The 117,176-nt window shown below is 40.2% G+C and overlaps 5 protein-coding genes across 11 annotated transcripts in view; all 5 read left to right on the forward strand.

Moving 5' to 3' along the window:
• Nucleotides 1-13,563: 13,563 nt before the first annotated feature.
• Nucleotides 13,564-53,148, forward strand: LOC131231050 (pectin acetylesterase 9). Of its 3 annotated transcripts, XM_058227133.1 has the most exons (13): nt 13,564-14,902; nt 16,552-16,634; nt 27,607-27,736; nt 37,196-37,275; nt 39,604-39,690; nt 41,598-41,722; nt 42,113-42,173; nt 47,960-48,016; nt 48,101-48,178; nt 48,900-49,005; nt 50,165-50,310; nt 51,352-51,462; nt 52,646-53,148. In XM_058227133.1, exons 1-13 carry the CDS (start codon nt 14,776-14,778, stop codon nt 52,652-52,654), a joined length of 1,200 nt encoding a protein of 399 aa, XP_058083116.1. In that variant the 5' UTR covers nt 13,564-14,775; the 3' UTR covers nt 52,655-53,148. The 3 variants fall into 3 exon arrangements, with proteins under 3 accessions (XP_058083116.1, XP_058083117.1, XP_058083118.1); XM_058227134.1 differs by lacking the exon at nt 51,352-51,462; XM_058227135.1 differs by lacking the exon at nt 52,646-53,148 and having other exon boundaries at nt 51,328-51,450.
• Nucleotides 53,149-60,207: 7,059 nt separating this feature from the next.
• LOC131230861 (riboflavin biosynthesis protein PYRD, chloroplastic) lies at nt 60,208-68,247 on the forward strand. 3 transcript variants are annotated; one of them, XR_009164115.1, is made up of 4 exons: nt 60,208-61,401; nt 64,125-64,423; nt 66,017-66,761; nt 67,684-68,247. XR_009164115.1 is itself a non-coding variant. In XM_058226885.1 (3 exons), exons 1-3 carry the CDS (start codon nt 60,328-60,330, stop codon nt 66,630-66,632), a joined length of 1,989 nt encoding a protein of 662 aa, XP_058082868.1. In that variant the 5' UTR covers nt 60,208-60,327; the 3' UTR covers nt 66,633-67,634. The 3 variants fall into 3 exon arrangements, 1 of the variants encoding a protein (XP_058082868.1); XR_009164116.1 differs by lacking the exon at nt 67,684-68,247 and adding an exon at nt 66,935-67,634; XM_058226885.1 differs by lacking the exon at nt 67,684-68,247 and having other exon boundaries at nt 66,017-67,634.
• Nucleotides 68,248-77,674: 9,427 nt separating this feature from the next.
• LOC131231195 (uncharacterized) lies at nt 77,675-83,598 on the forward strand. 2 transcript variants are annotated; one of them, XM_058227307.1, is made up of 3 exons: nt 77,675-77,735; nt 79,872-80,208; nt 82,566-83,598. In XM_058227307.1, exons 2-3 carry the CDS (start codon nt 79,937-79,939, stop codon nt 83,191-83,193), a joined length of 900 nt encoding a protein of 299 aa, XP_058083290.1. In that variant the 5' UTR covers nt 77,675-77,735; nt 79,872-79,936; the 3' UTR covers nt 83,194-83,598. The 2 variants fall into 2 exon arrangements, with proteins under 2 accessions (XP_058083290.1, XP_058083291.1); XM_058227308.1 differs by having other exon boundaries at nt 77,686-77,735; nt 79,933-80,208.
• A 3,176-nt stretch (nt 83,599-86,774) lies between these two features.
• LOC131231274 (uncharacterized) lies at nt 86,775-100,941 on the forward strand. Of its 2 annotated transcripts, XR_009164271.1 has the most exons (4): nt 86,775-86,953; nt 98,466-98,612; nt 100,467-100,508; nt 100,610-100,941. XR_009164271.1 is itself a non-coding variant. In XM_058227416.1 (3 exons), the coding sequence occupies exons 1-2, from the start codon at nt 86,840-86,842 to the stop codon at nt 98,586-98,588; spliced, it is 237 nt and encodes a 78-aa protein (XP_058083399.1). In that variant the 5' UTR covers nt 86,775-86,839; the 3' UTR covers nt 98,589-98,612; nt 100,610-100,941. The 2 variants fall into 2 exon arrangements, 1 of the variants encoding a protein (XP_058083399.1); XM_058227416.1 differs by lacking the exon at nt 100,467-100,508.
• An 11,744-nt stretch (nt 100,942-112,685) lies between these two features.
• LOC131230845 (uncharacterized) overlaps nt 112,686-117,176 on the forward strand; it is a 19,941-nt gene continuing 15,450 nt past the window's right edge. Inside the window, exon 1 of the mRNA XM_058226856.1 lies at nt 112,686-112,854. The gene's annotated coding sequence lies outside the window, so the exon portion shown is untranslated. The remainder of the gene's footprint in view (nt 112,855-117,176) is intronic.

Below are 117,176 nucleotides of genomic sequence, written 5' to 3' on the forward strand. Positions count from 1 at the left end.
CATACATCATGGTGGGCTCCACTGATCACCGACACTACTACTGCTTTCCATCAGAGGCATCATACCACACCACTAACACCAACTACCGCCCTAGCCTAGGCTAGCTATAGCTGGCTAGGTACGTGGCATGCAAAGATGACACTAACACTCCTCGAGCTCCGAGTTTTACGAAGGGTTCAAAGGAGATCAAAATTATATGGGCCCCACAATGATGTATTTATTATATTTACACCGTTCATATATTTTTAGAGATCATTGGAGAGCATTATCTAAAAAATGAATAATATCCAAAGATCATCTGGACCACACCACAAATAGCAGCAGAGAATGATTTTCACCATTAAACATTTCGTGTGGTCCACTTGATAGTTAGATCTGTCTTATTTTTCGTCTCAAGCCTTATGACGAGCTCACCAAAAGGATGGACGATTTAGATATAACACATACCTCATGATCAGACCTACATAACTTGCTACTGTCGTTACAGGCTTACAGCAATTGCTTGAAAAGTATTCACTGGACTTTCGTGCAATGCACGTAACATATGTCTGGTAAAAGTATATATACATTGTTGGAGAGTTCTTTCAGAGCCATATGGGGCCCACCTTGATGTATATGTTTTATTTAAGCCGTTCATCCATTTTGACATATCATTTTAAGCCTTGGGCACAAAAAAGTAGTATATTAAAGGTTAAAGTAGACCACACCACATGAAACGGTTGGATTAAATTCATACGATCTGAATCCTATCGAACCCGATCTGAATCGGACTCGGTTCGGGTCAGGTCAAGCATCTATCGGATCGGTCCGAGTCAGGTGATCCGGACTCGGTCCCGAATCGGATCAAGTTCGGGTCAGGCCATTGAGACTTCGGATCAGGTCGAGTTGGACCCAATCCGATCCAATCCAAACCGATGCCCAGCTCTATCCACCACCATTTAGAAGAGTATACTTAATGCACACCCTATTCAAAAGTAGATTGCGTACCGAGTAAACTCTATAGGGCTCACTATGATGTATGTGTCTTATCCACACCATCCATCCATTTTGCTAGCTCATTTTAGAGAATGAGCTCAAAATTGAAGCATATCAAAAGCTAAAGTGGACCACACCAAAGGAAACAGTGTGAATTAAATGCATACAGTTGAAAACTTCTTTGGGGCCATAGAAGTTTCGGATTAAGCCGATATTTGTCTATTCTCTCCATCCACGTCTTTTTTCTTTTTTTTTGGGTTAGCTTGTTAGTACAGGCCCATGTGAGTACATAGCCACCCCGCTAGGGATATACCAAGACCTCAAGTGTTGAAACGAGGTATCTCCTCTCAGTTTGCCCGTTGAGCTATGGATTGCGGTGTCTCTCCATCCATGTCTGTGTGAGCATTTCAACAGTGGATGTATTTATCCCCATTGTTTTATGTGGAGTGGTCCACTTGAGCTTTTAATGTGCTTCAAATTTGGGTTCATGATCTAAACTGATATGGAAAAATGGATGAACGGTGTGGATAAGACACCTACATCCAGGGTGGACCCCACAGAGTTTACTCCGTACGCAATTAGGTTCCACCCTACGGCATGTTTGGTAAAACTTATTCCTGCACTTACATATGGAAGGGATTGTTTTTCACTGATTTTGCTGATCGAGACTGTTTGGTAAATTCAAAATATTAAGCACTTAATCTAGGCTTTCACTGAAATTTTGATTTTTTTTCAAGCTTTCGTTGTAACGCTGAAAGTGGCAAGTAATTTCAAAGTTTAAACATTTTAAAATGGACAGCTTTACCATCTTCTTAAGAGTTGTGGGGATAATAACGCCCACCGTCGAGACCTTTCTAGGGTTGACCATGATGTTTATTTGCCATCCAGTCTGCTAATAAGGCCACACAGATATGAATGAAGGGAAAACACAAATATCAGCTTAATCCAAAACTCCTATGACCCCTGCAAGTTTCAACTGTATGCCTTCAATCTCCATTAATTTACGTGGTAGGTCACTTAAGCTTTGGATCTGCCTCATTTTTGGAATCATGACAAAAAATAATATGGAAAACAAGGATGAACAATATGGTTTTAACAAATTCATGATGGCGGGGCCATCAAACTTTCCCACATCAACACGGTAATCAAGGAGGTCTTGGTATCGATCCCTAGTGGGGGTGGCTAACATGGAGTGTGTGTACTGACATAGGTGTGCACTAACAAGCGAACCGTAAAAAAATAAATAAATAATAATAATAATAATAATAATAATAATAAATAAATAAATAAATAAAAATTAAGGAGGTGTCGTGTCATGGGAAGCGGATTGGCTGGTGTACCACACACCAGCTATATAGCTGTTGTAGGTACGTGTAGTGCGAAGACAAGCACTAATGCTCCACGAGCTTCGAGTTGTACGAACAGTTCAAAGGAGATCAAAGTTTTATGGGCTCCACAGTGATGTATTTATTATATCTACACCGTTCATCTATTTTTAGAGATCATTTTAGAGTATTATCAAAAAAAGGAATCTTATCCAAAGGTCATCGGGACCACACAATAAATAGCAGCGCAGATAATGATTTTCACCATTAAAAAATTTTTAGGGCCCACCATACTGTTTATTTTCCATCCAATCTATTCATAAAGTCACAAAGACCTTAATGAAAAGGAAAAACAAATTTCATATTAACCCAAAACTTCCGTAACCCTAAAAAGGGTTTCAATGGTGGACGTTCAATCGCCCACTGCTTTTTACAGTGTGGTCCACTTAATAGTTAGATTTGTCTTTATTTTTGTCTCAAGCCTTAATACGATCTCGCCAAATGGATGGACGATTTGGATATAAAACATACCTCGTGATCAGGCCAACAGAACTTGCTGACGTCAATACGTGAGGTACACCAGCCTATCCGCTTCCCGTGTCATGGTTCCGCAGGGCGCCGATTAGCTACCGACATGTTAAGCAGCAAGACTCGTCACAGAAGTGACGTCACCAAGTTCCGTGGCCACACCATGATGGGTGTTTTGTATCCACGCGTCCATCTATTTGAAGGGATCATTTTAGGGCAAGATCCAGGTAATGAATTAAATCCAAAGCTCAAGTGGGCCCAGCATAGAAAACAATGGGGACAGTAACACCCACCATTAAAAATTTCTAAAGGTCACATAAGTTCTAGATGAAGCCGGTATTTGTGTTTTCCCTTCTTTTATGTATTTTTTAACTTTTGAACCGGTTGGATTTCAAATAAACATTATGTAGGCCGTAGGATAGTTTCAACGGTGGGAATCACTCTCCCTGTTGTTTTCTTTGGCGGGGTCAACTACAACTTTTTATCTGACTAATTCTTTGGCTCATGCCCTAAATTGATATCTCAAAATATATGGACAGCATGGATACAACACATACATCATAGTGGGGTCTACAAAACTTGGTGATGTCACTTCAGTAGCCAATCTAGCTAGGTAGGGGTGCACACGATTCGGATCCAGTTTCAAAAGGAATGAGAACTAAAGGTGGCCCCCGTCACATGAATGGTCCATATCAACAGCTGGCAGTGACCAATTCATCTATCTCCTTAACTATGCGGTTCCAGTTTCGAAATCGAAACCGAACTGGGTGCACCCCTACCCGTAAGTAGCTAATCCGCGACCGGTTCCGCAATCCACGCATATTTCATGCCAAAGCCTTTAACAGGAAGTCGGATGTGAGGTGGAGCCCACTGTGATGTTTGTGAGAAATCCACCCTGTCCATTCATATTGCAAGTAGGGGTTTACACGAACCGAGCTAGCTCGACTTGACTTGAAAAAGTTTGATCCGGCTCGGTTCAAAGCTGAGTTCGAGCCGATTTGAGCTGATTTTTTGAGCTTGAAAATGAGTTTAAGTCGAGGTCGAGCTGGCCCCAGCTCGACTCAACTTAGATCGAATCTAGTTCGAATTGATCTCGGATTGAACCAGTTCGGTGACTCGGTTATTTCGATATTGATGTTGCTCACCAAGTGTTTGATAAAATGACTCAACAAAGTGTAGCCGGTGGCATGGCTGGTGGCAAGAAGGTATGTACATGAAATAAATACCCTTTATTCTTGATTTTTATGTTGCTTGGTGTTTTATAAAATACCTTGAAAACCATTGTTGTTATTTCCCATACAGTGGGATTTTGAATGTGCAGTGCAGGTGTTTGTGGAAATGCTACATAGGCAAACTTAGCTTGATCTTGGCTCAAACTCGGCTCGAACTGGTCGGAGTTGAGCTGGCCAATCAGGCTCGAGGACCGAGCCGAGCCAAGTTCGAGCTGAGGTCAACTAGTGGCCAAGCCGAGTTGAGCTGAGGCCAGCTTGACTTGGTTCGACTCGATGTACACCCCTAATTGCAAGCTCATTTTAGAACATGTGTAAAAAAATCAGGTGGATCTAAAACTCAGTATGGCTTTATGAGAGGAAATAGTGTGTATTTAATGACCACCGTTGAAACATTTGTATGCCACAAAAGTTCTGTATTGGGCAAAGTTATTTTATTTTAATTTTACTTCATCCAGGCGGAGTTGACCTTTTAAATGGTTTGGATGGCATATAAACATCAAGTTGGAGCCAGGAAGGTTTCAACACTAGGCATTTCTTTTCATAATTTTAACTCACATGTGGCTCACTTGAATTTTAGATCCCTCTCATTTTTTTGTCGCATGTACTGAAATGAACTTGCAAAATGGTTGGACAGGGTGTATTTCTCAAAAACATCACGGTGTGCTCCATATAACATACAGTATAGGAAATTCCTACCAAAGCAATCCGCGTCCTCCACAATCCTTGGGAGATTAGGTACCTGGGATACATGTTAAGTGTTGCCATGACTGTAGGCCCACCTCAATAAATATTTTATATCCACGTGGTCCATCAATCTTTTTAGATTATTTTAGTGCATAGTCCCAAATAAAAAGCAAGTGGACCACACAATAAGAAAAAGTGAGGATTGAAAGTCCACTATGGGAACATTCGTGGGACCACTGAAGTTTTGAATGAGGCTAATATTTTTGTGTTTTTGGTACATCCTAATAGGAATGGCCTTATGAATGGTATGAATGTCATGTAAACATCATGCTGGTCTATGTGACCATATGAATTGGTTAGATGACAAATAAACATTATGGTAGGCTTTAGGAAGTTTTCAATGGTAGGAATTTGATCTCTATTGCTTCCCTATGGTGTGGTCCATCTGAGCCTTCAATCTACCTCCCACTTGGGCTCATGCCTCTAAAGGGACATAGTGGAATATATATATATATATGGAAATGGTATTATAAGGTCAACCCCATGGTAACTTCCCATGATGTTGAGCCATGTGGGCCCCACTATTATGTGCGTTGAACAATACCACCTTACATTTGATGGGTTCCCTTTAGGTTATTGGATATCCTAAAAATCAGCCATATATAGAGCTCAAGTGGGCCATTCCATCTAAAACTATGTGAAGACATGCCTAAAACATATAAAGGCACTTGGTGGCCCACCCGAGTTTTGGATTCTGCTGAAACGTGGTCTAACCCCTCATCCAAGTGGGACACACACAATGGATAGGCTAGATTTGTGATCCACATCTCGGTGGGCCCAATAAATGATTATGAATGTTTTAATGGGATGGTAACCCTCCTCAACCGTTGCATGTGGTGTATCCCACCCAAGTCATGGATTGACTTGATTTTTAAGCCCGTGGTCCCCCAATGGAATGGTGCATTTGACTGATGGGGTAGATGTTCAACACACATCACAGTGGGGCCCACACAGCTCGACCTCATGGGAAGTTCCCATGAAGTCAACCTCATAGTACTATTTCTTTTATATATATATATATATATAGAGAGAGAGAGAGAGAGAGAGAGAGAGAGAGAGAGAGAGAGAGAGAGATTGTAGTAGTAATGCTGGCTCGCACACCCCTTCCTTTATTTTTTTAAAGTGACTTAATTCTCTCCACCGGTTATTAACATTTATTACCATTAGTTTCTCTTTAAATGAGGCAATTAGTTGGATCCATTAGTTTCTCTTTAAATGAGGCAATTAGTTGGATCCAACTAGTTGTGTGTGTGGGACGCGGATTTCTTGCGAAAGCCTTTCGCAGGAGGTTCCTGTGCTGGAAATCGAAGTGGGGACTCACCGTAATGGTCGTGAGAAATCTACACCGTCCATCCGTTTTTTGAGCTCATTTTAAGACTTGAAACCAAAAGTTAGAGGGATTCAAGACTCAAGTGGGCCTCACTAAAGGAAAAGGTGGGTAGGGAAATTCCTACGGTTGAAAACTCTCTGGGTCGACAATGATGTTTACATGCCATCCATACCGTTCGTAACGTCATTCCTGCTGGGATGAACTGAAAACATAAATATTAGACTGATTCAAAACTTCCGTGGCTCCATGAATATTTCAACTGTAGAAGTTTAATCCTTATGTTTTCGGCCCACTTGAGTATTGGATCTGGATAATTTTTGGTGCCATGGCCTAAAATAATGTCACAAAACTGATGGACAGGGTGGATTTCTCACAAACATCACAGAGGTCCCCACCTAGGTTTCCACTGCAGGAACCTCATGCAAAAGGCTTTCGCAGGAAATCCACGTCCGTGTGTGTGGGTGTGCGTAAAGAGAGAAATGCTCACACACAACCAACCAGTTGAGCTAGTTGCCTCATTTAAAGAGAAATTAATGGTAACAAATGTTAGTAACCAATGGAGAGAATTAAGTGACTTTCAAAAGAAAGAGGGGATGGCTTGCTTGAGTGGTCCTTACCCTAGTGTTCATGTAAAATCCACCTTGACTGTCAGCTGTGTCATCCTAAGTTAGATTGGACGGCATAAAAATCAGCTCCATGCCTAGTTCAGGTGGACCGCACGATTCGAAATGGTGCACTTGAAAAGCTCATCCTCTAAACCATCTCCCTTTGCATGGCTCACTTGAATACCATGTCACCGTATTGTAATCTCTGACTTCACGCCTAGCTTTTGGTGTGGCATCTAATGGATGGAGTGAATTTTCCATATTCATCCCGGTGGCCCTTGTAAAAATTAAAGGTGGATGTATTTCTCTAAACTATTCCATTGTGGCTAACCTCAATAACTAATCACCTTAGTTTTTGGCTATGGCTATATAGATTGAGATTACACTTCTAATAATTAGAGTAGATCTCACTTACACATATAGTTAGCCCCTGTGAAGAATAAAGGGTGGGATCTTCTCTGTGAAGAAGGGAGCGAATTTGGTGCGGCTCGGACTGTGGGGTACACTTTGATGTATGTATTGAATATCCATGGCGTCCATCCGTCTTTCCAACTCTTTTTAAGGCATGAGCCAAAAATGAAGCAGATAAATAACTCAGGTGGACCATACGATAGGAACACTGGTGATTAAATGACCACCGTTAAAAACTTACTGGGATCCACATAACACCTACCTTAATATTTATTTTTAATCCCACCTGTTGATAAGGTCACACAGACCTGGATGAAGGGAAACAATAAATATCAGATTGATCCAAGACTTTTTGGTCCACAAGATGTTTTTAATAGTTAATCACCACTAATTCATGTGCTGTGGTTTATGTAACACTTTTATCTATTTAATTTTTGGTCATTTTCCCTAAATGAATCTGAAAAAATAGATGGACGGCGTGGATACACAATACATGCATCAAGGTAGGGCTCATGGTCAGGGCTGCACCATGCTAGGTGAGACCAGGGCGCACCCAATCCTCTCTCGTGTGTATCAATATTCTCGTACTTTCGCAATCGTAGTACTAGAATATAGCCATTGGTCAGTACCATATTGACATGGTAGAATAATGTGGACCCCACAATGATGTATTTATCATATCCACACTGTTCATTTATGTTGTCAAATCAATTTATGGCATGCTTCAAAAAATGAAGCAGGTTCAAGGCTCAAGTAGAACACACCACTGACGGTTGAGATTGAACACCTATCACTAGAAAGTTGTTGGGGGCCATATAAGTTTTGAATCAAGCTGATATTTGTCTTTTCCCTTCATCCAGGCATGTGTGATATTATGAACAGGTTGGATGGAAAATAAACATCGTGATGGACCCTAGGAGGTTTTTCATGGTGGGCGGTCAATGTCTACTGCTTTCCATGGTGTGGTCCACTTGATATTTGGATTTGTTTCATTCTTAGATATACTAAATAAAGTGATCTGTTAAAACAGATGGACGGCGTGGATATAAAACGCATACATTCAGGAAGGCCCCACGGTAAGGAAAACACCCATTACGGTGTAATCCAGTAACACTTGTCCACTACCCACTGTTATCATCAGATCCACTCCGTCCATTAGATGTATAATTCTCTTTTGGGACAGGAGCCAAAAACAGCAGTTCAAGTGAGCCGTACCAATGGAAACAGTTGAGAGAGATATCCATCCTTGATTTACATAGAGCTCACCGTAATAATAATTTGAAATCCACTCCAACCATTAGATGCCACGGCAAGATATTGTCCAAAGACTCAAAAATCAAGCCTATGAGTTATTTAAGTGGGCCACACAAAGAGAAATGGTTTGGCGGGTGACCTTTCTATATACTTTATTTTCCATCGTGTGTCAACTTGAACCAGATAGGGCTGATATTGGGCCCTAGATTTATAATAGGTGACTCACTTGATAGTTGTGTGGATTTCACGTTAACGCTACAGCGAAGGCCTACCTAAGCTGATAAATCAGTTTCCACTCTCAAATAACTTTCATTCAAAACATTTACTAGCATTAATATAGCTTTAAGTGAGTTAACCATCCTGACTGTCCAACTAATTCTCTCTCTCTCTCTCTCTCTCTCTCTCTCTCTATATATATATATATATATATATATATATATAAATGGTACTATAAGGTCGATCTATGTGGGCCCCACTATGATGTGTGTCGAACATCAACACCGTGCATTTGGTGGCCCCATTTAGATTATGGGATATCCAAAAATCAGCCCTATATGGAACTTAGGTGGGCCGTACCATTTAAAACCATGTGACACATGCCTAAAATATATAAAAGTACTTGTGGGGCCCACACAAGTTTTTGATGCGGCTGAAACTTGGTCTGACTCCTCATCCAAGTGGGACACACAATAAATGATTTGGATTTGTGAACCACATCTTAGTGGGCCCAATAAATGATAATGAATGTTTTAATGGGATGGTAACTCCTCTCAACTGTTGTATATGGTGTGCCCACCAAGTCATAGATTGACTTGATTTTTAAGCCTATGGCCCACAATGGAATAGAGGATCTGATTGATGGGGTAGATATTCGACACACACATCATGGTGGGCCCACATAACTTGACATCATTGGATGTTGCCATGAGGTCAACCTCACAGTACCATTTCCTATGTGTGTGTGCATATATGTATGCATATGTATACACACATTAATTAAAGCTATTTTGTTGATTGAATGATGGATGATAAAGATTTGGTGGCGTATCTGTAAAATAAAAATTTGTACATGTATGGCTCACTAATATAATGGAATGAGAATACTTTTTTCTTAGTTAAAATTATTAAAATAAATAAATAAAAAGTCAACGAGGCAAAAGTATGTTGTGCAGGAAGTCTGAGATGAATGATCTAATATTGTACTTATATTAGATGTCGTGGTCATTAATTGAACGGTTATGATTATTCTATCAAGAAGAGTAAAACATATGGTCCATTAATTAAAAGATTTATGTAAATGGAGCATAAGTGTGCCAAATTTGATAGTAAGGTAATAATATATTTTATCGCATATTCTACACAAGATAGAAATTGAGATACTAAGTACAAACATAATAAATTGTCAATTTTTAAACATTGGTAGTTTATCCTTTCCAAACATTTTTTTACAAAAAAAAAATACTTATCTCCGGATGTCACAATGTTTTTCAGATAAATTACCAAACAAAATTTTTAATACTCACAAATACTTGAATCCAACAATTTTAAGTTTTCAGTAACTAAATTAATTTTCAAACCTTAATTTTCAATTTACCTAACGATACCCTAGTCTAGCCTTCGACATGAATTATATCCTAAAAATAAAGTAAGAAAAAATTGAGAAATTCAAATTATCATGACATATTGATCCACTTGCAGCTCTCTTTCCAACTTGGCAAGCATGTACCACATTTGAGCGGTGCATGAGGTGGACCCCACCACGAAAATGGACTGCTTGAAAAGCATGACAATGACTCACTTTCTACTCACTCAAGCTGAAGTGTTCCAGCCAAGTATAGGATCATCTGCCCGAGTACTCGTGTTTGCAATTCCGAGTTTTCTACGAGTGGGGCCGTTCCCCACGGATGCGGATTTCGTAGCCATGTTCTCACCATCCTTTACCTTGGTTTGAAGACTCTGTAAGACCCACCATCATGTATATTTTTTATCCACACCGTTCATCCATTTTTCCATCTAATTTTAAGGCAAGACCGTGAAATTAAAGCACATCCAAAGCTCAATGGACCACACCAAAGAAAACTATGGGGATACTAACATCCACCATTGAAACCTTCCTAAGCTCACAATGATGTTTATTTGCCATCCAACCTGTTCATAAGCTTCCACAGGCCTGGATGAAGAGAAAACACAAATAAATTTCTTCCTCCTTCAAAAAGTTTTCAACGGTATACATTCATTCCAATGGTGGGTCCCACGGAGTCTTCAAACCAAGGTAAAGGATGGTGAGAACATGGCTACGAAATCCGCGTCCGTGGAGAACGGCCCCACTCGTAGAAAACTTGGAATTGCAAACCAGAATACTCGGGCAGAGAATCCTATATTTGGCGGGAACACTTCAGCTTGAGTGAGTAGAAAGTGGGCCGTTGGCTTGCTTTTCAAGCAGTTCTTTTTCGTGGTGGGGTCCACCTTACCACCGTTCAGGGTGATATTTGTGCCTACCGTTGATCCGAGTGGTAACAACCCTATGAATGGTTTAGATGTCATAAAAACACCATGTCGGTTCCAGTAACATTTCAATGGTGTACCTCTCGCTGTTTCGTGTTGTGTGGCCCATATGAGTTTTGGATCTGCCTTTTTTGGACTCCTAACCTATTCTGATCTTGAGAAACTAATGGACAAAGTGGATTTGTCACGGAAATCTCTGTAGGCTCCACATGGCTTCTGACCACAAGAACTTCTCATAACTGGTAGGGTCGCAGACAATTCGCACACCTTCTCTGTACTATCCAAGTCGGTTCTTCAGAAATCCAAACCATTGATTTATTGCCTCTCACTGTTGATTAGGGTGTACATTAGGTCGAACGAGTTAAGCTGGCCTCATCTCGACTCGACTGGACCACTACCTCAGTTCGGTCAGCGGCTCAAGCCACTTCGAGCCCAGTTTGTCACAAACACTTAGGCTGCAGCTGCAAAATTTCAATATATTTGAGACAGCAGCAATGGTTTTAAAAGTATTTTATCAAATACCTTCTAAGCAACATAAAAATTAAGAAAAAAAGGTGTTGATTTCATATACATACCTTGCCACTAGCCAAGTCATTTTATCAAACAATTGGTGAGCAACATTAATATCAAAGTAAACAAATCACCGAACTGGTTCAATCCGAGTCGGGTCCAGCTGAGGCCGGCTCGAACTCGTTTTCGAGCTCAAAAAATCTGCTTAACTTGGCTCAAACTCAGCTTTGAATTGAGTTGAATCAAGCTTTTCGGGTCGAGACGAGAGAGCTAACCAAGCTAGCTCGGTTCATTTACACCTCTATTGTTGATGGACCACGCCCCAAACTGAACCCTGGAAATCACGGGCCCCATTATAAATGGGTCATAGCCTCATAATTAACTAAGCATATGATCATAACTGTAACAAATGAAAAATAGTGGACGGTCCAAATGCCACAGACAATGTCGGTTAATCAGATGTTATAATGTTCTAATGAATTTGATTTTGGGCATATTTCCTATCTAACGTGGGCCACTTCTTCAGGTGTTTTAACTCGAAGTGCGTTTATGACACATTCCCAATGAGCATCATGCCACCAGAGTATCAGAGAGAACCAGTTGTCTATCGGCTTTTGAATTGAGCGGGTCAGATCTGAGACCCTGACACATTCCTAATGAAAATCATGCCACCAGAGTACCAGAGAGAACCAGTTGTCTATAGGGCTCTTAATTGTTAGATCTGTAATCCAATTCACTCCTACCCTGTATGATGTGAGTCAGCTTTTAAAATAGGTTTGATTAATTAATTGAACTGAGTCGAGGTTCATGAAAATAAATCCAAATCATATTCAGATCAAATCCGGTTAGTTCCGATCGGATCCTCACTATTACCTACTTCAAGCTCAAGCTATTAACAATAGTAAGTTTTATGTGATTATTCAACTTATGTTCTTCAAACTTAATACTCATGCATGGTTTAAATTGAAAATATTCGAATTACACCATTTTATTACTAAATTAAATATATTATTTTATATATATTTTTATTTGTGATAGGGTGGATTCAAACTAGATCCAACCCGAATTCAATGACTATATGTATTTTTAGATCAGAAATAGATTTGGCTATTTATAAATGGATTAAAATCCGGCTACATATTTTGGACTTGGAGTGGGATCCAACTGTATCCAATCCAAATCCAACCCATTGAGAGCCCTAGCTGTCTACATCCTTTTTAGGCTGTCCATGGGCTGGTCTAGCTGGTTGGGCTTTTGAGCTCTGAAGCTTTTGGACCTCGATTGGGCTGATATCCTAGGCCGAAAGTGGTAGATCAAGGCTTAAATTTAAGCCCATTTATGAATTGGCTGGGGCTTAGGCTGCAATAAGAACCCATTAGCTTAACCCAGGCAGCCTGTCACCAGCATAGACTAAGCTTGGGCTTGATATTTACTTAATGGGTGGATGCAACTGTTAAATGAAACTTTGCCAGATGGGCCCACCTTAATTATGTGTTGCATTTCCATACTGTTCATCCATTTTCTTAGCTCAATTTAGGATGTGTTCCAAAAAACTAAGTAGATCTAAATCTTAGGTGGACCACACTACACGAAACAGTTGTGATTGAACTCCCACCATTAAAAACTTTATGTGGCCCACAGTAATCGCATTGTAGTGTTTCTTTCCATCTAACCCGTGGGTAAGGTCAACCAGACCTGGATGAAGGTAAATAAAAAAATCAGCTTGATCCAGAATTTTTGTGGCCCATTCATGGTCAATAACCATTGTTCCTTATTGTATGGTTTACTTACATCTGTTTTATTTTTGGAATAATGCCCTTAAATGATGTGAAAAAACAGATGAACGGCGTGGATACAGAATAAATACATCTAGGTGGGCTCCATGGTAAGGACCCGAATTATACATTCCAGACCGAGCTTGGATATAACTTGGCCGGACCCGGACCCGAACCCGAACCCGTCATGTTGACAGCCCTGATTTCCTTTCCTCGCTGTCAGACAACTGTGCCATCTTAACAGTGGCCTACCTTCAGCACCGCTCAGACGTCCCAAAAAAAGGCCAGGTTGGCAAGTGTGGTTGCGTGTAAAGCCACGCGTGGAGTTCTTTAAATCTCTCTCTCTCTCTCCGTAAACGCTCTCGCTCTCGATCTGTTCTTCTTCTTTCTTCAGCTTCTCTATTCCTTTTTAAAATCGCATTTTCTCAGATTTTCAATATCTGGCCAACGCGAAAAGACCGCAAGCGAAAGAGTCGCATTTCTCACTCCTCGAGCGAGATTTTTTTCGGTAAATAAGATCGTTTTCATTTCTTTTCGGGTTTATTTCGCGAGATTCATCTTTCATTTCGTTTTTCCCTCTTTCGTCTTTTCTGCAATTTCACTCAAATGAAATCGGATTCCATCGATTTTCGTCTGGATGGGATTGAATTTCATTTCGAGGCATTTCTGCAAACGCTCTTCAAGTTGAGCTCGAGCTCCGCTGCATCTCGCAGAATTTCTCGCCAAAATATCGATAATTTAAGCGAGATTATTTTTAAAATTTTTTAATTTCATTTATTCGATCCGCTTCCCCTTTCAGACAAATTGTTTTCTAGAAATACGCAAAACATTTCTGCTATACTCGCGATAAATTGAAAATATCGCGATATTTAAAAGTGAAACTGTGTTTTGATAGCGACACCGGGTGGCAGATTTCATAATATCTTGACTATTTTTCATCCTAATTTCTCGCCGAAATAAAACGGACGAAACGTTTCGGGTTAAAAACGCGAAACGTTTCGCGATAAATTGAACATATTGCGATAATTTCGTAAAAAAGGAGCTACGTGTTTTTATAAAGTCGGTCCTTTTCAGTAAAATTTTCGCGGAATTTATTTCAAATGCAATGAAATGAAGTTCTGAAAACGCAAGCTGCGACAGTTGCGATAAATTGAAAATATCGCGATATTTACAAGTGAAACAGTTCTTGAAGCCGGGAGTTTTGAATTTTTTCAGCTCAAATGAAATGAAATTGCTAGAACAGGTGGCAGATTTCGTAAATAATTCTTCAAATGATGCTTATTTCGAGTCTCTAAAAAATCATCGATTTTCACACGAGATGAATTGCGATAAAAAGGAAATATCGCTATAATTCCGTCATTTTCTGTATAATTTTCGCGGAACTAATTTCAAAATGCAATGAAACGAAGTTGTTAAAGGGAAGGGCAGATTCCGTAAATATCTTCTCAATCAGTGTCAGTTTCGAGCCTTATATAAATGCCATTGCCTTGCAACGAAGAGACAGACAGACTCTCTTCTCGGTTTTGCATCTCTTCCTTTCTTCCTCTTGGGTTTTATTCTCCTTCTGGAAATTAAATTCAAATGAGAATGAATTTCGCGGGAATTTTCTTCATTTTGATGAGCTTCGCTCCTTTGAGCATTTACTCGATCGAGCAGCGGCTTTTGGTTAATATGACTCTGGTTGGTGGGGCCGCAGCTGCTGGAGCAGGCAAGCTTTTACAACATACATACATGCATACATGCATGCATATACATACATACATACATATATACACGTACGTATATGCATGCATACGGTTACATGTACTTGCATGCATACATCTAGATACGTGTGTATACATGCATACTCAGCATATACGCTCGTTCTATGGACCGGTGGTTGCTTGGGATTCACGTCGACTGCAAATTCGATCCGGCCCGTCCATCGTGTTCTTCCCGTCATGATCAGTATACAAAATAAAAATCAGGAAGATCTGAAACTTGGGTGGGCCACAACGGAGGGAGGAATTTCGATTCATGCTCAACACATCTGAATTCACGAGTTGTGGCCCACTTGGGTTTTTGGAATGGCACGATTTTTCGGATCGCTTCATCCTAGTGGGGCGACTCTGATGAATGGATTGGATGATCTGTATCCAACACGGTGGGCCCCACAAACACGTAGTGATTATGGTGGGGCCCATCTGAGTTCGTTCGTGATGATTTTTGGCCTCATGGCCTAACATCGAAGGGCCCATCCAATGGACGGATGGATCGGATGCAAAGTTAAGGTGGGGTCCACAGCATCCCGGCCAGTACCATAGTATATAACCACGTTGATTTCCCACACCAGTTGTAGGGAGCTCTGCAACGAAAAGCTATGTGGGGCCCACCGTGATGTGCGTTAAATCCACTCCATCCATCATTTACTCCAGCTAATGCCAGCATGTGTGCCCACAGCGAGAGATAGGGACCCACCATTGATACCTTCTCGGGGCTACCGTGATGTTTTTATTCCATCCAACCGTTCATATATAACTCGAGAATCACGAGGATGAAGGGAAAAGCTTGAGTGGGACCCAAGAAGTTTTCAATGGTAGACGTCCCCATTCTCACTTTTTCCGTGGTGTGGCCCACCTGACTTTGGTGTCGGACTTACTTTCGGTCTATCAGCCTAACATGCCCTGATGCAGATGATGGACGGAGTCGGATACACACGCATCACGGCAGACCCACTGAGCTTTTTGTTGCACGGACTCCGACAACGACTGTTATAGGAAAATCGCGTCGTACAAATACGGCATACGTGTGTATGTCATGGACCACGGAATTTTCATGACGATCCAAACCATTCATTCATCATAGGAGACTATAGATTGGCAGTAGAATGAAAAATGATGATGATCAGACGGTGGAAACCATTAAAACGTCATGCAAAATCATAGAATTTGTTTGATTTCATACACCAGTTTTAAATGGTTAGGACTGTTTCGTTCTATGGCCCATTCATGAATGGTTTGGATCACTGCATTCCAATGCCATGCGTATAGCATAACCTGAGAGGCCGGCTCTGATCCGTTGGAGCTGGATCAGAAAGGGACGTACGTTGCCCAATACCTGATACGTAGGCAGAAGGAATCGCATCCACACCATCCAACTACTGGGATTAATCCATCAGTTTCTCTTGCTGAATCTATATACATTGGGACCGTCTATTCAGAGATCACCGTCCTGTGGATGGGATTATCCATTCAGTATGATATTCACGCGGGGGCCATCCATGGTTTGGATCTAGTAGATGAACGGTCTCGATCCAAACCCCATCCTGAAATTCTTTTTTATTTATATTATTTATTTATTTTTTTACATTTGTTGCAGTTTGTTTGGATGGAAGCTCGCCAGCGTATCATTTGGACAGAGGTTTCGGTGCCGGAGCTGCCAATTGGCTTCTACAATTTGAGGTTAGTAAGAGATTTGGACCTTGAAATTGTTTAGATAGTCTGGATGACTACCCAAAATTGTAGTCCCACAGGATATCTCACCATACGAAATCACAGATCTTAACCATCCAACTGGTCATCATCGGTTGTAAAAATGATTATTTCCCGTGAAACAAGACGTCTGTGTGGCATGGCATCCACGCCGTCCATCATCTGGGCCATCTCATGCTAGGACGTGAGCCTTTAGAAAAAAGCCAGTTCAAAATCAGGTGGACCACAACATAGGGAAAGGTGGGGATGAGACACCCAACATATGAACCTCCTTGTGGGCCCCCGGAAGGTATCAATTGTGGGAATTCCCATCCCCATTGTTCGCTGTGGGCTGTGGGTGGCCCACTTGATTTTTTGTATCGTTCTATTTTTTAACTCTCGCGGACTAGCATTATTTGCCTCGAATGATGGATGGAGAGGATGTCCATTGATGCAGTGATAGACAGAGTTTAATTCTTTGGAGTCATTATAGAGATTCTTGAAATGCACTAGAGAAAATTAAATTAAATTTTAAGAAATTCAAATTTTAATTAATTAATGGTAAAAAAAATTTATAATCCTTTAAATAATAATATCAAACCTATTAATAAGTTTCAAAATCTAACTCCAACTCAGAACTCATTAAAAGCGTGACTTACTATAAATAATAAATTTATTATTTATAAACCGTCATGATTTCTATTACATTTCTTTCTTTTCTTTTGCTAAAAATAATAAGTGTACAATTTAACATAACCATGTTATTTTCTTAAATTTTATATGCCATTTTTATGTTGTGAACTAAATTTATTATAAATAATAAAAACGAAAATAAAATAAAATTTCGATCGTCCATACGATAGAATCTCACCAATTCAGCGAACCAGTGTAGCGGGTTAGCTGGCTAAGTGGTTTCTCCCCCGAACCTAAAATGACTTCTAATTACTCACTTTGGTCTACGAGAACATTAGTGTTCTAATGATTTTATTTTACATGTGGCCCACCTGAGGCGTAGGATAGATGAATATCCCCGTAAGGCGTGAGTGTGTAGTGGTGTGTGTGTGCGTGTCTTAAAATAAATAAATAAAAACTTGCATGGGTGTTCTAATGCTCTACATCATCTATTTACACGCCACGATCAACCCCACGGGAGTTATTGGGGGTGTAATAAGTATTAGCCTGTGCCAATACGGAACACGTGTTTGAGATCCAAGCTTTCCATCAAGTGGGCCCTACCGGTTAGATCCTCCAGCTCATAAGAAAGACAAGCTACACTCCTAAAGTGAAAGCCACAGCATTAAAAAACAAACGGAAGGTGATTTTATTTTACATGTGGCCCACCTGAGGCGTAGGATAGATGAATTTTATGTGCCGTTGATCTAAACAGAGTGGGCAGCCAGATTAGAGGCATGACCCACGTTGGCACGTATGTGGATGGGGAGGGCTTAGCGATCCTCTCCACATAAGAGCTGATCACCTATAGGTATAGGTCATGTACCACAACTTGTGGTACTGAGACCACGTTCCTTCTCACATGCCACGTGTTCAACATCTGTCCAACTAGAATGGGATGCCGCACCATGACGTTGACTGGCACAAAAATCATTCCAGTCCGCTCATCATGTGGGTAACATCAAAGGACAACCGATTGTCTGGCTCAACAGAGAGGTGGGCCCCACCTGGCAGGCTTTTCAGCTTGATATTTTTTATAAAAGGTGATCTTATGGTGTGTCCCACCCATTTCATAGTACTGATTTCCTAAAAAGGCACGTTGGCTGGGCAGGTTATGGTGCTATCACCTGTAGGTGATCAAGTTCACACACGTGTGCATGCCACACATGTGCCAGCATGGCATATATAGGTGTAGATCCAAACCATCCATCAGGTTGGTCTGAAATTCTACACGTTTTCTCAAAAATAAATCTGAGTGACCCAAAAATAAATCTTGTTTGCTCAGCATGTGGGGCCCAATATTGGAAGGTGGATGGGTAAGAAAACTTCAGCCAAGTTCGTCACAGCCGTACATTTTTTTTTGCAAACTATGGCCCACCAACCTGATTCTAAGACTAGGGCATCAATATAGTGGTGCCTTTCTGATGGATGGATTGGATCTAAGGCACGTGTGTCGCATGTTCATGAGTTTTTTGTACACTTGTGCAGCTCTATAAACCATTATTTAGCCATTATTCGCTTGAATATAACTGTCATCGACGAGGATAAGAGCAAGAAAAAGAAAGGGTTTTGATATGGTATCTTACTACGGTATGGCATCAGTATCCACCCCCGACTGCATCTTGAATGATCATCTGAACTGTTCATGTTCTTGATTCTATGCTATCGAGCTATTGTATGAAAATTTTGTTGAACGGCTGTTTATGCATGATGATGAATATATAATGGTCCATATTCAATTCCATGGTTCGAATTTCAGGATCATCGATGAAGTATGATTATAAGATTATAGCTTCTATATTATCATACGAGAACATGAACGGTTCGGATCAATTTAAGAATGCCATTCCAAGTTGGAAACCGGCCACCTTACCCTTCTGATAACTGATCGCCTCCAACAAATGAGTTGCTGAATTGTTGGTTGGGACTATGTTTATCTGAGTGACCAAAAATGTAAAAATATAAAAAGAAATTAATCTTAGCCGTTGATTTTGTAGGCTATTCCCCATATGATTGTTAGAATAGTCTAATCAATATGATTTTTTACGATAACATGTGAAATTTTTACTAACCCTAGTGGACATTCGGAATTAATTGGACTGTCCAAATGTCTCGATGCTATTCCGTTGGTGCGCATTTAAGATAAGGTATTCCAAACGTCTGAATGCTATTTATTTTTTGCTTTTCCAGTGGTGCTTTGCATTTAAGATAAGGTATTTCCGTTCTTTCGTAACGGATTATTATCATGTCCCTAACGAGATATGAGTCGTAACAACTGTCATGGTATTCTTTTATTATTTTTTAAATTTAAAAAATTAAAATATTTGTATTTGTCCCATTACTAACTATTACAGGTTATTAAAACCTTTACGTGGGATGTAACAGATTGTTATCATGGCCGTAACTGCAATTACGAATTATTTTTCTATAATAATTATTGGTCTCCTTTTTTATCAAAAAAATCAAAATAACTGTATTTGCCCAATAACAAATTATTACGGGCTATTATAATCTTTACTGGAGATAACGGATTATTATGGTGGCCATACCTGTGATGATGGATTATTTTTTCATGCTAGATGTCAGGGTCTTATAATTTGTAACGGTTGCCACCATAATCTATTACCTTAGTGGAATGGCTGTTTAAGCATGCCAAATTAAAGCTGGTATCTGAACCCTTTGTCATTTTCGTATATTCCGAGCACTACATCTAAAAAGTTATATATAGTTAGTAGTTAACGAAGCATAGCTAGCTGAAAAACGCACGAGTGCACTAGCACATTTGACAAGTAAGCTTACCAAATACGTCTGTTGAAGTATTTGGGTCATTTTCTTTGGTTTTTATTTTAGCATTTGATTCAGACTAATTAATCCATGCTCACATCAGACCAAAACATGACATGGTGTTAATTAATTACAATTGCAAGTTTGGAATCAAATAATTCAATGAAACAAGTCAACAATTGACTAGAAACCCATGTCATCTACTCTGTCCAAATCCAATAGCTATGCTTATAAAAAGCATAATGGTTCTTCTTAGAGGTTTTTATTGTATCAATTTGTCCTTTGGTGGTTTGAGACCCCTTTGAATTTTAAGATGGAACCCCTTAGTTTTCCTTAGCATGAACTATCCAAAAAATACAAGAAAAAAGAAAAAAATATATATTAACTACATTGAAATAACAAAAATGTCCTCATTTTCCAATCTACACTAAATAAAAGGTCAAGATGATCATGTCTCATTCAAGACTTTTACAAAACGAAAATACCTAACTTATTAGAATGAGTAAACTACTCCAAGCTAGACACGTAGTCTCAAGAGTTCCATGGGGCCTACGGTTATATATATATTTTATCCATGTCATCCATCTATTTTGAAGAATACTTTTAAGGCATGAACTTGAAAAAGTAGGCAGATTGGAGGCTCAAGTAAGCCACACTACATGAAGTAATTAGTATTGAACTCTCACAATTGAAAACTTTTTAGGGCCCACCATGATGTTTATTTGCCATCCCATAAGGTCATGAATATAAAACTTCTCTAGCCCTCGACGAGTTTTCAACCACATACTTCACTTCATGTGGTGTAATTCACTTAAGGGTTACATTTGCCTTAACGGTTAGATTTGCCTTCTTTTTTCTCTCTGTCTCATGCCCTGAAATGATCCATCAAAATAAATACACAGCATGGATAAAACATATATATCACGGTGGGTCCCCCAGAGCCCCTAAGGTCTCATTCAAGACTTTCCTCATACGAAACTACCTGTCTTATTAGAATAAGTAAACCATCCCCAAGGGCCCGCTAAGATTCCTTCTAATCTTATCTACATCTAAGGTTTGATAAGGATACACCCTGTGGGGCCCACTACCATTCCCTCTAATCCAATATATCTATCTTAGGTTTGCTGAGCTTGCTTGCAAAGCATCTAAATTTTAGATCAATGGCCCACAATACAATGTTTAAGGAGATGGCTTACACGTATGACACATGACACATATGTTCAAGATCAAAGCTGTCCATTGAATGGGGCTGATAATGTCCACATCTGGATCGCTGATCAAATTGTTCAATGGAGAAAATGATGGTAGCCCAGGGAATTTTATTTTTAATCATCCATTTAATAGATGTTAATTGTACGGTAAGGATTTCTCCAATCCATGATGCAACGCAATCTAAACTCTCCAAATTGTTCACCTGACCGAGAAGATGATATTAGCCATCTGTTTTTAACCATCCTTTCAAATTCATTAGCTGGATGGTTAGAATTTCATGATCAGTGTGGTTTTAGAGATACGGTCCATCTACATAGGACCCACAATTTGGATGGTCTGGATAGCTGCACATCAGTGCCAGATATGAGGAGAATGAGTAACAACCATTTTTTAAATGGTGCTTAACTAACATAGGAGTCTAGGCCATGAAAGAAAATATTTTAAAAAAATAGAAGTACGAGTGGTCCACTGAATTATTATTTAGGTATCATCAGTTGAAAGATTCACTTCATGGGATCCATGCAATACGCTTCGGAACTTATTATTCAAATAGTGGGCCCACCGGTCTGCCAACCTTTTTAAGATGTGGAAATTACCCAGTGGTCCTCACCTGATGAGCGGACCGGAAATGGAACACGTGTGCCTTGTTCCCACGTCTGAGCCAAGTACACTTTTCATTGTAGCCTCAGCTGAGGACAATTGCATGAATTTTGGTTCATCACGGTTCTATGTTATAGCTAGAGCTGGGCATTGAGTCGAGTCGGACCGAGTTAGGGCTGACTCGACTGGATACGGTTTTGAAATAGGCTTGGACTCGATCCAATTAGATGCCAATTCCAGCATGCCTGACTTAATTCGAGTCCGGTTTGGCCTGGATTAATCTGGACCAAGTCCGATCTGATCAGAAGTACCGAGTCGGGTCGAGTTGGCATCGAGTCGGATTGAGAGATGAGGGAGGGAGAGACCAAGAGAGTGGAGAGAAGAGAGAGGAGGAGGAGGAGGAGGGTGATGATGGTGGGTGGTTGTCGGACTTGGAAGATGAGGAGGATGAGGGAGAGAGAGAGAGAGATTTTGGGATCGGGTTGAGGTAGGATACGGCGGGTAGGGTTAGAGAGTCGAGTTTCGAATTGAGTCGTATCTAATCGGATTGAGTTTTGGGTGGAGTTACTAGGTAACTTGAACTCGACTCGGTTTGAGTTCGGATTGGGCGAAGCTTACTCGGTTTGGGCTGACTCACCCATTTGGTTCGGGCCGAGTCGAATCTGAATGAATTGAACAAGTCGAGTTAGCCAGATCGAATCGCCCAGTGCCCACCTCTAATCATAGCCATGGGAACGGAATTGTAGATAGCTGCCTAAAACATTTAAGCTCTGTGGGGTCTATCATGTTTTATATGTTTACTCTACACCGTCCATTGAACCATTTGAACTGTACATACAAAATTTCACCCCGGCGACAAAAGCCTGATGGGCCAAACCAATGAAACAATGTAAAACTGCTGGTAAAACCTTGAAGTTCATATGTGTGGCCCACCTGATACTTGAATCAGGATTATTTTTGTATTTTCATTTCATTTTGGTGAGTTACACATGATCAACGGGCTAGATGAAAGATACACACAATGTTGACCCCAACCCAAACCTATGATTAGCATCCATCTTTTTTTCCTTACATGTTGTGAATCTTGCTGATTTTTCAACTCAGAGTTTAGAATTAGAGGATAGAGTCTAGTGGACAAAGTGATTTTTATATATACAACATGGTGGGCCCCACTTAGGTGTTTTAGAGGATAGAATCTGTTAGACGAAGTGAATTTTATATATACAACATGGTGGCCCCACTTAGGTGTTTTTGCCGTGTGGAAAACAGCCATCTCTATCGTCACGTCAATCAAAAACCCATGCGTGGAGCATGCCTTGAAGAAACAACGTAGGTTTCATGACATCTATCCCTCCATTAGTGATATCACCCTTTGGTGATGATCCGTAAAATAAGGCGGATTCAATGCTCGAGTGGACCACCTTATGTGGAATTATACCTACTTTGAGTCTTAGAACAATGTTATTAGTTTTTATTTTTTATTTTAGAATTCTATCATCCTAATGTGGCAAGTTAATGAATGAAATAGATAAAATATATAATCTAGGGTGAGACCTAGACAAAACTAATGTGGGATTCGATCCCCAACCATTTCTAATTGGGTGGCCTACTAAGTGCTCTGAATGGTCATGATTTTTTGGGTTTTAAAAGATTAATTAAGAACTTCATTGGTTAGGAGAGTTTGTTTGTACAAGTTAAAAGGCCCTAAGAGAAAAAGGAAAATGTATGAAAGAACATGAATGTAGCATAAAAGCCTTTGACAGAGTGAATGACAAAAAAGAATTCATGTAACTTCCACAGTTTAGCTACTAAAAGACATAGGGGAGTTGATTAGGTGTGGCCCTAGCCTCACCTAAGATGGTGCCCTTACTCTGGGGCCCACCTTGATGCATTTATGATTATATTCATGGTGTCCATTCATTTTTCCATATCATTTTAGAGCTTGAGCTTGGAAATGAAGTAGATATTGTTGATGCAGAAATTTGATCAACCTTTCTTGACAAGTGAACCTATGCAAAGAACAAACAGAGAAGACCCTGACTTATGCTGGGGACCCTCCGATGCCAAAGTCAGGAATCTGAGTTTAAAAGAGTGTCGAGGGTTTAGGACTAGATATTATGTGTACATCTCCCCTAGAGGGATCTTCTTATTTATAGGTGGGAAGAGGCAGTGGCGTAGGGTGCTATCGTCCCTGCTTTAGCGGGGACAGAATCCTAGTAAGATTTTGACTTTACGCACATCAAGGATCCTTTTAGATCTTTGACGAGGAGAACCGTGCTGGAAATGATCTCCACGATCTTCGGTGTGGATCGCGGACTAACAGCAACGTTGGTTAGGCCGGGTTTGGCCTATCATTGGGGCCGAGCTCGACATGATGGTGAGAAGCTGGGCTCTTCCTGATTGGACTCTGGTTCGATGAGGTCGGACTCAGCATATTCGCTGAGGTCGGGCTCAACACATTTGCTGAGGTCGAGACCCGATGCTGGAAGATGGGGTCCTCCTGGTTAGTTGAGAGGTGATAGTGATTGGACCGTCGGGTTGCACCTGTTGCTGTTAGCTTGCTTGACGTATCCTATTGACGGTAGGTATGTGTATTTCCACATAAAAGATATAATTGCTAGGTGGACCATATCATATTGAATGCTCTATCATTTAAAACCTTCCATAGCCTACTATAATGTAATGTTCCATAGTATTTACTTGCCACCCAACTTGTTGATAAGGTTACGTAAACTTGAACAAAGTGAAAAAAATAATATCAAATTTACCCAAAATTTTGTGGCCCATTAACGGTCAATCACCACCTTTTCTTATAAAATGCTCCACCAGTGAATTCGATCTGCTTCTTTTTGGGCTCATGCACTAAAATGATCTAGCAAATGGATAGGCATTGTAGATATAATCTGCACCTAATACGCTCGTAAGTCATAGATGATGATGTGGGTTCGTAGGTAAATGAGAGGCAGCATACTTGATGAACGGACTGGATTTCATGAATGTTAGACCCACGTGATGGTAGGTACGCTCTTGCCTATGGACCCAAGTCAATCTACCCTTCCAACCCTGTCTGTACTAAAAAAAAAAAAAAAAAAAAGGTCGAATCGGTTGGGTAGCATATACACCTCACGGTGGGGATAAGAGCTTTCAACATTGGTGGCTCCTATCCACTCATTCTGGCGGTATGGCCCACTTGAATTTCGGATCTGTATCCTTTTGGGCTCACGTTCTAACATGAGCCGTGGAAACCGATGGGCGGAGTGGATGTTACAAAGGCATTGCAGTGGGCCCCACGAAACTTTCAGTTACACGGATTCCCTGGGGAGCCGATTAGGTGAGAAGTGGGTGGGACCCTGACTGTGGGGCCATTGTGACTACATCCACTCCGTCCATCCGTGTTGAAAGCTCATTTTAGGGCACTACCCAAAAAATAAAGCAGTTCCAAATTCAAGATTGGCCATGGTACAGTAAACAATGGTGACTGATCATTAAAAACTTCTTGTGGGCCACAAAATATTTGGATCAAGATGATATTTGTGTTTTCTCTACAATTAGGTGTTTGTGACCTTATCAACAGGTTGGATGGAAAATAAACATTTTGGTGGAATCCATGAAGTTTTTAATGGTGGGGATTCAATCAAGACTTTTTCCTGTGGTGTGGTCCACCTAAGATTTGATTCAGATTAATTTTTGGAATAATGCCCTAAAATGAGCTTTCAAAATAGTTGGACGGTGTGGATTAAATGCATATGCATTATTCTGAGCCCCGCAGTCAGGGGTCCTACCCACTTGGGTGGACCCGGTGTCTCACGTAATCCGCTCCCGTTTGCATGTGACGAGGATTGTACGAAATTTGCGTCCGGTCAACTGTCAGTACTACTGGTTTTTGGTGTCAGCGTGATTTCGTGGAAGGGTGGGAACCGTTGGATCTCAATCGAACCTTCGTGGCTCCCCTTTTATGGAATCTAGCGATTACACCTTTTTTTAACCTCATCCAAGTTGAAGGGGAAAAGTAGGACAAGAAAGGGAGATCCGACTGTTCATTTGGTGGGGTCCACTTGTATTCCATGGCGTAAAAATCAGCCTAAGAATTAGGCTGGTGGTGGGCCTTTGTTTTCCCACTTGGTAGGTGACCGTACAGTAATCCAGCTCATAGGCTGTCCATTGATTTGGTCGGTATAGCTAAGATGACTATGTGGGCATGTGATGTAGGAAATCAGAAACAAGCTGGCATGTGAACATTCCTCTTAAGGGGTGTTTCCATGGAAACGCATGGGCTACTTCCCTGCCACCAGCCAATGGCTAGTGGTCCGTGCTCTGTGGGCCCCACTATGTGTTTTATTTATATTGTCCATCTATTTTTCCATTTCAATTTATGGTATGAGAACAAAAATGAGATATGTATCATCTCGAGTGGGCCACGTTACAGGAAACAATGTTGAAAGAATCGTCTAGGTTAGATACTTTTTAGGGGCTATAAAAGTTTTGGATTAAGATGGTCTTTGTTTTATCCTTTCGTCTGGGCGTATAACCTAATCAACAGATTGGATGTCAAATAAATACTACAGGAGGCCTTAGGAGGATTTTAATGTGGATATCCAATCACTGTTGTTTTCCTGTGGTGTAGACTACCTTATATTTATATATATATATATATATATATATATATATATATATATATCTATGTATATATTTATATATATATATCATTTTGTGGTGGTAAAAAATGGATGAAACACATACAACATGGTGAGGCCCAGAGAGCACCGACCATCAGCCACGGGCTGGTGGCAGGGGAGTAGCCAATCCGTTTCCGTTTGCATCGGGGTACATGAATGACCTAGATACATACAACGCTTCTTCCGGCGAGGATGTCATGGTAGAACATCAAGCCGTGTAAAAGGTGGGCCACACCGTAAAAATCATCTAGGGGTGTGGATTGCGTACTACCCCACTACGGTACTGTCAGGGGATCTGTGGGGCCCAATGTGATGTATATGTTTTATCCACGCCGTCTATCCATTTTGACAGATCTTTATAAGGCATGAGTCCAAAAAATGAGGCAGTTTGAAGGCTTAAGTGGATCACACCACATGAAGCAGTGGGGATTGAATTCCTACCGTTGAAAACTTCCTAGGGCCCACCATGATGTTTGTTTTCCATCCAACCTGTTTATAAGTTTGCATAGACCTGTATGAAGTGAAAACATAAACAGCTTGATCCAAAACTTCTGTGCCCCCAAGAAGTTTTCAACGGTAGGAATTCAATCCCCACTGCTTCGTGTGGTGTGGTCCACTTGATCCTTCAATCTACCTCATTTTTGGGCCCAAAACCTGTAATGATCTGTAAAAATGGATGGACAGCGTGGATAAAACATATACATCACGGTGGGCCCCACAAAGTCCCTGACAGGACCGTCCGTCTTTAGCTAGGTCCAATCTGCGCCCTTGGATAAGTGACTATGTCTATAATGAATCTAAAATTCCATTTATTGAACTAGTTATTATAATTTTCAAATCCACATATTAGCATCAACGAGAGGGAATCCAACCTGTATTTGAATGAGATATTGAAAATTCCCATATCAAAGAATGCGTTGGGATTCCCAATCAGCGTATTTGGACGGTTGGATGTTAATTTCCATGCAACATTTTCTCATTTTTTTAAAAAAATATTATTGTTTTGAATTTGTTCATAGGGAGGAGCATGGTGCAATGACGTGGCATCTTGCTTAGCAAGATCTAAGACCCGGCATGGTTCTAGTCGCTACATGAATAAGCTGGAGGTTTTCTCTGGAATTCTAAGCAACAACGCCTCGCTGAATCCTGGTATGTCTCCACATTTCTCTCTATCTGGTTGTTTACTGTAAATTTTTGGTTGGACGGTCCCGATTGCTATGAATTTGTGCCACATGTCTGATAGATGAGTAACCTTCATTTGAAAAAGAAAGAGATGCTAAGGTGTCTCATGCGGACCTAGTCAGAAGGGGCTATTTGCGGTCCACATTGGGTGAGGACGAGGGCATTTTCCACGTGGGGCCCACCTTGCACATGATCTGGCCTGAATATCAGACCAGCGGGCCGGAATTGATGTTGCTGCCTGTGTGGGCCACCTGGTTAGTGAATGAGCTAGATGTCATCCACATTTGCCACTTCTTATTTTGAAGCATGACTTAATGGATGGTTAGGATTGTTCAATCGATGTGATTTGTTGCCTTAGGATCCATCCATGAAGTGCCATTATTTCCGGAGAGTGCGTGTTGGGCTTCAATTTGGACACATGGCCACATGTGTAGTGAATTGCATAATTTTAATTACACATGTACGAGTATATATGTGTCAGGCATACTAAAACACATATGATACCTTACGAGCCCATATGCTAAAATAGTCGATCGTTAGATTGGTGATTATTGGCTTGACTATTAAACCATCGATTGATAATGAATCATGTGATTTGTGAAGGAGAGAGTTAGTTCTTTGGATAAGTTGTTTTTATCTTGAAGACACTTTCATCGAAATGGTCTCCTTTGTTAACAAAATAAACATTTAAAAAGAAAACATGAAATATAATGCTAAGTGCCAATTTTATTAATTTGAATATGAATATAGTACAATTAATATATATATATATATATATATATATATTAAAGTAAATAAAGAAAAAAATTACCGATGAAAAATTGAACATGTGAAATGCCTGATTAAAAATTTCTAAAATTAAATGGCCGTGAGATAATCGTCAAAACCTAAACGATAATGAGATAATCATGGTTTGTCTAATAGACTGTGGCACAGGGAATCACTAAGTCTGGACTTAAGAGTTTAAGGATTCCAATGATGAAATTGTGGATGAAATTAAATTAGACATAACATATTGCAATGATGTGTTGGATAGAAATGGAGAGATTAAACTATACTTATACTAATTGATCTAAATTGCAGCACCATGGTGCTAGATATAGGTGGAGATGCTTAACATGGCTAAGCTATAAGATAAGATAGTCTTTCATGTAAGACGAGAGATTTGATAGGCAGCATTAAGCTTAAAATAGATTTGTTGTGTTTGCATTGAAGTGGTGTGGGCCTATGACTCATCATTCGTTGCTACTTTGATAGACTTAAGTTAGGTGGTGGGGTTGCATGTGGTGCCTTGACTTTTAGGGATGATTGTCCAATTGATTAACAACTTTCGCTTGATATGTTTATATTTTAAGAAGCCAGTTAACCATTATGTTGCCGTGTGAGGTCGTACTCCTGTTTTCATACGGCTCTCTTTTTAGTGCATCATATAGAGGTTTATAGCTGTGCATGGCCAATTAAATCCGGCCATGTGTCATTAAATGTCACCACCTTAGTGTTGCACTCAGTTGCACGTGCTCTTTGGGTGCTTTGCATATGTACTGCCTGCATATTTTTCCCTCGGTTTCAGTCATCTATAAGTTTTCTGGGTGGTATAGTCATTCCTAGCTTGATACGTGTCTATGTCATATGTGTATTTCGGATTCCCATAATCTCTATTTTGCACTATGTGTGTACTTTTTTTTTTTTTTTTTTACTCTATGCAAGTATACTAACATATGGTGACATCCTATTTGCCGGATATATCCATAACAACTTAAGTGTAAACAGTGTTATAATAGGGCATCCAGATCCTATTGTTTTCTATCATGTGGCTACTTTGAGTTTTGGAGTTGCTAAAATTTCAAGCTCACATGCAATCTAGAGCAATTATGTATAGAGTGGATGCCATGGAGGAAATTCATATAAGAATTCTTGTAATTAATTAGAACTCTATGAAACTCACCATGATGTCCGAGCGAAATTCCACTTGTCCATTAATATCACCGGCTTATGTTAGGAAGAGAGCCCAAATACAAGTCAAATCCAAGACTCAAGTGAACCAGATTACCAGAAAGGGAGATGGCAGAAAAAAAAAACTGCCATTAAGAAAACTGTGATGTTTGCATGCCATCAAACCGATTCACAACGTGATATTCCGACAAGGATAAAGGGAAAGCACAAATATCAGCCTGATCTAAAACTTACATCACCTTGAGAAGATTTCAATGGTGGGCATTGAATCCCCACTTTTCTCATGGTGGGCTTACTTGAGTCCTTGATCCGCCCTTTGTTTTTTCTTTTTTTTTTCAACTCTTATGCTAATATGAACTATTATATTCATGAAAACAGTCAAGTAATGGCTTTGTTACAGAGCAAATAGCCATTGCAAAATAAAAAAGGGCTCATAATGGGCCCATAACAGTTTTTATATATATATATATATATATATATATATATATAGAGAGAGAGAGAGAGAGAGAGAGAGAGAGAGAGAGAGAGAGAGAGAGAGAGAGAGAGAGAGAGAGAGAGAGAGAGTCATGCTCACCTGGGCACCCATGCACGTCCGCACATTTGCACACGTGTCATGGGTGTCTAATCTGAACAGTCCATGTGATGCGGAATCCCATGAAATCCCATGTGACAAGTTTTCACCTAGATAAAAAATTCTGGTGAGCCATGGCAAAGAGAAATGCAAATCAAGGGAGGAAACTGTTTTCATTTTTCATGGCCCATCAAAGTTTTAGATCAAGGTAAAACTTGGGCCCTTTACCTTGGGCCCGAGGGGTTTCATGAGGTGCTGTGTCACATGAACAGTTCAAATTTTGGATCCACATCAGTATGATGGGTTCTCAAAAAAGTTCACACCAGTACTGTGCTGGTGCGCAGGTGAGCATTTCCATATATATGATAACAATCGTTGTAGCTGTGGCGGTATAACTATTATGACCACCATCACTGTTATATGACACTTTGAATGAAATTGATGGACCGAATGGATTGCACAATAATAATTTGGTAGCCTCCATAAATCCTACGCCTGTTAGGCAAAAATCACATCCATCACGGTGGGCCCCACATCTTTACGTTGCGCGGGCTCCAAAAAACGACCTGGTGCCTGCCTAACAATTAGAAAATGCGTCCACACAATAAATGACACTTCGTAGGTAGGTTCCACGGGAAAGAAGTGTGATATGGATACCGCATTGAACTCCAAAAGCAATTCCAGATAAGTAAATGGGTGTGGCCCACTTGGGAATTCATGGTATAATTCCTTCAATGAAGCTGCAATCTTAAGGAATAGTGGGCCCCACTTGTTTGGTGGCCTCGATCGTTCATCTAATGGGTCCAAATTAGATTGATTATAGATACCCTAACCAACCAACCTTTGGCACTTCTCTTCTTCTCTTGAATTGTGGCTATTGCTACATTTTTTGGTGGGCCCCACATGTACATTGATGGTTAGCTGTTAGGTAATGTCTGTTGACCGTCCATATCTTTTGTGCACATGTGTCCAATCCCAAAGATCATTTTGGTCTTATCTTTCTAGGCAAGAAATTCCTCAGTGGAGGCTCTCTGACTAGCAGCTTGGATATCTCACGTGTGTTGGGTTGGCACGTGTGAGAGGCGAGTCTGGAAAGACCGCACCCTTTCAGCAGTCCTTTTACAAGTCACAGCACATTGATTTTTGTGTTTGTGTTTTTGTTTTCTTAGATTTATTACATTTAGGTACCGTTTGGATGTCCCCTAGTGGAAAAATGATCACATGCAACGGTTGTACGTGAACTCTATTGTCTGGCTAAATGATGAGATCATCTGAACCGTGAAAAATGTGGTCCACACCATGGTGATGAAATATGATGAATATCAGTCCAATCCGTTTATTGGGTGCGCCGCAACTGTAGACTAAGGTATACTGTCGATTGTCCAGTGACTTTGAATCTGTGACCCTCTACATAAATAGATGGGCCTGATTCTTTCACCAGACCATCATCATGGTGTGGCCCACAATTTTCACGAATAGGATATTCTGTACATTCGTGAACCTTAGGTAGGAAAAATGGCTGTATGTGAAAGTCCACATACAACCCCTGTATATGATCATTTTCCTCTCCCCAAACCAACATTATTACCTAGAATTTAGGTCTTAAGGGTCAAATCTAGTTAGGTGCTCTAATCAAGATGGGTTAGGGCTGTTGGGCCACATGATCATATAATCCAAGCCGCTCAATAGGTATGCACCGATCCTGTACAAATGGCCCATAGCTTGGAATCGAACATTGATGTAGTAGGCTCCTTGAATTATGTAACTTGGGTCCCACCTAATGTCATGATGCATTTGGATCCATTAATGGCAATCGTAATTAGATTGTCAAATGATTTGGACCGTTCATCTGATGGACCTTTATGTTGTGCTTCAATCCAAAATCCAAAATTCTCAACCATAAAATGGCGTGAATCACTAATTAACGAATTGATTAATGCACGAATAGTACTGATCATAAAGCTTTAATCTTAAGTCGTTATTTGTTTGCATGCCATTTTAATATTATATTGAGAAAAGTTCTTGATTCTTCCGCATCTTACATCCAATTTAAGAATTTTATTATAAAATTAAGTTTTTTATTCATATAAATATCCAAATCAAGATATATATTTATAGAAAAAGATTCTTAAATAGTTTATTTATCCGGAGTATCCCATACGCATATATTCCATGTCCATATTAATGTTGTACATAGGTAGTATAATTAGAGCGTAAACCTCCTACCTATCTGCAATGATCACAACTAATATGAGACCCACCGGTATTCCCAACCCAAGTAATCCCACAGTCAGATCTCAATTGATGATCATGTGGGGCCCACTAATATACCCAATCCAACTAACCCCACGGTCAAATCTCAACTGATGATCATGTGGGCCCATCAGTATACCTAATCCAACTAATCCCACGGTCAGATCTCAGCCGATGATCACTGCCACACCTAATAAAAGTCTTACGTGTGGACCATTCGTTATATTCCCAATCCCCATTTGTAGGGTGTAGATTAATTAAGAACTTTCCTAAGCACAATTCCCATTAAGGCATCTTTTGGATTTTAGTCTCTACAGGTGTGCCCCACTGGTAAGTGAGGCACTTATTATCAACGGTTGGTCACACACGAGAATCTGCAATAATGACGAATATCGAATATGGAAAATGTGGGCCCCACCGTTGCTATAATTCTAGGGAGAAAAAAATGTGTATCCTTTGGCGAAGTGCCAAATATCTCAGCCTTTTAGCTTGATGTGGACCCCACGAGGTCCATCAATGGCATGATCAATCCATTGAAATAATAGCTGTCGATCTGATTAGGATTCTGAATGAATTCAGACCATTGAATTGTAAAACCATGGACCACATCGAATTCGACCACATGAAAATTTCCTGACCCATATGCAATTGCATCAGTTTGGACCACTAAACCAATGGCTCCATTTGGGGTAAAAAAAAAAAAAACTGACCGTCTGGCTTCATATTCCTTTCTCTTTATAATCAAAATGTGATTAGTTGCAAGGTGGGTCTCTCATCATGGCATTGTTAGTGATCAGTTTATTCCACAAGGGTTGCTGTAGGGCATCTTGCACCATCCAACCTGTCTACACCACTATGAAAGAGGACATCTCAACCACCCATCATGAGGGCCACTAAATGGGCTTTGGATGTTTTTGGTTGTTGCCTATTGTTTTTCTATGGTGTGGCCCGCTAATAATCAGACAAGTCTGACTTTTGTGGTTATCTAATCCTTGTGAGGCTCAACTAATGCTTGGGTTGGACGGCATACACACAAAACTATAGCCGGCAGACAGATGACAGGTAGGTGAATAGCCCTGAACTGGCCTCATCAGTGGATGGGGATTTCCGGCCCACCATGATGTCTGTGAAAAATCCACACCATTAATCCGTTTTTCCATCTCATGTTAGGACATAAAGCTAAAAATACACAAAATCCAAGATTCAAGTGGGCCACACGACAGGAAAAAGTTGGTAGGGAAATGTCCACCGTTGAAACATTCTCGAGAGCTGTCGTGATGTTTTATATGTTATCCAAATATTTCGTAAGGTTATTTCTACTAGGATCGACTGAAAACACAAAAACGTAAGTCTTGAGTTAAACTGTTGTGGCCCATGAATGTTTCAATGGTGGATGTTCAATTCCCACTGTTTCATGTGGTGTGGCGCACTTGAGTTTTGGATCTGCCTAGTTTTTGGGCTCATACACTAACATGAGCTGGCAGAACAGATGGATGGGGAGGATTTCTCACAGACATCATGGTGGCCCCACCTAGATCAGCTGTAGGCATAAGATTTTGTATTAGGCGTTGGTCATATGGCTATCTGGGACTACCGTGCACTCGGTTGTATCAAAGACGTCCATTTCAAGCTGTGGGCTCCACATGTGACAAGTAACAGCCTTCTTATCGAGATGACATGGCTATCTAGGTGGGGCCCACAGTGTTTCACATCAACGGTTTGTCTTGACTGGTGACTTTTGAGTAGAAAAGCTGTATCTTGTTGCAAGTTGCAACCATCCAACTCGGTAGCAGAGTACAGACTCATATGCATGCACATGGCCACTGTTTACCCTGTGGCCCACGATGGATTGTCCATGACTGAACATTGAACTGAAAGGACGATTCCAACTATGCCATCTGGACGGTTCAGATTAGCTTACATGTAAGCCACGTAGACTGTAGATTCCACAAGGACCCTCTAAATCTTCCTTTGATGGACTTTAATCTGTTGAATCTCCACCGTTAAGTACGCTTCCACACAACCGTTCATTCGATGGTCCCACCAACAGTTAAGATCATCCATTCAGTTAGGTTCTGGGATATATCTAAACTCAGTGGACCTACGATTTTAACGATCTGGATTGAGTTTTATTCATGCCAAGTCTACATAAGGTGTATGCATGAATATGAATTTCTGTAGTCTGCCAGAGTATCTTATAAATTCCTCTTTGCCATTCTATTCGAAAACAACTAATTTGACAGAATCATTTTCCCGCCGAAACCGAAATTATAACCGACACGACATCTTGTCGGTAGATACCAATTTTTCTCTTTTTTAAAAAGAAACTGACAGTTTTACCCTTGCATGTATTTTTTAAAGGATCCGCTCCTGTTTTACCGGTAATATCAGATGTGTACACCGAATCCATTCCGTATATCAGATGCGTCACCCAAAAATACTTGTGGGACCCAAATATCAGGCTGATACAAAACTCAGGTGGGCCACAACACAAAGAACAACCTTTTTTGGGAATGACCAGCCTTGATTTTGTAGGCCCACCGTGTTGTTTATATGGAATCTAGGCCATTCAGACCATTAATCTCTCCCGAATTAAGGGTCGGTCGAGAAATAGGTGATTTTGCAACGTATGTGGTCGAAATGAAATCAACGGTCACCTGTGGCCCACCTAAGTTTTAGATCATGCACTTAATAGGTCCCACATAAGTTTTAGATCTCATGCACTTAATAGGATGAAATCAACCGATTGGATGTGGTGCACACATCAAGTGGTCCCACTGCACTGGAGTGCATTCCTGCTTTGAAAGCAAGGTGTTATTTGATACTCCGTCAGGATGTAGTTGTTCATATTCATGCACAAAGAAATTGTAGGTAGGGCCCACTGTGGATAGATCGTAACCTCGAAATGAGATTGTTTAACGTTCTTCACCTCTAATGAAGATGTTCCTTTTCTTGAATATGGACCGTTGAGTAGCATGCAACTATGCATTTTAACCGTCCATTACTGTTATGACATCTTTTCAGTTTAAATTTTGGTTATGACCCACGTAAAGCGTGGTCGAGATTCAAATTTCAAACCGTGTAATTTAAGCTACATGGATGCCACGTGTAAAATCGCTTATTGCACGTCTATGAGCCATCATACTCTGCCAGAGTATCGGATTGTTTTCTCTTTTTTGGAAATTTGCGGCCGAGGGGTAAAAGCGTCTTTGTGAACCTGCTTTGTGGACCGTCTGTTTAATTACATTTTGGCCGTTTGTGATTGCCAGAGACGACCAGATGCAACCGCATGACAGTGACCAATCGCTGTGGTGGGTTACCAAATAAAAAAGAGAGGGTTTGAAGTACAACAGTTTGTACGAAAAGTTATGGTACACCCACCAATAACTTACATCTTATTAAGTGCATGCTAAATCCAACCCTTCCTATCATGAGGATCATCCGTTGCAAAAATGGCCCTTTACTCATCAGGTGGGTCACAACATAAAAACAATTTCTAGCCATCGATAAATACCGAAATACAAATTGAGCGTTTTATGAGTTTTTGTGGCTGATTTTTGTAATAATTGATCCTCATAATGTGAAAAACCAATTGGACGGTATGGATTTTACGTTTAATTAATAGGATGTAAGTTACCTTGTGGATGGATCGTAACTCGTGGTCCAACCGGATGGACTTGAGACCTTCTCACCAAAAAAAAAAATCACCGTGTAGGTGAGAAGTAGCCGTTATCTCGTGATATGATACGAGAATTTCTTCCATATATCGAAAGCACGAGATATTGAGAAATCTTCATATACAACATTATATGAAATCTGAGCCATTCAAAAGATGGGCCAAACCACGAAGATCACTTGGGCCAAAAAAATTGAATCGTCCATTAATCAGGTGGGGTGCACCATTTGAATAAATGGACAGCCATTGTTTGTGGCTCACCTATTGCGTGGATTCTTCCAATCTTTTTTCCAGGTGATCTACATGGTATTTTGCACCCTTTTCATGGCTCGGATGTTTAGCTAAAGTGACACGTCAGCAGAAAATGGAAGGATGGAGGAAAAGAGAAACTGATGATTGTTTATCCATCCACCGTACACATGACATAAGGGCGTCAATCCAGACCGTCCAAGTTGATGGGCCTGATTGTTGATCCGTTTTAGGGTTGTCTTAGGCCGGACTTTAAACTGTTTGGGCCGTCCATCACGCTGGGCCTATTGAATACTGTGCATTACCAGGCCCAGATCCTATGGCTCTTGGCTAGACTCCTGTGATAGTTCACCACCAATCTAAAAGTGATGGTGGCACATTCCCTCGCATGTGGCACTTTCAAACGGCTATCCAGACCATCCAAATCATGGGACACATTGTGGATGGACCATGTGTAGAAATTCACACAGATCAATTAATCACAGCCATCCAAATGATGGTTATCGAATGGATGGTTAAACGTAAACAGCGATTTGGGCGGTTCAGTTTCCATCATGCAAAACCTTAAGTGGGGCCCACTATTTAGATGGTTTAATGGGTATAGTTTCTGACTGCATGCTGATGAACCATCACGATCTGCCAGAGTATAAATTTCCTTTTTCTTCTGTTTTGAAATGATTAACATGTGATTAAGGCTAATTAAAATTTAATTTTTATTTCACAGATTTTTATAATTGGAACCGTGTAAAGCTTCGGTATTGCGATGGAGCCTCTTTTGCTGGGGATTCTACGTTTCACAACGGTGTATGTACCCTCATTCCATCCCACTAATATAATTTGAATTGACAAAAGTGCCCTTGGAGATTCCCTTTAATTTAGGGGTATATCGGTCTTTTCCCGAGGAGCATTTTTTCAATGCAACCCATTCAATTATTTTGCCCTCGGGATCGGATCAACGGCTCTGATTGTGCGTAGCCAACTTTAACCATTCTTGAAGTATCACATGTTGTGAGCCATTGGATCTTTGATGTAAGGTATGTATAATGGCAATGGTGGCGGCCGTTATCTATACAACTGTATGCGTAACTGCCTGTTTTAGCCCCTGATAGGCGAATGTGGACCCATGACAGGCTGTAACGGATTGCTTACTTATCTAATGTGGTGGTATTTGATCAGGTCATGTGCTGTTGTTCAAGGTGAAACCCAACGAAGTATGTATGAAAGTTGTTTGGTCGAAAGATAATGGTATAAGCCCAATCAAATCACACCACATCATATCACAAGGCAATCTCTTTTTACAACAAAAATCTTTGCGTTCCACCATTATCGTTGGCGCTACCGTGGTAGGACTTTGTCTAAAAGTTGTGGTGGATGAAAAACTCAAGTAGACTACAGCACAGGAATATGAACAATAGGGATGAGATGCCTACTATTGAAACCTTCATGAAGCCCACCGCAATGTTTATATGACATCGGGTAAACTCTTAGGAGTTTCAACACCTGGTCAAGGGTTTGATCATCTGTACGTGGTGAAATTCCACTATGGCGTGAGTGTGTGGGAGTGTGTATGAGAGTGTAAAAATTAAAAATAAAAATAATTTTTTTTAAAAAAATATATATAAAAAATAAAAAAGGTGAGTAATCCCGACATGGAGAAGGGAAAAGCCACATATCAGCCTGATTTAAAATTTCAGTGGGCCCAGAGGGTTTGAATGGTAAGTGTACTCATCCCAACATTTCCCTGTAATGTGATCCACTTGAATTTTGGATCAGTGAAATTTTTGGGTTGACTCCTAACATGGGCTGGCCCACCAGTCCAGAACAAGCCAAATTCGATTGGGCCTGGTGGGGCCCAGCCCATCTTGACAGTACATGATGTTTCACCTGACCTAGCGAGCACTCCCCCATGTATTCCAGAACTGAGGTATTAAAGAGCCTATCTCAGTTCTGCAATATGTGGCCCATTCATTCTGCAGCTGAGGATTTATTACACTGCCACTCTGTAATGTGGGGCCCATGCATTCTAGGGTTGAGGAATTATGTGTGCATTCCAAGGAGATATGTTCCTCCACCACTGTTGTAGAATGGGCTTATTCTGTATTTTTTTTTTTTTGTGGGGTCCACCGTGATCCAGGACACTAACTCCAGGCCGATCCAAAGCACAGGTGGGTCACACCACGGTACATTGAGGATGGGACACCCACCGTTAAAACCTTGCAGATTGTGTGTGGGGCCCACTGCGTTTTATAGATGCCATTCAACACATTCATGAGATGCGCCCCATCAAGATGAATGGACACTTCCACTCCAAAACTGAGGTGGGCCAGACCTCTGGAGTTTAGAGGTTTTGGGAATGGTTTTACATTGTGTGGCCCACCTGAGTTTTGGGTTGGCACGGTTTTGGGCTCCAGGGAAAACATAAGGGGGCGTTCCTACTAAAACCCGATCAAGTCAAGTTAGCCTTGACTCGGTCTAACTCATGCCCAGCTCTACTCACACACCCACTCACACCACATGGGCACTCGATCTCATGATCTCTATTGAAACATATTCTATTTGCCACTAAGCCATAGAGCCCGACCTATTTATCACCCTCACTTTTTTACTATATTCCAAATAACATCTTTCCTTCTTAGTATGGTCAGATAATTCATTTTCTTAACCATGTGAAATGATGTTTTTGACCTTGACTCATAAGAGTAATTTCCATTATATTCTGCAACTATGATTTATGCAGTTTTGATCCACCATTTGAATGGCTTGATGGATGACCCACCGTTAGACAATCTGCATCATTCGGCTATGTTGGGGCCCATATGATATGTGATTTGGATCTTTCCCAAAATGAATATTTCTCTTCTAATTACAAAGTCAACAACAAAAGTATAATTTTCAAACGGTTAACTGTAAAGAAGGGAACCACATGGTATTTTATGATGGAATATAAAAAGAAAGAAGTTCTATTTGAAAATATTGAAAAGTGAGGGGATTATATATGTGTGTGTGTGTGTGTGTGGGAAAATGAGACAGTGGCATATGTAAAAAATAAAAAAAAAAATAATAATAATAATAATAATAAAATCTTTTTCCTTCTGCAACTGATATGAGCTGTTTGTGTCCATGAATTTTCAGAAGGCAACCCTTTACTTTAGAGGCCAACGGATTTGGCGTGCCATTATTCTTGATCTTCTTCCAAAAGGGTTGAATCGTGCACGAAAGGTACGTATACATACATACATATATAAATATACGTATATACATACATACATATATACATACATATACATACACATGCGTGAGCATAGCACATGCATCTATGCATGCGTACATACATACAGATATAAATATACGTACACCAAGTCAACTTCTTATGGTGCAGAACGTCCATCTTGATCCAAGTCAATCCCCTTGCACAGTTAAACCGTTTTTGTCATAGAATGATGTCCACAAATGTGTCCTAAGCATCTATGGTCATAGAATAATGTCCATAGATATGTTCTAAGCATCTATAATGGTCATGGCACATCAGGGTACAAAGATCCATGGATTGCAACTCTCCTTGATTAATGACCAGTATGTATAATTTCAAGTTCTCAATGACCATAAAGGAATTGCTTCTCACATTATATATTAGTTAAGACATATTGCACTTGTCCTAAAGGACCCATGGTCATCAAGATCAATGGCTGAGATTGGTCCCATCACATCCACAACCATAGTATTAGGGCATGCATTGGTTTTCTAGAGCACAACTCTAATAATGTGCACATCATGATGGGTAACACATGTCGCATTATAAGTTAAGCCTAACCTCCAAAGCTTTGTAGTGGTTTTGGCCCCTGGCCTAGATATGCATGTATGTATATATATGTAGGTCATACATACATGTATGTGTAGTTGCTAGGTTTGCTATTAGCCTCAACAAACAACATGAGTGTGAAACTATGAATGGGTATGCATAATAACCAGAGACTCATAAATTATCATATATATCCTAATTGATTTCCGTCCATATATATCCTTTTAATTTCCTTCCATGTATACACCTTGTATATCACTATACAAACCCTATTAGGGTTAAGCAATATACATACAAAAATCACTGAAATTTTCTCCATTTTTTCTCATATCCCCATTGTTATCAATGCAATGGATGCATCATGTGTACTTTAAGTACAGTGGAAGTGAGGAAGTGTGAGAAAATTGGTTAATCATGAAGTCTTTGAATAACATTCCATGGCTTAGTACTTGCATGGATCATCATCATCATCTAAGCTTTATTCCAATCAAATGGGTCCAGCTACATGGATCTTGTTCCACCATTCCACTCCATCAAGGGCCATAACTTCAATTAGGCCATAGGTCATCAAGACTTGTCTTATTACCTCCACCAATGCCCTTTTGGGCCTTCCCCTTGCCCTTTTAGCAAGGTGTGAAAATGGTTACATGACAGTATCGATGAACACCATTATGCATTATGGGGCGGCCGTTATGGAAAAATGGCCCGTAATGGCTCGTTACGGGCTGATTTTTTTAAAAGGCTGTAATGGTAATGGCGCCGGCCATTATGACCACCATTACCATTATTGAATACCTTGCCTTCTAGAGCCTTCAACTTGTACAAACTCGCTCCTAACTGGCGCAATTCTTGGTCAACATTGCGCTTGGCCAAACCATCAACGACTACTTTTCCTCATCTTACTTTTCCTCATCTTATTACCAGTTGATGCTATTCTTATATCCCCTTGAATGCATTCAATTCTAATTCCATCCTTGTCTTGCGATTCATCCATCTCAACATCCTCTTTTCAGTTACACTCACGATATGAACATGTTGTTACTTACCTGCCCAACATTTGTCCCATAAAGCATGGTTGGTCTTATAGCTATCCTAAAAAATTTCCATTTCAGTTTGAGTGGTACGAGGATCACATAAAACTCAAAAGCTACGTCTCCATTTCTTCCACCCAGATTGAATTCCATGGGCAATATCCTTCTCAATCTCTCCACTCTCAACAATACATTCATGGATGCACATATGTATTCATGCTGTATGGATGGTAGTAGACATGAACATGCTAAGTTCAACATGTGCTAACTTGTATATGCATTTTTCCCCTTTCAAGGCTCTGCTTTCGGGTTGCTCAGCGGGTGGTCTGGCAACATTCTTGCACTGCGACAATTTCACCAGCTACCTACCAAAGTCCACTGCTGTGAAATGCTTGAGCGATGCTGGATTTTTCCTCGACGTGTAATTCCCTTCTTCAATCATAAAGAACAGATAAATGCCTGGACTACTCACAACATGCGTGCTGTTAATTAGGTGACCCCACTTTGAATACACTGTGGCCTGAAACCAAGGCATGTATGGGTCCTCAGGTGGGATGCACGCGTTAAGGAAATAAAATAGACAGCTAAAAGAACTGACCGCCATTCCACATTCGACGCACGTTGCCAATTTTCAGCCCGTGGCACATATATGTGGGGCCCATTTGATGAACAACACAGATCCCAACTGGTTTTTCGTTGGGCCCTGAAGAACATTACTTCTCAACTGATCTAGTTCTACTCAGCATGCTTATGCTCTGAAGAACATTGCTTTCTGCTTTTTAAACTTCTGATATCTGCTGTTCATTTCCAGGAGAGACGTAGGGGGCTACCACACGATGAGGTCCTTTTTCGAAAGCCTAGTTTCTCTACAGGTACGGCTTTCACAAAGGCTAATTTTGAATGACGAAATGTTTTTTTCGTAATAGCAATTAGCATTACGTAGTGGATACCTTTGTAGTTTGTATTATAATTGACTGTATTCAGCATAATATTTGAAAGAAAATCAACTGAAAGAAAACTACCATATCGATCTCGTGTATGATCTTGCAACAAATTCAGCTGCTTTGTAACTGGACGTGGACATGTGTGTCGATATCAGACGTAGAGAAAAGATGCAAGATAATGCAAACCCAAAATAGCCACACAAATCCAAGCATGTATATTGTAGTTTTAAAGTTCATCGAGTCAACTAAAAATTTAGTCGAGTCGATACTTTTTAATTTGTATTAGCATCAACCTGCATAATATTTGAACGAAAACCAACCAAAGAAAACTACCGTAACAAGCTCTACTTTTCAAGTTAAAAAAATCTAAGTAGGGACAATAAAAAGTCAATCCTACTTTTCAAGTTTAAAATCTATGTGGGGACAATAAAATGCCAATACTTGAGGCATTTTGCCAAGTTTTAAGTTCAAAATCTCATAACTGCTGCCTAAATGCTTATCGTTAAGGCATTTTCCCACTTTCTAGGTTGAAATTCAGGTTAAAGGCACCAAAATGCCAATCCATGATGTATTTGACCCCTATTCTTGTTGAAAATATCGGTAAGGGCATAAAAATGCCAATCCAAGAAGCACTATGCCCTCTTTTGAAGTTAAAAATCTCAATAAGGGCACCTAGATGCTTTTCCTTGAGGCATTTTGCTCACTTTTCAAGTTTAATCTAGGTAGGGATACTAAAATTCCAATTCTTGAAGTATTTTTCCAAATTTTCAGATGCAAAAAACCTTAACTAAGGGCACCTAAATGCCCATCATAGAGGCATTTTCCTCACTTTACAACATAAAATTCAGGTTAAAGGAACCAAAATTCCAATATGTGGGGTATTGCCCACTTTTAATGTTGAGAATATGCGTAAGGGCACCAAAATGCCAATCCATGAGGTGTTTTATCCACTTTTGAAGTTAAAAATCTCGGTAAAGGCACCTAGATGCTATCCTTGAGGCATTGTGCCCACGTCTTTATTTTAAAATCCCAGTAGAGACAATAGTATGCCAATCCTAGAGGCATTTCACCCGGCCTTCAAGTTCAAAACCTCATAAAAGGCGTCTAAATGCCCGATGTTGAGCATTTTTTTCCTGTTTATAAGTTAAAATTCAGATTAAAGGTTTCAAAATGAGTCATTTTCCTACTTTTCATTCTGAAAATCTAGGTAAAGGCTCCAAAATCCAGTTCCATGCGGCATTTTGCATACTTTTCAATTTAAAAATCTTGACAAGGGCACCTAAATGCCTATCATTGAGTCATTTTCCTCACTTTTCAAGTTAGAAATCTATATAGGGGACGCTAAAATGCCAATCCTTGAGGCATTTGCCTAGTTTCCAAGTTCAAAACCTCAAAAAGGGCTCCTAAATGCCTATTGGTGATTCATCTTTCCAAGTTAAAATTCAGGTAATGCCAATCCACGAGATATTTTGCACTATTCATCATCAACATCATCATCTTAGCCTTAACCCAGTTAATTGGAGTCGGCCACATGAATCCCATTCCGCCATTCCACGCTATCAAAGTCCAAACCTTCAATTGGACCATAGGCCATCAAGTCTTATCTTAGTACCTCCATCCACATCCTTTTGGGCCTTTCCCCTTGCCTTTTTAGAGCCTAACTACGGGTGGCAATGGGTTGGGTTTGGGTCAGGCCAGGCTAGGCCCAGGCCCTACCCAACACTTACGACCTAAGGCTCCAGCCCATCATGGGCCTAGCATAGCATGCTTGGCCTGACCAAAAATAAAAATTGGTTGGGTCTAAGCCTGGGCCTGACCTAATCTGATCCGACCCCGCCCAAAAATTGATACAATCCCTATTCCCCCTTGAATTTTCCTAACCTATCTATTTATCAAGTGGGTCATGCATGCACAAAGAAATTAGCATTTTAGAGGAAGGGCACCTAAGTGCCTATAGTTGAGGCATTTTCCCCAATTTTCAAGTTAAAATTCAAGTTACGGGCACCAAACTGCCAATCCACGCAGCATTTTTCCCACTTTTCATGTTGAAATCTGAGGTAGGGCACCAGAATGCCAATTTAAGAGGGCATTTCACACACTTTTCAAGTTAAAAATTTCATTAAGGGTACCTAAATGCCTACCCATAAGGCATTTTGTCCACTTTTAAATTTAAAAATCAAGGTGAGTATCTAAAATGCTAATCCATTATGCATTTTACCCACTTTTAAATAGATACATCATAAAGGTCTCTGAAATGGCCAATGAGGCATTTTTGCCACTTTCAAAGTTAAATTTTGGTTGAAGCAAAAAAAAAAGGCCAATCCATGAAGCATTTTGCCCACATTTCATGTTCAAAATCTTTGTAAGTGCACTAAAATGCCCATCAATGAGGAATTCTGTCAACTTTTCAAGTTAAAATTCTGGGTAAGGGCATCTAAATGCCCATCCTTGAAGAATTTTGCCCACTTTTCAAGTTAAAAATCTTGGTAAGGTGCCTAAATTGATATATCCTTTAGCCATTTTGGCCACCTTTCTATTTAAAAATCTGGATAGTGATACTAATATATGCCAATCCTTGACACATTTTCTCCACTTTTCATGTCAATCTCTAAAAAAGGATGCCTAGATGCCTATCCATGAGGCATTTTCTCCAATTCCTAGTTAAAATTCAGATTAAAGGCACCAAAAATGCCAATCAATTAGGCATTTTCCCACATTTCAAGTAAAAAAATCTAGGTAGGGATGCTAAAATGCCAATCCATGAGGTATTTTGCCCAGTTTTCAAGTTCAAAACCTCAGAAAGGATTCTAAATGCCTATCGCTGAGGCAGCTCCCTCACTTTCATAGTTAAAGTTTAGGTTGAAGGCATCAAATGCCAATCCACAAGGCATCTTACTCATTTTTCATGTTTCAAATGTGTAAGGACTCCAAAATGACAAACCATGAAGCATTTTTCCCTCTTTCAGGCTGAAAAACTCAATAAGGATGCCTAAATGCCTATCTTTGAGGTATTTTGCCCACTTTTCAAGTTAAAAATCTAGGTGGGGATGTTAAAATGCTAATCCAAGTTGTTGCATTTTACTCACAAGTTAAAAAATTCTTTGTAAGGGTACCTAAATGCCTATTCTTGAGGCATTTTGCCCGCTTTTCAACTTCAAAATATCAGGATAGGTATTTTGCCCACTTTTCAAGTTAAAAATCTATGTAGGGAAAATAAAATTCTCATCCCCGAGGCATTTCGCGCACTTTTTAACTTCAAAAGCCTAGTAAGGACACTGAAATGTCTATCAATGAGGTACTTTCCGAGTTAAAATTCTGGTAGAAGGCAATAAAATGCCAATCTATGAGGCGTTTTCCCCACTTTTCATGTTCAAAATCTTTATAAGTGCGTCAGAATATCAATTCATAAGGCATTCAATCCACTTTTCAAGTTAAAATTCTTGGTAAGGGTCCTTAAATGCCTATCCTTGGGTTATTTTGCCCACTTTTCATGTTAAAAATGTCGATAAAGGTGCCTAAATGCCTATTTTTGAGGCATTTCAAGTTAAAAATCTAGGTGGGGACGCTAAAATGTCAATCCTTGAGGAATTTTGCCCAGGTTTCAAGTTCAAAACCTCTGATGCGTGCCCAAATGCCTATGGTGCTGGCATTTCCCTTCTTTCCAAGCGAAAGCACCAAAATGCCAATCTACGAGGCATTTAGTCTATTTTTCATGTTAAAAATCTGGACAAGGCTACCAAAATGCCAATCTTTGATGCATTTTGCCCACTTTTCAAGTCAAATCTTGTCGTGGACACTATCCTGTCAATCCTTGGGGCATTTTGCCCAGTTTTCATGTTCAAAATCTCAGAAAGGCTACCTAAACACCTATTAATAACACATTTTCCGTACTATTCAAGTTAAAATTCATGTTAAAGGAACAAAAATGCCAATCCATGAGGTGTTTTTCCCACTTTTGATGTTGAAAATATGTGTAAGTGCAACTTAGTTCGAATCCATGAGGCATGTTCCCCACTTTCCAAATAAAAAATCATAGTAAGGGTGCCTAAGTGCCCATCTTTGAGGCTTTTTGCCTGCTTTTAGTAAGGATGCTAAAATGCTAATCCTCAAGGCATTTTGCCAATTTTCAAGTTAAAAATCTTAGTGAGGGCACCTAAATGCCTCTCCTTGAGGCATTTTGCCCACATTTCAATTAAAAAATCTTGGTAGGAACACTAAATTGCCAATCCTTGAGGCATTTTCCCACTTCTCCAATTCAAAACCCAAGAAAGGGCAACTAAATACTTATGGTTGAGGCATTTTCCTTACTTTACAAGTTAAAATTAAGGTTAAATGCACCAAAATGCCAATCCATGAGGCATTTGGCTCACTTTTCAACTTAAAATTGTTGGTAAGGGTGCCTGAATGCCTATCCTTGAGGCATTTTGCCAACTTTTTTGAGTTAAGAATCTAGGTGGGGTGCTATAATGTTAATCCTTGAGATATTTTGTCCATTCTTCAAGTTCAAAATCTCAATAAGGATGCCTACCACAATTTTCAAAGTTAAAAATCTAGGTAGGGATGCTAAAGTGCTGACCCTTGAGGCATTTTGCCCACTTTCCAAGTTCAAAAATATCATGAAGGATGCCTAACTGCCTATCATTGAGGCATTTTCCCCACTTTTTGAGTTAAAATTCCGGTTAAAGGCACCAAAATCCCAATCCATGGTTCATTTTATCCACTTTTCATGTTGAAAATCTGGGTAAGGGCACCAAAATGCCAATACATAAGTCATTTTGCCCACTTCTCAAGTTAAAACTCTAGTACGCGATATGTGTGAGCATATGAAGCATTAACCCTGTGGGACTTAATATGGATGAGCCATGAGCCAAACTCACACTAACAGACAATCCTCACCCATCAATTGAAGGATCTTTTAGGAACATATGGACGGTCAACGAACTTTGTTTGATGTTTCTTAACCATTTATTGATCTTCCTCAAAAGTCCTTCAAGCAAATGGTTGGTTGGGATTGTCCAGCCTACATGATTTATGATGGCCTTTGGCCCATTCATGGTGCATCCTTTCGCATGTAGAAGTTCTAATAACTGATAAGTAACTTGGATATATGTGTTTAACACCTTAGTCTATCTCGAAATATTATGACCGAAATGCCTGCAACACATATTGAGATCAGACAGTAAGCATAGTAGACAAGGAAGAGCATTATGTATGCATTGCATAATGCACGTTGTATACTATAAAGGAGAACGTAAATGGGCCCCTATGGATCAGCTAAAAATGCAGATAGAGCAGACATCCTCCGCTCATATTGAGAATGTGACGATAACAGGCCTCTCTGTTACCATCCATATTCTCACTTTGTGGCCCATTTTCATGGGCAGGAGAGTTTACAACATCCTACGATCTGCATTTTTTGGTACAAGCTAAATGGATCCACTTCAGCAAAATATGCATGTACCAATGATGTTCTTAGATAGGCCCAAATGGGCCATGAGTCAGCCAATGTGCATTCCTTTTTTAATCAAATGGTTCATTGATGCAACATCCCACCATTTGCATTTTGTGGGATAAGCCAAATTCAACCACTTCAGCAAACTCTGCATGGACCAATGATGTTCTTTTGGCCCAGTCTGAAATATGGGGTACGCCCAAACAGGCCATTAGTTAGTCAACATGCGTTCCTTTTCTAATCATACAGGTTTTCAATGCAGGGAGTAGAGCAAAATCTAAATGAAAACTGCACAAGTTCTCTTTACTATCCATCTCAGGTTTGGATAGTAAATTGTATTTCATCAACGTGGTGTTTTTTTTTTTTTTTCCTTAGGATTATTGACTTTTGTGTTTGGATGTAGTGCTTCTTCCCACAATATGCTCTGCCATTTATACAAACTCCGTATTTCATCTTGAATTCTGCATATGATGTATTTCAGGTAAGCACTGTGGCACCCCAAAACCTCGTACTTCTACTAAAGAGAAGTGGAATTTCCGGGTCCTGATTCATAAGTTGGATCCATGCTTCAGTGATCCTGGCTGTTGATCTTATGTGACCAATCATGGTCCCAGATATTAAGTTCCTAGCCCTTTGATCAGTGGCCTGAAATTAGACTGTTAAAAACAAATACAGAAAGGATAACCATAGATATGGCTAGGATCTTCTAATCTAGAAGGCCTTTTGTGGCATTCTAATACAAGCTGATGCCCATCAGATGAACAGTCCAGTTTGCCAGACCATGGGCCCCACTCGACCTGATAATTCCACCAATTGGAAAGCCTAGAATGCATTGCACTCATATATAAGCTATAGTCAACTAGTTTGTGATTTAATGTTAAGGGCTGACTCTTAGGCTGTGTTTGGATGTTTAATCAAATTGAATTGCAATAATTCACTTCAGTAAAGAGCGAAATGACTGAAGTGGAACCAAGCCACTCAATTCATAATAACGTACTAGCACTCGAACGGGAATCATAGTTGAAATGCATGGAATTGCATTTGGGGGGTTTGGTGCTGCCTCCATTTTGTCCATTTACGCTACAATGAATTGAATGAATTGCAATTCAGTTAGCATCCAAACAAGCCCAAACACAGTGTGGACACAGCACATCAGAATTTTGCACGGCATTACAACTGATTGGATTCATTTATATTAACAGTTTCACCATGCATTGGTTCCATTCTCTGCTGATCCTCATGGACATTGGCGCCCCTGTGAGTTCAATCCGGATGCATGTACTCTGAGTCAGATCACTGTCTTGCAAGGTCGTATCTTTCTTCCTTCATTTCTTTCTGATTACCAATTTTCCTTTAAGTGAATCCCACTCTCTTCTTATGTGCATGTGTATGCAAGATCTGGGTCATTCATTGTGTGGACTCACATTTGCATGTTCCATGTCTGGACAATCAAACTGGTCCTGTCATTAGGTCGGCCACACGTGTACAGAAGAAATGGACTGTTAAAAGACTTGACTAACAGTCTGCATTTGGCATACATGTGGCCCACTCAATGAAACAAAAATGCAAAGAGGTACTGAACTTTGCATTGCATTTGATATAGGAACGTGGGATCTTCATGACAAATCCTCTTATTTACTAACAGGAGAAATGATCTCTTAGTATCGGGTCTGTAAATAGCTTCCATGAGAACTCATCACATGCGATGTGTGCATGACATACAACCCATCCATCGGATGCATCACCTCATGAAACCCTTAGGACCCAAAAATCAGCCCAATCCTAAGTTCAGATGGGTGTGGGCCACAGCAAAGGGACACAAGGTGCACTGGGACAGCCACCCTAGATTATCACCAGGGCCCACCTGAGTTGCAAAACAGCCTGATTGTTTCCCTAACGGTTCATCCAAACCAGATGAAGGGTCTATACAGCTTGAATTGCATATATGAAACACGGTGGGCCTCCAACAAACATCAAGGGTGGGCATCCTCTCCTAGCTAGTCCCCTTTTCTGTGGCCCACCTAAGTCTTGGATGGGGCTGATTTTTGGGCCCTAGGGGTTTCATGAGATATCACGAATGAGTTCTCACCAGTTCTCATATAGGCTATTTACAAACTGGTTCCTAGGAGGTATCTCTCTACTGATAGAACTAGCTTGTTGACACATCAACAGTTCTTACAGTGTAATCCATTGCTCATCTGGACCACCAGATCAGTGAACAGGTCTGGTTTTCAGTCCTGGGCACCAACATGGTGGAGACCCGCCTGATGAGCAGCTTGGATCTCATATGCATGTGCTACATTTTCCACGTCTGTCCGTGAGCCCACTCGACAGGTCCAAAACTGCATCCAGGTCTCATTTCTCGATCTGAAAATGGGCCATGACCATTGAATCAATCTATGCTTATGAACCATCAAGAGCTCTTCTGGATTTTCTCAACAATTACTGTCTTTTGTATGTCCTACAGGTTTCAGACACCAAATGCTTGCAACCTTGAGATTGTTTGAACAGTCTCGAGTCGAAGGGATGTTTATAAATTCATGTTTCGCACATTGCCAGTCGGAGTCGCAAGACACATGGTTTGCACCCGACTCTCCAACAGTGCATAATAAGGTATTTACCATCTCAAACATTCCTGGTCTGATACCAAAATTGCATTGCATTTAAAACAAAACAATACAGATCAGCTGAAAAATACACTTTGGGGCATGTTTGGACGTACCCCAGAATGAGAATTGGATTGAATACAAACTGATCAGCTGAAAAGTACACTATGGGGCCCGCTTGGACGTACCCCAGAATGAGAATTGGATCTAATACAACTGATCAGCTGAAACATACACTCTGGGGCCTGTTTGGACGTACCCCAGAATGATAATTGGATTGAATACAAACTGTTCCATTGCCATTTTGCATCGACGATTTACACGGTCTGCTCAACGGTAAATGTATAGTTCACTGATGGGTTGGATTCTGTTCATGTGGGGCCCATGTTGAATGATCCAAACCGTTGTAATGATGCCCCTCGGCATGGATGCAGAATCGCTGGGAATCTAGTACTATAATTTGGACTTCTTTCCAATGAATGGGAACCATAACTTTTTGGGTTGACCATCAATGAGTAGGAATCTTTGAATTTGGGAGATCTCATGAGCATCTCCCATCCATTTTAAGGCCTACCATACCAACAGTTTGGATCATCAAACCATGGGGCCCACACCCACAAATTTCAACTTTATCAGCAAACTATGCATTTGCTGATGAGCAGGACTCTCTAATCCCTCTTTTGCAGAAGAGAGAATTGTTTGGCTCATCAAGCAAAATGCCAATGATTGGAGGAGCTAATTGCTCTGGGTCTACAGGGATGTCTGCAAGAAATGTACAAGATCCAAACTGCTCATCTGTTGGGGCCCGCCGTGAACTCAGCATGACTCAAAAATCAGGCCAAACAGCGAATCCTCTCACTTGATTCAAGGAAACAAATGACCACTGACTTCTTGAAGCTTTGTTCTGATCGAGCGGTTAGGGTTGTCCGATCGGCCTGCTTTTTGTCGTGGCTAGTTCATGCCATGCTCCTCTAGATGGACAGTTAGCATTCCTTGTGTTTTAAGCAGTTGCCACTCAGTGCAGTAACCAGCAGACTATTGTGTTCAGACAATTGCACAGGCTGTTGGAGATTGGTACTTTGGACGGAACATCACGAAGGAGATCGACTGTCCATATCCTTGCAACCACACATGTCACAACCTGATACCGCAGAATCAGGTACGCATTGTTTGGTTACAGATCAAGATCTATCTACAACATGTGAGAAATAAGCATCCTAAGATCCAAGGTCATCCTAACAATCAGTCAATGGAGTGGAAAAATACTGAAATGTGATAACCTTGCATTCCTTTCAATTCCAACTTGAAAAACTCAAAACATCGCGATTTAATCCAGCTTCAATGCTATCATAGGAAAAGCAATTGCAACTCAGTTATTTCCACTTTTGGCCTGTTTGGATTGGTGAAATCCAAAAGGGAAAAAAAAAAAAACTGTGAAAAAGGAGAACATTTCCTATAGACAAGATGTTTTCTGCTGATTGTGACAATAAAGTAACTTGTGAAAAACTATTTTTATTTCCACGGTTTTCCTTAAAAAACGAGCATTTTTCTTTTCTTGCAGAGCAGTTGATAATCTTCTTTTCCATTCTAAGATCCAAATTTTACTTTTTTACCATTAGTCATTCTACATTTTCCTGATCCTCATGGAAACTAAAACAAACAACCTGTCTAGGATTATTTTCCACATGACATTGTCTATGGTGGGAGCAGATTAGGTGCAGCCCTTACTGTGGGGCCCACCTTGATGTATGTATTCCATATCACACCATCCATCCGTTTTGCTAGATCATTTTAGGGCATGATCCAAAAAATGGAGAAGATCCAAACCTCAGGTGGAGCATACTACAGGAAAACAGTGGTGATTAACCATTAAAAACTTCCTGTGGGCCACAAAAGTTTTGGATCAAGCTGATATTTGTTTTTTTTTTTTTTCCATCATCTAGTTTTGTAACATCTTATCCACAGGTAGGAAGTTTTTAATGGTCGGGCACTCAATCACCACTGTTTCCTATAGTATGGTCCACTTGAGATTTGGATTTGCTTAATTTTTGGGCTCATGCCCTAAAATGACATGGAAAAACAGATGGGCAGAGTGGATATAGAATAAATACTTCAAGGTGGGCCACATGGTAAGGGCCGCACTTAATCCTCTCCCTCCATTGTAGTCTTCAGATGTGACATTTTCCTTTTCAAATTGACATTTTGGATTCCACTAATCCAAACAGGCCTTTACTTCAACTAATTACTGCAATTCAATTCAATAGTCCATCCAAACACGACCTAATCGTGATATCTTCTCTCATCTAAATGCCTTCCTTTTCTAACACAATCAACATTGGCAGTTAGCTTGAAATGATACATCCAAAGAAAATGAAGGTTACCACAATGATTGTAGGCGGTCTTGGAGGTTTCTCACTTCTTTCATCAACAGCAATCGATTGAGCGAAACAATAACGAAACGAATTGGGTTTCGAAGGATGAATTGCAGATTGAATCTACATTGCATTGATCAAGATCTCGAAGAGTTCTTGTGGTATAGATCTGTAAAAAAAAAAAAAAAAAAAGGATGAATTGCAGATTGAATCTACATCTGCATTGATCAAGATCTGGAAGCGTTCTTGAGTTATAGATCTATAAAATGTTCACTCCATAGTATCATTTCTACGTTAAAAAACTACAATTGAGTGTCTCAAGTAAGCTGCATTGACAGATTTTCAATTTATAAAATTGCAAATCTATCAAATGCAGCATCTCACGGATTATGGAATTATTTAAGGAGGATTGGTGTGATAGAAACAACAAAATTCTTTGTAGTTCTATGTTACCAGCCCATGTCAGTTTTCAATTCTAACAAGTGGGCCCATGTGTTTAGTGATCTAGACCGTTGGATTGTCACGTCTATCTGTGGATAGACGGGTAAGAAGAGAGAAATGATGAAATGGCTCAAATTCAAATGGAAAAGAGTTCAAGATTGGTTACCGGGAGATCTTCCATCTGTGGTGGTGCAACGGATCAATGGTCCAGATTACCCCGCCAATGGCTTCATCCTAGCGTGGTTCACCTGATGAATGGCTTGGATGGAACATATGCAACATTGTGGGTCCCACACACAAACGAATGGTTGTCATCCGCTCTCCATGGTTCACTGTGGTGTGGCCGACCTGGATTGTGGATCCGGCAGATTTTCGGCCCCGTGGCCTAGCATGAAGGGATGCACCTGATTGATGGAGGGGATGTTGCATGCACAAGGTTGGACCCACATAACTCAGTTTTCAGGAGGAAATTGACTCTTTCCAATGGGATTATTAAGACATGCAACGGTTAGTTTTTCAACTGCTCATGGGATTAGTTTTTCAAGTCAGCTGCTCAAAGGTAAAAACCAAAAGATTTTTCTGCCACCTTGTCACGTGTCTACAACATCCCAGCCATGCAAAAGCACCACACCCATAATCAAGCTTACCTGGATCGAAATCAGAACCAATCCTTCCATCAGGTGGGCCAAACATGTATGTTGATCATCGGCTATCCATTGATTTCGATGCATCTCCTGCCCAACAACTCAGATCTGCAGGGGAACTGCGGAAGCACACAGAGATGAATCAAGCAAAGTATACACAATCACACAACCAAATCCAAACAAGAACAATTCGATTTTTACATAGAAAAACCTTTGCGGGAAAAAACCATGCCACAGAGCCATGAGTATGCACTGTGAAAGCAAAAATTACAAGAGATAAATATTACTGATTTGAACAAGCCTTGAATCCACTTCACAAGCCCTAGATATGCCCTCGAAACTATTAGGAATGAATTAAAAAGCCCTGGAACACCTCCTCTCTACCATATCCCAATATATATACTATCACAATCGGAATAAGAAACAAATCCCGCACTTATACAATTCTAACACACTCGATGAGACCTTTAATGGCATTGACATCCATCGAAGACCTTGATGGCATCTAAGTTTCTTAGATGACATCGAGTAGCAACACCCCTATTATTGATAGATTTAAAACATCAACAATATGATCGACGTGATTTTTCACCCCAAGTAATTTTCATGATGGCCTGACCTCTTGTACGGTTGGGATGCCATACACGTGTGCGACGCATTCAAGGGTGTGGTTTCTCTTTAATAAAATGGTAATTAGATATCCTACATCTGGCCCACTTATGTGGTGATGTGAATTCCATCAGTGATAAGTTGGCCAAAAAAGACAGTTGATGGCATGGGCTTCTTATGTGGCCCCAAAGAAGTTTTCAACGGTAAGTATTCAATCCCCCTTGCTTTCTGTGGTGGGGTCCACTTGAGCTTTAGATTTACCTGATTTTTTAACCCATGCTCTAAAATAATTCCAAAAAATGGGTGGACGGTGTGAATATAGCCCACACATCATGGTGGGACCTACACAACTTTATAACATTGGGTGAAATTGGCACAAGACCTAATGCAATCCCATCTAATCTAACTCCAAGCTTTTACCTTCTTCGCAAACATGAAGTGGAGTTGGCATGGACCAGATGCAATTCCATCCCACCTAATCCCTTCTAATCCTACTGCCCAAAGACGCCCTTAATGGCATCGACATCCATGGAAGACCTCGATGGGATCGAAGTTTCTTCAATGGCATGGAGTAGCAACACCCCTATTATTGACCTATTTAAAACATCAACAATAAGATCGACGTGATTTTTCACCCCATGTAATTTTCATGATGGCCTGACCTCTTGTACGGTTGGGATGCCATACACGTGTGCGACGCATTCAAGGGTGTGGTTTCTCTTTAATAAAATGGTAATTAGATACCCTACATCTGGCCCACTTATGTGGTGATGTGAATTCCATCAGTGATAAGTTGGCCAAAAAAGACAGTGGATGGATGATCCTAACCACTTGATGATTTTCGTGCAAATAGACGGTTGAACAGGCAACGGTCCAAATTCAATGTGCAAAATTTCATTGATCAAGGTTGTGATGCCCCACCTACTGGAGCTAATCTAATGGATGATTCAGATACCATCTAAGCTCGTGGAATGCACGGTTAAGATGAGTGGAGTCTGATGAAGTGCTAACTACTAGGGGTCCATTTATAAAAATAAAAAAAATAAAAAAATAAAAAAAAGATGAAAAAAATCCCAAAAACAAATGCTACAGTACTCTGATAGTTCACCACCATTTCACAAATCGTGATAAATCATCTACCGTCCACGTGGCTGACGATTCAAAAAGTACTGCTGATTCTATTTGTGGCCCATGGATGGATGGTTGAGAAGTGAAGTGCAGCAATGGTCTTCGTTCGACTGAAAAAGACCTCAACATCAACCGTTTGGTGTGGTCTTCCAAGCTGGCAGAATGGGGATTTTTTCATGTATGGTGGGACCCAAATGATTAGATGGTCTTAGATTACCTAACCATGGGCCCCACTTGTCAGAACTGAAAAGCCATGCAGACATTACGCACCATCTAACTTCTTCCTACCCTTTATCATAATGATTTCCATTTGACCCTCTGTCCTGCTAATTTATCAGTTTTACATGGCATCTGAGACGTACAATAGATGGGCCACGCTATGAGGGTTAGCTGGGGCAAAAATCAGGCTGATCCATTCAATCCCAAGACACAGTCCAACAATCAGATTTGTTGAACAATCCTAACCTTTGATTCCTTGAAACTTGCTTCTTGAAATAGGAACGTTGGATTAAACAATAATAATAATAATAATAATAATATCATTCTTAACTGTAAAATAAATGCCCACCAATTGAATGGTTGGTTAATTAAATAAGTATCATTTTCTTTCAGGATAAGTCTAAAGTGGGACTTATAATTTGGACAGTTTAATTGAATTAATCGCATGCATTGTTCAAAATGTATTTGATATTATCCGTACCTCCAGCTCAGCAATATCGATAATACTAGTAGTATAATAAAAAATAAAAAAATTAAACACTAACAATATATTATTTATTACATTAATATTGATTGTATTTTTTATTGTATGAATTTTAGGTGTTGCTTGTATGGCCAGTGTATCAATGATATTTTGATAATATTATTAATATATTGATATTGTCAAAATTTTATTTATTAAATTTTTTTACGGATACATATTTGTGCGATGAATGCTATATATATATAAGCAGTTGGTTTGATGGATGAATTGATGAATGTGTGTGTGCGTGTATATATACATTAATGGGTAAATGAACTATACGCGTGTTTGTATGTATGTATATGCATGGATGGATGCTTGTGTTTTGCCATGTTTTTCAATATTTTCATGTATCGACAATACATGCTTTTAGGATTAGTTAAAGAGAAACTTATATTTGAATTCTAAATATATAAATATATGTCTTTTCATTATTATTATATTCTTAAATATGTATGTGCATTTGTATCAGAATCTGTAGAATCAGATCAATGTACAAGTTGAGCTAAATGGCGTATTTGATATCTTTAGGGCGCCAAATATAAGGACATATCGTATATTTGAAAAACTTCGATGTTTAAGCTATTCCTAGATAAGTACAAGTAATCGTTATGGCCACATAAGTACTAAAGCTGTTATGGGCATTTAATAAAAGCAAAACCATGATTAAGGAAAAGTAACTGTTCTTTCCTAATTAGTTATACACAAAGGCGCTACTACGTGAACAAGTGGTTATTCTCGCATCTTTCCCAGGAAAGGCTACAAATAACAGACACATATTTGAAGAGAGATCCAATATCAACCCAATAACACGATCAATCAACCCAACAACACAAGCAGCCAACTAGTGCAACGTTGTTTATCTTAATTGAGCCCATTATCCTCACCGCTCATCAACTGTTGGATGCTCAGACTTTAGGAGTAATCTAGTTCAAGTCTATCCTATGCATACTGACTAACTTTAGGTAGCTCTAATTCACTTCCATCTGCTGCCGTATGCCGGATTTGAAAGAAGACATTAACTTTAGGAACTGTCCATCTATGCTCGTATGTTTGGCCGATTGTAGTTGCAATTCTTGACATTACTTTAACCTTACCCACCATTATGTTATTCAGGGAAGCATACTACTGCTTTCAATAAGGTTGGTGATCCTGTTTTAGTGGTGAGTATCACTCATTTCCACAAATTCACGTTTCATTTAATTTTCATCCAACTATACAATTACTACATTTTCAAAAGTTTTTGATTTTCAAAGCAAAAAAAAAAAAAAAAACAACTTATTGGAGAAAAAGCCCCAACATTCGCCAATCGCCTTATAGTGTGCGCACTTGACAACAGTTGGCTGATTAGACGATCGGTCAAGCCACGACTGAACACCGTTCTATATTGACGCTAAGGGTCGATGGTCATGGTTTGAATTAAACCTAATCGGTTCTGACACGCCAACAAACTCTACACGTGTTCCACGTGTTCGAATTCGAAACCAACAATGTATATTTTAGCATCTCCTAAAGTTTTGTTGAAAAATCCTACCATTTTTTCATGTTTTCTCAATGTATTTTCATATTTTTGAGAATCAGCAACATTATTAGCGATAACGATATTGTTTTCATATCTTCGGCCAATGAAACTTATATTGGTACAATACTTCAAACAACAATTATATAAATAATTACTCATGGCTTGGTGGTAAACTCATAAGAGTTTCAACATAGAAGTCAAAGATCTTCGGCAATTTCTCAGTAACCACTACGTGCCTGCTCCCTTTACTTGGCATGAGCCTAAAATTAAAGCATATTCAAAGCTCAAATGGTCCACACCATAGGAAACAACCAGAATTGAATGCATACCATAGAAAACTTCCCAAGAACAACTGAAAATTTAGATCAAGCTGATATTTGTATTTTTGCTTCATCTATGATTTTGTGCTCATTCTCTAAAATGCAACAAACAAAGTAATAAGACATCAGGGTACCATAGCCCAAAAAATTTGAACCATGTGCCAAAAAGACTAAGGCTCTTATTGTTCCTTGCGACGATGCAAATGTGTGAAGTGCTAAGTGCGCCTAATAAAGCGCCCAAGCAGCCCTAGCCACGCGCATGCGTGTGCGGACGGTGCGAGGAGATTTGAACCCTGGTTGCATAAAAACCCCTTCTCTTACCGACTAGCTATACACACTATTTATGAAAAGTTTAAATAATTAATATATTTATTTACTTTTTAAAAATAACTTTTATTTTTGAAATTTATTTTTATTCTAAGGTTTGAATTAAACCCTTCGGTTTTGACACGCCAACAAACTCTACACATGTTCCACGTGTCCGAATTCGAAACCAACAATGTATATTTTAGCATCTCCTAAAGTTTTGTTGAAAAATCCTACCATTTTCCCATGTTTTCTCAATGTATTTTCATATTTTTGAGAATCAGCAACATTATTAGCGATAACGATATTGTTTCCATATCTTCGGCCAATGAAACTTATATTGGTACAATACTTCAAACAACAATTACGTGTCACATGTGCAATTTCTAAAAAATTACCCATGGCTTGGTGGTAAACTCAAAAGAGTTTCAACATAGAAGTCCAAGTTCTTCTGCAATTTCTCAATAAACACTAGGTGCCTGCTCCCTTTACTTGGCATGAGCCTAAAATTAAAGCATATTCAAAGCTCAAATGGTCCACACCATAGGAAACAACCAGAATTGAATGCATACCATTGAAAACTTCCCGAGAACCACTGAAATTTTAGATCAAGCTGGTATTTGTATTTTCCCTTCATCTATGATTTTGTCCTCATTCTCTAAAATGCGTTGGTAAAAAGGAAGGACCGTGTGAATAAGGTATATGCATCATGGTGAGCCCCACAGAATTTACTCCCTACACAATTGGATCAGCTCTAGCCCATGCCCTCCATCTCTCTTTTCTAACTTGACCAACCTTCAGGGTAAAGACTCAACTATTTTGGCCCGTTACTAGTCAGGCTAGGTAAAGTCGAGCATGAGATGACTCGACTCAGTAGACTCAACTCATCCGATTCATTTAGACCCGACTCGACCCGAACCAAGTGGGTGAGTCAATCCAAATCGAGTAGTAGACTTCGTCCAATCCAAACTCAAATTGAGCCGAGTTTGGATCACCCGGTAACTTGACTCGACTCAAGTCGACCCGAAATCCAACTTGGTACTGACTTGACTTGATCCGAAACCTGATTCATACATATATATTAAAAAAAAAAAAAAAAATCCCGAATGTGATGTTTTCATGTATGAGATGCCCTGTAGCTTAGGGAGAGCCTACGGTTCCAAAAATGCACCTAGGTTCTTAGTTGTGATTTCAGCCCGCGGATACTCACTACACTCAACCCGGCTAAGTACTTGTGACTGGGTCAAACTCAGGCCGGATTAGTCTAGGCCGGACCCAAATTTGGATTAGCTCAGGTATGTTGGACTCCGTACTGAGTTGGGTCGAGTTCGAGTCAAGTTTATTTCAAAACCGGGTTGAGTCATTCAACCCTAACTCGGTCTGACTCCACTCATGCCCAACTCTAGGGCTAGCATGAGCTTATGTTGTACCATATGAGTCATATGAGCCGGGCTTGTCTAGAGCTTGGATTGGCCCTAGCCCAAGAGACCCAGGTGTGTCAATGGGCTGAGCTTGGGACTGAAAGATCAGAAATTTCAATAGGCCCGAATTGTTGGCCCGGCCCGAAACAGTTCAAATCCGGGCCAAGGCCTACCCCAAGCCCGGCCCATTGACAGCCCGAAGGTTGTAGAAGAGCGAGGGAATGTCCGAAGGACATCCGTTAAGTAGGGATAAGGCTTAGATGGTGAAGTGCCTGGGGCATGCTCTCTATGGGTCCCACTTGATGAATGGTCCGGATATCTACCACGTGGCCACATTGGCACATGTGAGGAGAGTATGATTCATAAGGCTACTCGCGCGAGTAGCCATTTAGATTCCAAACAAGGCCGTTTCTCCCTGCAAAACCCTAGAACTTCTCACGATCTCAATCTATCTTCCAACCCGACAAATCCCTTTAATCTCACAAATTCTCTTCTGGGGTTCTCATCCCACCGTCCAAAATGCATCTTTTAGTCCTATCCCCTTCAAATCTCAGCCCCAATCTCACCCTCTTCCCATCTTCTGCCCATTTGGACCGCTCATTCAATTCACACAGCTGCTCTACCAAAAGGCCATCAAATTCAAATTCTGGAAATGGGTTTTGTAATTCCCAGAAAATTCTGTCTGGATACACCTCTTGTTTGAAAGATCACACCACTGTGGATGGTTTTTATGTCAGGGGGATGCTTGGGCTAGCAAGAGAATGCAATGCAGGAAGGGCCTCAAATTCAAATTCTGGAATTGGGTTTTGTAATTCCCTCAAAATGGTATATGAATCTCCCTCTGTTTTGAGAATTCACAACAATTTCAATGGCTCTTACATGAGATCTGTTGAGCTGACAAATGACTGTTACAGCACAAGGTCCTCGGATTCACATTCTGGAATTGGGTTTTGTAATTCCCACAAGATGGGGTCCGAATCTCCCCTTCTTTTGAAAAATCACTGCATTTTCAATGGTTCTTACATGAGGAGGTCTACTGAGCTAGCAAAAAACCGTTATGGCAAAGGGGTCTCCAATTCAAACTCTGGAGGTCGGTTTCCCCAAAAAATAGTATTTGAGTCTTCATCTTTTCTTAAAGATTACAGCAATTTGAATGGTTTTTCTATGAGATGCTGTTTTAAAAGGGCCTCATGTTGTAATTCCGGCACTGGGTTTTGCTCTTCTCACAATGGAGAATTTGAATATCCTTCTGTTTTGAAACATGACAGCAATTTGAATGCTTTTTGTGTGAGGAGATGTGTTGGATTGGCAAAAGACACCTCAGTATCTGATTTTAGAAATTGGCCTTTTAGTTCTAACAAAAGGGTATCCAAAACGCATTCCAGTCGTAGAAATCTTGGCCATTTGAGTGGTATCAGATGTGAGGGAGTTGGAGAGAGAGATGATAGCTTTTATATGAGGAGGTGCGTTGAGGTTGCAAGGAAGGCTGTTGGGTGCACAAGTCCTAATCCAATGGTGGGGTGTGTGATTGTGAAGAATGGAGAGATTGTGGGTGAGGGGTTTCATCCAAAGGCAGGGCAGCCACATGCTGAGGTAACTCAATCATTTTATTTGATTTTTCCCTTTAATTACAGAGTTGGTAGTTTGTATTATGTTGCTAATGAGCAATTATAGGTTCTTGCCCAGGTTCCATACATCGGGTCACTGGTGTGGCTATCCAAACCGTTGATCGAATGGGCCTCATTGTGGATAGGGGATGCCACTTAAGTCTCCCAGATTTGGCTATCCTTTAACCTTTCTTCGTTGGTCTATTTTCTATTGGGTGCGGGCTGTTGAAGTATTTCCTCCATAACCATCTGTCCATAGTGCGTTGATTGAAGGGGCATATTCTCCCAACCAGAGATTTTTGGAGGCATGAACAATGTACAGATAGATTGTTTAATAGTGAAATCATGCTCATCTACAAACTATACCATTGCAGATGAGGACCATATAATGCCTCATTGCTGGCATGCTTGTGACTTATAAGCAGTATGAATTCATCCTAACTTATTATGGTGTGATTTATGTTGGGTCCAAGGCCATTTAATCGGTGCAGTTCATCATAAATTGCACACAACTAAAAAATAACCATGATTAGTTAATCACCTCCCTATAATAAATGTCATGCAAAGTGGGTGTTAAGAGTCAAATGGTATTACTGTTCGTTGGGGTGATACCTTGGCCATGTGCAATCCATGGTGGACCCCAGCCAATCATCCAACATGATAAAGGGTGGGCCCACCTGGCTCCCATATAAACTGAGAAGGTATGAAGAATGCCCCATGTTCCTGTGGTTCGTTGTGCTTTTGCGTTGTTTCATCTTTTTTTTCTTTTCTTTTTTTCTGATTACTGTTCTTTCTTGGAGTCATTTCAAATGTAAACTGTTCATTTTCTCATATTTCACATGCTTGCATCTTTATATCATTTCATTGGTTTTTTTTTTTTTTTATTGCTGTTTTTCATTAATTTTTTGTATTGTTTTTCCATCTCATGTGGTTTCAAATCCTACTTGTGTTATTCTTATATATTCTCTGCTTAAGTGAATTTCAAAACATAGTCTGTATATTCTGGGAGGCCTAGATATGACACATGCAATGCGTGGGGGGAGAGAGGAAGTTGTTTGCATGGCATGGAGAAGTCGTTGAAAAAGGGGAGTTGTTTGATTCTCTGATCGTTGATGCTCAGGCACCTCGAAATTGTAAACATATCATACATGAACTCAACTGTCCAAATCATGTGACACACTTTGATGGGTCATCATTTGTAATTCAAATTGATTTAACAATCATAACCTCCGATTAGTAAGCTTCTTTTTTCTTTTTTATTTTTTCTTTTTTTGAATCTGGACCATTAACTATTTACATTTTGACCGTCTGTAATCCACCAATCAGCTAATTAGGTAAACAAATTAAAATGTAATGTTAATCTAAAATTCATCCAAATCAATGCCCACGATTTGTATGGTTAGTTTGAGTTCATTATATTCCATGTGTATAATTTCTTAGTGCCTGCATATCAGCCATCATATTCTATTAGAGTTTCAGAGTGATACTATCCTGTCCGCTTGCATTATGTCTAGTAGACACTTAGTAAATGATGCCAACCTTATAAATGATAAGAATGGTGAACTTTTAAGCAAGGCGAACTGAGTGGCCCAGTCATAAAGAATTGCAGTGATTGTCTGTTTCCAACTATTTTCTTGTACTTTTCATGACTGTCCCAAATGGGAATGGATCAGATGGTTATGAAGATCGAATTTGGAGGACTATTGGGGGCCCTTTCTCATCCAAGTGGTGGTCCAAAATTGGGCAGTCTGAATCCATCACCAACTTGCACTGACCAAGGAATTATTGGGCTGATACAATTTACAGGATGTTACTGAACACACCCTGGGTCCCAGTTAGGGCTGCAACTTGGTTTGGGTAAATCCAAACCCGATTGACCCAACCCGAGGTCGGGTCCGGTTGTTCAAGGTCTCCTCAGGTTGGGTTTGGATTGGAAAATGCCAACCTGATTTGAATTTGGGTTAGGTTCTGGTTGAACAAATTCAGGTCAGGTTTGGTCGGGTTGGGAATAATCACATGTATTTGGGTTGCATTGGGGTCGAGTTGGGTTGGGTTGGGTCGCATATAGAGTACTTTGGGTGGGGCACCTATGGTTGGAATTTGTATCGGGTCGTGTTTCTAGGTTGGGTTCTCTTGAAGTCGGGTGTGGGCCCAGGTTGACCCTCAACCCAACCCAACCCAACCCACCCGAGTTGCACCTATAGTCCCAATCCATAATTCATTGGTTTATTTGAATGAGAACTGATGACCAACAGCCAGCTGCATGCTAATTTCACATGTAGTCTCATTTTTCCTCCCAATGTATCACTCGTGTTAGACATCCAGGCCATGCAAACAGTGGGCCACACCATGAAGATCACCTGGCATAAAAATTAGTCCCAGCCCCTCGTCAGGCTGGCAAAACCATCAAAATCATTGGGTGGCCAGCTGTCTGGCTCAACAAACAGATGCTGCTCACCTAATTAATGGCTCGGTCCACATTTTGAGAACGGTGATTTTCATGGAACCGACCTTTTGAATGGGTCAGATGTTGTACACAACTGACACACTGGCCGGAAAGATGGAGCTGCAAGCAAAGTTAGCATGCAGCCGGTTGCAGGTGATTAGTTCTCAATTTTTGTTGGTATTAACTCACAAAGGAGAAAAGTTCTTGTTCTTAATTTCCGTAACTTCCACTGAAGTATTTGAGCCAGGAGATGATATTTGCAGGTTTTTGCTCTGAAGAATGCTGGGGTCTTGGCCGAAAATGCAACAGCCTATGTGAGCTTAGAACCATGTAACCATTATGGAAGAACTCCTCCCTGCTCCGAAGCATTGATTCGAGCTAAGGTAAAACACGTGGTCATCGGAATGGTGGACCCAAATCCAATTGTAGCTTCAAAGGGAGTGGAGAGACTGAGAGAATCAGGAATTGAAGTTACAGTAGGAGTCGAGGAAGAGCTGTGTCAGAAGCTTAATGAGGCATATATCCATCGAATGCTTACAGGGAAGCCGTTCGTTACACTGAGGTAAATCATCTAACATTCATTTATTCAGCATGAAAAAAGAAGTATTATATGCCAAAAACAAAACAACGCTTTTTCCCTGGCCTAGTGTGCATGAAAAGAGGCTATTTTTCTAGGGATGACCATTCATTGAGTGGAATCCATTATGCATCAGCCATGCTCCAATTCACCATCAGATGATCCTAACCATCAGTTTGGCTGGTTGCAAATGAATGTTTGGAAAATGACATGGCCAGCAATCCAAAATCCACATATAATGGGAAAAGGTCTAATTGAATGGTTAGGATCATCTAACCACAGAAGATTTTGGAGCGTAGCCAATTGACAATGAAGCCCACCAGATGAACAATCTAGAACAATCTAGGAATGCTCCAGTGTTCCCAGAGCACTACCAAGTAATAACATAAAATGACTCTCATAACATAAATGACTAACGACTAAAGATAAGTGGTCCCAATACAAAGAAGGTGGGTTGTACAATTGTATGGTTGACATTCAATAACGCTTCCCTTCAAGCTGTGGAGCATATATCATGAATGTCTAGCTTGACAAAGAAACGATCTAGTTGAGTATGGCCTAGAGCTTTTGTAAACATATCTCCCAGTTGGTCTTAGGACTTGATGTATGGTATGCAAATTTCCCTGTTGTTATGACCTTGATGTGACAGTTGATCTTGATGTGCTTGGTCCACTTTGAATGCAAATTTAGCCACAGATGCACGATGGCCCACTTTGATCTATCACAATGGAGTTATATGAAAGTGGGCCTCACCTAATTCAGGGACCGTTTGATATCCCAAAAGCACGTTGGAACTCTTCGATCGTCATTTTTCAATATGGATAGTTAATGTTTCTAAATCGAACTATCCAATGGAGACGACTATAACTCCATCATTTCATATGAGATTGGGTTGATTTTCGGTCATCTGAAAGGTATTTTAGTGCTCTTTCATTTCTGACTGGAATCGTCATATTCTGAGACCATTTGGACATCCGTAAGTGGGATCGCAGTCGTCGGTCCTAAATTTTCTCAACATCTCCTTGTCCAATAGTAACCCGCATAACTCTCTCTTCAGAGGTCGAATATAAAATATCACACACATTCCCAAGACACAGTCACACGACCCACCATATGGTGGTTGAGAGAGGATTCATGTATGTCAGCCCCCAACGACTTTAGGATTCCGCTTCAAAGAAGTAGAAGGAGAAAGAAAAGAAAGACATGAGGAAGGTGATGAGAGAAATCAAAGCCTGGATCAACACACACTCTAATACCATGTGGACACGATTGAGTGTTGAGCCTTGTAATCTATGTAAATATGTGGGTTTCCTTTGGCCTTGAGGCTGGTTAAGGATGTTGGTGTTGCAAGGTTGTTGGCCTGTCTGGGGCTCCTTGTGTTTTCTGGTTCTTTCTTCTAATAAAATTTCATTACCTTTTTATTTTTTTAAATGTGTTCTGGACTTGATGAACGGTTCAGATCAATCGATTGAACTGTCTAACTGAACAGATGCAACTAGGAGCACTGTAACTTGCGGTGCTATGAGAGCATTGGAGCATCTCTTCTTCCTAATCTTCCTCGTTTTGTCTAAATTACAGATACTCTCTCTCATTCAATGGGCGGATTATGAATCACCTCAGCAAAGGAGCAGAAGAGTCCGGTGGATACTACTCACAGTTGCTACAGGAATATGATGGTGTCATCATTTCCAGCACCTCACTGGCCGAAAACTCCACCTTCCCAGCATCTCAAGAAGCAGGCGCCAATCAACCACTCCGGATTATAATATCAGCGGCTTCAAATTCGCCATTGCGTCTCCCTACTCTCACCACCGAGGCCAGCAGCCCGACTATTGTTTTTGCAGATAAAAGTACAGTCGTGGACCCCACAACAGGGCATAACTTGGGTCGGTTGGGAATCGAGACGGTGGTGTTGGAACGGATGGATTTGAGCGCAATCCTTGACTATTGCGGCCACCGTGGTTTGTGTAGTGTTTTATTGGATTTGAGAGGGGATTTCAGTGAGATTCTTGAAATGGGTTTTGAGGGGGGCCTCTTCCAGAAAGTGGTGATGGAAGTATGCCCGGTTTGGGATGAAATTGTAGAGAGTTCGTCAGCGCTGGCATTGAAGAGTGTTGGGAGGAAATCAATGGGATTGAAGGATCTGCAATCAAGGATCTCAAAGGGGAGTGTTGTGGTGGAGGGCTATATTTAGGTAGAGCTGGTGGGGCCCACAAAGATGAGATTGTTCTGACGTGTCATCCATCGGGACAGAATTGGGGTGGGGTCGGGCAAGCATGGATTGGAGTACAATCGAGAGGAAAAGAAAATGCAGATGAGCATTGTATGTATACTCGTTCTGTTTGTTTTCTCTTCTTCTTCTTCTTTTTTTTTGGTCTCAATAGGCAATGTTATAGTGTTAGCATCGGATGATGATCCAATGTGGGGCCCCTTTCCTGCTAGGGTGTGCCCAGCATCTGTATGAGGTTTTTGCATCACAATATGAAAAGCGTACAGGGTTCTTTGTGGGCAATGGTCGCAAACATTCGAACAGGAGTTCCCATGAATTCGAGCTTCCGTGGGGCCCACCTGATGTTTGTGTGAAATCCAGACCGTTCATCAGATACGCCTTATTTTCTCCGTGCATCTCAACAAGCAGGCTGATCCAAAACTCAGGTGGGCCACACCAAGGGGGAAATTGTTAAATCACACCTAAAACTCTAAATTCACAAGCTGTGGCCTGCTTTAGTTACGAAATGGTCTGATTTTTGGGGTGTCCCTTCTTCCTAATGGGCACGCTGATGACTGGATGAATATAAGACAGCATGTTCTGTTCCATGCCCAATCTGAAAGTGTCTATGGCAGACATCCCACTCTCCATTGTTCCCCATTGTTCCCTGTAGTGTGGCCCACTCAAGTTTTTTATTTGGTTTTTGTTCGGGCTCTTGGCCTAATTAGCATGGGAGGGTGGATCTTATGGACAGATTCAATGACGCGAACACATTAGTGGGCCCCACGCAACTCAAACGGATGAGGACTTGCATTCATTTAGATGTATGCAATCATTCTCCTCCTACACTGATCTTAGAAGCAAATTGCCTCATCTATTTTCTTCCTTTTTTCGGGTTTTCCTAGTTTTCTGTTCTACCCAACACTAGTGATGTAAATGTCGTTCTAAATAGTCTTATGATAATATATAGAGAGCTTTTAAGTGATTTATCAACCTTGCATTATTTTCTCATTCTCTTGCTCATGTGAAAGTACAGAAATATCTTTAAGAGGTACTTTTATCAAGACTCGCGAGTACGGCACATCCAAAGCACAGTGAGAGTAGAAGCGGTTTGCAAGACATGGAGAGAAGGTGGAGGCATAAAAGGAGAGCTACTCGACACTTTGTAAGAGGAGAGTCATTCAATATTAAGTAGAGTATGACATCTGATAGGAAGTGTGAAAACATCAGTTGCAGGACTTGAGTCCTTTTCAATGACCAAAACCTTCTATATGATGGGCCTGATTATGGGTGGGGGATACACAAAATAACTTTTGGACTGGAGTATTTCAATCCTTCCATTATTTAAATTACAGAGACAAGTCTAAATTCAAAGGAAAGAGTCAAATGATCAAAGGGATAAAATATCTCAATCAAAAGGAATTTTGGGGGTCATTTGGATGCCTGTAGGATTTACAGGTAAGTCATAGAAGTGGTGTTTGAATGGGAAATTTCATCAGTATATTACAGGTTGTAAGGAATTTTGGGCCCGTTTGGGAGCTTGTAAATGGAGGAATGGGAAATGGAATTGAAGGTAAGTGAATTGAGAGTAAATGGCTTATTGTGTTGTGTTTGTTTGGATGAGAATAAATGAAATTCATTTGGAATCTAAATACTCCGTTTGGATGAGAGTAAGTGGGATGAATTGGAATGCATTGAAAAATTTCAATATATTCGTGGAAACATATGTGAGTCACAAATCAGCTTTAATATCCCAGATTAGCATACATGTGATATTTAATAGAATGATTGTAAGAAGTTCATTGAAAATACACTTTTGCCAAAAATGAGGAAATTTCAAGCATCAGATGGGCCACAAACATAAGGATTACAAGCAAGTAACTTACCAACAATTTTTTACCGTCCATTTAGATGGCCAACCTTTGGACGGTTTGGATCATTCTAAAGTGTGATTTTAGTGATGTAGCCAATAATTGGATTGTCTTAGAGTATCATCAATGTGCTACGTATGTAGCGGATGTGTGCATAGTCGCACCTTTGTTTACTCTATGACTCTCCAAGGAATCTCAAAAAGGAATTTCACCCCATTTGCTTCCAAAATCATCTCTCATGTAGAGGATATCATTTACATGCTTATTTACTTCCATTTCATTTCTATGCATTTACTCTCATCCAAACATACCTCAAATGCCATTTACCTCCATTTACTTCCATCTAAATAGCCACTTGGTGCCATTTGATTTCACTTATCTGTAAGTCAGTCACACCTGAAACTCACCTTCATTTACAGATTAAAAAGTTTCAGGCATCCAAATGGCCCCTAAAAGAAGATGTGGGGAATAGGAGCAACAGGCTGGCTCATGCTTATTCGAGATGTGTGAGATCCGGGTCATTCGTCATGTGTGCCACACACTTAAAATTGTGCAACGGACAGAGAATTAGAAGACCAGACCCATCGAGTCGACTAGATGTGCATGGAAGAAATGTATGGCTAGGAAATTAAGCTAGCCCTTGAGGCCCATGGCTCCTTAATCAAAACCATCGACATGATGTGCCCTGCAGTGGGAATCTTCTAGTTTGAATGATATTGAACCTTTGTCATGGCAGATCAAAGAGAAGAAAATACAAAGGTCAGCCATTGAAGGGTTAGCATCTCCAAATCTAGGAGATTTATTGGCCATCTGCTATTTAAAAAGTAAGGTCCATTAGGTACACGGTGTAGATCAATGAGTCATGGCCCCACATATATACAATAAAACATGAGATGACTATCCTCACTGTGCTAGATCATTCACTAATCACTCCATCCGAGCTCATGCGCATGTATGTATCAGAATATAGTTTTTGAATTAATCAAAAGTAATTGTATTCGAGTCACATAAGTTTCCTGATGATTTATGTTTGGTCTGCAGTATTGAATGGTATGGAATTGCATTTGATGGAATTAATACCATTATTGTACAATGATTGCATGTCTGGAAATACCATAGTATTTTGAACATCCAAGCCTCATGTTTGAGATCAAATTCTTCCTCGTGTTTGGAATTGCATCAAGTGAAACCTATACCATAAAATTGTAATTAATGGACTAGATTCACAATTGATGTTGGTCACTAGAAGTGTACACCAACCGAGCTAGATCGGTTAGCTCACTCAACTCCACTTGAAAAAGCTCGATTCGACTCAGTTCGAAGTTGAGCTCGAGCCGAGTAGAGCTAATTTTTTGAGCTCAAAAATGAGGTCAAGCTAGCCCCAGCTCGACTCGACTCAGATCGAACCCAGCTCGAATCAAACTCGGATCGAACCAGTTCGATGACTCAGTTATTTTGATATTGATGTTGCTCACCAAGTGTTTGATGAAATGACTCCACACTTGTGTTTGATGAAATGACTCAACAAAGTGTGGCTGGTGGCGAGGAAGATATGTATATGAAACCAATACCCATTTTGACGTAGGGGAGGACGTGAGGTCGAGCACCGTCTTCCTCAAGAGGATAACTATTCCGAATCCACGGAACTTCTCTAGACTCCTCACAGAAACTTCTCGAATCCACGAGGAAAGAAAGCAGGAAATAGAAATAAATTCTAATAAATTCAAAATTGGATGAATGAAACCTAAAAACGAGTTCACAGCCCTTTAAATAGGGGTACCAAGCAATGGGAAAGAAATCAGAATCAAACTACAACTAAAACTCCTAGAATTCGCGACTTACTATAAATAGTAAACTATTTATAGACGGTCGTGATGTCTACTAGTGTGCAAGGTTTTCGGCCAAAAATAGTAAGTGTCCTATTTGACTTTACCAAACCGTTCTCCTAATTATTATAAACTCTTTTCACGTTGGGCGCAACTCCTAAAGCCCGACAGATGAAGGGTTATAATCAAACTAAAACTCGCTATTTATAGTAAAAACGAAATTAAAATAGGAAAACGACCGTTGATCCAGGGGTATTTCGCAAATCCGCGTTGCGTAACCTGGCGTAGCGGGGTTGGTTGGCTAAAGTAGCTTGTTCTACCCCAAAATCATATATTTTACGTCAGATAACTCATTCTGGATTGCGAGATACGTCCGATTTAAGGTCCGATGGTCTGGATCACTTCTATCGTCGACCGGGCCTTTTCTGATCCATCTTTGCCATATAACTGTCCGCGACCCGCTCCACATCACTTTTTTTCTTGATTTTTATGTTACTTAGAAAGTATTTGATAAAATACCTGAAAAGTCATTGATGTTGTCTCAAATGCAGTGAGATTTTGCAGGTGCAATCAAAATGCCGCACAGGCGAACTCGGCATGATTTGGCTTGAGTTGCTAACCGAACCAAGCCGAGCTGGTCAGTCAGGCTCGAGGACCAAGCCGAGTTCGAGCTGAGGTAAGCTAGTGGTTGAGCCGAGTCGAGCTGAGGCTTGCTCGACCCGGTTCGACTCAATGCACACCCGTATCAATCACTTGTGCATGTATATAAATCAAATAGTCAAATGTCTCATGTTAAGGATGCATATGGATGGATGAGGTGGATAAAACACATACATCAATGTGGGGCTAGAGATGTAGTGGATTTCCAAATCTACTAAAAACCCCACATGGACTAAATGCAATTCCATCACATATAACTCCAGTCCTTCTCATTGTCTTCAAAGGCCTAATGAAATTTGCATGAGACCAAATTCAATTTTATCCCACCTAAGCCCATGTACCAAACAGGCCAATGCAACTTCTAAATCCACAAAAGCCATAAGTTTGTCAATTGTCTCACCAAAAATTAATTCAATGGTTTTCATTGAGTTGGCTCTTTAGCACCTATTTTAACAAGTGGAGATCAGATGAAGTTTATGAAAATGCATCAAAATGCAGAACATCGAGATAAAATGTGGACCATTGGTTATAATTTTTCTAATTATCCATCTCTTTCATTGAGCATTTGTGACCGCATGATGAGTAGTATTCACCCAGTTGGTGAACTTCCCAGGTGTACCAAGAGTGTTATTAAAGATCCCTCTCCCTTGGAAAATTTGTTAATATGGAAATCAGTAAAATTTAAAAAGGGTGTGTCAATGTATTTTGCTTGTTTTTCAAGTTGATTTTGGTGAATCTTTCAATGTTATTAAAGATTCATATGGGTTTTATTTTTAGGAAGCTTGTTTGAATAGCAAGTGAAATTTCATATTTCTCTCACAACAGTCACCAAATTTCCTATACTATGGAATATCATTGAAAAGTCGTGTCAAGTTTGAGTTAGGCCTAATTCAAAATTGGATGAGTCGGGTCAACTATAACTTGGTCTAACTCGACTCGATGCCCAACTCTAATTACACACGTAAGTAATGATAATATATATACATGTATTTACATTTGTAATTGAAATTTCAAATGCCCCGTTATTAATACTGGACAACATACAATTTCTTTTTCCTATTGTCTAATAGATAGTCAGGCTTGCTTAGATAATGAGAAAAGAAAAGAAAAGGAAAAAAAAAACTATTATAATAATCTAACAATGATTTATTAAGATTTTTCATAGTCACAAATTCTTATGAATATCAGTTTGGGGATATAGTTTGGATAATAAGTGAAAATCCCAATAAACTCCAATGAAAGTTATCTTATATTTCATGTGTGAGATTTTGATCATGATGTTTGAATAATGATTCTATTTTAAAATTCAATATTGTCCTTTATATCAAAATATAGTGGAATGTCTTTTACTGGAGGAAGTCATCTATTATTTTTGTTCTCTTTTCCTTTTTATCCAAGTCATCTAAACCAGCTTTGAAGGTCATTGAGAGCTAGAAGAATTGTCTCATATTATTTTAGAAATGTTCACAAATTAGCTTTTTGAAAGGAAAAAAAAAAAAACTAATTTTATGAGAAAAAGTGTGGTCATAAATATCAATTTAATAACTATCTTTTACAATACCAATTTTTTTTTTTTAAAAAAAAATATATTTTTTAAAAAAGGAATTTTTTTCATACAGCCGCTCATACCCTTTTCAGCATGGATCAAAAACTCTTACTTTTAAACTATTTTTTAAACCCAGCCTACATATTTTATATATGTCCAGCAACCGCCTAAAGTATTGAGATGTTGACTGTTGAAGTCTTTTTTATCCCTGCCTCTAATCATTTATTACTGTTTGACCCTTCAAGATTTAATCTTTGCCAAATGACTATACTACCCTCCATTTTGCTTCGTGGAGCCGCTGTGATGTCTGTGTTTTATCTACGGGTGAATTGCGTATTGAGTAACTCACCATGCTTAGCTTACTGAGTAAGGTCCACCCTGATTTATATATTTTATCTTCTCAGTCCATCCATTTTACCAGATAATTTTGTGGATTGAGAAATGAACCACACCATAGGAAATAGTTGAATTGAACATCTACCATTAAAAAATTATTGGGGGCAAATAAGTTTTGCATCAATTTTATATTTGTGTTTTACCTTTATGACATGTATGATCTTATGAACAGGTTGGATGACAAATAATCAATACTGTGGGGCCTAGAAAGGTTTCAACTGTGGAAATCATTATCCCCACTTGGTATGATCCACTTGATCTTTGGATGTGCTTCAATTTTGGGCTCAACCCGTAAATTAGATGGAAAAATAAAAGAACAGCGTGGATAGACCACATACATTCAAGGTGGTCTCAACTGAGTTTACCTATCAGAGCACATTGGGTAACTCAGCATGCAATTTGATTTCTTTACCTACATTGTCTATTCATTTTTCCGTATCATTTCAGGGCATGATCCAAAAAATGAGGATATTCCAATTCTCAGGAGGTCCTCACGGTGGATGCCCACCATTGAAACATTTATTGGACCACATGGGTTTATTAGAAATCCATGTGTTTTGTCATCTCATTTTAGGGCACAACCCCAAAATATGCAGATTCAAAGCTCAATTAGGCCACACAACTAAAAATAGTATAAAAAATACCTGCCATTGAAATATCTTGTGGCCATCTTGGAGCCCACTTTTAGCCTTCGATCTGCCTCATTTTGCTCTGAAATGAAACTGCAAATTAGATGAACGGAGTGGATTTATCAAAAACAAATCATAATAGACCCCGCATACAGTCAGCAATGCTTGCTCCACCATATGTGTTTTATCTAGGCCATTCATTTATTTTGGATCATTATTTTAGAGCATGAGCCCAAAAACTAAGCAGATCCAAATCTCATTTTGGATCATTATTTTAGAGCATGAGCCCAAACCCAAAAACTAGGTTATGAAGACCTTGATGAAGGGAAACAACAAGTACCAGCTTGATCCAAAACTTTACTGTGGGCGTTCAGTTACTGTTTCCTATGGTGTGGACAACCCAAGATTTTGATCTACCTCATTTTTGGGCTCATGCCCTAAAGTGATATGGAAAAATTGATGGACGGCATGGATAAAATATATACATCATGGTGGTACACAAAGCATCATCCAATTGCGAGTCAGTCGCGTTAGTAGCAATTTGCATCATTGCCTAGTATTCGTGACAAATCCACCCCGTTTATATGCTTTGATAGTTCTTTCTAAGGCATGGAACCAAAGAAGAGTTAGATCTTAAGTTCAAGTGGGCCATGGAATAAGAAAAAGTGTGAAAGGACGCTCACCGTTGAAGTATCTTGTGGCTATCGTGGGGCCACTTTGAGCCTTTTATATTCTTCATTTTTAGTTCATGTCTTAAAATGAGCTTCCAAAACGGATGGACGAGATCGATTTCTCACAAACATAACAATAAGTGCCTTCAGAGGCGTGGTTAGACATTTAAGTTCACTTCACCCGACAACAGGTGGGGCCTACCATGATGTTTGTTACAATCCTCCCCATACATCAGATTTTTCATTACATTTTAGGCCGTGGTCCCAAAAATGAGGTTTATATGGAGCTCAAGTGGGCCACACGAGCAGGAAAGATCAGGTATTGACTGCTCACCGTTGAAACATTTATGGGTCACAGATGTTTTGTTGACAAATCCACTTGTTAAATCAGCTCATTTTAGGGAGCAATCAAGAAAATAAGCCATGTCCGAATCTCAAGTGGGCCACATGACAGGAAACAGTGAAAAAGAATGTCCACCATTGAAATATCTTATAGCAATCAAGGGGTTCACTTTGAAGTTTGGATCTGCCTCTTTTTTTAGCCCATGCCCTTAAAATGAGCTGGAGAAACAGATGGACGGAGTGGATTTTTCACAAACATCAAGGTGACCCTACGAAAGTTCAGGATGGGGGCACCTTAGTAATCTAAACGGAGGTTGCCAGCTGAAGTGAAGGCAGTTTTGTAAATTCAAAAATATAAAAATCAATCCATATGAACACCTGACGCTTGCGGTTTAATGAGCAAGGAAATATAAGTTGATTTGAGAAATAGTTTAAAAGTAGGAGATTTTTGGTCTATAGACGGGAAGCAAGGCAGCTATATGAAAAAAATCCCAAAAAATCATTTGCATACTAATAAGTAATAATGAGTAAATAGACATGTTCGGATTGTTGTTCTCGAGATTTGAAATAGGACATTCTACTCTAATACTATATCAAATAATCATTTACTCCAAAAGCTTAAACTGTCAAAGTGTAGTATATCAATGTTTATCAATGGACTATATCACTGCAACAGTTACATCAATATTGAGGCTTCTGATGTATTGACTATTCTAGCTACAAAAAGACCATAGAGTAACAGCCTGATCCATAGCTCAAGTGGTAGACTGAAAGATACCTCGTTTCAACACTGAGGTCATGACATCAATTCCCCAATGGGAGTGGCTAACAGTGAAGTGTTTACTGGCAATGGGGTGTACTAACAAGCTAACAAAAAATAAAGACCATAGAGTAGGCTAATGTAGAGAAATGGCTACCTAGAATGAAGGTCGAAGTGAGTTCTGCTGTGGACACCAGCTTCAAAGAGTGGTGGATATGTTACAATCCCAATAGCTTAACTTGTTTAACTTAGCTTGAGCTCACCCAAGACAGTGCGGCCTTTACCATAGGACCCACCTTGATGTATGTATTCTACATCCATGCCATTCATCCATTTTTTTCAGATCATTTTAGGGCAACATTCAGAAAATAAAGTAAATCCAATAATTAGTTGGACCATACCATAGGAAACAGTGGTAATTGAACTCCTTACCATTAAAAACTTCTTGGCGTGTAGCTTATTGTTTCTGTAGTTTTTATTTGTCATCAAATCCCTTGAAGGGAAAAAAAAATATCCACTTAATCCAAAACTTTTGTGGCGCAATAACGGTCAATCACCACTGTTTCTTATGGTATGGTCCACCTGATAATTGGATTTGCTTCTTTCATGGGATGATGCCCTAAAATAATATGTAAAAATAGATGGACAATGGATACAGAATACATACATCAAAGTGGGCCCCATGTAATGGACACCACAATTTCCTGTAATATGGTCAACCTGATAATTGTATCTTCATCATTTTTGGCATCATGCCCTAAAATGATATGTCAAAACATATGAACAACATGAATATATAATACATACATCAAGGTGGGCCCCACAAAGAGGCCTGCAGCTAATCTGCTCACCTCGGATGGCCACAAACACAAAAGCATCTATAGAAGAGAGACTTATATTATAAAGTTATGCTCTCCTTCCTCTTCAAGCTCTAATCTGTCAACCATAATTAACCTATGACCCTCCAAATTACGCTACGAATCTAGAAATCTAGAAAGTGGATGTTGATAACAACTCATTTATAAAGGTGGATCGTATATGATTCAACTTGTTGTAACCAACTTGGCTTCCTCACTCAATGCCATATTGAAAACCGTAATAGAGCCCAATCATTATATAATTTAGGAGTCATACACAATAAAATAAAAATAATTCACATTAATAGCCATTAATTAAATAAAAAATTTAAAAATATAAGAACAATGAACAATGGTCCACCATGACGGATTGGACCGTAGGACCCACCTTGATGTATGTTTCATCATTTATTATGGGGCGTGGCATGAAAAAAAGAAAAAAATAATAATCCAAATCTTAGCTTTAAAAAAAAAAAAAAAAAATTCAAAAAATCTCATGTACCACGCACCACAAGAAACAGTAAAATTTCTTATCGGCCATAAAAGAGTTGCATCCAACTTATATTTATGTTTTTCACATATGTATGTTTTTCCTTATCTTCGTATGTGTGACCTTATTAATAGGTTGCATCGCAAATAAACATAACAATGAGCCTTTGTAATCCTTAACGGTGGACATTCAATTACCACTGTTTCCTGTGATGTGACCCACCTGAGATTTGTATTTGTCTCATTTTTTCGCCAAAGCCCTAAAACGAGATTGAAGAAGTGATGAACAGTATGGATATATCAATACATAAGGTGGGCCCCACTATCACGGCATCGCCGAATCAGGCCCCGATTCAAAAGCAAGAAAAAAAGAAGAAGCTGGAAACCGGAAGTGATTGCGTGTCCTACACCCGGCCTGAAAATAATCCGTCCGGGCAAGGATCTGTTGGGTCCACCGTCATGTAATGGTTTTATCCACGCCGTCCACACATATTTATAGATCATTTAGGTTATGTACTCAAAAAATGAGGAAGAAATAAGGCTTAAGTGGACCACAAATTTGGGATTGAATGGTCACCATTAAAAGCTTCTCGTGAGCTGCAAAAGTTTCGGATCAAGTTGATATTTGTGTTTTCACTACATCCAGGTCTACATGACCTTATGAATGGGTTGGATGGTAAAGAAATCAAGTTAGCCCCCAGAACGGTTTCAACGGTGGATGTCATTATCACTGCTGCTTCCTTTGATGTGGTCCATTGATGATGTAGAACTATCTCATTTTTGGTATGTTTCTTTAAAATTATCTGATAAAATGGATTAACGGGGTGGATAAAATCCTTACATCACGGTGGGCCACACAGAGCCCTGCCAGGGACGGATTATCGTCCGGGTGGGGGTAGGACGCAATCCGCTTCTCTTGAAACCCTAGCAACCGGAGAGGCGCGCGGCAATTGTAGGGAGAAAGAGAGAGCCGATTGCAGAGAGAGAGATTGGAGCTGATTGCAGGTAGGGGAGAGAGAGAGAGATTGGAGCTGATTGCAGGTTGGTTGTTGGTGCATTTCTCCCCCTTTCCCTCTTTTCAAAAATCCGAACGTTGGGCCTGTAAGTCACTTACAGAGAAGTGACTTCTTACCCCAGCCCCCTGCAGTTTCCTGGAAGATTTGCCTGTAAGTGACTTACAGGTGAATTTCCTCCCCCAAACACCACCTTTAAGTGGCTTCCCTGTAAATCACTTACATTTTACCCGACTTACAGGCATCCAAACAGGTCCTTAGCAATGTTGTGGGATGGGATTGTTCTACAACAAAAAATTTTTATTATTATTATTTTTGTGTGTGTGTGTGTGTGTGGGGGGGGGTGGGGGGGTGGGGGTGGACCTGTTGTGGTGTGTGTATGGCATGGCATGAAACCCCATCCAACCATCACGCGGGCCACCATGCTTCACTGGAGGTGTTTCAGTGGCTATGCATTGTTTTCTATGGCGTGGCCCACATGCTGGTTGGATAGGCTTGATTTTCTTAGGTGGGTCACCGTTGGCCTTTGTTTTCGACGGTGTGGATTCAACCATTATGTGGGTGAACCACGCTATAGTTAAGGCTTTGGGTGTGCATTGATTTCTGCAGCTTCGCCCATTTGATGATTGGATATGCCTATTTTTGTGGCATCCTAAAATTTTATAATCACATAAGATACCTTAGCACACTAGGGTTGAGCCCCATCTGGATGAATCTTCGAGCCGTTTCTTTAGCTACACCAATTATCAGGTTGCCTACAAAAGTGGGCCTACATATTCAAGATGCTTGTAACGTGGAGAAGCAATTTAATATAAGCAACAAGGAAATTAAAAGGAACAAATGACATTCTTTTATAGAAGTTGTCCCTCTGCCTCATAATAAGAAAAGGAACATATGAAGCTAGTATTATAATCCCAATATGGAAACCTCATCTTTGGCTAAATCACACAATCGTATAATTCATAAGATTAAAGAGATTGAGAAGGATGTCGCCCATAGAATTCAAGTGGGTGGAAAAAACAAAGATGTGCTTCTGGAGTTTTATGTGATCGTCATGCACCACTCAAGCTGAAAGGAAATTTTGTAGGATGGTTATAAGACAGAGTCATGCTTTAGAGGACAGAATGTTGGGCAGTTAAGAAAGAACATGTCCATAGGATATGTGTGCAGCTGAAATGAGGTTGCTGAGTTGAATGAGTGGCAAGATAATGAAGAATAAATTAGAAATTGATGCAGTCAAGGGAATTTAGGAGTAGCACCAATAGATAACAAGATGAGGGAAAGACAGAAAGTAGACAAACTGTATACTAGGAGTTACATGAACACGTGTAACAATGGCATGACCCATTGAAAAAGTGCATGTGCGCGTGTTAGACGTAGGATCCACTGCGAAAAAGTGTAAATTAGAAAGAGGTTGTTAAGAAATGAGGTTCTTAACTGCCCAACGTTGGGTAGTTGTAGCTGAAATGAGGTTGTTGAGTTGAATGAGTGGCAAATAGTGAAGGATAAAATTAGGAATGGATGCATTCAAGGGAATTTAGGAGTAGCACCAATAGATAACAAGATGAGGGAAAGTAGACTTAAACTATATACTAGGAGTTACACGAACACATGTAACAATGACATGACCCATTGAAAAAGTGTCTATGCGCTTGTTATGGGATCCACATTCCATGGCGAAAAAAGCATATATTCATCATTGTACGCATGAGAATCTTTATTTTTCTCCATAGGTTCGGTATTTGACATGTGCACATGGCTCTTTTTCATTGGGTTACATCATTGTCACATCATATTTTATTGTTGAATTTTAATGGCGTCACCTAAGGTTGGACTGATTTCATGCAAGGTGAGATTCTCAATGTGTCCAATGTCTTAAACTTCTCGAATATCACAAACAAGTGGGACTTTAGTGGAAGAAGTAGGACCGGATCTTCTCCAACAATTAAGAGGCTGTGTTAAGGAAAGCTCCGGGTTGAGTTGCAACCCTAGTCATGTCGAATTTTGACAAGATACCTCTACAAGACTTTGATTCTTTTAGTTTTTTTAAGCGATGGTCTTTTGGATATTAGTTTTGATATCAATATGTCATTTTCATCCAAAATTTGGTTTTTTACCATTAATATGAGTACTCTAAAATGTTTGGATAAAATGGTTTTTGTAGGATAAAGCAGCAGTGTCAGGCTATAAATTGCACTCGCATGTGATATTATTTTGGAATTCAGAGATATGGCAAAGAGAGGGGGAGCCAGAAATGCATCGACACCTGGTTCGGGATATCAATTTGCTAATCTTCGAGAGGAGAGCAGTGGGAAAAAAGAAGTCAAAGGATCCAAAGGTGTCAGTTCTATCTTGAGGATACAGCATCTGCAGAAGCTGGCTATTTGGGCAGGTGGGGAAGTTTCTATACCTCCCTTGGGTGCTCTGTTTGGACACCATTTGGCCGCTAATGCAGAGGCCACAGGAATTCCGATTGATTCATCGTTCTTTACTTGCCAAGGGTGAGATTATTTTCCATTTTAATTGGGCTTGATTTGATAGACTTGCATTTTAATTGGGCTTGATTTGATAGATTGCATTTTAATTGGGCTTGGTTTGATTGGTCCTTCCAAGGTAGGACGCAACAAACAAATGGTGCAGATAACATGACCTGGGTATACTTTCGAAAGCATGCTTTTAAGACTCGGACAAGTCCAATACGAGTCGACTTGGATTTGGTACTACCCGATCTTGTTCTATACCACAACCCCCCCAAATAAATAAAATAAATAATAATAATAGTAAAAATAATAATAATATCATAAAACAAATAAAATAAGACTCTGACATGGACATATTGGACCTGCATGTATTTGAAGACAGAAATTAATATTGATCTTGGAGCATGCATTATTCAACCCCAGTGAGTGGATCTTTCGGGATGATTGATTAGGTTTGATATTTAGCTCGTTGAATCAACTAGGTTGTTGTAATCAACCTATGTAATAGACTATTACTTAGCGCTTGATTGTAATAAACCTATGTAATAGTCTATTACATTTCGCCTTTGGGAGTTTTGTGCTCTCATTGCTGCAACCCAGCTTGGATAAAGGAGGGTTCTGTTGGGTTGGCAACCGGAATGAAACTCATGCCATCATGAATCTGAACAATGTAACATTCAAAAACTTGCACCAGGGATTGGCCTTAAGTTTTGGCCCTTGCGGAACAGGATTCATATAGCCGATCCCAATTAACCGGGATAAGGCTTAGATGATGAGATGATGTTAATTAGGTTTAATAATTCCACACACAAGCACAACACCTTTACATGCCACTGCACATGTCAAGTTGGCACGTGCAAGAAACATCTCTGTTGTTTGAGTCAGGTAGGCCTGCCATGCAGATGCCTTGGACTGGCCTGATTCTTGGGCCAAGGCACATGCACTATGGGACTGGCCTGATTGACTTTTCAATTTCATGTGTGTGCCCTATTGCCACATGTGGTGATCCAGATTGTTCATTTGGTGGGCCCCTCCATGGATGGGAACAAGTAAAAAAAATATATATCTGTGCCACCAGAAACCCCAACCATTTGATTGTTGGCCCACAAATTGATGTCTAGTGTGTGGAATTTCAACTTTTTTAAGTCTTCTATTAGTAATGCAAGGAGTTGTGGAATGAATGGGGCGTTGAGAGAAGAACCGTGTCTTTTGTATGTGTTTTTGTGTCCACGTGGTTAGGGAGAGGCCTGTGAAGCTTGAAGTGAGGAACCCTTAGGCCTTGTTTGGTTGCCACTTAAAATGAGTTCATCGAATTTTAGTTACTAGTATTAATGTATTAGACATTTTTGGTAAGGGTTAAAATGAAAAGTAATCTTGATAACCCATAGTTTATAAAGGCCGAGTTACCTATTTGTGCTAAACAGGGAACTTTGCTGTCCGGAACCTATCTTGTAGATGTAGGGCCCATAGTTGTTCGGTCCAAGCCATTGATTTGAAGGTCCCCCATCATGGATGGACCATTCCCGGAATGTCCTCTTAATTGTTCAACTCTAACCTTCCTGCTATTGGCATGCAAATACATGGTTTAGAAGAAATGCACAAGCAAACCACATTCGTTGGAGGAAAGACAAAAGATTTGATGGCTACGATCTTCTAATTTGGGAGATCTGGAGGAATGGTCTGTCCATGATGGAGGCCGTCGGATCAATGGCTTGGATAGACCAACCACGAGCCCCGCATCTAGAAAGTTAGTCCAAAGAGGGAAGTTCTCTGTTTGGAGCGAATAGGGAACTTGGCCTCTAATTTATACGATCTCTAATGCGTAATTAGTGTTTACTAAAATGAGATGAAATCATTTTGAAGTGGCAACCAAACAGGGCCTTACTCGGGATCTTTCCTAGGAACTTTATAGGAGAGGTGGTGGTGGAAGTAGACTTGTTGAATGTTCTCTCCTAAGACTAGTAGTCTTTGATTTTAATGAATTTGTTCAACGAAACCCTGGCCGTTGCTTCCAGGCCAAACATTTCCTTTACCACTTTTGTAGAGAGGTGGATTCCGTTGCAGGTGTATTAGCCAAGGAAGGTGTTCATTGCGAGGCTGTTTGTATTGGGAATTATTTCCCTCTTTGATCTTTTGACTTGTTGTTAGAAGTGAGTATAGCACATGGTCCATATACAACAGGAAAATTTTCAACCGGATGGCTGTGATTGTCAGATGCAACTTCTTGCAACATTACCGATCGTTCATGTGGTGGCCCATCTGATAGATGGCCTTGATTGCTGGATCATGGGCCCCACCTGTAAAGAATAACATTTCCCACTTAAAAAGTCTTCATTCTTTGCTTTTCAATGCCCTACTAACTGCTAAATGTTCTACAGATGTGAGACTATCCTTCAGCCTGGCCGTAACTGCACCGTCCGAATAAAAAAGAACACAGCCAAGATGCAGCGCCACAAGAAATCATGTGTTCCTTCAAAGAACAATGTCGTTTACACGTGCCATTTCTGTTCACACCAGAGCCTTCATAGGGGCACCCCAGAAGGCCACATGAAAGAGATATTCGCTTCAAGGCCGAAACTTATTTCAGATTCAAAACAGGTCAGCTCCACAGATAAAAAATCCATCATCCCCGAGAAAGATACAGCAACTGGAGCGGAGATTATCTATTTGAAGCCGAACCCACTTTCAGAATCGAAGTCCAAAAGTCCCAAGAAAGAGAAAGATCAAGCGGTTGGAGAGATTACTATAGAAAACAGCCCGGCAACGCCATTTAAGAGAGTAGGCAGTGCCTTGTCCGTGGAAAAGAAATGGAAGCGGTGCAGATCAGGACCGAAAAAGACGGTTGGAAATGAAAACAGCTCGGCGTCGATGGAAACTGGAAAAGCCACCAGCGGATCAAGCAAACGTAGGAGGAAAGCATGGTCTAGCCTGAAGGAGATTGCTGAAAACAACGAGCGTGAAAGTGCACGTGAAATCGGCAATTTGACAATCCCATTTCACATATGAGGGGTACGGATATTTTAATTTAGGCATGAGAGGGAATGTGTGGCAAATGGAAATGTTAGGCTGTGTTTGGATGCACAAGTGAATTGAATTGTAAACTGTCAGTTTGAGGGATGAGGAAATGACCCGAGGAGCATGGCCTCTCAAGTCCCATTTAAAAGTAGTGCAATTGCTACTTGGAGCCCAATCCCTCTATGTTAATACTGAGGCTATTACACGTTGGACATTTCCAATTTGCTAGACCGATTATTGCAATTTGACTCGATGGTGCATCCAAAGGCACCCTGAGGTTATGATTAACTACAATAAAATGGTGTATACGAAATCAAACCGTTCAAAGTGTGGGTCCCATGTCGATTGATTGTAAGCTGAAAAATATATCAGATTTTTTATTTTTTATTTTTTTTTAAACTACAAAATTGGTGGACGTTTAGGGGCTGTTTGCAAGCAAGGATTTCTTGAGAAATTTATTTATTTTTTTCCTCATTAGATATTGGTGTTTTTTTTTTTTTTTTTTTGGTTATTTATAGGGTAAAAGGTAGCTGCGAAATAGACCTAGAATTATCAAACTTTTTCTTGAAAAAGTAGTTATTTGATTTATTCTCAAAAAAACTAATTTCTAAGCATTTCTATGATAATCTAAGATACCATTATGTAGTGGTCATTGATTTGGACAGTGAGAAAAGAAAGAAATGGATGACTTTTCTTGCCACAATACTTTTACCATGTTTGGATAGCAATGGAAATATTGAATTTTAAAGTGCAATCGTTGTCCAGACATTATGGTTAAAATTTCAATCATAAAATACGATGTAACTTTTGGGAGAGTTTTATTTGAATTTTCACTTGTAATGTAAATAATACCTCTAAAATGGGATATGGATATTTGTGGTTGTGGAAAATTTTGGAAATCATCGTTTGATAATTATTACAATTTTGTTTTATTTTCGTTTCCACCATCCAAGCTGGTTATATGTGATTCTTTGAATAGTGGAAAAAGAAAAGAAAAGAAAATTATAGTAATTATGTATTATATATATTGTTTACTATCAATAGAAGGGTATTTCACATAGCAGTAATTAGACTTTTCCATAGTATTTTTTGACACAAGAAATTAAATAATCATTGTGAGAGGAATATGAAATTTTCACTTGTTATCTGAACAGGTCTTCTAAAAATAGAATCCATGAGGATCTATGTTTAGTGATGCTCTTGAGAGTAATGATTAGGTAAATAATTTTAGTTTTCTTTTCTTTTCTTTCTTCTGCAATTCAAATAAACCTTAGTTTATTTCATGGAAATCAATTTTAAAGACAAACAAAGTGCATTGACACTCGTTCTTTTCCATGTTTAGTATCTGCGTTGACGGATTTCTGAGGGGTAAGGGAGATCTTTAACTCTGGTGAAATAGCACTCTTGGCACATGCTCAGCATGCTTGGGAAGTTCACCAACTAGGTGAATTGCCACTCATTATATGGCCACAAATGTACAATGAAAGAAATAGATGATTAGAAAAAAATCGTTTCATGTTGAATGTTTAAATGCACTTTTGCAAACTCCATCTTTCGTTAGGATGGTTGCTCGAGAGCCCATTCAGTGAAAACTAACTGTTAGAGTGCTGAAGATTTTACTGGTTTGTGTTTCTTTTACAACTGTCTTTGGATCAGATACTGCCTCTGCCTGTACTCAATTTTGATTCTGAAATTGGATGACAAGCTGCCATCAAAGATGGCCCACCCAAACCATGTTTGAAGCGTACTCATCAGTGCTATGTGAGCTCCACCACGATGTAATGTTGTTCATCCATTTTGCCAGCTCATCTTAGTACATAAACCCAAAAATGAAGTAAATCCAAATCTTAGGTGGACTACATCAAAGGAAAACAACATTATTTGAACACCTATCCTTAAAATCCACCTTGGAGTCTACCTTAATGTTTATTTGTCATCCAACCTCTTGATTAGGTCACACATACCTGGATAAAAGGACAGCTTGATCCAAAACCTTTGTGGCCCGAAGAAGCTTTTAAACTTTTGTAGTACCCGTAAGTTTTAAATGGTGGGTGTTCAACTACTATTGTTTCTTGTGGTGTGGTCCACCTTAGGTTTGGATATGCCTGATTTTTTTTTTTGGGTCCATGCCGTAAAATGAGTTGTCAAAATGGATGAACGGTGTGGATAAAACACATACATTATAGTGTAGCCCACAGCCAACCAATCACATCCCACCACGTAGGGTCGGGTGGAGCAGGCGGGACAGTTCCCAATTCACGCCCTTGATCTGCACCATGTACTGGTGGGCCTTACTTCGCAGATGCTCAGTGAATCCCCTAGATTTGGAGATCCTAACCCTCCAACGTCTGACGTTTCGGTTTTTTTTTAAAAAAAAATCTGCCGTAACGAAGGTTCGGCTTCCTTCAATCGAGAAGATTCCCAGTGCATCGAGAATCGTGTCCATGGTTTTGATTAAGGAATCATGGGCCTCAACCGCCACACTTGATTTCCTAGCCGTTCTTACACACACACACACCCACCTAGCCAAACGTGTGGCCCACACGATGAACGACCCGGATCTCGAACCCACGTGCTAAATCGGCACGAGCCGGCCTGTTGCGAGTGGATACTGGATAGGGACTGACGGTCCGGTCGGGGGTTCTATGGGGGCCACCATGATATATGTAGTTTATCCAAGCCGTATATTCATTTTGAAAGGTCATTCTAGGGCTCAAACGTAAAAAGAAAGCAGATTAAAGGCTGGAGTGACCACACCACAAGCGTTATGTTTATTTTCCATCCAACCTGTGCATAAGGTCATACAGCCTGACTGAAGGGAAAAACATAAATATCAGCTTGATCCAAAACTTCTCTCGCCCCCAAGAGATTTTCATCCGTAAGCATCCAATCCCCACTGTTTCCTGTGGTGTGGTCTACTTAAGCATTCCATCTACTTCATTTTTGGGATCATCACCTAATAGGACCGTCCGTCTCTAGCTAGGTATTGGTGGGGTATACCCAATCCCCGACGGTTGCGAGTAGACTTTCTCGCCCGGCCAGGGCTCTGTGGGGCCCGCCATGATGTAAATATCTATCCACGCCGTCCATACATATTTACAGATAATTTTATGGTATGCACTCGAAAATGAGGGGGAACCAAGGCTTAAGTGGACCACAAAGTGGGGATTAAACGCCCACCATTAAAATTTTCTTGGGAGCTGCAGAAGTTTCTAATCAAGCTAATATTTGTGTTTTCACACGTACCCTCATTAATAGTTTGAATGGTAAAAAAAAAACATCACGATGGCCCGGTTTCAACGGCGGGTGTCATTATCACTGCCGCTTCCTTTGGTGTGGTCCACTGGAGCTGTGGAGCTGCCTTATTATTAAAATCGCGCCGTAAAATGAACTGATAAATGGGATGAACGGCGTGGATAAAACCATTAAATCACGGTGGGCCCTACAGATCCCTGCGCGTACGGATTATCGTACGGGCGAGGGTAAGACGCAATCCGCTTCCCCTGCCGCTGGCCGTATCGGTGTACCCTCAAAAGAAGAAGAAGAAGAAGAAGAAAAGAAAAGGGAAAGAAGCACACGAAGAAAAGAAAAAGGAAAGAAGCGTGTGCTGACTGTTGTTATCGTCAGACCCCAAGAAATGGATCCGAAGACGGAGAAGCTGGTGAGGCGAACGACCATGGTGGCTACTGTAACCGCTGCTTATTTCCTTCTAACAGCGGACTACGGTCCCAATCCTAATGTCCTCGATCCTGTCAGTATTTACAACTCTATCCAACTTTCAAATTATTTCTGTTTTTTTATTTATTTTAAAAAATACATTTTGGATTCTGTTGTATGCATCTTTTTTTTTTTTTTGAGAATTGATATTAGACCCTCTCATTTTTATGCATGCGCCCCTTTTTGTCTGCTTTGTGTAACTGAGTGGTCCCAAAAGAAGACTATCCTGCTCCAAAGGTATATATAAATGGGATGTATGTATCAAAAGTTTGGGTAGCAATGGGAGACTGTAACTTGTATGGCTGGTTACGGTGATTCACCTAGTGCTAGTAGGTTGCAAAGGTATCAAATAAGAAGGGTCATACGTGTAGTTTGGGAGTTTGTGTTTGATTGTTAATAGGTAAGGACATGGGTTGTTCGAATAGGTTAGTTTGCAGTTGAGAGGTTAATGGAGTGTGTGTTGCTTTACAATAGGTCAGTTGTTGTTGACAGGTTAATGGAGTTTTTTTAGAACATGTCAAGCTTGTTGAAGCTTAAGATGTATGTAAACAACTCTGGTGATCATTGAAAGGAATAAGAAAATATTGTTGTCACTCATTTTGGTTTAAGGAGGTTGACTCACTCGAAGCGGTCATTCTCGTGTTTACGGGGCCTTGGATTCTAAAGGCTTTTATTTGACCTAATGGCTTTCTTGAGCCTGTTCTCGTTAAGGATTGCCAGGTCTGATGCCAATTCTTCATGTATTTTGTAGAGCCTTCCCTCAAGGTTGAACTGCATGGAGAAATTAGAGAAGTCCCAGTGCCTTAAGGTTCTCAACTAGTGAGCTCCCAGAATAGCATCACGCTCACCCAACGCTAACAAGTAAAAGTCGGTGGCTATGGGTCGGCTTCACAGTGACAACGTGATCCCATCACACCTCCCTTGACTGGCTAACTTCTCCCCATTTGCAACAATCACATTGAATTGTCCACCAGAGAGAATGGATAGTCAGGCTTTCTTGGCTATTGCCATGTCTAGGAAGTTTTGGGTGTTGCCGGTGTCAATCAGCACCACCATCTTTAGTTTTTTAAAGTTACCTTGCATTCGCATAGTCTGAGGAGTGGGAGCACTGGCAATGGCGTGTAGATATATTTCTAGTGTCACCTTTGGTTCATCCTCCATGTTGGACTCCTCCATAGCATCTTTCTCATCCTCCGCTACTACATCATCACACCCTACTCCATTAACGAATTAAGAGTTTTTGCACTTTGCACCCGTGTCTAGGTGACTATTTGTCATCACAATTGTAACATAATCCTCGGTCGTGACATTCCTTCATTTCCGCCTGGGTGAGTCGTTTCACAGATACAGTAAGCTTCTTTGCAACCGTTGGTCCAAGACCAAGGTCTGCAACGGCATGACTCCCATCGTTTCAGTTTAGTCGGTGTCTATAGTTGACCTTCTCTTCTTGACTTCGAGCTAACTTGAAGGCCGTTGATAAGGTGGCAAGTTTGAACATTTTTACATTGAGTCGAATGTCATCCTTGAGACCACTTGCTTAGGAAGCGACTAATCAGAAAGGATTCCATCAACCCTTCTGTTCGATTTGCAAGTGTCCCAAATCGTGTCTGGTACTCATCAACGATCATCGATTTGACAGAGTTTGGTGAGGGCTTCCACAAGGGCGTCATACTTGGTTGGACCAAATCGAGTCTCAAGTGCCTTTGCAAAGGCACCTCAGCTTGTCAATGCTCCTGAGTTTTCCATCCAATTATACCAAGGGAGAGCCTTACCTTCAATGTGAAAGGAAGTAATCAACCATCAGTGTTGGGGCAATGTTTGGTGGTAGGTGAAGAATTGTTGAGCCCTGTAGAGGCACTCGGAAGGATCGTTCTTGTCAAATTTGGAAAGTCTAACCGAATTGCTCTAATTTGGATTCCCATTGTGTTAGCGCGGAAGCTATCAAACCTTTGATTGATCGAGCGACCTATAGAAGGCTTTTCTCTTTCACACTGTTGATTACAGGTGATAGTCTCATAGCTAGTAGCTAGGAAACTCAATTGTCGAACCAAGTTGTCGAGGATTCTCCGATGTGACTATGGAGTTTCCTGGAGTTGATTCACAGACTCTGCCGATTGAGAAATTCTGGTACCATCGGCAATGGTAGGATAGTCCGCTCTGATACTAAAGATGTAACATACCTTTAGAATCCAGCCTTATAAACATAAGAATGACCAATTCGAGGGGGTCAACCCCCCTAAATCAATATGAGAGACAACGTTTTTCTTATTCCTTTCAATGATCATCAGAGTTGTTTATATGCATCTTAAGCTTCAATGAACTTGACCTATTCTCAACAGGCTCTATTAACCTCTCAACAACAATTGACCTATTCTAAAGCAATAGACTCTATTAACCTCTCAATAGCAAACTGACCTATTTTAAAGCAACAACCCCTATCCTTACTCACCTACTAACAAACAATCTAACTCCCAAGCTACACGTGTGACCCCACTTATTTGACACCTCAGTAACTTACTAGCACTAGGTGAGTCACTGTGACCAACCATACACGTTACAGAGACTTCTTTGGCTCTTTTAGATGCATTCTTCCTTCTTATTCTTTTTGGTTTTAGACAATTTTAGCTTAGTCAGAGATATAAAAATAATTTGTGGTTGTATTTTGTTTAATTATTTGAAATATTAAATGGTTTTTAATCTATCATTTTTTCTTTGGGGGGTTGGAATGCTTTTGGTAAGGACGACAATTGGATTGAAAGATTTTCATTGTTGGTGGGAATGGCAACAATCATGTATGACCCTAACGATCGGAATTTGAGGTGTAAGTGGATTTCTATCTGTGGCAATTTTAATTTCATGTCCCACTCCTTCAAAAAGAAGGGTAACAACATGGTGTCAACAAGTATGTGGAACTGTGTGGATTGGGTCATCGAAATGCATTCGTAGATCTGTTGGATACTTAATCGTTCCAATCCAATGATGTCCCAGTTAAGACAAGGTATTCAGCAGGGTCATTTGGATGCCTATAAAATTTTAAGTCATAAACACTTTACACCTGAAAAGAGTTTCAGGTGTAAGTTGTTCACATGCTATTCTGTTAGGCTTTTAAGTAGATTTGTTTATAGGTAAATAGATTCTGTGTTTGGCTAACTTGTAAAGTGTTTACAATGTATAAAGTAGGTATTCACACCACATAGAGCTTGGGGCAATAAATCCCACCAAAGTTGGCAAATCACTTAAAAAGGACTTTTTTTCGGCCCTAGGAGAGCATCAAAGCATGCACACACTTGATGGCTTGGATGTCCTCCACCCATCACTATGGGCCCCGAGTGCAATATGGAAGTTTTTAATGGTGGATGCCCCATCTTTCCCTCTCATGTGGTCCGTTTGATGATCAATCAAGCTGTTTTTTTGGGTCCATATGAGAGCATCAAGGGAAACACATGATGGACAAATTAGATGTTTACAATGGGCCCCACACGTCATGACTGTTTATCAACCATTGTGTTTTATCATGTATAATGCCTTTTTATCTGTAAAGACTTTACTTGTAATTTGAAACGTGGCCTTTTGCAAATTCCTATTTTTTGGATGGTTAGAAATGAAAATTATCCAAATTCCTATTTCCACAAACAAGTGTCCAATAATCAGAGCTTAGAATTGTTCAACCAATGGGATCTTGGGTTTGTGACTTGGCAACATTGGGCTGCACAATCTAGTCAGTTCTATTTATATGTCACATGTAGAATTCCTGAGTGCATGCATATCAAGCATCGTAGGCAACGTGAGTATCATGTAGCTCCTCTAAGCTTAACTGGAGGCATGCATAAAATTATCATAGAAGTGCTCACATTAAGACTCAGTGCACTTCCCCGCACAGCATATAGCAGGGGGCTAGTTTTCGCACAATCTGATGGTCCCTAGCCATTGCAAACTCTAGTAAGGATTGGTCTCTTATGCACTTTACTTCTCCGAACTTATTGGTATGTATTGCCCACTAACGATAGATCAGATCCACCAGACAAAAAACTTAACTCCGTTCTGCTGCTGAGTCATCGGACTTCCAGGTGACTGAAGCCACCGTATCATTCTCCAAGCCACTTTCTCTAAGGGCGGGCAGACCTTAGATGGAGCATTCATCACTCATGAGTCATGAATGCATTGATTACAAGCATTGAGAAGTCAAGCTGAGTGTTTTATGCTAAATTGATTTAATAATGTGGATCATTTGTTTTTTTAGATTATTTGTTTCGAAGTAAGGGGTTTTGGGTAAATTGGAGAGGAATAATGTGGGGAATTTTTTTAGTTTGGCAAAATTTTATGTTTTGGTTGATGTTTCTTTGACAGGTTATTTTAGTAGGTCCGTAGTGATTAGACAGGGGGATCTGTTCTTGCCATTTCCCGTTGTAGTTACAGTGGAAGCTTTAAGGAAGATGTTAGAGAAGGCTATGGTGGAAGGATTAATTAACGGTTTTAGTGACAGTCAGGCTGGAATGTTGGACCCCATGTGTCTTAACTGCAATTTTACTAATGACATGCTCATCTTTTGTGAGGTCAGGAGGGAGCATGTTTCAAATCTTTGATGCAATTTAAGATGTTTCAAAGTGGTTTTAGGACAGGTGGTAAACCTCTCTAAGATTGAAATGGTTGGTATCCAATTGGACAACTATGTTGTCAAGGTGCTACAAGGCATGATCCCGCCATCTACTTTTCCTGGTTTTCCACTTTGTGTGGGATTCCCATCGAATAGGTTGTGGAAAGAATGAAAGAAGGCTAGATGAATGGAAAGGAGGATATTCATCTTTGGGTGGTTGGCTGACTCTCATTATGGTGGCCATGGCTGCAAATCCTGTATACTTCATCACATTTTCATTGTCCTACAAGTGTCTTCACTTGATTGGAAAAATCCAAGGGGACTTCTTTGGAAAGGATCGAAGGAAGAGCACAAATCCATCCATTGTCTTGGAAGGAGCTGTGCAAACCTGTTTCTCAAGGAGGCGCTGGTATACAATTCTTCAAGAAATTAAATAAAGTCGTTTAGGTAAAATGATTATGGGTTTCCGATGACAAGAAGATGGCCCCACTAAGAAGAGTGATTCTGTCAATGTATGCATTTGGGGAGATGGGGAGTAGTACTCCCAGAACATCAAGATATTTGAGCTCTAGAATTCAGAGAACAACTTTGTCGTTAAAATATTGCCCTTTATGGAGTGGCTTTCAACTCAGAAACATTTTGGTGATTAGGTTTTGGGAAGATAAATGGTGTGGTGATGACCCGCTTTGGCATCCAGGTGCAACTTAAATGAAGTTGAGGAAGAGTTTCCATGTCTTATAGGAATGCTAACTCTATTATGATTGAGCATCATACAAATGATAGGAGATGTGATTGTGGGATCCTAACTGAAACTTTCGGTCAAGTCTCTTTACTTCAAAACTTTTGGGTTCAGGTGACAATGTCGTCCCTTCGGCTTGGATGGGGGAAGTAGAAGGCTCCTTCATGTGTCATTGCATTTGGGTGGATGGTCGATCATCATAAGGCTCTCAATGGTGAATCATCTTTGATGCAGGAACTTTCATTTTTTTTTCTTTTTTACACACGTGTACGCTCACACCCACACACCAGAATGGGCAGTTGAACCCATTACCTCAGTGTTGAAACGCACTGAGTCTACCATTGAGCCATGGGTAGGGACCCAAAAAAATGTTAATGGTTTGTGTTGGACGAATGCTGAAAATGTTAATCATCTCTCCATTGCCCCTTTGCTATAGTAGATGGGGTTGATTTAGTCATTTCAATGCCGCTTGGTCGATAATGGGGTACATTGATTTCCTTGTGGTAGCTTGGGGCCATAAACGGGAAGACCATATGGAGACTTTTCTTTATGGTAGTTCTTTGGGGTCATTTGGAAGGAAAGAAATAGTTGAACCTTCATGATGCAGGACATGAAATTTAAGTATGAGATGCAATAATTCAAGCTTAAATCATACCAATTCAAAAATAGTTACACAAATTCCACATCTCACATGACAATCCAAATCATTCAATTAAAAAGGAGAATCTATGCGGGTCCAGGCCTACACAGGCTAAGATTGGACCAATAAAAATTATAAACCAAACGATGTTAAAGGGAAATAGAAATCAAAAGGGGAATCCTGCGTGCAGATGGTGACCCGGGGCTCACGCACGTGCGCGGGTGAGCTGGCCGCACGTGTGATGGAAGCCCGCCTCCCTAAAGTGACACCTAGGCCTTGGTCGGCTAGGGGAGACCTCCAATCCCTCCAAGTTTGACGACGATCCGACGTAAGGTTGAGGCGTAGTGCTTCGCCAAAGTTTCAGCCCTCCTACAGGTCCAGATTTTGGAAATTGGTTGTAGGAGGGATGAATAGCTGCAAAAGCTGAGAAATTCAAAGCAATAATGATAATAGAAGATGAGAGATATGGATGGAAGAGGGTAGGAGCGGATGGGGATAGATGTGGCTTCGCACCACGGTAGTTAGCCCTTCGAAGAATGGAGGGCTTCGCACCCACTTTTGAATTCTTCCACAACTCACGAAGAGAGCAGAAAAATAAAGCAAGAATTTTTATTAAACTTGAATGAATGAAAAGAACTACAAGGGGTGCCTATTTATAGAGAAAATCCTATACTCAAAAACTCGCACCATGTGAAAACCTATTACTTGGCGGTGAAGTAAACTAAAATAAAAACCAAACGAAGAAATCCAAAGCGTTCACGATGTTCTAAATAATAACGATAAGCAAAACCTAAAATATGACATCAATCCGACGAGTGGGCCATGATCATGAGATCCCATGATGGGCTTTTCTTGACTATCGGGCCCACCCTTTTGAACCAAAACTTCGTCTTCCAGCTAGAAGGCCCTCCCTGGACGTCCTCGACGAGCCAAATCGATGGTAGGGCCCTCCTTCTGCGTACGTACGTACATTGGGGGTGGTGTGCGTGCGCGTGTGCGCATGATGTCCTCATCAATTCTCCCTGGCTGCGACGATTTCGCCACTAGCGTAATAAAACTCCTGAACCGATCCAGGATGTCAAGATCAAGTTTCTGAAGTTCTTCCTCAATGAGTCATGTGCTGTTTGAAGCTGGGCGTGACTTCCATTTAACCAGGTACTTATGAAACCTGCCATTCGACGTGGATATTATCTGATGGTCCAGAATATCCTCTATTTCCTCTCTAGGGGTGGGAAGGGTAGGTATGTGAGGTAAAGGCTGAGAAAATGGGTCAGGAAGGGTAGGCATGAGACGTAGTAGCTGGGAAGATGGGTCAAAACAGGTAGCTATGAGAGGTAGAGGCTGGAAAAATGGGTCGGGACGGGTAGGTATGAGAAGTAGAGGTTGGAAAAATGGATCAGGAGGGGTAGGTATGGGACGTAGTGGCTGGAAAGATGGGCCGGGACGGATAGGTATGAGAGGTAGAGGCTAGGAAAATGGGTCGGGAGGGGGCCATGGATTAAAGGAAAGGTCTGATGAATCAGGATGATAAGGCAAAAAGCTGGACAATGCATCAATGGCCCCTTGAAATGCAACTAGATCCTCCACATTGAATGTAGAACTAATTCCCATGGAGGGTGGAAGATTTGCCACATACACATTGAGACCGTTTCATTTTATAATTTTAACGGGTCCAGCGCTACACGCGTATAACTTACGAACGGCCCCCGGAGGATATCGCTCGAGCCTGATGCGAACCATTACAGAGTCCCTTACATTGAATTTCTTGAAACATTTATGCTTGTCTGCAGAAAATTTGTAATGTTCATTACTAGTAGTGATCTTCTGCCTGATTTTTTGATGCCATGAATGAATGTGATGCACAAAAGACTCTGCAGGCTCTGACGGCCTATGGGACAGTGACATAGGGACAACATCAATAGATTTCTCGAGTTTATAACCAGTAACGACTTCATAAGGACTGAGACCTGTGGACCTATCGATAGAACTATTAAAGGCAAATCCGGTTGTAGGTATTACGGTGTCCCATGTTCTGGTGTGCTCTATATCCCTCCTAGGGGGAGACTCATCCGGTAGATCATCAGGAAAGACATCATAAAACTCATCCACTACCGGAATGGCCTCAGTAGGTAACTCTATACTAGCCTCTGGTGCACTCTCTCTAGTCATGAGGCCACACATGTTGTACCCCTCAAAATAATGGTCTTGATTTCCCTCATGGGGTGGGGGTACAGGTGCACGCCCATGACTGATTCCTTGGCCACCTTCATTCATTGGTCTATCCTCCTGGCCACCTACTTGAGATTGGCCATCTTCTCTAATGGTAGGGTTTGTCCTAAGGGAGGCCTCTATTTGGTCAAAGCGTTGATCTATGTCTTGTTCCAAGCGCTTACCCCAAGACTCGATCTGTTGTGACAGCTTGTTTAGTGACTCTAGCAGTTGTTCCATGTTTAGTATAAGGTGTTAGCCAAAACCATGACCCGTATGTGTGGGCGTACAACTTACAACTCCACCTAAGGACTTTCTACAAGACTATATGGGACTAAATGATCTTATGAGACTCTATATGAGGGAAACTACGCAGTGCTACTAAAATCCAGCAATATAGTTGTCAAAATAAAGGAATAACAGAAAGTTACAGTAATGTAAATTGCTAACTTCTTGCTAACAGAAATTTCAGCAACTAATATGAGGGACTATGGACTCCTAAAAGTTACATATGATGAACTGAATGCATGATGGACTCAAACAAACTAACCCTAAACATGTAATGAATTCCCTTATAAGAACCCTAAGCTTTGATACTAAATTTGATGCAGGACATGAAATTTAAGTATGAGATGCAATAATTCAGACTTAGATCATACCAATTCAGAAACAGTTACACAAATTCCACATCCCACATGACAATCCAAATCATTCAATTAAAAAGGGGAATCTATGCGAGTTCAAGCCGACACAGGCTAGGACTGGACCAATAAAAATTATAAACCAAACGATGTTAAAGGGAAATAGAAATCAACCACACATGCATAAAAATCAGTCCCTAATCCAAGGGATTCCCCAATTTCAATTCAAGGAACCCTAGGGTGAAAAAAAAAGGGGGCAAATAAATTAGGGCTAATGCAAACAAAGGCTAAGGTTTAGGAAATATAAATGAAAAGAGAAAAACCAGAGGAAAACCTGACTTGGAGAAAGCTCCTGCATGCAAATGGTGACCCGGGGCTAACGCACGTGTGCGGGTGGGCTGGCCGCACGTGTGATGGAATCCCGCCTCCCCAAAGTGACATGTAGGCCTTGGTCGGCCAAGGGAGACCTCCAATCCCTCCAAGTTTGACGACGATCCGACGTAAGGTCGAGGCGTAGTGCTCCGCCAAAGTTTCAGCTCTCCTACATGTCCAGATTTTGGAAACTGGCTATAGAGGGGATGAATAGCTGCAAAAGCTAAAAAATTCAAAGCAATAATGATGATAGAAGATGAGAGATATGGATGGAAGAGGGTAGGGGCGGATGGGGATAGATGTGGCTTCATACCACGGTAGTTAGCCCTTCGAAGAAGGGAGGGCTTTGCACCCACTTTTGAATTCTTTCATAACTCACGAAAAGAACAAAAAAATAAAGCAAGAATTTTTATTAAACTTGAATGAATGAAAAGAACTACAAGGGGTGCCTATTTATAGGGAAAATCTTATACCTCAAAACTCGCACCATGTGAAAATCTATTACTTGGCGGTAAAGTAAATTAAAATAAAAACCAAACAAAGAAATCCAAAGCGTTTACGATGTTCTAAATAATAACAATAAGCAAAACCTAAAATATGACATCAATCCGACGAGTGGGTCATGATCATGAGATCCCATGATGGGCGACTATCGGACCCACCCTTTTGAACCAAAACTTCGTCTTATAGTTAGAAGGCCCTCCCTGGACGTCATCGTCGAGCCAGACTGATGGTGGGGCCCTCCTTTTGCGTACGTATATGCGTAGGGGGGTGGTGTGCGTGCACGTGTGTGCATGATGTCCCCATCGCTTCAATAGGAGAAGTTAGCCTTCAGAGTCATGGAAATAGCTTATTAACTCTTGGGCATTGGTAATGGAGGTCAATGTTGAATAGAGGGCTTTCTCTTGATTGGGCGGGTCTTCCTGTATTGCTTTAAGTCTGTAATTGCCATGGAAGACCCTGTATTGCTTTAAATCTGTAATTGCCATGGGCCTTCCACTCAAATAATTATGTTTTCTAGGGCTGTCAATGGGCCATTCTCTGGCCAGCAAAATGGAAATATTGAACCCGACCTCAGCAACTCAAAATCTGGGCCAAAGCCAACCCTTGGCCTGGCCCGATGACAGCCCTAATTTTTTTTCAGTGATAAAAAGGAGCATGCTCGATAGTATTGGTACAACCATTATGTGGGGCCCACATATGCATGAATAAAATCCAACTTAAAGATCCCAAATGAAGATACAACTCTACATTCTGCTGATGTGTAATACATATAACTGAAAATTTGATTAAAAACAAATCTTGGTTTTCAAACTATTGACAAGTTCTGATTTTACTGAAGCAACACCATGTATTTAAAAACTTCCTTGACCCCAAACTTTCAGAACAACTAACAGCGTTTTCAAATATGTGCCAGTTTATATTAGCAAAAAACTGAAAAGTTATTTTTCCCATATTTTCTCATACCTTAATAGAGTGGAGTGGCAGAACATTAGTCGTGCAGCTGACCAAAATTTGTTGGGATAAGGCTTAGATGATGATGATTATTGAAGTCCATGTCCAGAACTTTAAGATACATGGGTATGGACATCCACTTGCAAAGCCGCATGGCCCGCATCCACTCATTCAAACGGCATCTTAGTTGTCTTGGTTTTCTAAATGTTCGCTTTCTAGATGTTGGTTTTGTGGATTTGTTTACTGTCGTTTCATTTCTTGAGTTACCAAGCGCACCCCCCCCCCCCCTCCCCCCCTCTCGATTTTGGTAGTTTCTCATTAAGCTTTTATATGGAAAAAAAAAAAAAAATTGTTCTTGAATTTCTTTTTGTAATAATTTTGTTTTTTTTTTTTATAATAATTAAAAAATAAAAAATAAAACTCTTGTAAGTTCTGAGTTGACACGATATAACTCGAGAGTATGATTCTGAATTCTACTCTCCACCCTTTCCAGTGCGCACATGAGATGCTGGCATTCATCAGGTGGCCCTGCAATGCATGTGAAGTGGCCCAAAAATTAGGCTGGCCACTTGCACAGGAAGGAATTGACCAATGATCCACATACTCAATATGGGTGGCCCACTACTCACCTGATGACAGGATAAACCCAATTTTTGGGCCACAGGGTGTACACGTGGGGTCCACTGATGTATGGATAATAGCTCAAAAATTCATTGGTGCATGTAGGGAGAATAGGCTTCAACATCATACTTGTTCTAGTAGCAACAGTGGGGCTCTTCTCATTTACCGAAGGAAAACCATCAAGATTCTGTGTCAAAACTGTATCTGCAAGATCATGATTCCTTCACATTTTCATTAGTTCCTTAGCAGTCCTAATGAAATTCAGTTGTGTGACAGATCAAGAGGGCAATACAATCAGCCAAGCTTTCCGTGAAGGGATTCTTCCTTAACTCAGAAAAAGAGATTCAAGAAAACAGAGACGGAAAAGCGGAATCTAGTAATGCAAAAGATAAGTCATAGAGCACGAGTTTTCTCAGGAAGAAGGTATGGTATATACCATAGGGTAAGGATGTATTATACAATGCATTGGCAGAGAGATCAAGGGAGTAGGCCCCATTTCTTCAGTGATTTAAAATGTTGATTTTATGGGCCACGCTATGCATGGTCCATCCACCAAAATTGTCCCTAATGGAAAAATCTCAAACCTTTAATTAGGTAGCCAATGGAGAAATGGTTGAGAAAGAAAATACATCGATGGTTCCCATTCAAGCCAAATATCCTATAGCTGAGATCTTTGAATCTGGAGATTTCTTGGTGCATATACCATCTACCCAAACATTGTATAATGCCTTCTAGAGTGAAGTGCTCATGGAACTTGCTTGTCTTGGAAAATTTATCACATGGAGGGTTGTGTTTGCTTCCTTTCTTTTGATCCGTCCAGGCAAATGCTCTTTATTTGGAATATTTTTTCGGATATTCAAGTTACAAGCACGAGCTCATCGAGTCCTGCTGCGTCCTCATGATAAGCTTTTTTCTTTTTCTATTTTTTTTTCTATGTATGATTAGTTAAATGAAGTGGAACTTGTACAATAGTGACGTTTGGATGGTGAGCTTTGTCAAGCCCAAACGCAGGTCTACATAAGACCATTTGTGGGACATTGTAGCTGCAGCTGCATGTAATCTGTTGCACCTACCATGTCACCTGAAAATGGGGTTGATTCACTCATCAGGTGGGCCACACGTGTATGTTGAACCTTAGTTGCACGAACCTGCTCCTGCTTCCTAGTGGTTTATACTTAGCCAACATTTTGAAAATGATCCTCCTGGGGTTCTCGCTTGAGTATTTCACCATCTTTTAGAACTGTCTGTGGTTTCCTGTACATGCGTTGCCCCACCTGATGGGTTGATCGGCCTGATCTTTTGGATCCAAAAATGTACACGGTAGTGTAGGCTTCTTGTATGGTTTCCTTCACAAGATTCAAACTCTCATATGCGTGAATCAACAAGTAGAAATAGAAAGCACAGATTTACAAGAATCAAGAGAGAAGAAAAGCCAGAGAAACACACTACTGATGCAGAAGGAAGATCTTCCATTAGCCCATAAGAGGCAGTATGGTTCATCCTAGCACTCCACTCATGGAGGATGATAGCCTCCTTTCCTCAAAACCTTAGAAAAGAAGATCCAAGTGTCCCTCCTTAATCACAAAGCAATGCGTACCAAAACCAGCCATCCCTCTACTAATACCATTACTCTTCTCATCAAGTGGGCCCCACTTAAAATCTACCATTGGATGTGTATCAGATACTACCAGACAACCTTTTGCCTAGAGCTGTACATGAGCTGAACCAAGTCGAGCTTAGCATAGCTTGGTTCGGTTCGGCCAGCAGCCTATCCCAGCTCGAGTTCGGCTCGGCTCGGTTCAGTCAGCAGCTCAAGCCAAGTTCAAGCTCGAGCTTTCAAGCCGAGTTCGAGTTCGAGCTTTCAAATCAGGCATTTTCTTTCTAGTTTTTACACAGGCAACCCTTATATATTTATAACTCGAGTTGAATTGAACCGAGTCAAACTCAGGCCAGCTCGAGCTCAAAAAATCAGCTCAGCTCAGCCCGAACCCAGCTTCGAGTCGAGCTTATCCGAGCTGAACCGAGCAAGTCAAAACCGAGCTACCTCAGTTCGTATTCAGCTCTACTTTTGCCAACGAGAACCAAGACGACACTTTCCAGAAAATTTCTTTTGACAGAAAGAAACTCATTAATTGAAACCAACATATGTAATAAACTATTAGATAACGCTTGATTGTAATCAACCTACCTATGTAACAGTCTATTACGTTGTGCCTGCGGGACTGGGTGGGCCACATGCTAATGGTGGTCATTTTTTTAACCATCCATTCTTTTCAGATGACCAGACCTGCCTGATTGTTTTGGGCCGAGCCATACATGGTGAGGCCCTCCTTTGGTCATCAACTAGCTTGTAAATTGCAAGATATTAATCTTGAATTCATGGTGATTCAATACTAACTAATCAGGATCTGTTATCTTAGGACCAATGGAAAGGATCAAACTGGAGGACGATTATGATCATCAACGACGACTGCAGGAGCATCTTGCTAGAAATCAAACGTTGAAGCACAAGCTACATCATCAAGGCAATGCTACAACGGATATATTTGGCTTCTACAACCGTTTTGGACTTTATGGAATGGCTGAATTCCACTCCCTCTTTTTTGAATTTTGTCGCATATATTGACTCTTTTGTGTTTGCTTTTGCCAAGCGAGTGTTTGAATGAGAAAATCCTAACCGTTGATATTGAAAAACCCTTTAGAAATTGGTTAATGTGAAAAGCAATAAAAATGTTGAAAGGTTAATAGTCAATGTACATCTGTTGGAGTGAATTGGATGATCAGGCCAGGGTTTCCCTCTCTTCCTCTCGCTGTCCTTTCCCTCATATTCAAAGCCTTTCCAACTCGGCCTGGCCCAGTCACTCTATGCTATTGGAGCTGAAAAAGTCCCAAGTCCCACGCGCCAGCAAGCAACAACTAGCTAAAAAGCCGTTGTGTGCTAAGGCACGTCACGTTTTCCAGCTGCTTGTTGCTTCAAAGGGTGAAAATCTCATCATAATTTGGCAACTTAATAACTAGCAAACAGACACCTTTTGTTATCTGAAGGCAAAGACTCTTTCTTGCTTGGACTGGTCCATCTTCAATCCTTCCCAGGATCTTACAAACCTTGGTATGCGAGTTCCTCAAGAATTATGCCTCACCCTTTTTCAAGTTGACATACAACTTCATCCAACAATTCCCGCAAGTGACGGTTTAGGTCTTCCTCACTCCTATTAGAAAGAAAAATCTCATCCAGGTATACGGAATTGACCCATGTTTGGTCTCAGTACCTCATTCATCAGTCGCATAAAGGTACTTGGTGAGATGGACGAAAGTAACTATTTATTTTTTAGGTTGATTTCCATGGAAATGCTTAGCTTGTGCTTTCACTAGACTTTAGTAGGCGGACGTCTAGGCAAGAATAATCCTAAATATGGATGTGAAAAACACCTTAAAAGTTGATTAATGCTGAAAATAGTGGAAATGTTGAAAGGTCAATGGTCAATCAATTTTAAAAAGTCTTTCTATAAATTTACTCTCTCAATAAAAACATAAAGAGTAAGAAATATTATACGTGGAAATGAAATCCAATCCAACAATTTCATTTGGCTTATTTATTTATGCAGGTGAAAACAGCGGATTCTGTGGGACACAATTTTTGATACGTCTAAACTTACATTGATTGGATAATCTCAACCATTCAGGCTTTGTGGATATTTTAGAAAGAAATGAATGTTATGTTGGCCTCTTTTTTAAACCTTTTTTAAAAAAAAATCCTATAACCATCTGTCTATCTTTCTAAGAAGTCATACCGACCAATGGCTAGGATGTCCTATTTGTATGATTCTCTCTTACCCGTCTAAAATAGGCCTCATCAGGTGGTTGGCTCTTGTGCATTTGTCCCATGTACGGAATCCACCATGTGATGTATGACTCGGATACGTGCGTTTGAAACCGTAGTCCATTAATTTTTTTTAAAAAAAAAAGGGTAACAATTCACATTCACCCATATTAATGTGATTTTTTTATATACGTCCGCCCAAGTGGTACCCACCGGATGAGTGGTTCTGATCACCTTGGGTGAACATCAATGCCTGACCCAATGAGTTGCTCGGGTACAATCCTCTACGTTCAGGTGCACTTGCAAGGACACGTGTGCAGTGGTCAAGCCATTCGTCTGGTGGGCCACACAACAAGAATGACCTGGTCAGGAATTAGGCTACTCAGCCAATCAATTGGATGGTAGGTTAGAGATGGAGCCATGGAAAATATGTTTGAAAATTATTCAGTTGAGTAGGGGTTATAATGGAATCAATGGCAGAAAAAGATTTACTTTTATTTTTCTTTTCTTTTTGAAATCACTCTATTTTGCTATGAATTGGTGTAGATAACTTCAATTTTTAAGAAGGAGATTCTTGTGAGTAACAAAGTTGTTGCTAGGTTACTAATCCATTGCATGTGTGGCATACTTATAACACCACCAACAGTCCAACTACTGGCCACATCACTAAATCACATTAATAGAATGATCCAAGCTGTCCAAATGTTTTCTATGTGATATACATACATTAGCAAGTTATTTTTTTAAGGATCCTTATATTTGTGGCCCACTTGAAATTTAGGATTTTCTCGTTTTAACTAGAATATATTTCTAGTGCACTTATTATAATTATTCTGTTAAATGTCACACATGTAAGTTTATTTGAAGTATTAAAGTTCATTTATTTAAGCAAAATTCAAGTTCGTGTGAATATACAATATAATTTCAATGCATAAAATTTCAGGCTATTAAACATAATTTTGTTATTACGGTGCATTTCGATTGCAACTATTAAATGAGAAATTTACCACTGTACGACCCATTTATGGCCCATTTACGCGTTAAAGCCCACTGCTTTTTTACCTCACCGGAATAAGTCCCAGCTGTACGGACGATTTGCCAAGGTCGAAAATGCCCCTGCTTTTTCATCATTTTGAAAAAGCTGGGGGGTCCCTATAGCTACAGATTATAACCGTAGTTATAACCAGAGAATTAATCGCCATTTACAATAGGGAAAGAGGTTAGAGATAGGCCTATAGCTACAGATTATAACCGTAGCCATAACCATCGTGCTATGCCCACATTTCCCTTTGTTTTTTAAAAAAAATTAATTTTTATTTTTTACATGGAGAATTTTATTCTACCTACATTTTTCTCTAATACATATTTATATAAATATATATATGTATAAGCATATAAAAAATTTATTTCTCTCTATTTTTTTTCATTTAATAAGACAGTTGAGCACCAACCCGCCCGACTTTCAGCCCTATATGATTTTGGGGTAAGAGAAGCTACTTTAGCCAACCAACCTGGTCATTTTCCAAGATTCCATCAGATCGATGGTCGAAAATCCATTTCATTTACTTCACAGTCAATTTCAATCAGTTCACAGTCAATTTCATTCACTTCGCGGTCAACTCAATTTATTTCAAGGTTAATTCCCTTCACTTCACGATGAATTCCATGCATTTTACGATCAATTCCCTTCACTTCATTGTCAATTTCATGCATTTCATGATCAATTCCCTTCACTTCACGGTCAATTCCATGCATTTCACGACCAATTACAGCGATTCCCCTTCACTTCATGGTCATTTCCATGCATTTCACGGTCAATTCCCTTCACTTCACGGTCAATTCCATGCATTTCACAGTCAATTCTCTTCACTTGACGGTCATTGCCATGCATTTCATGGTCAATTCCGATGATTCCGTTTCAATTTATGGTCATTTCCATGCATTTCACGGTCAATTCCCTTCACTTCACGGTCATTTTCATGCATTTCATGGTCAATTCCGGCGATTCCGTTTCATTTTATGGTCATTTTCATGCATTTCACGGTCATTTCCCTTCACTTCACGGTCATTTCCACGCATTTCACGGTCAATTCCCTTCATTTCACGCACTTTCACGCATGGAAATGACCGTGAAGTGAAGGGAATTGACCGTGAATCAAAACGGAATCGCCGGGATTGACCGTGAAATGCATTGAAATGACCGTGAAGTGTGGGGAAATGACCGTGAAATGTATGGAAATGACCGTGAAGTGAAGGGAATTGACCGTGAAATGCATGGAAATGACCGTGAATCAAAACGGAATCGTCGGGATTGACTGTGAAATGCATAGAAATGACCGTGAAGTGAAAGGAATTGACCGTGAAATGCATGGAAATAACCGTGAATCAAAACGGAATCGCCAGGATTGACCGTGAAATGCATGGAAATGACTGTGAAGTGAAGCGAAATGACCGTGAAATGCATCAAAATGACCGTGAAGTGAATGGAATTGACCGTTAAGTGAAGCAAAATGACTGTGAATCAAAACGGAATCGCCGTGATTGACCATGAAATGCATGGAAATGACTGTGAAGTGAAGCGAATTGACCGTGAAATGCATGGAATGACCATGAAATGCATGGAAATGACCGTGAATCAAAACGGAATCACCGGGATTGACCGTGAAATGCAAGGAAATGACCTTGAAGTGCAGGAAAATGTCCGTGAAATGCATGGAAATGACCGTGAAGTGAAGGGAATTGACCGTGAAATGCATGGAAATGACCGTGAAATGCGTGGAAATGACCGTGAAGTGAAGGGAATTGACCGTGAAATGCATGGAAATGACCGTGAATCAAAACGGAATCACCGGGATTGACCGTGAAATGCATGGAAATGACCGTGAAGTGTAGGGAAATGACCGTGAAATGCATGGAAATGACCGTGAAGTGAAGGGAATTGACCATGAAATGCATGGAAATGACCGTGAAATGAAACGGAATTGCCAGAAATGACCGTGAAATGCATGAAAATGACCGTGAAGTGAAGCGAATTGACCGTGAAATGCATGGAAATGACCGTGAAGTGAAGGGAATTGACCGTGAAATGCATGCAAATGACCGTGAAATGAAAGGGAATTCTCCTTCACAGTCATTTCTGGCGATTCCGTTTTATTTCACGGTGATTTCCATGCATTTCACGATCAATTCGCTTCACTTCACGGTCATTTTCATGCATTTCATAGTCATTTCCGGTGATTCTGTTTCATTTCACGGTCATTTACATGCATTTCACAGTCAATTCCCTTCACTTCACAGTTATATCCATGCATTTCACGGTCAATTCACTTCACTTCACGGTCATTTCCGGCATTCCTGTTTCATTTCACCGTCATTTCCTGCGATTCCGTTTCACTTCATGGTCATTTCCATGCATTTTACGGTCAATTCCCTTCACTTCACGGTCATTTTCATGCATTTTACAGTCAATTCGTTTCACTTCACAGTCATTTCCATGCATTTCACGATTATTTCCGGTGATTCCGTTTTATTTCACGGTCATTTCATAGTCCATTCCCTTCACTTCACGGTCATTTCCATGCACTTCACGGCCATTTCCATGCATTTCACGGTCATCAACCTAATGGAATTTTGGAAAATAATTAGGTTGGTTGGCTAAAGTAGCTTCTCCTACCCAAAATCATATAGGGTTCATCGAGTAACTAATTTTGGTTTAGAAGATATACTTTTTAAATGAATAAAGAAAGAAATGAAAAAAAGAGAGGAAAAAAATTTATATGCTTATATATACATATTTATATAAATATGTGTATGAGATAATTGTAGGTAGAATAAAGTTCTCCATGTAAAAAAATAAATAAATAAATAAATAATTGCATAGACTATCGTCATAGTAGTCAGCCTATGGCTACAGTTATAATCCGTAGCTATAGGGGCCACCAAACCGACCTAGCCCCGCCGGATAGGCCAGCAACTAGCTTGGGGGCCGTAAGTTCGGCGAGCCCACCCCGGACAATCCTCTATGACTACGGATTTTGGTATCTATATCTACGGTTATAATTTGTAGCTAGATCTCTAACTGTAGCATACGCCATTACCATTCTACTTTGAACGTCTACCATTGAAACCCTTTTAGGGGTCACACAAGTTTTGGATCATTATGAAATTTGTTTTTCCTCTTCATCCAGGTCTTTGTGACCTTATGAATATATTGGATGGAAAATAAATGTTATGGTGGGCCCTACAAAAGTTTCAATGGTGAAAATCAATTTTCCGCCGCTCTTTGTGGTGTGGTCCAATTGATCTTTGGATATGAATTTTTTTTTTTGATAATGCTCCGAATTGATCTCGAAATATGGATGAAAGTTGTGGATATAATAAATACATAACTGTGGGGCCATGTAACTTTGATTTCTTTTGAACCGTTCGTATAACTCGGAGTTCGAGGAGCGTCAGCGCTCGTCTTCGAGCACCAGCCGATCCGCTTGAAGGAAAAAGGTAGGGGCATTTTCGACCTTTGGTAATTCATCCATACAGCTGGGGCTTATTCTGGTAAGGTAAAAAGGGGTGGGCTTAAGCTGGAAAATGGGCCGTAAATGGGTTGTACAGTGGTAAATTTCTCCTATTAAATACGACTAAGAATTCCAATTCACATGAATTTTATGGTAATTGTATTTGGATTCAAATTCATGCTAATTCACACTTATGGTAATTGTATTTGGATTCAAATTCATGCTAATTCACACTTACTGAACTATTTTCAAGTCCTATTAAAAAATAGTAGTTAGCTGTCCAATTAAATCACACCATGTCAGGCATAAGCCAATGGGGGCCGTAGCATGTCTGTGTCAAGTAGGTCACGTATCTAGTACTGACACATTTGTGATCCACCTGGTCCATGAACTGGCCTATTTTTTAGGACAGCTTCAACACTATCTGATGAGTGGCTCAGATCTTGCACACGTGTATCCAAAATGCACCCTAGTGGCCAGTGGTACCGTCCTGATCGCATTTCAGTATGGAACGGAACTTATTTCAGAGTATGACACCCATGAACTTGCACTCTACAATGTTATACGTGCATGGCATGCACGTAAATTAGACCGTCCAAATCATGCATCCACCCTTCAAACAAACCATAACCTTCAATTCAAGCTGATTGGACAATCCCAGTCTGTGATTAATGGAGATTTGATCATTGAATGTAGTCCGTTGCTTAATTTCAATCCAGCTGGTTATCACAACAGCGACCGTATTAATGTTTTCGGTGTATGAATTCTTTTAATGGTGAGGCACTCAATCACTATGGTGTGGTCAACCTAAGATTTAGATATGCATAATTTTCAGTATCGCTTACTAAAACGGGCCAAAGAAATGGATGGACGGCGTGGATATACAAAAAATCATCAAGGCGAGCCCCACGGCAAGGGTAACACCTTCTAAGGTGTGATAAGAAACGTAGAAAGAGAAAAATATTCTCGTCTGCTTTGTATTTTCTATTAATAGTGTATATTTACAGAACAATCACGGTGTTATATTTGTACAACTAAAATGGTGCTACATATGGAATGTATTATGAGCTGTACACGGCTGTGCTTGATATGGGGCTTGATTTGTGCAATTATTCCATACACGATTGTGCTTAATATAGGGCCTGATTTGTGCAATGATTCGGGGCTTGATTTGTGCAATTATATCCATACACAGTTGTGCTTGAAATGGGACTTGATTTGTGCAATTATTCCATAACTGTCAATACTCCCCCTCAAATTGGAGCATGAAGATCTGTAATGCCCAATTTGAATCTAAAGAAAACAAATAATTCGCGACCCAAAAGTTTTGTGAAGAGATTAGCTTGTTATTGGGAAGTGGGTGAATAAGCGGGAGTAAGAAGACCAGCACGAATATGCGCACGCACCAAGTGGCAATCAATCTCTATGTGTTTAGTGCGTTCATGGAAAACCGGGCTGCGTGCAATGTGAATGGCAGCTTGATTGTCGCAGTGAAGTAGTGCAGGGTGAGAATGAGAGATTGTAAGATCACGAAAAAGAGAGCGTAGTCATTTAATCTCACAAGAGGTGTTGGCCATGGCACGATATTCAGCTTCAGCAGAAGAGCAAGAGATAGTGGATTGCTTCTTGGTATGCCAAGAGATGGGGCTATTGCTGAGTCTGACAACAAAGTCAGCGGTGGATCGGCGAGTCATAGGGCAACTGGCCCAGTCTGAGTCACAATAGGCAGATAATTGGAAGCTGCAACCTGAAGAGAAAAATAATTCATAACTGGGAGTGGTCTTCAAATACCAACGTAACCCGAGGACGACTTGTTGATGGGGCGCAGGAGGAGCATGCATAAACTGGCTTAAGAGATTGACTATATAAGTAATATCTGGACGTAAAATGGTTAGGTAAATGAGCGACCAACCAAGTGGCGGTAAGAGGCTGGATCAACAAGAGGGGTACCATTAGTGTCATTGAGTTTAAGATGCTGCTCCATAGGAAAGTAAGCAGGATGAGAACCAAGTTGACCAACATCAGAGAGAATGTCCAGAATGTATTTGCGTTGGTTGAAAAAAATTTCAGCAGGTGAATGTGTTATTTCAATGCCATGAAAATACTTCAAATTCCCTAGGTCATTAATCTTGAATACAATAGCCAAGTGGTTCTTGAGAGTAGTGATAGTCGGTAGGTCATTGCCAGTAACAAGAATGTCATCAACATAGATGAGGATGACAGTAAACACGGTGCCCATAGTCTTGGTGAAGAGACTATGATCAGCATTAGATTGAGAAAAACCTGTCAAGGTAAGAACATGAGACAGTTTGGAGTACCATTGGCGAGAAGATTGTTTAAGACTATATAAGGATTTGTGCAAGCGACAAAAACGCTTCTCCCCCTAAGGGCAATAACCCGGAGGTGGATGCATGTATACTTCTTCATCAAGATCACCATGAAGAAAGGCGTTGTGAATATCCAATTGGTGTAAAAACTAACTTTTAGCTGCAGCTATAGCAAGAAGACAACGAAGTATAACAAGTTTAGCAACTGGAGCAAAAGTATCATGATAATTCAAACCTTCTACCTGAGTGTAACCCTTGGCAACCAACCGAACTTTGTGACGTTTGATGGATCCATCAGCCTGAGTTTGGTTTTGTAAACCCAATTGCAACCAATGGGTTTTTTGTTGGGAGGAAGAGGTTCGAGAGTCTAGGTATGGTTAACTTCCAGGGCTTTGATTTCATCAGCCATAGCAACCCGCCAGTGAGGAACAAGAACAGCTTGAGAATAAAGGTGAGGGTCATGAACATTTTTGGAAACAGAGGTGAGAAAAACAAAGTGGTTAGGACTAAAAAAACGATAAGAGAGAAAATTAGGTAAAGAATAGACCGTACCTGAGAAAGTCTGTGGATCGAGAGTGGAACGTGAAGGCTCCGGGAGATCTGAGCAGATATGGTCTTAAAGGTAGGAAGGACGAATGATCTGACAGTGTGGCCGAGAGGAGGCAGTGGGAAGGTTGGGTTCGACGGGTTCAAGAGAAGGGCTATTGTTGGGATGATCTGTGAGGTTAGGAAGATGCTCTTGGGGAGGAAGTGCAGGAAAGATATGGGTAAGGTCGATAGAGACAGTAGGGACGGTGGGTGGGGTGGTTGCGAGGTTATAAGCTATAAGGTCAGCATAAGGAAAGACAGTCTCAACAAACCGAACATCTCATGAAGAAAAAATTTATTGGTTTCTATGCTATATACACGATAGGTGGAGTGACTAAGAGAATAACCAAGGAAAATGCAAGGGGAGGCATATGGTGAAAATTTATTACGATGAATGTTCAAATCATGTGCATAACATAAACAACCAAAAACACGAAGATGTGCATAAGTGGGGGCTTTATGAAAAAGAAGTTCATATGGATTTTTATGATGTAGAGATACCGACGGGTACGATTAATCAAATACGTGGCAGTTAGGATGCATTCACCCCAAAAAGAGATAGGTAAACAAGCTTGAAAACGTAAACAACGAGCAACATTTAAGAGATGACGGTGTTTTCGTTCGACAACACCATTTTGTTAAGGAGTTTCAACACAAGTATGCTCATGAAGTATACCATGATCAGAAAAGAAGTTTTGAAGGCGATGAGCTAAAAATTCCTGACCATTATCGGTGCGAATTCGTTTTATGTCATTGGAATTGGGTTTTGATCATGAAAAAAAAATTGTGAGACAAGAAAATATGTCTAATTTAAATTTCATGAGATAAACCCAAGTGACACGAGAATAATCGTCTACAATAGTAAGAAAATAATGTGCACTAGAATGAGAAGGTGTGGCATAGCCACCCCATATATCACAATAAATACGATCAAACGGATTTGCACTTTTATTTTCAACCAATGAAAAAGGTAAACGAGTATTTTTAACACGAATACAAATATCATAATGAGCATCTTTATTCAAATCAGAGAGATCTTTCGGGGTACAAGGAAGTAAAGAATGACCTAAACGAAAATGCCATAACGGGTGGGCGGTAAAGTCAATATGAAGAGCAATGGGGCCCGGGGCTCGAAGGTGATATAGACCTCCACGTTCGTCACCCATTCTAATCAGCTTCCTCGTGTGTTGATCCTGAAAAATGCAAAGAGATTGAGTAAAAAAAAACAAGGCAAGAGACGACTTTAGTAAGCTGACTAACAGAAAGAGGATTGTATTGAAAACCAGGGACAAATAACACATTAGTGAGCTGAAAAGAGGGAGATAAAGCAAGATTGCCCATGTGAGTGACTTGAGTCATGGCCCCTGTGGGTAAAGTGAGGGACTGTGAGTGAGTCGTGACATGAGTAGCATGAGGCAAAAAATTCATAGAGGCCACATGCGTTGAAGCACCCGTGTCAATGACCCAAGGCAGGGAGGGCATAGAACCAGTGAGTAATAAAAGGCTAGAGGTACTAGAAAAATCATCCACATGGTTTGGCTGAAGAAGACCCATCAATTGTCGATATTGCTCAGTGGAGAGGTCAGAGATTACACTTGCAGTGGAAGGAGGGGATGTCCAAGATACTGCATTGGCTGAGACGGTTGGAGCAGTTGCGGCAACAAACTTCTGCTTAGCCTTGGAGGTATTCCAATGGGTCGGGTATCCAATAATCTCATAGCAGCTCTCAACAAGGTGGCCTTCTTTTCGGCATTTGATACACTTCTTGCCATTTCGTGCTCTGTTGTGGACTGGATTGGAATAGTGAGAAACAGTCATGGTTGTGTTGTCGGGTGTGGGTAGGAGTGGTAGATGAAAGTGGCGCTGTGTCTCCTTTTGATGAACAGTAGCATATGCTTTAGCAATGGGGGGTAGAGGATCCATAGCTAGAATTTGGCTCCTAATATTGTTGAAAGAATCATTAAGGCCCATGAGAAAATGCAATAAATGTTCCGTATTTTCCTTTGCTGAAGCATTTTCTCGAGCATTGCATGTGCAAGAGTTAGATCCCTGCATAATGTGCAATTCATACCAGAGTCCCTTGATGGTGTTGTAGTAGGCTGTAAGAGTCATGAAATCTTGATGTAGATTGACGAGATCACGCTTGAGGCAATACAACCGCGGGTGATTGCTTTGAGAGAATCGGTGGTCTAAGTCTTTCCTTACTTCAGAGGATTTTGACAATAGATTAAGTTTTGCCTTAGAGATTTGTTGATAAAGTTGAGTAACCAAGAAAGAACCATGTCGCAGCACCTCTCCCACAGTGTAGCTATGGAAGCATCTATAGGTTTTGCTAAAGTGCCATCAACGAAGACAAGTTTATTTTTGGCATTGAGAGCCATACGCATGGAACGTCTCCATGAGGGGTAATTGTTGCCGGTGAGAAGTTTTGGAACTAAGGTTGCTTCAGGGTTGTCGACAGCGGTTAGGAAATTTGGTAAAGTGAAATCACTGATGAGTTGGGATGAAGTTTGGCTGGGTTCAGCCATGGAAACGGACACGTTAGAGATCCCGAAGAGCGAGACGCTCTAATACCATGATAAGAAACGTAGAAGGGGAAAAATATTCTCGTCTGCTTTGTATTTTCTAGTGATAGTGTATATTTACAGAACAATCATGGTGCTATATTTGTACAACTAAAATGGTGCTACATATGAAATGTACTATGAGCTGTACACGGCTGTGCTTGATATGGGGGCTTGATTTGTACAATTATTTCATACACGGCTGTGCTTGATGTGGGGCTTGATTTGTGCAATTATTCCATACATGGCTATGCTTGATATGAGACTTGATTTGTGCAATTATTCCATAACTGCCAATAAGGTGTAATGTAGGTAACACCTAATCGGTTCTCCTGTTTCCTGCAGTGTGGTCCACTTGAGTCAAGGATCTGTTTCATTCATGGGTTCTCAAGGTGTACACGAACCGGGCTAACCCGATTAACTTGCGCAATTCGGCCTGACCCGGAACTGAGTTCGGGTCGGGACGGGCCATTTTTTGCAGCCCAAATCTGAGTTCGAGCCGAGTTCGGATAAGTCCAAGTTTGACCGACTCGGTCCGAAACCCGACTCGCCCTTTAGGTCTATATACCTTTATTTTAAAAAAAAAAAAAAAAAAACCTACTCCAGTCGCTTTCCGCTTTTGAGAAAACGCCCGACCCAGCAGCCGACCCCAGCAAATCTCTCTCTCTCTCTCTCTCTCGTCCCTCTCGGCTCTCCACCTCTCTAATAGCTCTCTCTCTCTCTCGTCCGACCAGCAAAGGCCGTCCGCCTCTCTCTGCTCGTCCGTCCGTCCAACCACCAGAGGACCTCCGCCTCTCTGCTCGTCTCGCCGTCCGACCAGCAGAGCTCGCTCGTCCCTCCGTCCAACCGCAACCAGTATGATTTCTCTCTCTCTCTCTCTCTCTCTCTCTCTCTCTCTCTCTCTCTCTCTCTCTCTCTTTCAGTGTATGATTTCTCTCTTTCAGTGTGTTTCATTTAGATAGTTTTGTTTGAATGTGGAATGTGCATGATGTATCATGCTTATTTCTACAACTTTCAAAAAAATTAAAAAAGCATTCAAACTGTGGTGATTGAACGCCGTCCGTTCGTGGTTAGAGACGAGCAGGGGTAGGAGTTAGCGTACATGCAGCTCGGTCTTCTCGCCGAAAATGTCACTCGTGTGGGACATCCAAGCTGCATAAACAATTGGCCCCACCATCATGATCATCTATCTCAAAAATCAGGCAGATTATTGATAGGTGAGTCCAGATGAGACAACTCAAGGCAACTTAAAATTACAAAACAAAATATTAATATAGAGTTTTGATTATGGGACCCTCAAAGATTAGGGTTGTAGAAGCTTAGTTCAATTCAAGCTGGATTGGGTTGCACCATATAGAGCCCAGTTCAATTACAATTGAATCTGTAGGTCTTGGGTCAGACCTTTGATTCAGGCCAAAATTCTTACACCATTTCATAAACAGGTAGGCTTGGATTGAGGTAGGTTGATCTTGGTCCGGCCTGAACCCAACCCATTTCACCCCTGGCTGTAGATGGTTGCTAATCCTTTTATAAGAAATAGGGCTGTCAATGGGGCTGGGTTCTGGGCGAGATAAGCTCTGTCCATAGCCAGCCCCAAAAGTAAAGTCCAGGTCCATCCTCAAATGGCCTGTGATGAGCCAAAACAATGAGGCCCGAGCCCATCCACATTCTTTATTTAGGTGTGACCCATCATGTATGAAGTTGACAAAAATGCACTTGAAAACTTAAGTGGGCATGGCTAGTTGGCTCTTAGACACTGCCCAGCAACATTAGTGAATGGGCTTTAAATTTAGGCCTAGGTCCTGAACATCGGGCCTAGTATTTCAGCTCACGCATGAGCCAAGCCTGAAATCCCGACAAGTCAGCCCAGCCCATCGAGAGCACTAACATTAATCTCCACTGTGCACATGGAAATTGTCATGGACTGACCACATTCCAATAGTAGTTGTAACTGGATGATTGTTGATCTTTTCATCCTTTTATTTATTTTCCATGAGCTTTACTGGATATGATCAATTTTGATAATTATTGCATGAGCTTTACTAAGCCCACACGCCCGTACAAGACAGCTAAAGAACACGTCACCAATCAGTTATTTATATTTTTGTAAATGCTGTTAATAGTTAGTTTGATGATGATTGATACTTGCGATTGAGAATGACAATAAACAACTTATTATATATATATATATATGTTATCCTTGGAGGATGTATTTTTTAGGGGGACATGATATTCTTGCAGCCTATGGTATGGTGCCCCAATATTGCTTGTATGTTACTAGTATATAGTAGATATTATTAGGTGAATTTATCAAAACAAAATCTGTTTATTTAGTTTAAACACATTTTGTTATCATTTAGCTAGATGTTGAATTGAATTACGATTGATTATGGAATTGTTTAAGTATAGGACAATCAGTTGCCAATTATAGAATTGATTTCTTTAGAACAAGAACAACAGCCTGTTTGGTAGTAGAGGTAACACCTCTAGCCATGCACTTTGAGCAGTAGCTCCTTTGGAGTCTGCTTTCACGTTGGCCCAAGGGTCTTAGCGTGGAACTACCATATCTGCCCGTTGACTCTAAAAGAGACGCAATGTTTTCTGTTTTTGTTAGTTAGTCTTAATCTGTGCTTATACCAATTGCCTATTAGATATATTTTTATTTTTTTTGTTCTTGTTGTTGTAGTATAGGATAATCAGTTGCCCATTTGAGGATTTCTATGTTGCCAGACATAGATTGAGTGTGTTCATGGATACATAGAAATTCTCAAATTGTCCCTTTTTGGACAGTACAATGTTGGATAGACAGTAATGTTTTCATTTATTCTAATTTAAATGCACATGCTTGTTTCGTTTCGTCTCTCCTAATTCTCTCTGGATATATTTCTTGCTTTTACTTCCTCATCAAATATCCATACTTTGTGTGGATAGTTGACGTGTGAATCAAATACAAGATTAATATATTCTGGAGAGATAAGGGGAGATGCTGCCGAAATTTTGGCGTGACATTTAAATTGAATAATGAAAGTATTACTATCTATCTAACATTGAATGTGTAATTGATTTAATTATTTTTTATGTTATTATTGTAGTATAGGATAATCAGTTACCCATTTGAGGGTTTCTATGTTGCCAGACATAGATTGAGTGTGTTCATGTATGCATAGAAATTCTCAAAATTTCCTTTTTGGATAATTCAATGTTGGATAAATATTAATGTTTTCATTTTTTCTAATTTAAATGCACATGCTTGTTTCGGTTCGTCTCTCCTAATTCTCTCTGGATATATTTCTTGCATTTACTTCCTCATCAAATATCCACACTTTATGTGGATAGTTGACGCGTGAATCAAATTCAAGATTAATATATTATGGAGAGATAAGGGGAGATGTTGCCGAAATTTTGGCGTGCCATTTAACTTGAATAATGAAAGCATTACTATCTATCCAACATTAAATGGGTAACTGATTTATCCGCTTAGGAAATTCTTTACTAAGGTCCAAGGATAAATGAAATTGTTTCATATATTTAGATATGACCAGTGAGGATGAAGTCCCAACTACCCTTAATGCCGATGCGTTAGCCACATCACCATTTGTTGTTGAAGGAGAGGGGTCTTTAGCTGCAAATAAAGGAAAGAAACGGTTAGCCGTCTGGGATGATTTTGAAGAAGTAGTTAACAATGTCACCAAGATCAGATGTCTACACTGCAAAAGTCTATACACCAAAAGTGTCGCGGAGTCGACGTCTCATTTAAATAGACATAGACAAAGTTGTGCAAGAAGACCTAAACTTCCACCTTCAGGCCAACAATTGCTATCGTTTACAAAGTCCGAAGGATCTGCTTTTGAAGGTACACTTACCACTCATAAGTTTGAAAAAAGGAAGCTGAAGGAGTGGTTTGCAAAGCTTATTATCATTGATGAACAACCATTTAAATGGTAGAGGGTGAAATATTTATGGGATATAGTAAATTCCTTAATCCTCAGTTTGAGGTCTTTCGTGTTACTGTGAAGAGGGAGTGCATGAAGATGTATGCCAGTGAGAAAATGAAGCTGAAAGGAGTTTTAGATTCGGTTTCAAGGGTAAGTTTGACGTCTGATATGTAGACGGCGCAAAATCAAAGAAAGGGTTACATTTCATTGACTGTACACTATGTTGATGAAAATTGGAAACTTTGCAAGAGAATATTGAACTTTCGCCACTTTCCACCTCCCCATTCTAGTTTGGTTATTTCAGATTGCATTTACAACTGTCTACGAGATTGGGGCATTGAAAAAAAAGTCCGTTCATTAACTTTAGATAATGCTTCGACAAATGATAGTGTAATATCATTCTTACGTAACCAGTTTAAAGCAACCGACAATTTATTTTTTGAGAAAAAAATATTTCATATTCGGTGTTATGCACACATTCTCAACTTAATTGTACAAGAAGGGTTGAAATCAATTGACCAAACTATAGAGAATGTGAGGGAGAGTGTGAAGTACACGAGGTTCGCCGTCAAGATTGAGTATATGGAATGACATTGTCCAACATTTGAATTTGAAGTCTCCAAAAACGTTGAAGCTAGATGTATGCACACGTTGGAATTCCACTTTTGAGATGTGGGATTCGGCCCTTGTATAAAAGCAGCTGATGTTTATAAATTGTCTTGTCTTTTCTGACTGTAGTTGGTTTTTCTTTTAAGTTGTATTCTTTCCCACCCTTATTCTCATTGGTAGTCTTCTAATAAAAAGTTTTATCACCTTTCCAAAAAAAAAATTGTTCGCTTTTTTATTCAATGATTTTTAGAATTTTCCTAGATTTCCCCAGGAAAACAAAAATTAGTTATTCCCTAGGCCAACTCTAAAATTCCCTGGAAAACCAAGGGATGAGACAACCAAACAGGTCCATATATTTTTCAGCTTTTCAATGAAATTGAAGTTTCATTTGTTAAAATTGATGTAAGACAATTAACCACTTGCTCTAAAAACTCGAACTGTTAGAGTATAGCGAATTAATCCCTTTATGTCATAGCCCAAGCCCCACATCTCATGGGTTAGGACCTCAGCCGAACCCCCTTTGTGGGCCCCAAGTCACATGGGCTGCCCACCTCGAGTGTGTCCTTCCATCCCACGGGCTACCCCACTCAAGCCCGGTGTGAAATGCGCATTAATCACCCCTGGTGAGGAGTC

This window comes from Magnolia sinica, chromosome 17 (genome assembly GCF_029962835.1).
Source record: "Magnolia sinica isolate HGM2019 chromosome 17, MsV1, whole genome shotgun sequence".
NCBI classification, from domain to species: Eukaryota; Viridiplantae; Streptophyta; class Magnoliopsida; order Magnoliales; family Magnoliaceae; genus Magnolia; species Magnolia sinica.

Bases quoted from the DNA above. Each gene is read 5' to 3' on its own strand.
- LOC131231050 (XM_058227133.1), top strand. From the start codon at position 14,776: ATGAGAATGAATTTCGCGGGAATTTTCTTCATTTTGATGAGCTTCGCT. The intron at 48,179-48,899 runs GTAAGCACTGTG...TTATATTAACAG, and splicing joins CTGCATATGATGTATTTCAG to TTTCACCATGCATTGGTTCC. The intron at 49,006-50,164 runs GTCGTATCTTTC...TATGTCCTACAG, and splicing joins TCAGATCACTGTCTTGCAAG to GTTTCAGACACCAAATGCTT.
- LOC131230861 (XM_058226885.1), top strand. From the start codon at position 60,328: ATGCATCTTTTAGTCCTATCCCCTTCAAATCTCAGCCCCAATCTCACC. The intron at 61,402-64,124 runs GTAACTCAATCA...TGATATTTGCAG, and splicing joins CAGGGCAGCCACATGCTGAG to GTTTTTGCTCTGAAGAATGC. The intron at 64,424-66,016 runs GTAAATCATCTA...TCTAAATTACAG, and splicing joins AAGCCGTTCGTTACACTGAG to ATACTCTCTCTCATTCAATG.
- LOC131231195 (XM_058227307.1), top strand. From the start codon at position 79,937: ATGGCAAAGAGAGGGGGAGCCAGAAATGCATCGACACCTGGTTCGGGA. The intron at 80,209-82,565 runs GTGAGATTATTT...AATGTTCTACAG, and splicing joins TCGTTCTTTACTTGCCAAGG to ATGTGAGACTATCCTTCAGC.
- LOC131231274 (XM_058227416.1), top strand. From the start codon at position 86,840: ATGGATCCGAAGACGGAGAAGCTGGTGAGGCGAACGACCATGGTGGCT. The intron at 86,954-98,465 runs GTCAGTATTTAC...GTTGTGTGACAG, and splicing joins ATCCTAATGTCCTCGATCCT to ATCAAGAGGGCAATACAATC.